The sequence below is a fragment of the Castor canadensis genome, chromosome 15 (genome assembly GCF_047511655.1).
Source record: "Castor canadensis chromosome 15, mCasCan1.hap1v2, whole genome shotgun sequence".
Classification (NCBI taxonomy): Eukaryota; Metazoa; Chordata; class Mammalia; order Rodentia; family Castoridae; genus Castor; species Castor canadensis.
Genome location: NC_133400.1, coordinates 31818931 through 31953223, shown reverse-complemented (window position 1 = coordinate 31953223; position 134293 = coordinate 31818931). Strand labels below are relative to the sequence as shown.

The 134293-nt window shown below is 41.0% G+C and overlaps 2 protein-coding genes and 2 long non-coding RNA genes across 7 annotated transcripts; 2 read left to right on the top strand and 2 right to left on the bottom strand.

The window, feature by feature from the left end:
* The first annotated feature begins 19577 nt into the window (after window positions 1-19577).
* Rbl2 (RB transcriptional corepressor like 2) lies at window positions 19578-73347 on the top strand. 2 transcript variants are annotated; one of them, XM_074055990.1, is made up of 22 exons: window positions 19578-19931; window positions 22610-22740; window positions 24061-24261; window positions 29078-29142; window positions 33494-33622; window positions 36837-36997; window positions 37084-37148; window positions 37834-38020; window positions 41697-41863; window positions 43788-43897; window positions 45236-45339; window positions 49297-49434; window positions 51002-51166; window positions 52923-53034; window positions 56433-56699; window positions 56915-57195; window positions 57282-57458; window positions 60852-60923; window positions 61725-61830; window positions 62646-62851; window positions 63447-63611; window positions 71870-73347. In XM_074055990.1, the coding sequence occupies exons 1-22, from the start codon at window positions 19692-19694 to the stop codon at window positions 72038-72040; spliced, it is 3420 nt and encodes a 1139-aa protein (XP_073912091.1). In that variant the 5' UTR covers window positions 19578-19691; the 3' UTR covers window positions 72041-73347. The 2 variants fall into 2 exon arrangements, with proteins under 2 accessions (XP_073912091.1, XP_073912092.1); XM_074055991.1 differs by lacking the exons at window positions 19578-19931; window positions 22610-22740; window positions 24061-24261; window positions 29078-29142 and adding an exon at window positions 32338-32522.
* Window positions 73348-73701: 354 nt separating this feature from the next.
* Window positions 73702-82970, bottom strand: Aktip (AKT interacting protein). 3 transcript variants are annotated; one of them, XM_074055992.1, is made up of 10 exons: window positions 82815-82970; window positions 79882-79988; window positions 78468-78673; window positions 76343-76407; window positions 76140-76240; window positions 75614-75702; window positions 75437-75535; window positions 75237-75344; window positions 74313-74373; window positions 73702-74153 (listed from the first exon to the last, which is right to left on the bottom strand). In XM_074055992.1, exons 2-10 carry the CDS (start codon window positions 79921-79923, stop codon window positions 74043-74045), a joined length of 882 nt encoding a protein of 293 aa, XP_073912093.1. In that variant the 5' UTR covers window positions 79924-79988; window positions 82815-82970; the 3' UTR covers window positions 73702-74042. The 3 variants fall into 3 exon arrangements, with proteins under 3 accessions (XP_073912093.1, XP_073912095.1, XP_073912094.1); XM_074055994.1 differs by having other exon boundaries at window positions 73702-74150; XM_074055993.1 differs by having other exon boundaries at window positions 79882-79931; window positions 82815-82956.
* Window positions 82971-107841: 24871 nt separating this feature from the next.
* Window positions 107842-115240, bottom strand: LOC141417420 (uncharacterized). Its single transcript, XR_012441977.1, has 3 exons — window positions 115102-115240; window positions 111634-111803; window positions 107842-108782 (listed from the first exon to the last, which is right to left on the bottom strand). It is a non-coding gene; the product is annotated as an uncharacterized lncRNA (long non-coding RNA).
* On the top strand, window positions 110858-116542 carry LOC141417419 (uncharacterized). The gene is made up of 2 exons (XR_012441976.1): window positions 110858-111522; window positions 114439-116542. It is a non-coding gene; the product is annotated as an uncharacterized lncRNA (long non-coding RNA).
* Window positions 116543-134293: the final 17751 nt, after the last annotated feature.

The following is a 134293-nucleotide window of genomic DNA, read 5'->3' as shown; positions in this document are numbered from 1 at the left end:
ATCAAACTAAACCTAATGCAAGCAGAAACAGGAAAACATCAATATTAGAGATTAGCACATTGATAAATTGCTAATCAATTGATAAATTGATGAAAAAAAAACTAGTGAATAAAAACAGAAAATGAATGAAACTAAAAGTTGGTCCTATTAAAAGATGGGCAAATTGCCAAAACCTTACTAAAATGACTAAAGTTACTAAAATAAAAAATGAGAGTGAGGCCAGGTGCTAGCAGCTCACACCTGTAATCTTACCTGCTTGGGAGACAGAGATCAGGAGAATTTCAGTTCAAGGCCAGCCCAGGCAAAAAGTCCTTAAGGCCCATCTCAACCAATGGCTGGGCACCATGGAACATGCCTGTCTTCCCTGCTATGGCAGGAAGCACAAACAGAATTGCAGTCCAGGTCAGCCCAGGCATAAAGCAAGAGCATATTTCAAAAGATAACCAAAGCAAAAATAAATAAATAAATATAAATAAATAACCAAAGCATAAATAAATAAATAAATAACCAAAGCAAAAAGAGCTGGGGGCATGGCACAAGTGGTAGAGCACTTCACCTACCTAAAAAGAACAAGTACCACCAAAAAGAAAGAAAGAAAAAGGAAGGGGAGGGGAGTGGAGGGTAGGGGAGGGAAGGAGGGAGGGAGAGGGAGGAAGAAAGGAAGGAAGGAAAGAAAGAAAGAAGGAAAGAAAAAGAAATAGTGGGTATTTTTATCAACCTTAAATAAGTATAAAGGATTGTAAGAGACTATTATGACCTACCTTAAACAGGATAGTAAGCAGAAAGGACCAGGATCAAGATAAGTCAGTCATTTCTACCAGCATCAGACCTTGTTTCTTCTGTTTTAATCCAACAACAAACAAAATTCTTCCTACCTCACACCCCTCTCCTGCATTGTCTTTTGTTCTATTCAGCTCTTCAACAAACTGGATGTGCCTACCCACATTTTGAAGGCCAATCTTCTTTACTCAAAGTCTACTGATTTGTAAAGCTCATTCATAAACACCCTCACAAGAACATCAGAACAATGCTTGACCAAATATCTGGGCATCATGGCCTAGCCAAACTGACACATAAAATTAATCACGCCAGGTGCTGGTGGCTCAATCCTATAATCCTAGCTACTCAGGATGCAGAGAACAGGAGGAGTGCAGTTCGAAGCCAGCCTGGGCAAATAGTTCGTAAGACCCTATCTCAAAAAAAGACATCACAAAATAGCGCTGGTGGAGTGGCTTAAGGTGAAGGCCCTTAGTTCAAACCCCAGTACCAAAAACAAAAATCACAACTTCTAAGTTGAGAAGAAACTATAGAGTAGAAGGAAGAAACCATACAGAAAGAACTGATAATTCTGGTGAGAGATGATGACAACTTAGGTGAAAGGATTGGAAATGGAAGAGCTGATTTTGAATAGTAGAAGACTGAGCTGACAGAAATTGAAATTGGATTGTACATCAGTTTATTCTTTTTCTTTTTGGCAGTACAGGAGTTTGAACTCAGAGCTTCATGCTTGTGAGATAGGTGCTCTACCACTTCAGCCACACGTGCAGCAGTGTGTACAGTTAAAAGTAAGAGAAAGAAAAATCAAAGAAGACTCCAAAATCTTGGGTCTGATCAACTGGAACAATGATGGAAACTTTTCCTGATAAGGAGTGTCCAGAAAGGAAATAGACAGTGTCTGGTGGGCACAGGGAGGACATAGCTGCTGCTCCTGGCCTGTGGGACAAAAGGAAATGAGCTGGGGTTCCAGAGGGCAACTGTCAGGGCTGGGCGGGTGTGACAGAGAGGGAGACTTGATCCTGGAGTAACCTGAAGAGACAAATGACTGGAAGAGTTTACATTTCGATGATGACTGAGGAGACCAGACTTGCCAGTGTGATAGATTGAGTATTGGGAACATGGGCCTCACAGAATTCAGCTTAGCCTTCAAGTCAAGACAGGTACTTACTAACTAACTGTTTACTGAATACCCCTTTAGTCCCAAACACCATGCTCAGTTCTGGGGATAGGGGACTGTCGCTGCCCTCCTTAACTTTAAGATGCTTCCAATCACCTTTGAAACCCATTCCAGGTCTCCACCAGGCCTTTGGTGTCATCTCTGTCCACACCTTGTGCTTTCCCCTCACTGTGCACTTAGACCACATTCACGTTCCTCCAATTCCCTAATTTTTTTCTGGTGTAAGCTTTTTCCTCAACCTGAATGAATCTGTCTTTCCTTCCTTTATCTACGACTTTCGGATTTCTCCTCAGAGGAATGAAGACAAAGAAAGAAAATCCTTTATCCATTCCCAACTACCCAATAAATCCTCACCCCTCCCTCATGCACCACAATCAGCATTTTCTGTGCTTCTATGGCAGTCTGAATTTCTCTTTTCTGATATACTCACACATTGTAATATACCGTATACTTTGTATTGTTCAAGGTTATTTCCCCCCTGAAATGACGACTTCCAGAAGGGCAAGGTGGTCCATGCTGTTCTCATTCACTCTGACATCCTCAGGGGCTGACAAAGTACTTGACACTCAGTGGGCACCTGCTAAACATTTGTGACTACTTCAAGGGATGGATGGTAGGCTCACTGTAGAAATGAATGAATGAGTGAATGACTGTTATGTTTTGAATGTGTCCCCTAAAAGTTCCCGTGTTGGAAACATAATCCCCAAATCCATATGTTAAGACTGTTTAGAGGTGGGGGTCTTTGGGAGATAATTAGAGTTAGATAAGGTCATGAGGGTGGGGACCCTCTGACGGGATTTGTGTTTTTATAAGAAACTAGACTTGAGCTAGCATGCTTGCTCTTGCTTCAAGGTGTTTTCCTTCACCATGTTATGTTATGATGCAGTAAAATATTCTCACCAGATGCTGAGCAGATGCCAGTGCTGTGCTCTTGGACTTCCCAGTCTCCAGAACTCGAAGACAAACTCCTATTCTTTATAAATTATTCAGTCTCAAGTATTTTGTTATAGCAACAGAAAATGGGCTAGAACAATGTCAATCAGACATTAAGAATCAAACATCGTAACCACTAATGTCCATTTCTCTACTCAAGTCTCATGGCCACCTCATCCTTAACTGACACCTATTTCTAGCCACTTCACTTAGTTTGCAAGTACCTTCCCCCCAGTAAAATACAGAAGAAAAAGAGTTACCAACAGGTCATACAGTGACCACAATGAAAAGGAGCATCTTTTAGTCTAAGTGCAAGAATAAAAGACAAAGTGTTTCAAACTCCAGCAGCACAAAGCAGTAGGCAATGCTGTGTTCACTCCAACAGGCCTTGTAGGCCTCACAGCACTGCAAGTACTAGAGTGACAGAATGGGCTCAATGGGTAGGGTTATTACCGCAGAGTGCCATAGCTTTCCTAGAAGTAAATTAACTACTTATTCATAGATTATCCATGCTATTCTCATTCACTCTGACATCCTCAGGGGCTGTGAATTTAATTTTAGCAGGCAGATTCTCATTTATAGTTTAAAAAAATCTGGTGTGAGGGGTAGGCCTCATGGGTTCAGAGCTTCAGTCCATAGGGACACAAATGCATGGCTAGAATTATTCAGAAATAAGGTGCCCAATTACTCAGGTCTCAATAAAAGACTCCCCACATACCAGGTTTTCACCTCAGCCTAGCCTCAAATTAAAATTTAAAATAAATGAATTTGGTGCTGGTAACAACACGTCTTTAAAAAATATTTGTGGGATGAAAAAAAAATTGCATGCACAGTTCAAGGCACGGTTGTAATAAAAGGCATCTGATAATTCAGACAGGAAGTGATTAACATACAAAGCCTCATGTTCACATGAAGTGAACATGGTGGTGCAAAAATGGGAGAACCACGTTAGAAAAAGTTTCAGCAGTTTCTTATAAAATTTAACATGCACAACACAGTTAGCTACTCTGTCTTCGTCTTATCAGACTTTCACAACAAAATACAGTAGTGCCTCATCTGAGGTCTCCCTTTACATGGTTTCAGTTACCCAAATTCAACCATTGTTCAAAAATATTAAATGATTCATAAGCCTCAAATTGTGTGACATTCTGAGTAGCATGGTGAAACTTCATACTGTCCCCTCCAAGACATGACTCATCCCTTTGTCCAGGGTACCCATGCTATATGCACCACCTACCCATTAGTCACTTAGTAATTGTCTGTTATCAAATCAACAGTCCTGATATCATAGGGTCTGCATACAGGACTCTACTCTCCACAGTTTCAAGTACTCATGGGGGATTTTAGAACATATCCTCCATGGTTAAGGGGGATCTAATGTACCATACACTGGGTGGCTTAAACAGAAACTTATTATTTTTTACAGTTCTGAAGGCTGGGAAGTCCAAGATCCAGGTGCTGCCTTGCTTTGATTTCTGGTAAGACCTTAATTTAACTAAAGCATGAACTAGAGCTGAAGCGATCATGAAAGGCAGTTCTTATGCACGTTACCTATCCTTCCATTAGGTGGAGCGATTATACACTTGCTGACCTTGGCTCTCACTTGCCTTCTGTTCATGGTATTTCTTCCAGGGACAGGTATATGGCTCTTTTTGTGCTTATATGCTTCAGGTGCCTTTGATGGAATGTATACACCAATCTAGCCAGATCAGATGGTGCCCCAAATTTCTCAATATTGAAGAATGTACAAAACAAGGGAAGAATTGCCACAGACGTTCATTTGAAACTGTCCTTTGTTCCTCCCTTCCTTTAGTCTTCTGCCCCTCCCTGATACTGTTTGCTGAAGAGAAGCCCTTCCTCAAGTTCTAGCTAACTAGCAGCAGAGAATGAAGTTCATGCCAGAGGAGAGGAAAGAAGACTTACATGTGGATGACGAAGATTACCCCACACAGTAATGAACTTCCTGCCATTGTCTCTCTGTGCTCCCCTTTTCTCCTTTTCACCTGAAATCCCCTGAGATAGAGATTTGTGCTAAGAAGAGAGTCCCCTCTTCTTCAGGTCTTTGGTAGAGTGATAAGCAGCACAAACCTCAGATTCTGGTAACATTCTCACCTCACCATGTCTCACATGGCCTTCCTCTGTGCATGTGGACAGAGAAAGAAGAGAGAGACAGAGTCAGAGAGAGAGAGATCAATCTCCATGCCTCTTCTAATAAAGCCCCCAATCCTATTGAATTAGAAACTCAAAATTATTATCTCATTTGACTTAAATTACCTCCTAAAAGCCCTCTCTCCAAATCACACTGGGAGCTAGGGCTTCAACATGTGAAGGGGGAGAACACAAACATTCAGTCCATAGTACACCTGTAGGTATTTAGTTAAGAGTAATGACAGATCAGTAGACATCTAGGAGAGCAGAGACAATATAACAGACTAAAGGCACCCAGCATTCACCTGCTTCTCATATGAGTTGTGTACCTGCCTACTGAAATGGGTGGCTAAGGAAGAGTTCTGTAGAAGGACAGGGACCTGCTGAAACCCAAAGATTTAAGCCAATAGAAGAGTAATGGCTCACCAGCACCAATTGTCCAACAGCACTACCAAGGAAGGAGAGCACCCCCTGGGATGTAGGTAAAAGAGAGAGACACAGTGAACTCCACCAGCACAGTCTTGTGCCTCACAGAGACCTGAGATCTGCATAGTGAGCTGGCTTTGGAGAAGGAGTTCTCTCAATTGTCCACCTAATTCTCAGGTATTTTTGCAGTGCTGGGGGTCAGTCTCAGGACCTTGAGCACATTGGTGAGTGCTCTGCCACTGAGTTATGTTCCTACCCACATAAGAAGAATTGCATCTAACTCAATCCACAACTTAGTCCCACTTGAACCTTGGCAGATACTTCAACTTAAAGAAAGGCTCCCAGCCAATGACCCATCCATTCCCAGGTGGGCACATCTAGTGGAGGTCTCACATCCCACTCTTGGAGAGTCACTCACAAGAAAAAGCTGAGAGGAATAATATATCTGTTACAGATACTGTGCCTATGAGAGTCCTCAGCATCAGACATATCCATACCCTGATAGACCACACCCTGCTGGTAAGACTGGATGTGAGTCTAGTACACAGAGGGGAAGCTGTGATCCTAGCCCCTGCCTCACTCCATGTGACACAAGGAACTGCACTGGTATCTAAACAGAGGATAAACTCTTCAGCTCTTTCAACACAATTGATACAACCAGTATCAGAACTGCTTTCAAGTAACAGTGCCAATATCAACATTGCATGTGGAAACCCCAAACACCTGATAGGTCTTCTATTCCCACTGTAGGAGAAACACACTACACATTACAACTGCCTGAATCACCAGAGGAAACCCACTTGAGTGAGACCCACAGAGAAAGGAGGTCCTTTGGATGCCAATGTAGTATATAAGTTATCAAAACCCATTAATTATGGCCAAAGAGGCCACAGGGAGTTTACACTATGAAATCCAGTTGGAAGCAAACTCAACATTACACAACAAAGATATCCAAGAGACATTGTCAAGAGAATGACACTTACTTAGAAGGTCCTCACATAAAAGTGGAAAAGAGATCCATCCCAATAGATGCACAAATCTCAATATAGAAACACAAGAATATGAAAAAAACAAGATAATGACACCTTCTAAAGTTCTTAGTTCCCAGTAAAAGATTCCAAAGATACCAAATAAATGCTAGATTAAGATGAAATCCAAGAGATGCAGATAAACAGTCAAGCAAATTATGAAGGCAATGCAGGATATGAATGAAATATTCAGTAAAAACAGTAAAGAGATAGAGATTTTGAAAATGAATCAAACAGAATTCTTGGAAATGAGAGCCAGGTGCTCCACATCTGTAATCCCAGCACTTAGGAAACTGAGGCAGTAGTTTGGGGCCAGCCTAGGCTACATAATGAGTTCCAAACCAGTCTGGGCTACATTAGTGAGACTGTCTCAAAAAATCAACAATAAACAACAAAAGAATCTTGGAAATTAAAACACTCAAAAAATCAGATTTAAAAAAAAGCCTCAATTGAAAGCCTCACCAACAGATTAAATCAAGTGAAAGAAAAAATACTGGATCTTGATGACAAATCCACCAAAAATATAACATTCAAATGACAATTAAAGAAAAAAAGATGTAAGAGGCACCAAGTGTGGTGGTACATCTCTGTAATCCCAGCAATCTGGAGGCAGACACAGGAATATCTGAAACTTGAGAACAGGCTGGGCTACATAGTGTGTCTGAGGTCAGTCTGGGGCTGCATATTAAGACCCTATCTCAAAAAACAAAGAACAGGGATAAAAAGTATAGAACAAAAAAAAAAAAAGAAGGAGAAGAAAAGAAAGAAAGAAAAGAAGAAGAAGAAGCAAGGGATGGAGGGAAAGAAAGCTGAAGGAAGGAGAGAGTATACAGACTACCTGGGGTAACATTAAAAGATAAAATGTCCACATACTCAGCATACCTGGTAAAGAAGAGCTATAGGCTGAAAACATAGAAAAACCTAGTCAATAAAATAATAGCAGAAAATTTCATGGTCAATACCAGAGTTCTCAGAAGCAACTCTAAAGGCCAGGAAGGCATAGAGTGTTGTATTTCAGGTCCTGAAAGAAAATAACTAGTAAGGCATAGTGGTGATGCCTGTAATTCCAGCTACTCAGGAGGCTGAGGAAGGAGGATCACAAGGTCAAGACTAGCTTGGGAAATTTATTGAGACCCTGCATCAAAATAAAATTTAAAAAACTTCTGGTGATGGAGCTCAGTAGTAGAGCACTTGCCTAGCTTGTGGCCTCAGTACTGGAAAAAAGGAAAGAAAGGAAGGAAGGAAGGAAGGAAGGAAAGAAGGGAGGGAGGGAGGGAGGGAGGAAGGAGAAAGAAAGAAAGTAATTACCAACCAAGATTACTATACCCAGCAAAGTTGTCCTTCAGAATCAAAGGAGAAGTAAAGACCTTCCACACTAAACATAAACTAAGGGAATTCATGACCACTAGACCAGCATTACAGAAAATGCTTAAGGGAATCCTATACCCAGAGGAGGAAGAAATATTAACACAATCATGACAGCACATGAGAATAAATTCCATTAAACATGCAAATGAGAAAAAAGAAAAAAATCAATCACCAACAGTAAGCTATCAAACTTATAAGATGAATCAGAGAGGAGGAAACAAACAGACTATTCAAAACATCCAGAAGAAAATGCCAATAAAATGGCAGGAACAAGTACATACCTTTCAATAACAACTCTGAATGTAAATGTAATTCTCCAATTAAAAAACACAAATTGGCTGAGTGGATTACAAAACAAGACCTGGGGGCAGATGGAGTGGCTCAAGTGGGAGAGCACTTGCCTAGCAAGCAAGGCCCTGAGTTCAAACCCTAGTTCTGCCAAAAAAAAAAAAAATAAACAACAACAAAAACAATCCAATATGCTACTTGCATGAAATTCACCTTCCCTGCCACACACACACAGACACACATACACACACACACACACACACACACATACACACAGATTGAAAGAAAAAGGATGGAAAATGATATTCCAAGCAGATGGAGTCTAAAAACAGCAGAGGAAGTTATACTTACATCTGAAAAAAAAAGACTTTAAGACAAAATCAATCAGAAGAGACAAAGAAGGTCACTCTATATTGATCAAGGGATCAATATTTGTAGAAGATACAGCAATTATAAATATATATGCACAGAATGTCAGATCATCTAATATTATAAAATAAATGTGGCTAGAAACAAAGGGAAAGATAGGCCCCAATACAATGACAGTGTGTGACTTTAATGCTCACTCTCAACAATAGATAGATCATCCAAAAAAAAATCAACAAATAAACATCAGAGTTAAATCACAGAATTATAGATCAAACGGACTTAATCAATAGAAATGTACAGATTATTCCATCCAATGGTTGCAGAATACATGTTTTCTTATTAGCACATGGAACTTTTTCTAAAATATATTATAATATATAATTATATTATTCTATTAATTATATATAATTATAATATTATATACAATGTGTATTAACATATTGGGCCACAAAGCAGGTCTTAACAAATTCACAAAATCTGAAATAATTTCTAACATCTTATCTGATCACAATGGACAGAAACTGAAATCAACAGCAAGAGAAACTGTGTAAATTATACAAACACATGGAGATTGAACAACACATTACTGAATGAACAACAGGTCATTGGAATCACAGGAGAAATTGAAAATTCCATGAATCAAATAAAAGGGAAATACAGAGCTGGGTGTGGTGGCACATGCCTATAATTCTACCACTAAAAAACAGATCTGTGAGTCAATGGAACAAACTAGACTACTCCAGAATAAATCCATGCATCATTAGCCTATTGATTGTTGACAAAGGTGTCAACAACATACATTAGAGAAGGGATATCCACACGAAAAAGACTAAATCTAGACCCTTATATCTCATCCTGTACACAAATCAATTAAAAATGGATCAATCACCTTAATGTAAGACCTGAAATTTTGAGACTACTCTTATTCAGAAAGTTCTTGCCCATGCTTATATCTTGAAGTGTTTCCCTGAAAAGGGAACTTTCTGAATAAGATTCCAATAGCTCAGGAAATAGAAACAAGAATTGACACATGGATTCCATCAAATTGAAAAGGAAGGGAAACAACAAAATGAGAGACAACCTACAGAATGGGAGCAAGTCTTTGTTAGCTAGTCATCTGACAGAAGATTAACATCTCAAATACAGGACTGGAAAGGGACTCAAGAGTGCCTGCCTAGCAAGTATGAGGCCCTGAGTTCAAATCCCAGTGCTGCTGGGAAAAAAATTATAATATCCAAAATCTATAAAAATAAAAAACTTCAAAAAATCATGAATAATTCAGTAAAATGGGCTAATGATCAGAATAGATACTTCTTTAAAAAGAAGTACAAATGGCCATAAATATATGAAAAAAAAGCCTGATATCTTTAGCCATCAGGGAAATGCAAATGAAAACCACATTGACATTCCATTTCACCTCAGGTAGAATAGCTAGTATTATTTTTTAAATAACAATTGCTTGTGAGGATATGGAGAAAAAGGAAAGTTCATATACTTTTGGTAGGAAAGAGTATGGAGTTTCCTGGCTGTATATACATTCTTATATAGGAATAAAATGAAGTTAGCATACCAATGACATGCCTGCATATCCTTGTTTATTGTGGCACAATTCACACTTGCCAAGATATGGAGTCAACCTTGGTGCCCATCAACTCCTGAATGAATAAAGAAAATGTTGCAGAGGGTGGGGCAAGGTGGCAGATGAAAAGCTTCCTCCACATGACTCTATGAATGAGAAGTCAGGGAAGTAAAAAGAGACTATACTTCAAAGAAAGGAAGAGCATCAGGGATCATGAAAGAGGTGGCAAGACAACTGAAAAGCACAAGAACTAGAAACAGAAGGAAAACCACAACCACAAGGTAAACCAAGCAAACTGGTGACAACAGATTGGCAGAACTAGCTGTGGGATAAGCCTATACTTCCCACAAGCTTTAAATCCAATGCAGGGGTTTGATGTGACAGTGACTCCTCCTGTGTGGCAGGCCAGCATTGGAGAAGAAAGACATTTTGTTACAAGAAGAACAAATAATTGGCCGGGTGCTGGTGGCTAATGCACGTAGTCCTAGCTACTTGGGAGACTGAGATTGGGAGGATATAGGTTCAATGCCAGCCCAGATAAAAAGTTTGTGAGACACCCCCCCATCTCCAAAAATAACCAGAGCAAAATAGACTGTAGGTGTGGCTTGAATGGTAGAGTACCTGCTTTGCAAGTGTGAAGCCCTCAATCCAAATCCCAATCCCACAAACAGCAATTAATAATAATAATAATCCAATCAATAAATGGGAAAAATGAACTGAACAGACACTTTTCAAAGGAAGAAGTACAAACAGTTAATAAAAACATGAAAAAATGTTCACTATCTTCAGTCATTAGATGAGATCAGTTGCATTGAGGGTGCTATGGTCATATACAGGAAAATGCAAATCAAAACTAGAAAGATTCCACCTCACCACAGTCAGAATAACTATCATCAAGAAAACAAATAACAAGTGTTGGCAAGGATGGGGAACCCTTACTTACTTCTGGTGGGTATGTAAATTAGTTCAACCACTATGAAAACCAGTATGGAGTTTCCTCAAAAGATTAAAAATTGACATACCGCTTGTAGGTATATCCCCCAAAAGAATCAAAGTCAGCTCGGTATAGAGATACCTATATACCCATGTTTATCATGGCATTTGTCACATCTGCCAAATTATGGAATCAGCCTAGGTGCCCACCAACAGATGAATGGTAAAGAAAATGTGGCATATATACACAATGGAGTTTTCTTGACCAGTAAGAAGAATGAAATTGGACTGGAAGTGTGGTTCAAGTGGTAGAGCACCTCCCTTGCAAGTCTGAAGCCCTGAGTTCAAACCCCAGTACCACCAAAGAAATAAATCAAATTGATTTATTTATGTGAAATAAATCAATCCTACAAAGACTAAAATCACATGTTCTCTCTGATTTGTGCAAGCTAGGAGAAAACAAAACAAAACAAGTTCATGAAAGTAAAAAGGGTAATACTGGTGAGGTGCAAGGAGAAGGGGAAAGTGGGAGTGATGGGGGTAAGAAATAGAAATAGAGGGGTGAATATGATCAAAGGAAATTATGTGAGTGTATGGAAATGTCCTGATGGAATGCCTTACTATGTATAATCTTATATCCACCAAAAGAAAAAAGAAAATATTGTATATATGTGTATATATATTATATTTACATAAACACAATGGGGTATTATTTAGCCATAAAAAAGAATGAAATCTTATCATGTGTAAGAAAATGGATGGAACCAGAGGGTGTCATTTTAAGTGAACTAAATCAGACACAGATAAGTATCACTTGTTTTCTCTCATATGTGGAAAAAAAGGAAAAAATAAAAAGGAAAAACCCCAAACAATGACCTGATAGAAGATGGATCATTAGGGGACCGTGAAGGGAGGGGGAGAGTACAGACATGACCAACATATGATATGTGTAGGTATGGAAATGTCACATTAGAACCCATTGGTTTGTACAATTAAAAGATTAACATTTTAATGATTATAATATTAATTTAAAAACAATGAAAACATGTGTACAAAAAGACATAAGTGTAAACATTATAACAGCCCTACTCATAATCACCAAAAACTAGAAATAAGTAAATTAATGTCTTCAACTGGTGAATGGGTAAGTAAACAGAATATACAACAGAATATAGCTCATCAACATGATCCTATACCTTAAAGACCCAAAAAACTCTACTCAACAGCTCCTAGACACCATCAACAGCTATAGCAAGGTAGCAGGATATAAAATCAACATAGAAAAATCATTAGCATTTCTATACACTAATAATGAACAAACTGAAAAAGAATATATGAAAACAATTCCATCTACAATAGCCTCAAAAAAAAAATCAAATACCTAGGTGTAAACTTAACAAAGGATGTGAACGACCTCTACAAGGAAAACTATAAACTTCTGAAGAAAGAGATTGAGGAAGACTATAGAAAGTGGAGAGATCTCCCATGCTCATGGATTAGTAGAATCAACATAGTAAAAATGTCTATACTCCCAAAAGTAATCTACATGTTTAATGCAATTCCCATCAAAATTCCAATGACATTCATTAAAGAGATTGAAAAATCTACCGTGAAATTTATATGAAAACACAAAAGGCCACGAATAGCCAAGGCAATACTCAGTCAAAAGAACAATGCTGGAGGTATCACAATACCTGACTTCAAACTATATTACAAAGCAATAACAATAAAAACAGCATGGTACTGGCACAAAAACAGACATGAAGACCAGTGGAACAGAATAGAGGACCCAGATATGAAGCCACACAACTATAACCAACTTGTCTTTGACAAAGGCACTAAAAATATACAATGTAGAAAAGACAGCCTCTTCAACAAAAACTGCTGGGAATACTGGTTAGCAGTCTGCAAAAAACTGAAACTAGATCCATGTATATCACCCTATACCAACATTAACTCAAAATGGATCAAGGATCTTAATATCAGACCACAAACTCTGAAGTTGATACAGGAAAGAGTAGGAAATACTCTGGAGTGAGTAGGTATAGGTAAGCACTTTCTCAATGGAACCCCAGCAGCACAGCAACTAAGAGATAACATAGATAAATGGGACTTCATAAAACTAAAAAGCTTCTGCGCAACAAAAGAAATGGTCTCTAAACTGAAGAGAACACCCACAGAGTGGGAGAAAATATTTGCCAGCTACACATCAGACAAAGGACTGATAACCAGAATATATAGGGAACTTAAAAAACTAAATTCTCCCAAAACTAATGAACCAATAAAGAAATGGGCAAGTGAACTACACAGAACTTTCTCAAAAGAAGAAATTCAAGTGGCCAAAAAACACATGAAAAAATGCTCACCATCTCTAGCAATAAAGGAAATGCAAATTAAAACCACACTTAAGATTCCACCTCACCCCTGTTAGAATAGCCATCATTAGCAACACCACCAACAACAGGTGTTGGTGAAGATTCAGGGAAAAGGGAACCCTCTTATGCTGTTGGTGGGAATGTAAACTAGTACAATCACTCTGGAAAAAAATTTGGAGGCTACTTAAAAAGCTAAACATTGATCTACCATTTGATCCAGCAATACCACTCTTGGGGATATACCCAAAAGACTGTGATACAGGTTACTCCAGAGGCATCTGCACACCCATGTTTATTGCAGCACTATTCACAATAGCCAAGTTATGGAAACAGCCAAGATGCCCCACTACCGACAAATGGATTAAGAAAATGTGGTATTTATACACAATGGAATTTTATGCAGCCATGAAGAAGACGAAATGTTATCATTCGCTGGTAAATGGATGGAATTGGAGAACATCATTCTGAGTGAGGTTAGCCTGGCCCAAAAGACCAAAAATCGTATGTTCTCCCTCATATGTGGACATTAGATCAAGGGCAAACACAATAAGGGGATTGGACTTTGATCACATGATAAAGCGAGAGCACACAAGGGAGGGGTGAGGATAGGTAAGACTCCTAAAAAACTAGATAGCATTTGTTCCCCTCAACGCAGAGAAACTAAAGCACATACTTTAAAGCGACTGAGGCCAATAGGAGAAGCGGACCAGGAACTACAGAAAAGGTTAGATCAAGAAGAATTAACCTAGAAGGTAACACACATGCATAGGAAATCAATTTGAGTCAACTCCCTGTATAGCTATCCTTATCTCAACCAGCAAAAACCCTGTTCCTTCCTATTATTGCTTATACTCTCTCTTCAACCAAATTAGAGGTAAGGGCAAAATAGTTTCTGCTGGGTATCGAGGTGGTGGGGGGAGAGGGAGGGGCCGGGGCAGGGGTAAAAGAGGGGATAGGAAGAGGGGGGAGAAATGACCCAAACATTGTATGCATATATGAATAAAAATAAATAAATAAATAAATTAATTAATTAATTTAAAAAAAAAGAATACAGTTCATCAATAGAGAAGAACATCTGGGTACAATCCCAGCACTCTGGAGGCTGAGGCAGGAGGATCCGATTGCAAATTAGAGGCCAGCCTGGACTACATAGCAAGACCCTGTTTCAAAACAAAATAAAACAAAACCCAAAAGCAGACCTTTTGATTCACGCAACAACTTGGATAAATCTCAAAAGCGTTATGCAAAGTGGGAAGATGCCAGACTTAAAAGCTAATATTGAATGATTTCATATAAATGACATTCTGGAAAATAGCCAAAACTACAGAAAGAGAAAATTGGAGAGTGGTTGCTGGGGCTGGGTGAGGACAGGTTTACTAAAAATAGGCACTAGAACCTTTTAGGGTGGCGGAAATGTTCAACACCTTGACTGGTGGTTGTTTCATAGTTGTATTGGTCAAAATTCATAAAAATTGTTCACTTAAAATGGTCAGTTTTACTACTGGTAAATTATACCTCAATGAATGTGAAATAAATAAACCGGAGACTTACAAAAATAAATTTAAGTATACATTTTTGCTGAAAAGAGAACAAACTATATTAAGATAAAATTTTGTTGGGATAGTAGGATGCAGCTCACTCGGCAACACAGGACTACTGTGTTTCTTATGGGACCCCTAAAAGTTCATGTATTAGAAACTTAATCCCCTAATTCATACGATAAGGGTATTTGAAGGTGGGGTCTTAGGGAGGTAATAGATTTGAAGAAAAAGGAATGACAGATTTTTTAACTACTACAGCTTGCTTCAAATATTTGGTGGGACTGGGGTTTGAACACAGGGCTTCGTGCTTGCAAGGCAGGTGCTCTACCTCTTGAGCCACACCTCCAATCAATTTTGTTTTGGCTATTTTTGGGGAGTGGGTTCTCACAAACTATTTGCCCAGGTTGCCATTGGACTCTGAACCTTTCAGTCTCAGCCTCCCAAGTAGCTAGGATGACAGATGTGAGCCACTGGCCCCCAGTTGCTCACGTATTTTTTAAATGGATGATACTGAGTATGAGCGTCTAGGACGTTACGCGTGCTTCATATCCACTTATGGTTTTGTTTATGACTTTGGCCCTTATATTTCTACACGTTTTCTTTTTTGAAATGTTGTGCTGGGGGTACATTGGAATGTTCACCAAAGCACTCAAACATACCATAGCTGAACCCACCCCCTTTATCATTCTCCCTTATCCCTCTCCCCCCATTCCTGAAACAGTTCCTAGCCAAAGTTTTAATGAAAAGTTTTAGATGTAAACTTAAAATAAGCCAAGAGGAAATTACTTTGGGGAGACATGACTAAGAAATTTGAAGACCACTGGTTTTGTTCGTTTGTTTGTTGGGTTTTTGTTGTTATTTTCTTCGTTTTTGTTTGTTTGTCTTTTAGTGTTGGGGACAGAACCCAAGACCTTGCACATGCTACATGAGTACTCCACTCCAAGTCCCCAGTTAGGCCATGTTTTTAAAGATTGTATGTATAAGTTAAAGGAGAAATTTACCTTTAGATGACTGCTATTTATGTTCTTTGAAGTTCTGTTGGGCTATTGGGTCACACCATGAATAAGGATTTTTATATACACAAAATCCAATAAGAGCAAGATATATGTCAATATCATAATCAGTCATTTACTCAACAAAATTTATGGAGTTAACCATATGCCCAGCACCACGTTAGGCATGTTAGGCATGTTAGGCACCATGAGGTTACAGCACAGAACAAACACAGCTACAGCTCACATGGTACATAGAGCACAGAAAGGACAATGGACTTGAAGCAGATGGTCAGTCATATGAATAATTCATTATGGTTTTAATGAGTTTCATGGGAGTGTTCAATAGGGATGCTGAGAAATAAATAAGATGGTACCTGACTAATGGAAAGGAGTAACTGAAGAGGTGGGGAGGGCCGGGCTTCAGTTCAGTGGTACAGCGCTGGCCTAGCATGTGTGGGTCTCTGAGTTTAATCCCCAGAGAAAAGAAAATGAGGCAAGTGTGGGAGAACTATTTTCAATGAGGCTGAAGAGGGAGGAAGGGGGAACTTGTAGGCTGTCAAAGGTGTAGACTTTGTGTCCAGAGCAGCAGGAAACCAGTTAAATAGTATAAGAATCAACTAAAGTCAGGTCTTTTCTGTTTAATGCCTTGTATAGTTATCATTGTGCAGATGTCAGGTTAACTCCCTGAATTGTTGCCTACGTTGTATAGGTGCTTAACGTTCCAGCGTTCCTGTCTTTGAACAAAGGGGCAGGGTTTTTTTTTTTTTTTCCTTCTTCTTAGATGAATAAATTTCTTTCTTAGATGAGTAAGTTCCAGATGTCCTATCTTTAAAATGCTTGCTTAAGTGACTGTTGCTCAGAGGAATTTCCTTGCTCCCTTGCTCCAAGGTACTTTGTCCCATGTGTTCTCTTTTCAAATTAGCCAATTGCAGAGATTGTGAACCCAAACTTGCTAGATCAGGATGACAAGAGATTTGTGTTAGACATAAAAACCTGAGTGGACTTCCTATTTGGTGTGCTTGCTAACTAGACTCTTTGCCTGTGGCACACCCTTTTGCAGAAGTAGATTTTGCCTTGAGTTGAGAAGTAGATTTTGCTCTGAGTTGTGTCGTCTCTCTTGTGACACCCCAATATCCTGAATTCATTTCTAACAGTAGGGGAAGAAGAAGTCATCTTTGTATTTTAAAAATGACACTTTGGCTTGAGAGGATGAGGAGGGTAATACAAGGGGAAGCAGGGCTTAGTAAGCATAATCTAGGAATCTAATTTCAACCTTTAACAACTTTCTCAAAAACTATGAACAAGGCAGTTACCTCCATCATCAAAAATGGCTACTTTACCACTATATCTCAGAGGTAAAGTGCTTACCAAGAATGTGCAAAGCCCTGGATCCAGTCCCCAGCACCATAAGAAAAAGGAAAAATTGTCTGTGACCCAAGCCCTTTTTCTTTGTAGGACTGTTATTATTTTAGCCTTTTAAGATTAAAGACAATGGAGAAATAAAAATTACCAAGAAAAAAAATCAATTATTAAATTATTTTTCTTTCATGGTTATCAATACATGCATATATTCTCATTATTGCTTCTTAACAAGTTACCCTAAAAATTAGTGACTTAAAACAAAAATTATGATGTCTTTTGCCCACAAATTTCAATTGCCTGCTGTGTGGGCAAGACTCAATGGGAACATCTCTGTTCCATCCAGCATGGGAGGGAAGGGTTCAGTAAGGCCTGGTGGATTTCCTTTCACATTGGTCCATTCAGCATGGGTGGGGCTGAGGACTGAGGTCTCAAGTCCTATTCCATGGTGAGCACTGCAGAACTCTTGGCCTAGGAAGTCCTTTTCAAATATCTGCACTAAGCAATCAGCAAATTTTCATATAGTCAGAAAGAGGGTGTGGCAAGGGTCCTTGCACCAATCTGGCACAGCCCTTCATATAAATGAAGGGTCAGCTTTGCATCAATCACTTCCACAGGAAGTGATCCCTCTCCTGGCCTGGGTGAAAATGGCTTCAGGGTCATCTAGAATTCACTGGTTTGTCTTGCTTGGAGTGCTATTTTCCAAGGCTGGAGCAAACTGTCTGGAGTGGTCATGACTGCATGTCTTCAGCTGTGGTGGTAATGGTCCTCTGCAGTTGTTGGAGTGTCCTCAGAGTGACTGGAAAGTGTCCAAAACAGCCAGGCTGTCATGAGGTCAGTCCAGCTGGTTGCCAGAAAAGAGGCTACTTGAGTGATTCCCACTCAAGGCTGCCAAACATGAGGGAAGGGGCTGTCCAATGGTTGCTGCTGTTTTAATTATTCACAGAAAGCATTCAAAGTATGTTTACCAGGAAGATCTAACAAAAAACCAACAAGGAACAATTCTAATAATGTTGAACAGTGCTTAATAAAATGCCTAATTCCTGCCTCAGTGTCCTAGGGAGAGGTGGGCCGCTCTGATCTGTCTCAGTTACTGGATAAAATCTGTTTTCATGCCTGAACTGTGGTTTGGTAGCCGGATTCAAATAATTAATGAAGGGAGAAGAACTGATCAGGTCAGCTAGGTGAAAGGACTGGTAAATTTTATGACTGCAAATACGATTCTAAAAGAATTGCTAATCTGTGGGAATTTTACAAGAATCTCTAATCTGTGGGAATTTTACAGGTTTCATTGTCTCAACATTGTTCCTGAAATAGCATGTTACCTGACTCTACTTCCTTCTCTCCATCTGCAGGTTTTTACCCCTCCCCTCCTTTCTTCCATTACAGCTTCCACAACCCTGCTTTCTTCCCAGTATTTCTTTCCCTCAGTTTACACACCTCACTGAACAAAACATTAAAGGTCCTTCACATCGATTAATGAAGCAATGAGGATTCGCAATTTTAAAACTGTTCTTTAAAATGTAAAAAAAAAAGGGAGTATTGGCAATAAAGTGATTCAAGTTCACTAGAAATATGAAAAGAGAAAGCGAAATAATCAAATTTAAAAAGGAATAAAGTCAAACCAGTTGGGTGGTTGAGGATAGCACAAATATGTTACAATGAATATAAATTTTTACTGCAATAATAATAATAATAATAATAATAATAACAACCAGTAATAGCCGGGTACTGGTGGCTCACCCCTGTAATCCTAGCTACTCAGGTGGCAGAGATCAGGAGGATCGCGGTTCAAACCCACCACGGGCAAATAGTTCGGACGACCCTATCTCAAAAAACCCATAACAAAAAAAGGGCTGGTGGAGTGGCTAAAGGTGTAAACCCTGAATTCAAGCCCCAGTACCGCAAAAAAACAAAATAACAAAAACAAAAAAGTAATTACCTGAAAGATTTAAAAAGGGAACGAACTAGAAATTTGGAGCGGCACTGAGATTTGAATATAGGCAGACCAGCTCTTGCTATTATCCTTATTTTTTGGATGAGGACATCCAGGTGATGAGGAAGCATTCCTGGTGACAGTTTGAATACTAAACGTCCACACGTTTTCTTTTTAGAAAAGCCGGTTCTGAATGGTCTCACCATGGGGAGCTATTTAAAATGCCGAGAAGGACGCACACCGATTTTTCTCGCGATTTTTGGCCTCAGCGGGCTCCCGGCCTGAACTACATTTCCCAGCGTGCCGCGTTCATGTCTAAGGGTGCCTGCATGAGGTCAATCGCCGTTGGCGGCGGCGCAGTTGCGGGGCGGGCGTCTGACGGGCGGGCGCTTCGCGGTTTGAATGGCTACGGGCCCGGGCCCTCAGTTCATTTGAGGACCCGCTGCCTAGGACTGTGCTATGCCGTCTGGAGGCGATCAGTCGCCGGCGCCCCCGCCTCCTCCCCCGGTGGCCTCAGCTTCAGATGAGGAGGAGGAGGACGACGCCGAGGCCGAGGACGTAGCGCAGTCGGCGGGGTCGCCGACCCCTCAGATCCAGCAGCGGTTCGACGAGCTGTGTAGTCGCCTCAACATGGACGAGGCGGCGCGGGCCGAGGCCTGGGACAGCTACCGGAGCATGAGCGAGAGCTATACGCTGGAGGTGCGCTCGGGAGGGGACAGGGCGGGGGGCTTCGTGGGCCTGGTCTGCGCGGCGCGCCCTTCGCGGGAACGGGGGAGCCTGTGTCGTCCCTGCGTCCGGGACACCAGACTTGGCGAGGGTCTCGGGGACTCTGCGGGCGAGTCCTGCCGCGCTGCTTTTCCGTCTTGGGTTCAGGGTGGGGGGCACCTTTCGCTTTACAAAAGTGGGTGTGCGTGGCCCATGTGAACACCTTGGTAGAGTGAACAGGTGTCTATCTAGACGGACAATGGAGGGCTTGTCCCCGGAGTGCGGAGGTCCGCGGATTGCCGCGCTCGGTTCCGGGCTTCAAGTCCTTCATTTTCCAGCCTCGCCTGGACCCAACGGCCCTTGGCCAGGCATTGCATCCGATGGAGGAGAAGCGTTGTCGGGTTTGGGCTGTGTGCGTGGGAACTAATGAAGACGGGCTATCTGCGCTCCCGGGTGTGGTGTCACCCCCACATGTTACTGGGATCGGGGAGGTGACCACCGCTGGGTTGCGGGCTTGTTGGGTCCCTTTCTTCGGACCCGGCTGGCAGAAGAGAAAAATGGCCCTCTAGCCAGTGCCTGTCAACTCCGTAGGCACCGCCCCTCCGCGGGCCAATGGGAAGTGACGCGGAAGTCACCGGTGTTTACCAGCTGTTCCACTGCCGGGTGTGTGCCATTTAAACATGAGGCCCTTTGATTTTTTCTCATATAGTTTTATATATAGATTCTAGAAAGAGCAGGGCAGATAGGCTTAGAATGTGAAGGCCTAAGGTGGTATTTAACTATATATAATACAGTGTTTTTTTCTGTGTCTTTCAGTTAAGTATTTTTAATCTATTCATATATTAATAAATTTGAACTCGTTACTAGTTCCCTCTTCCCATCGTTATATGTACAGAATAAGTACAGTAGTATGATGGCTTTTAATTTAACCATTGAAGGTTAACTAAGGCACTGTGTAGTTTGGGCACGGAAAGCTCTCTCAAAAAGAAGAGGCGACGTTCCTCTATCTCTTAGTGGTTTCCTGTAGTTAGGCAAAGAAAATGACTCTTTTTTGGTTTGAAAGGTGTAAGTGCCAAACAGGTTCTTATTTTACTCTCAAGATGACTCTAGATAGGACAAGTATTATCATACGGTTGAGGTATTTCAACTCAGATTAAATCATGTGAAATCTATTGTTACATGAGCAAGTGATACATAATATCAGATGGTTAGTAAATTATTTTTGGAAACTCATTTGATTACTTGATTTTATTGATGAGTGAAACTTTAATCTCAGCTTCTTTGCCCAGTTTTCCCAATAAGTGCGCGAATATTTTTTGAGTACCTGTTATTTGCTACAGAACTCTATGTGCTGGAGATAAAGCAGTGAAGAACTCAGTGCCCCACCCTGGAGTTTATGTCAAGTGCTGTAAGAGAACATGGGCTGGCAGTTTCCTAGAAGTGTGCAATGGAAAATAAAGCTCATGATATTTAATTTAGAGCACTGGCTATAGAATTTTATCTTTTGATTTTTGTATTTTCTTTGTTTTATTCTTATATAGCTCATTTAATCTCATAGTTCTTAGCTAAGAAAATGAAGTTTTAAAATTGGTTTTTAAGCCAATATATAGAAGCCAATATATGTGTAAATGTGAAAAATGGACTTTCTGATTGCTCTCATTTTTATTTAGACCAGCCATTGGATTCAATGAAACTAAAGGACATCTTCCAATTCAATCATAACTGGGAGAAAAAAAACTATGTTGATATTTTTTTTTTAGATAGGGTGTTCCTTATGTAGCCCAGGTTGGCCTCAAATTCATGATCCTCCTACCTGAGCCTCCTGAATGTTGTTAGGATTACAGATGTATGCCCCATGCTCAACTCAGATGACCTTTTAGAAGTAGTGCCTTAAAACTTACTTTTTGAATGGCAGTGGACCCATATTAGTCCATATGGTTATAAATTTTATGTATTTATGCGTATGTCTTGATGAGGTATAAAATTAGTGGCAGAACACAAGTTCAAGCTTAATTTTACATTTATTTCTTTTATTCTAGATTTTAAGCAAAAATTTAAAAGTATATAAATAACAATATTATTTCAGTATAGCTGTGTACCAAATTATCCTAAAAGTTAGTGTCGTAAAACAACAGTTTATTTTGCCCATTGATTCTATAGGTTAGAAATCCAGACAGGCACAGTGGGGATGCCATGGGGATAACTGTGCCTCACTTGAAGACTCAAGCAGCTGGGGCTTCTTGGGCATCTCTGTGTATATGACTGACCAGTCCATATGGTCTCTCTCCAGCATGGCAATTCAAGGTAGCCAGGCTTTTTACATGTTGGTTTAGGACTTTCAAGGGACATGTCCTAAAAGAGAGAGCCAGGTGGAATCTGTTTTCTGTTTTGTGATCTTTGAAGTTACATAGCATCACTCCCACCTATGTCATTAGTTGAGACAGTTAATCAACGTAAGGGAATACAGGTCCCTGCACAGGTTCAAGGTGAGGGAACACAGATCACACTACCTCTCATGGAAGAGTTCTTCCATGGGATAGGGTCATCACTGGACCCTATTCCATAACATAAATAGTTTCCCATAAACATATAAACAGTTTCAATTTAAACATAAGACTTTTTATATTGAAACACATATAGCTCATTATGTAAAAATCTGTTTTCTTTTACAGGGAAATGATCTTCACTGGCTAGCATGTGCCTTATATGTGGCTTGCAGAAAATCTGTTCCAACTGTGAGCAAAGGGACTGTTGAAGGAAACTATGTATCTTTAACTAGAATCCTGAGATGTTCAGAACAGAGGTAACTGTATTAGAGTTTGAAAAGTAGAATGTGGCTAATATAAAAGCTCATAAATTATAATGATAGTGAGTATTCTCTTATTCATTATTTTCTGAGCATTTTGTCCCTGTGGATTGTTGAATTTAGAAGCTAGCTAGTTTGTGATTTTCCTTTCCTATTTCAAGGTTAGTAGCCATTATATTTTACTAATTTGATTAAAATAGTTGCATTTTAATGTATTACATACTTGTATGGAAGAATTTACTTTTAAAGCTTATGAATTATTTTATAGTATTGAGATAAATTTAGATAGGATTATTAAGAAATTTTTGGGGATACATTTTAAGTTCAAAAGGTAAATAAATATCAAGTATATGGTATTATGCTTAGACATATATGTACAGGACTTGTGTCATAATATGTGTGTGTGTGTATATATATATATGGAGCCTATAGTAAAATTGAAGGTGTCCATTCTCTGAACCCATTTCTTGAGGTAGTCCCTAAAAAAACTCCTAAGCACATTACAAAGATATGTTTTTTTTATAGCATTTTTTGTTGTGAGAAGTTAGTAGCAATCTAAATTTCCATTCATTGGGAAATGAATGCAAAAAAAAACCCATGGTATGTTTATAGGAAGAAATATTTTTAGCAATTAAATAAATGAATATATCTATATGTGTCATCATTAATGAATTTCAGAAACATTGAGTAAAAAGCAAGTTGCAGAATGCTTGAGTATAGTACATTTTATATAAAATATGTATAAGCACTTAAAAGATACTAATTGTTCTTGGATATGTATGTGTATAGTAAAGTATGAAAACTAAGATGGGAGAGAATCTTCAGAATGATAGTTATTTGGAGAAGAAGAGTAAAGAATGGAAATAAGGAGATTGGGAATTTTGACTTTCTCTAATATGTTCAGTTCTTAAAAATTCTGAAGCAAGCATGGCAAAATTTATTCAGTATGTTAATATTTTGGGGGTACATTATTCTAGTATTCCTCTCTTCCCCAACCCTGACTCCACAGTGCTGGGGACTGAATCCAGGGCCTTGCTCATGCTATGTGAGTATTCTACCATTGGACTTTATCCTCAGCCTAATTTTGTTTTATGTTTTAAAAAATCTTGGATAATCTTAAAAAAAAAAAGTAGATTGAGAGATCAGAGTAGTAAGCCAGTTTGTAAGAGATTAAGCTAGTCAAAGACATGAATTATGATTTTATATAACTGTCTAAACATAGTTTAATGAGGTAATTTTTATTTAATTTTAATTACTTACATTGGGATACTTTACATTTATGTTATAAAATACCTCGTTTTTTATCTTTGATAACAGCTTAATTGAATTTTTTAACAAGATGAAGAAGTGGGAAGACATGGCAAATCTACCCCCACATTTCAGAGAACGTACTGAGAGATTAGAGCGAAATTTCACTGTATCTGCTGTAATTTTTAAGAAATATGAGCCCATTTTTCAAGACATATTTAAATATCCCCAAGAGGAACAACCTCGTCAACAAAGAGGAAGAAAACAACGGTATGCTTTATATTTGCTAATGGGAATACACCTTTCTCTATGCTATAATTTTGATCTTCGAGTTTATTTTGCTGGTCTTAAAAAAGAAATGTGATTTTATAAATAATATTTTTCCTCAAACGTTTTCTTTTAATAATAATTTTTTGTTTTCAATATGTGTTAATTATGAAGAGTTTGGCTTCTTTTATATTTCAAAATGTACAAGATCTTTGTTTATATAAACTTTCCTTCTTTGTATAAGCAATAAAAATGCAGACAGCATGGGTCAGACCTTCAAGATTTTTATCTTGTCTATAGACCATATATTGACCACTGTATTTTCTATTATTGACTATCATAGGCTATTACTGTTATTTTATTTTTATGTCAAATGGGTAACAATCTCCCTGAAATGACTTCTCCATGTATTTTAAGTAGAGAAACTAGATTGAGGAATGAATAGAGAACTAGAACTTCTATGAATTCATGCTTTCTGATAAGATCTACAAAGTCAGTAACTTACTCTGACTTTGTGTTTTCTTTCTTTCTTTTCTTTTTCTTGGATTGTACTGGAGTTTGAACTAAGGCAGTTGCTCTACCACTTGAGCCATATCTCCATCCCTTTCATTTTGGTTATTTTTGAGGTAGGATCTCACATTTATGCCTGGGCTGGCCTGGACCACAATCCTATCCTCTTATTTATGTTTCCCATGTAGCGGGGATGGGGAGTGCACACCTCCATGCCAAGCTTTTTATTGGTTGAGATGAGGGTCTCATGAACTTTTTTCCCAGGCTTGCCTCAAAGCATGATCCTCTTGAACCTCTTGATCCTCTAGAGAAGCTAGGATTACAGGCCTGAGCCACTACGCCTGGCTTCTATCTTTTCTTATAACTATGAACAATTACGAGATATAAATTCTTCTCCATTAACATTAAAATTTTTTTCATGAAATAAAAATTCAACATCCTTTCATGATAAAAGCTCTGATGAAACTAGGAATATAAGGAATGTATCTCAACATAATAAAGGCTGTATATGACAGGCCTAGAGCCATTATCATACTAAATGCAGAAAAACTGCATTATTCAACATAGTCTTGGGATTCCTAGCCAGAGCAATAAGACAGGAAGAAGAAATAAAAGGAATACAAATGGGAAAGAAGTTAAACTATCCCTATTTGCAGATGACACGATCTTATACCTAAAAGACCTAGAAAACTCCACCAAAAAACTCCTAGACATCATAAACACCTTCAGCAATGTAGTAGGATACAAAATCAATTTACAACTATCAATAGCCTTTCTGTATACCAGCAATGAACACACTGAGAAAGAATATAGGAAAATAATTCCATTTATAATAGCCTCAAAAAAGATCTAGGAATAAACTTAACAAAAGAAGTGAAAAACCTCTACTATGAATAACATAAACCACTGAAGAAAGAAATTGAAGAAGACTATAAAAGATGGAAAGATTTCCCATGCTCATGGATTGGCAGAATCAATATCATAAAAATGGCTATATTACCAATATATGCAACAATCCCCATCAAAATTCCAGTGACATTCATCACAGACATTGGAAAGTCAAAGTTCATTTGGAAGCATAGAAGACTGTGAATAGCCAAGGTAATACTGAGCAAAAAGAGTAATGCTGGAGGAGGTATCACAAGACCTGACTTCAAACTATAACAAACCATAGCAATAAAAAAAGTATGGTACTGGCACAAAAACAGACATTAAGACTAGTGGAACAGAAGAGAAGACCCAGATATGAGTCCACAAAGCTATGCCCACCTGATTTTTAACAAAGGTACCCAAAATATATGATGGAAAAAAGACAGCAAATGTTGCTGGGAAACTGGGTATCAGCATGCAAAAAACTGAAACTAGATCCGTGTCTTTCACCCTGTACAAGTATTACCTCAAAGTCGATTAAGGACCTGATTATAAGACCTGAAACTTTGAAGCTAGTGCAGGAATAAGCAGGAAATACATTGGAACTAATAGGCATAGACAATGCCTTTCTAAATAGAACTCAAATGACTCAGCAACTAAGAGAAAGGACTGACATGTGGGACTACATGTTCTTAAAGTGGAATGAGAAAGGTGTTGATAAGAAAAATAACAGCGTGCTATTGGAGTGGCTCAAGTGGTAGAGTACCGGCCCAGCAAGCATGAGGCTCTGAGTTCAAACCCCAATACCACCAAAAAAAAAAAAAAAAGGTACAGGAAAAAAGAGTTGACATTGTTGACTAGAATGAATAATGTTTTTTCTTTAAGTATGAAAGTTTCCCAGGCTGGGTGCCAGGGGCTCACACCTGTAACCCGAGCTACTCAGGGAGGCAGAGATCTGGAGGATTTCTATTTGAAGCCAGCCCCAGGCAAATAGTTCATGTAACTCTATCTCAAAAATACCCAACACAAAAAATGGCTGGCAGAGTGTCTCAAGTGTACCTGCCTTGCAAGCATGAGGCCCTGAGTTCAAATCCCAATACCACCCAAAAAGAAAAGTTTCACAAGTTATGAAGGATGTTTACAAAAAGTACAAACTTAAAAACATGGTAGACCATTTACATTTTTATATAGTTGACACCTCTGACATGAAAGTAGCTGATCTAATTTTACTTGAAGTTTTGGGGAATTGGCTTTTTACAATTAATTTTTATAAATTTTATATACAAACTTGGTTCCCAGAAAGGCTAGTGAGATCATTTATAGGAAGTGAGTTGGGGGGTGTGCCTGCCAAGCAAGCGAGAGACCTTAAGTTCAAACACCAATACTGCAAACAAGTAAATAAATGAAGTATTTATAGAGTATCTTTTTTTTTTGGAGTGTCTATAAAATGATTTCATACTGTACTTGTTATTACCCAATTCTAATTAAGAAAATTGTCTTTATATTTACCTTACTCTATACTCTATACTTTTCGTGTATGTGTGTGTGTGTGTGTGTGTGTGTGTGTGTGTGTGTGTGTGTGTGTGGTGCTGGGGATTATTGAACCCAGGACCTTGTACCTGTTAAAACATGATGTACCATTGAGCTACACCTCTGGCCTTCTGTCACTCAAAGTTTTTTTGTTTCTTTGTTTCTTCATTTGTTTTTTTGAAACAGGGTCTTGCTGTATAGCCCAGGCTGGCCTGGAACTTGCATTCTTCCTGTCTCAGCCTCCTGAGTATTGGGATTACAGATGTGAATCACCATGCTAGGCTTACTCTAGTTTTCACTAGAGCTTTTTGCTAACAATACTACTACTACTAATGGCATTTACTGTGTGTTTATTATGGGGCAGGGACTCTTCTAAGACTTCACCATGTATTCAGTTAATCTTATGGCAACCTTATGAGGCTGACACTGTTGTTATAGATGGGGAAAATTATTACTTGAAAGGTTAAGTAATTTTACCTGGTTCACACAACTGACAAGTGTAGCGCTGTTACTGAAATGAAGGTAGTCTGACTACAGTACCCATGTGCTTCGCCGTGGCTGTGTTCTGCATCACACACTATTATGTGAAAGATTGTCACGGAGTAGTCACTGAGCACTTATTCACAGGAAGTACTTATTAGATACTATGTAGAACACAAGTGTTCAAAAAATGAAAACCCAGTGTCTTGAGAGTTTACAGGATAGTGTGGCAGAGGAGGCAGGTATAAAGTGTCCAGTTTGTATAGTGGAACATGTCATAAAAGATACATGAATCCAATAGATAATGGAAACTCCGGATTTGTGAGGCAAAAATAAATCTGGATGAGCCAGTCAGAAAATGTTACACAGAATAAGTAAAAACAGATCTTGAAGGATGAATGAGATGTCAACAGGTGAATTTGAAGATAATAGAGCCTTCCATTCAGATTGAAATAAAAAAAAATAGACACAGCAAAGCAGAAGAAATTTAGGAGTAAGTAGATTAGTCAAGTTTTTTTCTGGGTTTCTTAAGAGGTAGCATTTAGCGTGGCTTAAGTGTTACAAGCTAAAAATTTGGATTTTATCTTGTGAGGCAATCAATACTTGAAATAGTTTATCATGTACTATGGTAGGTAGGCTACTTTTTAAAGCAGGACTCTTGACATTTAATCCTTACCCTGGACTGATGAATTAAGTACAGTATTGTACCCAAGTAGAATAATCTTTTGACAGATGAAGGACTAGGCCCAGAGAGAGCAAGTGTACCTAGCTAATGATAGCTCTGGAACCAAACCCTGTCTCCTGCTCTTCTCGGGGATACTTTGTGCTTCTTGGCTGTTTTGTTAGCAGAAGGCTGTTGTATTATCAGATGTCTTCTCTGAATAATGGCAGTGGTATTAGTAGAAAAGTCAAGCTTAAAGTAAGCCTGAAACTCCCTTTAGCAGAAAACACTGCAAAATACAACAGGTACTCTTAGTAGGTGGAAATACAAGGGATATTGGAAGGCCAGAATTTACATTAAAAAGGGTCTTTTATGATTTGACATAGTCTGGCACATCATTAGGGAGAGATGACTATGGTTTATCAGCTCTGATAGAAGGAAAAATGGAGAGGTAGATCTGTGTATAGGGGTTCAAAAGCAGCATTAGTTGTGCTAATGTCATTAAAAGAACTACTGTTTGTCATTTCAGTTTCCACTTTTACATATCTTGACTTAAAGACTATAATTTTTTTTTCTCTTTCCCTGGCTTTCAACTGTTTCCTCTAGGTATTTGGTTGGGGCAGAACTTGCATATCTTCCCCCATGAAGCTGTATCTGGTATCCTTCTCTACTTGTGGGTTTTGTTTTACACCTACCTTGCAATAATTTTAGATGTCTTTTTTATGTTTGTTCTGTTTATCTCATGACTTTTTTTTCCATCCCCCAAAGGCGGCAGCCCTGTACCGTGTCTGAAATTTTCCATTTCTGTTGGGTGCTATTTATATATGCAAAAGGTAAGAAAGGAGTAATACATATGTTTATTTAGATATTAATTAATTCATTTAAATTTTCAGGTTCTATTTTTATCAACTTGTAATGTGTATCAGAAAGAGATCATCCTGTAATTTTTCTCAATTGTTTTTATCCCAGATTCTTTTTTAAGTAAAGTCTTTTAAATTTTATTATAACATCCAAATCTTCTTTTATTAAATGGTAACTCCTTTAATTTTATTCTTCTTCTGCACCTTTTTGACCTAAAGTTATTCTTCTGAATTATAAACTGAAAACACCTGATTCTGTGTATTAGTTTGTATTTTGAGCTGTTTTCATGAGATGTCTTATTCAGCTGAGTAGGACTAATGGTCAAGTAGTTTAGATTACTTTCTGCATATACTGCATAAATATACTTAGTCAAATGCCTTAGATACAATTTCTTCTTTTCTTCTCATCCCATTTAACCTATCCAAGGTCTGCATTCACTGAAATACCTCTCTGTTACTTTTGTTCAGTATTTCTGGGTAGGAGTAGTTCTTAGTAATCTAAAGAAAGAATGTATAATTTTGTCAATTACATAGCATTTTCTATAGATTATGTAGCATACCTTTCCACTAAACCTGATAAAATGCAAAGTTCATAGAGCTGGAAGGAGTTTCCCCTTATCTGAAGAGCATACATTCAAATTCCCCAGTAGATACCTGAAACCACAGATAGTTTTGAACGCCAGGTATGTATACTATGTTTTTTCCAAACATACCTATATAATGTTTAATCTATAAATTAGGAACAAAAGATATTAATAATAATAACTTAATTAAATAGAACAATCATAATAATATACTATAATAAAAGTTATGTGAGTATGGTCTCTGACTCAAACCATCCTGCTATACTCTAAAATCTTAGCAACCTCAGATACAGTTTTCTTTTTTCTTAAGAACTTGTACCTTTTCACTTAAAGGAAGTACTTTAGGGCTTCTCTTTGGTATGTCCAGGTTGCTGGCATCACTACATTTGCTTGTAGGGGGGTCATTATTAAGTGAATTAAGTGTTACTTGAATTAAAGCACTTGCATACTGTGACAGTAGATGTAATAACCAAGACTAATGGACAGGTAGCATATAAAAGGGATGGGTCATGTCCCAGATGAGACAGAGCTGGACAGAGCAGAACAGTGATAGATTTCATCATGCTACTCCAAACAAAATGCAGTCTAAAACTTAGGACTTGTTTATTTATGAAAAAATTCACTTAATATTTTCAGACCACTGTTGACTGAAGGTAACTGAAACTGTAAAGAGAAACCATACATAAGAAGGTATTAGTACATTAGGAATTCTCATCATTAGGACAAATATTTCAACTTAGTCACTTAAAGATTAACTAGCTGAGGCCCAGAAACTAACTGCTAGGAACGGAGTTAAGATTTGAACTCAGATTTCCTGTCTCCTGGCTTTGTGCTAGATGTGAAGAAGGCTTTTGGCAAGGATGTGTTATGACATTGGTCTCCAGGTGATTTGATTACAGCTGGTACTCTAAATTGATTGCAGCTGGTACTCTGACTAGTTAGGTGATAGTCATCTTTCCTTCCCTGAGCTACATGCTTTATTGACAAGAAAAATCTTTATTATGTCAAATGTAAGATGTTAAATTATGCTTTCTATCACCACACTGGCACCTTCTTTCCTTCCTCCTTCCTTCCTTTTTTTTCTTCCCCTGGTGGTACTGAGGATTGAATTTAGCCTTGACCCAGTCCTTTTGTTTTTACTTTTCAAGTAGGGTCTTGAAATTTGTCCAGGCTAGTCTCAGGCTATGATCCTCTTACCTCCATCTCTTGAATAGCTGAGATTACAAGGCACACACCACCATTCCTGGCTTGTTTTTGAGATAGAATCTCGCTTACTTTTGCCTGGGCTGCCCTCAAACAGAGACCCTCTTATCTCCACCTCCGAGTAGCTGGGATAACAGGTATGCACACAATGCCCTGTTTGGCAGCTTCTTTAGTGGAGATAAGGTGACACGATTGGGCTGGAGATGTGTTTCAGTAGTAGAGTGTTTGCCTAATACGAACAAGGCCGTGGCTTCAGTATTCAGCAAAAAATAAAATAAAATGACATAATCAATGACATGAAGTAAAGAAAAGCTTTGGCATATATAAAGTGTTTTTATAATGGCTGCCACAAGTTTCAGCTTCTATGGCTAATATTACATATGATGGTAATCTTTTCATATGATCATGTAGGGCTGATGTGTGGTTTCTAGGATAGTTGTTTATTTTGTATGTGTTTTCTTAGGAGTAAATATTCATTATATAAACTATTAAAATAATTTTATGGTCCTTATTTTGATTTCACTTTATCAATTGGGAAAGAACAGAATCTGTTTATGTTTTGTATTTGAAATTAACTAGGTGTTTGAATTTTACCTTATTAATTCAGTCTATAATAATTTGATCCAGAGAACCTTTGTCTTTTCACAATCTACGACTATGGCTTTTTTTTTCTCTCATTTGTTTTTGAGAGGGAGATCTTGCTATGTTGCCCAAGTTGGCCTCAAACTTGACATCCTCCTGCCTCAGCCTCCCAAGTAGCTGGGATTACAGGTGCATGTTACATCTCAGCTATGCTCTTTTGTGATGAACTGCACTAGGACCTTTTCTTATAGAGTAGCTTATTGTTTTTATTCAGTTCTTGGTTTATATTGGGGGAAGATGGACTCTTTCAGTCACTTTTCTCATGACTTTCTCTGTAGCATATGGTCATTCCAGATTATCTCATTCCCAATAGATAAACTAATTCTTTGCCTGCTATCTTTGTTGACTTGATATGGCAAATGACAGATTTGGGCTTGTCACAAGAAGGACTTTGTGGCCAGAAGACCAATAAGCACCACTTCCTGTTTTATACAAAATCTAGAATCTTCTCATTCTTGATAAATAAGCCTAGTCTAGTGGTTAAATAGCTTTCCGTTTGCCTGCTTTGTTGATTGAAAGATAAAGTATCTCATAAAGTGAGATTTGTGGGACAGTCCTCGAATTTAAATTAACCTGATCTTTAGGAGCATTTCAGCTTTGTGTTAGAAGTTAGTGTTGCTAGTTTTTCCTTCTATGGCTAGTGACGAGTTTAAACTTGTCAGTTTGATGGGCTTTGTGGCTTGAAGCCAGTAGGTGCCACTTCCTGTTATATAAATGAGGAAATGAGTATATTTTAATATTAAACTACTTCATAGTAGAGTCAAGCAAGTTGGTTTGGTTATATCAATGTAGAATTTAATCTATTAATAATCATTCGCCTTTCTGGCAACAGAAGAATATTTTTTTCTCTGTAATTCATGTAAGTTAATTTGTTGAACATTTCCATCTATACTAAAAAAGAATTGCAAATCCTGCTATGTTGAGGTAAGTGGCAACTTTCTTTAAAAGAAATGTGTGTATACACATGCTTTTGGGTACGTATTTCATCTAAAAATGCTAAGGTCTGAAAATTCATTAAATATTTTTGAAATGAATTTGTCTATTATCAGAATGTATAAATAAATATGAAATGTATATGCAGTGTTTAACCAAAAAAGGGATAGGTTTGATGTTATTTTAATAAACACCAGGAGTACTTTTTAATCTCACTGATCATAGAAACTGATTTCAGTGTTAGTCTTGAACCTGCACTACAGAAAGGACAGGTTTTATATGTCTTTGTTACCAATCACTGCAATTTTCCTAGGGTTAATAGTTGTAGAAGTTAATTGTTCTCCTGTTACATTAATCCATATGAGCTTATGTCATATGTAGAAAAATATTTAAAATGTTACTATTAGGACTCTAATTAAAGATTCTGGTCTAAAGGTATGTATGTGAGAAAAACAATCATATGTATATTTTTCAGTGTCCCCTTATGAGTATTTTTAGTAATTTTCATGGTAGAAAAATGTTTTCATATAAAATAATTTCTTAACTTTCAGAAAATTTACAATTTTTTTTCACAATTTTCAAAGAGGTCTGGAGGAGTATCTTAAGTAGTAGAGCACCTCCCCAGCAAGTGCTAGATCCTGAGTCCAACCCCAGTACTGCTTAAAAAAAAAAAAGAATTTTCAAATAGACCAATGATAACAAAGTTTTAGTCAGCTACTATATATTTAGTAAATATTTATTTAATGAATATTGAATGCATGCAAGACATTTTTAGTAAAGTGTTAGTTTTTGTTAAACTCTTAGAAATTTATTAAAATATAAGACTAATGTCTGAAAATGTAAATTTGCCAAAACACTTAATGCCACTCAAGTTGCATAATATCATTATAATTAAATTAAGAAAAAATTTAAAATGTCATAAAATTGATGCTAATTTAACCTTTAACTTTATAATCCTATAGGTAATTTCCCTATGATTAGTGATGATTTGGTCAACTCTTACCATCTTCTGCTGTGTGCTTTAGACTTAGTTTATGGAAATGCAATACAGTGTTCCAATCGTAAAGAACTTGTGAACCCTAATTTTAAAGGTAAGTTTGTATATCAAAGGTTTTTGTGGGGTTTTTTGGTGGTACTGGGGTTTGAACTCAGGGCCTAAGGCTTGCTAGGCAGGCACTCTACACTTGAGCCACTCTGCCAGCCCTGTCAAAAATTTTTGGACAACACATATTTCTACATTATGTTTTCTCTTAGGAATTATATGCACAGTACAGGTTGCCAGCATCAGAGAAATGTGTATTTGAAAAGTTTCCATCATCATAATCATCTAGGGCACTTATAATGAGGAATCAACCTCTCTGTCATTTATTAAAAAATCAAATGCAGATATCACAAAATTTAAAGTCTTAAATGACAACTTTAGTGTTTCTGAAATACATATTCAACAAGGAAAAGGATTTAGAAACTCAGCAAAGCAAACATGACGTTAAAGCTGGTTATATTTTTCAACATTGTGCCTGATACACTAGAGGAGGCAAAAAAGAATTTTTCAAAAGAATCTTTTTTTATGTATTCTTTTTTGATTTTTAAAAATGATTTATTTGTTTAATTTTTATTGTTGTACTGGGTGGAGGTACATTGTGACATTTATAAAAGTTCTTACAATATCTCAAATATATCATACTTGAACTCACCACCCTCCCCATTCTTGGAACAGGTTCAACAGGTATCATTTTTCCATTTACATACATGTGTACACAGTATTTGCATTATATTGACCCTCCCACACCCTATCACCACATCCCCCCTGTCACTGATACCAACCCCCACAGTCAGGACCTGTTCCTCCTTCCTGTTCTCCAATTTTGTAAAAGAAAGAAAAAGAAAATAGAAAAGAAAAGCCGTGCACTGGTGGCTCATGCTGTAATCCTAGCTACTCAGGAGGCAGAGCTAAAGAGAATTGTGGTTTAAAGCCAGCCCAGACAAATAGTTCTCAAGACCCTATCTTGAAGACACCCAGTACAAAAAGGAGCTGGTTGAGTGGCTCAAAAAGTAGAGCACCTGCCTAGCAAGTGTGAGACCCTGAGTTCAAACCCCAGTATTGCCAAAGAAAGAAAAAAAATGACATTTTTGTTTGTTTAAGATAGGTACACATGGAGTTTCCTTATGAAATTTCCTGTATATATGTATTAAAACCTGAATTAGTTCATATCCTCTATTTTTCTTTTTTCTGTCTTAGTCCCCTTCTTATGGTGGTTTCAAGAGATTTAAAACTTCTGTATTCATTCTTGTATAGTGAGTACCTCAGCCATCTTAACTCACCTTCTTAAACTTCCTTCTTTTACCTTGCCCCTTTCATATGAGACTTCCCCTTAGTGTGAAAGAATCTTCAATTTTTTGTAAAGAAGAGTAATAAAATAAATTCTAAAATAAGTAAAATGAATTTTTGTCCCTTAAACTGCCAGATGTATGGGAATCATTATCATATTGGTAATGCATTTAGTATACATCAAGGTGTGCAATTTCTATAAGCAATATATAGTTCAGAGCCCAAACTATGATTTATTAAAGCAAGAATTAAAAAATATTTAAGCTGGCATGGTGGCTTACACCTGTAATCCCAGCACGTGTGAGGGTGAAGCAGGAGGAGTGTGAGTTTAAAACCAGCATGGAGTACAAAATTCGTGGAGCCAATATATAATGCTACTTCTATTTGAGTAATGGTAGGATTCTGAGTGATTGTCAGTTTTGAATTAACTTGTCTGACTAATCAGGGTAGATTTTTAAAATTAGTATAGTTAGTTACCTTAAGTATAAAAGGTCAAAAAGTTTCAGATTTAGGACTGGGGATGTAGCTCACTAGTAGAATGCAGATATGCAAGGGCCTAGGTTCAGTCTCCAGCACTGCCAAGAGAAAAAAAGTTTTAGATTAAAAAAAAAGTTCCAGACTTTGGAGCACTTCAGAGTTTAGATTTTTAAATTAGAGAAGTTCATCCAATAAAGATAATGCAGATACTCCAAAAATCCAAAGAACTCCAAAATCTAAAATATTTTTGGTCTCAAACATTTCAGCTAAGGATACTCAGCCTATATTCTTTTCTGTCCTTTCTCATTTCCTTCTTAGGTCCCTAGTGTATATCTTTATTTCCTTTCTTTTTTGGAGCTAGGGATTGAATACAGGACTTGTTTATCTCCATCTCCCCTGAGGTACACCTGCAGCCCCCTTCATATTTCTAAATTGTTCTTCCCTTTGTTTTTACCATTTTTTTATTTTTGTTAACTTTTTTCTCTTATGCCAGCTATAAGCAAGTATATGCTGTAAATTAATAAATATACATCTAATAGTATATAATCTGTGAACTGTATTTTTTGAGGAGGATACTGCTGGGGTTTGAAGTTAGGGCTTCACACTTGCTAGGCAGGTGGTCTACCACTTGAGCCATGGCCACTAGTTCTTTATGTTCTGGTTATTTTTAAGATAGGGGCTTGCTTTTTGCCCAGGTGGGCCTGTATTGTGATCCTCCTGTTTTACACTTCCTTCAGTCTCTGGAATGACAGGTGCAGCTACCATGACCAGGTTTTTTCCCATTGAAATGGGGTCTTGCAAACTTTTTTGCCCAGGCTGATCTGGAACCATGATCCTCCTGATTTCAGGCTCTCCCATATCTTGGGATGACAGTTGCACACCACTGTGTCCAGCTATTGGTTGAGATGGAGTCTTGGGAATTATTTGCTTGGGTTGTCCTCAAACCATGATCCTCCCAAGTAGGTAGGCATGAGCCATTAGTGCCCAGCAAACTGTAATCTTTTTTAAAGTAGTGTTTTTTGTTTGAATGTAAGGCTTACTTGCACAATTATAGTTTATTTTAGTGTGTTTTTACATCTTAGAGCAATATATTAAAGTTAATTATTTTGGAATGGTACTGAGTTTGAACTCAAGGCATTGCATTTGCTGGGCAGCATTCCATCTCCAGACAGATGACTGAGTAACTGCAGTCTTTTTCAGAGCTATGTAGCTCAGACTGGCCTGAAATTCACTCTTAGTCCAGGCTGACCTTGAACTCATGATTCTCCTGCCTAAGCTTCCTAATTGCTGGGAATAACTGAAATCTTTGGCTAGTGATAGATTTACTTCTATTTCTGTTTTTCGAGGTCTATTTAAATAGAATTAAATTAGGCCCACATACACTATTCCTCTATATTCACATACCACTCATATCTTGGTTAGACTATTGCTTATATTTTGGTTTATTACAATTTAGCTTACTGAATGCTAACTGACATCTCCATTTTGTGATTCTATAGGCCTGTCCGAAGATTTTCATGCTAAGGACTCTAAACCTTCCTCTGACCCACCTTGTGTCATAGAGAAACTCTGTTCTTTACATGATGGCCTAGTTTTGGAAGCAAAGGGAATAAAGGAACATTTCTGGAAACCCTATATTAGGAAACTTTATGAAAAAAAGGTTTGTCAGTAACAAATTACATGAGATGTTTTTAAGAAAGACTTGATTTCACATGGTGATTTAAGGATCTTTCTTTTTCATCAAAGCTCCTCAAAGGAAAAGAAGAAAATCTTACTGGGTTTCTAGAACCTGGGAACTTTGGAGAGAGTTTGTGAGTACTTCTGTTACAGAATTATTTTAATATTTAGAAATGTGTACTTTGGAAACATTAGAATTCAGTGTTTTTATTGTTTGAAATTTAGAATATTTCATTAGAGAATACATGGAATCCATAAAAATTCTGTCAACTTCTACTATAATCACATATGTTTAAATTTAGTAAAAAAATTGTTTGTTTTAATTTAAAGCTTTATTAGCCAAGGTTTTGGATTGTAAATTTTTAAATAAATACTTTTGGAGTTAGGCATGGTGGCACATGTCTATAATTACCTGCACTTAGAGAGAGATTGATTGATTGATTCAGGAAGGGAGGAAGAAAGAGAAGAAGAAAGACTACTTTTGGAACTGTGCAAGTGAAAGATGTGAAAGTACACATGTCTTCATAGGTGCCTTGAACTGTTTGGAGAAATAGCTAAGCTTCTTGTCAGAAGCTGCTCCTACCAATCAGAATGACCCAGGATCCCCACCCTGAAACACTGTCAGTGAAATATACTCACTGTGTCATGGTGTGCTGAGTATAGCAAGCTTATCTTTTATTCTCTTTTGTTTTTATCATTAACATTTATCCTATTGAAATTTAACTTTCAAAAAATTATTAAATGATATAAGTGATCTGAAGCATTAACTTAAACAGCAGTCTGTGAGAAAGTACATTTGTCCATTTTTTTTTTCTGTAGTAAAGCCATCAGTAAAGCCTATGAGGAGTATGTTTTATCTGTTGGGAATTTAGATGAACGGATATTTCTCGGAGAGGATGCTGAGGAGGAAATTGGGACTCTCTCACGGTGTCTTTATACTGGTTCAGGAACAGAGAGTGCAGAAAGAGTGCAGATGAAAAACATCTTGCAGCAACATTTTGACAAGGTCAGTTGAGCCAATTCCAGATGAGTAGAAATACAGGAGTAGATGAATTGAAGCTTCTGTCATATTTTCATAATCCTGTGTGTGTGTTTTATTTGCTTGCCACATGCAAAAGAAAACTCCCATCATACTCCTTTTAATTGAAAAAGTTATCTTATTGATTGCTTTTTGTTAATACCAAGTTTGAAAGATTTTCTTTATCTCTGAGAAGAGGATTTACTATAAATTGAAACAAATGTATCTTGTTGATAATTTTTGGTTTTGAAAAGATGGAGTCAGTAGTATACAGCTTTATGCATGATGAATGTAGTGAATATTTACAAAATATTAATTGATTTGATTTGGGACCTTTCCTTAGGAGACTGGGAAAACTGAGAATCTGAAATTTTTAAGATAAACCTGTTAAACTGAGTTTCAGGATCATGTATTTAAGTTGACTTTTATGATGGAGACTAAGTTTCCCTTTCCTATAAGTGCATTGCTTTAGAATTGAGACTGGGGTCTGCTTATTCATTTAACAATATTTTAAAGGTATTTTATGTACAAGATTGTTTCCTGGAGACTGGCAAATATAAAATAGCTACAAATACCCTGTTCTAAAGAAGCTTGTATTTTAGTGTGTGGAGCTATGCTAGGGTGGGGAATTAAATATCTATAGTATGTTTGACTAAGATATATGAATAAAAATAAAATAGGTTAGTAATACAAAGTATTTGGGGTAAGGAATAATGGGTTGGTCTTGGGTTATTGTAGACAAGGTGGTTGGGAAAAGTGTCTCTGAAAAGGCAGTATTAATACAGACCTCAGGTGAGGAAGCAAGCCTTGGGCATAACTGGGGAAATATATTTGAAGCCAAGAGAATAGCAAGTACAAAGTCATGAGGTGGGAACATGACTGACAGTTTGGAGGCATAGGGAGAAGGCTGGTATGATAGGAGTAGAATGAGTTAGGGAAAGAGTGGTAAGAGAAGGGAGAGGGGAACAGGATGCAGGCAGGTCATGTAGACTTTGGAAGTCATTGTGAGTACTTTTTCTTTTGTTCTGATTGAAATGAAAGCTTTTAAGAGGGTGTTTTTGAGAAAAGTAACCCTTATGTGATCTGAGGGACATTTTTAAAGGTCATGTGGGGAGGTACAACCAGGACAAGGAAGAAAGTAGGGAGTTAAAGGGGCTATTGCAATGATTCTCATAGTTTATGGTAGCTTGATTCAGAGAAATGATTGTATTTGGGCCACATTTTGAATATAGCGCCCACAGCATTTACTGATGCTTTCGATTAGGGTGTCACAGAGGGAGAAACCAGTGATGACCGTTGGGTGAATGATATAAAACCAAACAGCCTTACAAATGTCTGAGTGATCTGGTCCTAAGAGATCTGGCCCTGTTACCCAGAGGTAATTGTCCTGTTGCTTTCCTCCTCACCATTCTACTCATGCCACATTAACTCCCTTTTCATTCCTTAGATATGCCAAGCATATCATTTCACAGCCTTTGCCCTCATAGTTTCCTCTGCCTAAAACATGTTTGTTCAGCTTACTTCTTTACTTCCTCACTTATAATCTGACTACAGTATAAAATAATAACCACAACATCCTGCAATGCTCATGGTAATCTTTCCTCTTAATGTGCTGTTAGTGTCCCTCTAGTATTTATTGCTGTCTGACAGGAAGTAGGTAGGTAGGTAGAAAGACTCATTTGCTCTCTGTCTCCCTGCATTAGAATACAAGCTTCGGGAGGGCTGTGACCGGTTTTGTGTGAAGTGTTTGTCCATATAGTAGGCATCCCCAAAACATTTCCTGTTGACATTTATTGAGGGGAAAGAACAAGTCTTGGTGGGGGGTTGGATTAAAAGTTAGGGTTATTAGCATGTTAAATTTGAGATGCTTTTTAGGCATCCTAGTTAGTCTCACTGAGTAGGTAGTTTAGAAATGCATCACTGGAGTTCACAGCAGAGGTTGGAGTTGTGTGTATGGGTCCTGGATGACTAATAAAGTCTTGGAATGAAGAGAGATTACCCAGCAGTATTAGTTGGTAAGCATTTTTTTTTTTTTTGATGGTACTGGGGTTTGAATTCACAGCCTCACGCTTACTAGGCAGATGCTTTCTACTCCCCCATCCCAGATAAGAGAATAAAAGAGACCTACATGTAGAGCTCTGGAGCAGTCCAAATTTCATGTCTTAATTTGGAAAAGAAACATCATAATATTTTTAAAATATTAACTTCATATTTAAACCTGAGTTAAAGAAAGAATTGTTTAGTTGAGAATACACAGGGAACTTTAAAGCTAAGCACTTTAATATGCTACCAGAAAGCCCCATACTGACCTTGAGGACTCTGGGCAGGAAGCTCTTTGTGCTTATCACACTTAGTTTCTTTCATGAAACCCTTATTGCCTACAGGTGACATGGTTATGTGCTGTTGGCTGTTGATTCTTCCTTAGGTGTTCAAGGTGTTTTTCTATCCCAACGTAGTCGTTGGGATTCATGTACAGTGATGAAAAGGGCTCAAGAAACCTAAGCATGGAGCAACCTTATAAATGCCCCTAATCTACCCAGCCCATTTTATTGACTTGAAAAAACTGATAGGATGAATTCCCTTGAAACAAATTGAAGGCCTTAGCTCTACTCTTATTTAAGACATATAGAAAACATGTAAATTTATTTCTGTGCTTTTCTGTATCTCATCAGAATTGAATCTTTTTTTTTTTTTCTGTTACAAGGCGCAAACTTTACTAGGTATTTTTAAAACTCTAGAATGAGTATTTATAATACTCAGGGAAATGTGGCTTATCTTGAATATTTAAAGATGCTGTTAAGCTATTTTAACCTTTCAGAGTTTCTTTGAAAACTTAGCAATTTTATTAGTATATGTACTCATGCTCAAATTTTTTGTTACTAAGTCATATCTTTTTCATATTTATATTCACGAATGTTGACTAATTTACTTCTTTAAAGACCTGTCTACTTTAGGGGGAACAGACTATAGAAGCTTTTAGTAACTAAAGGTGGAGAGAGAAGCAACACGATTGATGGCAGCTGCATCAACTTGCCTTTTTTTTTAGTGTTTGTTTCTCTGAAGCAAATTTGATGCTTTTGGTGCAATTTTATTAAATCATGAATTTTACTTGTGCCATATTTAATTCATAGCTGTTATTTGTTAGTCTTTGAGTGTTTGCAGATACAGTAGTGAATGGGAACCCTGAACTTCTATTTTTCCTGGATGGGAGTAACATTCTTAATTTTTTCAAGTATGATGCTATTTTTGCCTTGAACTTAGGTTTTAAAGGCGAGATAATAAGGAGCTATACTGACCTTTTGGTTTTTTTTGTTTTTTTCCTTTTGTGGTATTTGAGATTGAACCCAGGGCCTGGAGCATGCTAGGCAAGCACTGTAACATTGAACTATACCCCTAGCCAGAGATAATACTTTATCTTAAAGATTTAACTTTTAAGAGACAAACTTTTAGTTGACTAAAATACATATTGTCATTTCACATGTCTTTATATGGATCATGGTGACTTCTAGTTGTGTTATGTTGAAATTTGAGCAGTGGTGATATGTAAGTTGCTTAAGTTTATTGATAATCAGCCTTTAGTTTGATTGTCTTGAATTTCTGTTTGTGAAGTAAGTCTTTCTGACCTAAATTTTTTTTTTAATCCTGCTTATTTTTTCTTCTGTAGTCTAAAGCACTTAGAATTTCAACTCCACTTAGTGGTGTGAAGTACATTAAGGAGAACAGCCCTTGTGTGACCCCTGTTTCTACAGCTGCACATAGCCTGAGTCGTCTTCACACCATGCTGACAGGCCTCAGGAATGTGCCAAGTGAGAAACTGGAACAGATTCTCAGGTTAGTTTGAGCCTTCCAAGATTTCGTTGTTGATCATTTTCAATTTCTTATTTTAATTTTTCACTATTAGTGCCTTAATTTGTTCTTTAATAATTTTATATTGATTGAATGCTCAATCCTTTTATTAGTCAGTAGAGGACACAGCAATATGTTATCTTTGCTCAGATTTCTTTAATGTGGCATAGGAGATGGTAAAGACAACACTAGACCCTGTATAACAAAGCATTAAACTGTCTTATTCCCAACTGTTCTACCTGAGATTTTAGGGAAGTTTGAAGGGGGGTGCACAGTGCATATGGGAGTTGACATAGGACTCCATGAAGAAGACTAGACACTAAACAAAGTTCTGAAGGGTGGGGGCAGATTTGAAAAGATCGATGGCATTCCATGTATTGATAAAGCAAAGGCAAAACCGCTATCTGTATAAAATATTGTTAGCCTATAAAGGAAATACTGTAGTTCCTTTGTTCCATCTGAGAGTGGTAAGAATAGTAGTGAGTTTTTGTGAAAAGCACAATAAACTGAGTATAATTCTTTTTTCCCTTTTCAAGTGAATTTGAAAAAACTGACTCCAAAGTTTCTCCTATTCCCAAAACTTTATGGTTTGATGACATAGACACTGTGAAACCCCAGTTTATTTTTTCAGTTAATTTTATTAGAAGGTAGTGAACAATTTACAAAAGATTCTGAGACTTTGGGTAAGTATGTACTCCTGTGAACAAATGTATATTACCTGAGTACTTCTCTTTCATTTTTCTTTCATCTGAAAAAATATGATCTAATACTTACATTTCTGTGACTTTGTATATTATACATTATATAATGTGATGGTTTATTTTATATGTCATCTTGGCAAGGCTGCAGTAACCAGTTTGGTTAAAAACTAGTCTAGATGTTGCCATGAAGGCTTTTCTTCTTTTTTTTTTTCAGATACAGTCTCACTGTGTTGCCCTCACTGGCCTCAAACTTACTATGTCCCCAGCCTGTCCTCAAACTCAAATTTGTGATCCTTTGCCTCAGCATCCCTAGTATCTTGTAGAAGCATTTTATACATATATTTTGAAAACTTATCTTAAGCTCTGTACCTTTCACATCTCTTTACAAACTGTAATCAATCATAGAAGCTTGTTTTTTTAAAAAAATTATTGTTAGCATATAATAGTACAGAGGGATACATTGTGATATTTACCACTCATGGGGTTCAATATTACCAGCAGATTCTATAAAAAACAAGTTTTGTTTTTGTAAAAAGATTCATATGGGTGTTCATAAATAATATTCTGAGTATATGTTATTCAGTAGTTACCTCTAGCAGGATTAAAACATTCATTTTCTTTATACTTTTGTAAACCTGCTACATTTTTACAATGAATATACATTTATGATAAAAATAAAGAAGTTGTTACCAAAAGCTCCTGGGTAATAATTTGTACAAATATTGCTTTCAAGGAAGAAATCAATGAAACAAACCTTATGGGTGAAAAGAAAATCCCAGTGATGTTTTATATGAGTCTACAGTGTAGGTTTTATACCTCTTAAATTCTCTTTTAGGAGTTCTGGATTGGGAGTTCTTCTATCCTGTAGGGATTCCATTGAGGGAAGTTTTGGTTGTCATCAGTGGTTGGTGATTGGGGATGTGTGAGGTGGGCGTGGGTAGTCACAGCATTCAAATGGGTCCAGAGCCAAGGTTGTTAAACTTAACTGCAGTAAAAGTATAGCCTCACACAAGAAATACTATTTTTCCACTCAAAATAGTAACACACTACCTTTGAAAAGGAAGTATGGGATCTCCTGTATTAATTTTGGGAGTATATAGTGTCTGTTCAAAATTTTTATGTTTAAATGTTAATGACATTAAAGTTTTAAACATTCTTTTGTGACTTGGCAAGGCATTTATATTTGATCATTTCTTACTACTCTTTAGGACATGTTCTAGAGACCCAACCCAGGCTATTGCTAACAGATTGAAAGAAATGTATGAAGTCTATTCTCAGCATTCTCAGCCAGATGAGGATTCCAATAATTGTATGAAAGGTAAGGTTTAATGTTGTTTATACTGCCCTCAGATTTCACATTTAACTATGTGGATTCCTTTCTTAACAACTAAGTCAGAAACATGAGGAAAGAATTATGACTTTAGATTGAAGGCTAGTTTTCTGTCACACAAGTGATTTCTGGGCCCTTCTCAGAAAGAGCAATTTTAGACTGATATAGGACTTTGATCCTTCTTTATTTGTAAATTCTTCAGTTTTCATTTGTAAACTGAAAATTAAATATAAATATTGTGATACTTGAATATAGTAAGAACAAGGACAGAAGATGTGCAGTTTGAGTATCCCTTATCTGAAATGCTTGTGACCAGAAATGTTTCAGATTTAAGATCTTCTTTGGGTTTTGGAAGATTGCATATACAAAATGAAATATCTTGGAAATGGGTCTCAGGTCTAAACACAAAATTCATTTGCATTTCACAAACACATACAGCCTAATAATCTTATATAGTATTTTTAGTGTATCTGCATTTTTGTCTGTGACCCAGCTCATGGGCTTAGATGTAGAATTTTCAACTTGTAATGTCACGCTGGTACTCAAAAGGCTTCAGATTTTGGAGCATTTTAGATTTTGGATTTCCACTTTAGGGCTGCTTTATAGCTGGTTCATGCCCAAACCTGGCCTGGGAATGTCATGAATTAGAACCAATTATGTGGGATAGTAAGCCCAATTATATACTGTTTATTGTATATATTAATCAGTCTCCTATTTCTATTTTCTGAGATTGTCAACTTATAAATGAAAAGATTTTGAAGGTTCCAGTTCATGATTATGTGGCTCTGTTTTTTTGGGCCTCTGGTTGGTGTGGTACATGGCAATGGTAGGGAGAGTGGTGGGACAAACTCACTGTCATGAGACAGAAAGCAAAGAACAAGACGGGTCTCACAGACCCCCTCAAGAGCATGCCTCCAAGACCTAAGGATCTCCCACAAGGCCCTACCTCCTAAGGGTTCAACCACACAAATAGTGCCACCCTCGGGACCAAGGCTTTAATATGCAGGCCTGTGGAGGACATTCAACACCCAAACTTTAACAGCATAGAACTATTATATTCAAGCACACACCAAAAAAATGATGTGAAACTTAATAGAAGGGTAAGTTCTTTATATGCAAATTTTATTTCACAACTTTAGCAAAATGTAACTGTTGCCATGAAGAATATTAAGGAATCTTAGGGATAATTGAAATGACAACTGTAGAGAGTATGGGTTTGGATTTTAAATTTTACTTTGCAGATAGAGAGGGAGAGGTGGGTCTTCATTTTCCACAATATTTATTTTCTTTGTATTTAGTTCTTACGTTTTTAAATTATTTCTACAGAAATTGCCAGCAAACATTTTCGTTTTGCAGAAATGCTTTATTATAAAGTATTAGAATCTGTTATTGAGCAAGAACAAAAAAGACTGGGAGACATGGATTTATCTGTGAGTACAACTACTAATGTATTTTTTTTACTTTTTTAATTATATTATTGTTGTACTGGGGTACATTATGACAAGAATTAATGTATTGATCAGCATAGTAAAACATAGTTTCATTTTTTCCCACCCACAACAAAACCTTTAGGTTTTGGAAAATAAGATTAGCACCTAGCAATATAGAAGAAATTAGTGTTTCTCCTAATAGCAAGCCATATATTATAATGTAGACCTCTTAGGCAGGTGCTCTACCACTTGAGCCACTCTACCAACCATAATGTATACCTTTTAGGGTAGGAAGACTACGGTTAAGAATTACAACATTCAGACTTTCAGACTTTATTGAGTTAACACAATTTTTTTTGGGGAGAGGTTTTTTTTTTTTTGTCTTTTCTTTTCTGGTGCTGGGATCGAACCCAGGGCCTCAGGCATGCTAGGCAAGCGCTATACCACCGAGCTACATCCCAGCCCCACAATTTTTATTTAAGACTTATAATAGCAAGAGTAAATTGAGTATAAACTGGATTTTTTTTCTTTTTTTTTTTTTGCCTTTAGGTTATTTTTCAGGTAGTGTCACTTCTTTTTCCCCAGGCTGGCCTTGCACCATAATCCTCCTACCTGTGCCTCCCACACAGCTGGAATTGACTTTCTTGCCTGGGCCAGCCTCAACTGCCATCTTTCTGATCTCTCACTCGTAAGAGTAGGGATTACAGACAAAAGTCACTGTGCCTAGCCTGGATGGAACTCTAACATATATATTCAATCATTCTTCTTTGGTTAAGATGATTATTTTTTCCTAGATTTTACTAGTCAAGAAATATAAATAAGGCTGGAGGCATGGCTCAGTCAGAAGAGTGCCTGCCTATTAAGTGTGATGCCCCAAGTTCAAACCTCAGTACTGCCAAAACCAATTTTATGTACATATACTTTGCAGTAAATGATCATTATTTTTAACAAAAAATACCTTTTGAAATTAATTTCTTATAATTGTGAACAATTTTGTGTCCATTAAAAAATAAGTTTATAAAACGGGTAATCCACAAAGATGAAAGTAGGGAAAGCTAGAAGAGATCAACCTGTGAGTTTAGGCTAGAAAAAAAACTCATGAAAATTGATAAATGTATGCCACTATCACACTGTACCCCATATATGTACATTTATTACATATTAACTTAAAAGAGAAAATCAAATTTTAAAAAAAGGGTAAAGAAAACAGAAGTTAATTTTTTTTTTTTTTTGTGCTAGTGGGGTTTGATCTTAGGGCCTTGTATTTGCTAGACAGTCTTTCAACTGCTTGAGCTATGACCCAGCCCTTTTTTGCTTTAGTTACTTTTCATATAGAGTCTAACGTTTTTGCCCAGGGCAGGCCTTAGACTGTTATCTTTTTACCTATAGCTTCCTGTGTAGCTGGGGTTACAGGTGTGTGCCACCACACCTAGTTTATTTATTGAGATGGGGTCTAGCTAACACTTTTTTACCTGGGCTGGCCTTAAATCCTGATCCTCCCAATCTCTGTCTCCCAAGTAGCTGGGATTACAGACATGAGCCATTGTGCCTGGTCCAAAAGCTAATATTTTTGTCCAAAACTATTAGTTTATAAAAACCATAAAATACTTCTCAATATGAAAAAAAGATCGGGATTCATTCTCATCAATGTTTGTTCAATAATTTTTAAAGTGACATTTTAAAAAAAATTATAAAAATGATAACCATTCCAATTTCTTATAGCTATTTCATTCTTTTTTTCTTTAAATGTAGTACTGCAGATTGAACCCAGGGCCCCATGCTCAGTAGGCATATGTTCTATCACTAGAGCTACACCCCCAGTTTTTTATTTTTTTTATTTTTTTTTTTTGTCTTTTCTTTTTTGGTGCTGGGATCGAACCCAGGGCCTCACGCATGCTAGGCAAGCGCTGTACCACCGAGCTACATCCCAGCCCACCCCCCAGTTTTTTAAAAAAATTGAGACAGGGTCTTGGTATATAACTCAGGCTGGTCTTAAGCTCAAAATTCTCCTGCCTTAGCCTCCCATATGCTGGGATTATAGGCACATGAGTACCACCATCTGGATTACATTATATATATATGTATATACACACACACATACACACACATATATATATATATATATATACACACACACATATATATATGGCTGAATGAATTTAGAGGGCTGTGTTATGACTTACTTTTTGTATGTGAAACACATACTGAAGAGTATATAAAGCATAGCTACAGTTTAGGGGCTAATATTAAGTTGTTATTAATAACCATATATTATTCTGAGTAACATATTTAAAAATTCATTTGTCACTACTGTAAAATATATTTAACAAAACAGCATTTTAATCATCATTAAATTTATAATTTAGTGGCATTGAGTACATTAATAGTGTCGTGTGAACATTACCACCTTTCATCTCCAGAATTTTTGCTTTCATCTTTCCAAACTGAGTCTATACCTATTAAACACTAACTCCCCATTCACCCCTGCTGTGGCCCTTGGTGCCTTCTATGTCTAATTGGTCTGTCTTCTATCTTTTTATGAATTTGCCTATTCTTAGTATGTCATAATTGTGAAACCATACAATATTTGTCCTTTTATGTCAGCTTATTTCACTGTTTTTCAGGGTTGCTCCATGTTCTAGTATGTGTCACAGTGTCTTTCCTTATGTTTAGACACTTTATCCACTCATCTGCTGGTGGATATTTGAGTTACCTCTACCTTTTGGCTCTTGTGAATATTGGTGTATGATTATCTGTTTCAGTCTCTGCTTTCAGTTCTTTTGGGTTCTTTATATCTAGAAATAGAGTTGCTGGATCAAATGGTAATGTGTTTGGGTTTGTTTGTTTTGTCATGCCTGTGCTTGGGATGAACCAGAGTCTTACACATGGGCTAGGCAAGCACTCTACTACTGAGCTACATCCCCAGACCCATATGGTAATTTTATATTTAACTTTCTGAGGAACTGTCATACTGTTTTCTACAGTAGCTGTACCATTTTACATTTCCACCAGCAATACATAAGAGTTTCAGTTTGCTCACATCCTCAAAAACATTTGTTATTTTCTACTTTTAAAATAATACCCATCTCAGTGGGTATGAAGTAGTCTCTCAAGGTGCTGTCAGTTTGCATTTCCCTGATGAGTAGTAAGTGTTGTGAGTACCTTTTCCTGTGCTTGTTGGCCCTTTGTTATCATCATTGGAGAAATGTCTCTTCGGGTCCTTTACGCGTTTTTCAATTGGTTTGTTTGCTGCTTTGTTGTCAAGTTGTAGGAGATTCTCAGTATTAGTCCTTTACCAGATATATGATTTGCAAAATGTTTTCTCCCATTCTGTGGGTCTTCTTTTCATTCTGATGGTAATCTATTTTTATGTACAAGTTTTTAGCTTTGATTCAGTCTAATTTATGAATATTTTCTTTGTTGCCTGAGAAACTTTTCAATTAAAAAATAAACAATAAATGTTTATATACAATTTTGTAAAATTTATAAGTAAGAAGAAAAAGAAAATAAAAATTATCTGCAAGTATGGCATCCCACAATAAACATGTTGACTTTTGGCACATGGTCATCTAGCCAGTCACCTGCTTGCCTGCCTTGCCTTTTTATGGCGGTGACCTATTACTGAAAAAAACTGTTTTGTAACACTTTTCCACACCATTGTTTAAGCACCTGTATGTGTGTGTGTATTTTGATTAGGGATGTAATCTTTTATTAAATACATTTCATAACATAAGATTGTGAAAGTTCTTACACTTTAATTTATATTTTTAATAAAAGATGAACTTATTTATAAAGTTAAGGAAGGTTTTGTAAGATAGTAAGCACATACTCCAGTAATTCAGAAACTGACTTCTTTGACATTTTTATTTAACTAGCTGGTTATGCCAGTTTTATGATGGTTATGCTGGTTTTTAGAGTAGGCTAATGTTTCTAAATGTCATTAACTTTGTTTTATAGGGTATTTTGGAACAAGATGCATTCCATAGATCACTCTTGGCTTGCTGTCTTGAAGTTGTCACTTTTTCTTATAAACCTCCTGGGAGTTTTCCACTTATTGCTGAAATGTTTGATGTACCACTGTATCATTTTTATAAGGTATTTTTACAAAATATTATGCTGATTGTAGATGAAACTAACTTCTTGTTGTTGGTTATCTCATTCATATTAATATCTAAATACATTTATTCTACTTAAAATTACGTATTTAATCTCTAGAGGAAACAGGATAGTTTTAAGACCTACATAAATTATTTTAATATGCAGTAGTATTGAGATTTCTTTTGGATAAAAGCTTCGTTTGATTCCTCCCTTTATCTGATAAAGGATTTTATTTCCTTTGAAGCTTTAGCAAGGATTTTAGTGTAATCAGATAAAGTAGGGAGAAATGAAAAAGGAGAAATATTTCCTGCTTCAACACAGGAAATGAGAGTAAAGACTCCCATTTTTAGATTTTAGAATACGTGATTTTAGGAGCTAAGAAGGTTTTAAAAAGTAGCACACATATCACAAGCTAACCTTCTACAGCAGCCTTTTTTATTTCATGAAAGTTAAGTAATACCATTGTCTAACAGGAAAAAATAAGTTGTCTATTTACTTATTTATCTTTGTGGTAATGAGGTTTGAACTCAGGCCTTGCACTTGCTCTACCACTCAAGCCATTCCACCAGCCCTTTTAGGATTTGTTATTTTTGAGATAGGGTCTTGCTTTATGCCTGGGCTGGCCGGAACCACAAACCTCCTATTTATGCTTTCTCATGAGCTGGAATGTCAGACTCATACCACCAGGCCCAGCCATTGGTTGAGATGGAGTTCATGAACAACCCCCACCCAGGCTGGCTTCAAACTATAACTCTCCTGATCTCTGCCTTCCAAGTAGCTAGGTCTACAGACTTGAGCCATTGTAACCAGGTGCTTTAGATTATTTTATCAATAAAGTCTCAGGATTTTGCCCCTGGACCAGCTTTGTACTTAGATCCTCCTACCTACAGCCTCTACATAGCTGGAATTACAGGTGTAAGCCACTGAGCCAGGCTTATCCTTTAGTTTTTGAGAAAGGTCTTGCTATATAGTCCAGCCTGGTCTCAAACTTGTGATCCTGCTTCCTCAGCCTTCCAAGTGCCTTTTTCACTGATTATAGAAAGACATAGAGTTATAGCACTGGTTTTGTAGCTGTTTCCTTCTTGATACTTACTTAGCATGTGCTCAAAATTAATTTCAATGTCTTTGTGTGTGTGTGTATGCTAGAGTGTACATACTAAGCATATACTCTACCACTGAACTACACACCTAGCCTTTTAATATTAAACTTTAAGAGTAATGTCTTCAAACTTAATATGCAAGGCATATTTTTTCATTTATAAATTCTGAACATCACTATACAGAGTATTTTTTGTAATTTATATATGTAAATTAAAAGTTTATTTTCAAAGATAGTAAAGGAAGAGCAGCTATTTCAAAATAGTGCTATGCTTTCCATTTGTAATTTTGATAAGTTGTCTAAATATTTAAAAATATTTAAATATATGTGCCCATGTTGCTTTTACACTCAATAAATAATATTGTGTGAAAAATCATAGTAATTTTTTTTCTTGATACCATGGGAACGGAAAATCATAGTAATTCTTATTGTTAAATGAACCAGGGCTTTTTTTTTTAATTTCAGGTGATAGAAGTGTTCATTAGAGCAGAAGACGGCCTGTGTAGAGAAGTGGTAAAACACCTTAATCAAATAGAAGAACAGATCTTAGATCATTTGGCATGGAAACCAGAGTCCCCACTCTGGGAGAGAATTAGAGACAATGAAAATAGAGTTCCTACATGTGAAGAGGTTTGTGAAAATATCTTAACACTTTTCTATAAGAAAAGCACATTGATACCTGTTCTATTATAATCCCCTTCTACAAAACAGCAACTTAGTATCTTCTCTTTAGGGCTGGGAGGTTGGCAGTGGTGGTTCATATTTTATCCCATATCAAAGAGGAAACAAGAGTCAGGACTAATTTGTGATTTCCCATATGGCTTCAGAGTAAAATTTCAGTGTTCTTTCTTGATTTCCTGATCAAATTCCACTTCCCTATAGTGGTTGCTATTCTACTTCTTCAAAGCAGTAATGAAGGCTGATTCATATTTAGTGTCTAATTTTATGGTTTGGAATTTTTAAAGATAGCAAGAATGTTTTTAACTTTAGTATAAAATGAACAAGCAGCTGATTTTAAGGTGGAGTAACTTATGAGCTAAGATAGTTTTCTTTTATGGTCTCTAAACTGAAGAGAACACCCACAGAGTGGGAGAAAATATTTGCCAACTCTACATCAGACAAAGGACTGATAACCAGAATATATAGGGAACTTAAAAAACTAAATTCTCCCAAAACTAATGAACCAATAAAGAAATGGGCAAGTGAACTAAACAGAACTTTCTCAAAAGAAGAAATTCAAATGGCCAGAAAACACATGAAAAAATGCTCACCATCTCTAGCAATAAAGGAAATGCAAATTAAAACCATGCTAAGATTCCACCTCACCCCTGTTAGAATAGCCATCATCAGCAACACCACCACCAACAGGTGTTGGCGAGGATGCGGGGAAAAAGGAACCCTCTTACACTGTTGGTGGGAATGTAGACTAGTACAACCACTCTGGAAAAAAATTTGGAGGCTACTTAAAAAGCTAGACATCGATCTACCATTTGATCCAGCAATACCACTCTTGGGGATATACCCAAAAGACTGTGACACAGGTTACTCCAGAGGCACCTGCACACCCATGTTTATTGCGGCACTATTCACAATAGCCAAGTTATGGAAACAGCCAAGATGCCCCACCACTGACGAATGGATTAAGAAAATGTGGTATCTATACACAATGGAATTTTATGCAGCCATGAAGAAGAACGAAATGTTATCATTCGCTGGTAAATGGATGGAATTGGAGAACATCATTCTGAGTGAGGTTAGCCTGGCCCAAAAGACCAAAAATCATATGTTCTCCCTCATATGTGGACATTAGATCAAGGGCAAACACAACAAGGGGATTGGACTGTGAGCACATGATAAAAGCGAGAGCACACAGGAAGAGGTGAGGATAGGTAAGACACCTAAAAACTAGCTAGCATTTGTTGCCCTTAACGCAGAGAAACTAAAGCAGATACCTTAAAAGCAACTGAGGCCAATAGGAAAAGGGGAACAGGTACTAGAGAAAAGGTTAGATCAAAAAGAATTAACCTAGAAGGTAACACCCACGCACAGGAAATCAATGTGAGTCAATGCCCTGTATAGCTATCCTTATCTCAACCAGCAAAAACCCTTGTCCCTTCCTGTTATTGCTTATACTCTCTCTACAACAAAATTAGAGATAAGGGCAAAATAGTTTCTGCTGGGTATTGAGGGGGTGGGGGAGAGGGAGGGGGCGGAGTGGGTGGTAAGGGAGGGGTGGGGGCAGGGGGCAGAAATGAACCAAGCCTTGTATGTACATATGAATAATAAAAGAAAAAAAAAAGATAGCTTTCTTTTGCCTTAGATTATTACTGTTTCTAATGAAAATGCTTTTTTGACCATTTTGTGTAAAATGTTAATTCTTTTTTAGGTCATGCCACCTCAGAACCTGGAAAGAGCAGATGAAATTTGTATTGCTGGCTCCCCCTTGACTCCCAGAAGGGTGAGTGAAGTTCGTGCTGATACTGGAGGACTTGGAAGAAGTAAGTTCAAAATACTAGAAGGAATATTTTAGAGCCCTGTATCTAGAGATTCAAATTTCATCTAAACCTGTAAATGAAGTTAATAGGGCATATGGAGAAGAAAATATTCTATGCACATTAGGGATACATGGATCACTTAAAAATAATGCTGGCCATGGTAGCACATCCTGTAATCCTAGCTAATGGTGGTAGTGGTGGTGGGGAGATCAGAAAGATAGTGGTTTGAGGCCAGTCCAAGCAAACAGTTAGTGAGATTCCATCTGAACCATGAAAAGCTAGTCATGGTGGCATGCACCTGTCATCCCAGCTACTCAGGAAGGTAAATAGGATTGAAGTCCAGGCTGACCCCAGGCATAAAAAGGAGACTGTATTTGAATATTAACTAAAGCAAAAAGGGCTGATGGTGCAGCTCAAGTGATTGAGCAGCTGCCTAGCAAGTGCAAGGCCCTAAGATAAAACCCCAGTATATCACCCCCCAAAAAAAAATGCTTTTAAAGAATATTTAAGAAACAGGGAAATACATGATAGAATAAGAATTTTTTTAGTTTTTGAGAAAGGGTCTTGCTGTGTTGCCCAGGCTAGCCTTCAACTTAAGATCTTCCCATTTTAACCTCTGGAATGCTGGGATTATAGGTGTACATCACTACATCCAGCTTACAGATACCTCTTAAAAGAATAGAATATTTACAAAGGATAAAATATTTAATGTTTGTTAAACATCCAACTATGTATTGCTTTTTTAAAATCAAAAGGAATAAAGATGCTTCTTTAGGACAGAGTTACATTGTCCATTAGAGACAGAAAAGCTCAGTGGCTTGAGCATGTCAATTATTTGAGGTGTGCTAACTGGGTCACTGTGACAACAGTGCTGGCCCAACAAGTACAGAAAAGGAAAAGTTTGCTATGCATCTGCTTTATATTTTAGGCAGCCCCTTAGAAGATCTACTGGTTACAAGGTTTAAATAACATATGGGGGATACAATTACTCTTTTTTTTTTTTTTTTTTGGTGGTGGTACTGTGTTTGAACTCAGAGTTAAATGCTTAGTAAAGAGAAGCTCTACCACTTGAGCCAGTCCACTAGCCCCACAACTACTTTTTTAAAGAATGATTATGTAAATCCAGAGTTCTGAATTGTTGGGTGCCACCAGCTTTTAATTAGTTGGGTTTTTTGTGTTGTTTTGTTTTTTTTTTTTAATAGATTCAGGCTTGACCTTAGGGCTTCACTCTTGCAAGACAGGCACTGTACCACTTGAGCCATACCTTGAGACCATAAATTCTTACTTCTTGATTAGTTTTGTAATTGATAAACAAGATTACTCTTAAGTGCACATTCAATAAATATGGATGATGTAGGGTCTGGTGGTGCAGCCCTGTAATACCAGCAGTTAGGAGGCTGAGGCAAGAGGATAATGAGTTTAAAGCCAGCTTGACTACATAGTGAGACCCTGTCTCAAAAAAATAAAATAAGGATGATCCATATGAAAACTTCCTCATGTTTGAAAGAGGAGTCATAATATCTTTTTTTCTGCTTATTATACACTCAGACCTGTCTGCAGATTCAAGAGCTGATCATTTTTAGTTCTATTTCTATAGTGTTTTTCCTTTCCAAATCTATGAGCTAAGATTTAACATTGAACTTTATTTTTCTTGTACTTGTTACCTCTCCATTTTCCTGAGTTCTTTTTACAGGATAGTGATCCTCTCCTAGTGTATTTTTTTATCCTGCAGTTTTATAGCAAATGCAGATGGAGTAAGTCCATGTAATCTTGTATCACCAGGCAATATTTGAGCCATGATCTTTTAGGCTTTACTTTTGTCAGTACTTATGATTTTCGTACACACACATATACTCTCACACACATTTTTTTTTTTGTGGGACTGGGGTTTGAACTCAGGGCTTCACACTTGCAAAGCAGGTGCTCTACCACTTGAGCCACACCTCCAGTCCATTTTGCTCTGTTTATTTTGGAGATGGGTTTTGAGAACTATTTGCTTGGGCTGGCCTCAAACCATGATCCTCCTGATCCCAGCCTCCCAGGTAGTTAGGATTATAGGTATAAGCCTGTAATATAAGTAGGCCCTATTTGTATTCTTTAATTAAGAAAAACTACTAATGATCAGTTTTTACAAGTACACATGGAATAGAGAAAGGGATGTTCATGTCTCAAAAATTCAGATATTAGTATGGATATTAAAAATAAACTAAGCTATAGTTTGGGAAGTAGTGTTAATGTTTATACAATGTTGTAGATACTTAATGCTTCTGCGTTGTATACTTAAAAATGATTAAAGTTGCTAATTTTGTGTTATATCTATAGTTTACCACAATTTAATAAATTATATAATATACCTAAGCCATTGATGGGTGAAATTATGGTATGTGAATCAGATCACAATAAAGCTGTTAAAAAATTGAAGCATAATTGAATCTAAGCCACCTTGCTGAAGAAAAATACTGAGTATTGTCAGTTTTCTATATGTGGAAAAAGATTAAGATGAAAATTCACTTAAAAACAGGGGAACTGGGTGTAGTAGCATATGGCTTTAATCCCACCTACTCAGGAGGTGGAGATTGGGGAGATCATGGCTTGAGACAAGTCTGAACAAAAAGTTAGCAGAATCCCATCTCAACAAATAAGCCAGGAATGGTGGTATATGGCTATAATCCCAGCTGTACAGCAGGCATAGGGAGGAAGACTGGAGTCTGAGGCTGGCCCTAGCCAAAACCATGAGGCCCTGCCCCCAACATAATTAAAAAAAAAAAGCGAGAGAGAGAGAGAAGGAGGGAAGAAACGGAGGGAGGGAGAGAGAAAGGGGAAAAGAAAGGAAGGGGAAAAAAAAAAAAGACTAGGGCATGGCCTAAATTATAGAGTACCTGCCCAGCAAGCACAAGGCTCCAAGTTCAAACTGCAGTACTGCCAAAAAACAAAAGAAACAAACAAGAACTGGAGAGAAAAATCTTGCCAGATCATATACTACTATTATGTTTCTTTATCAATAGTGACTTTACAGTGAAATCACACTATACATGTTAGAATGAGTATGAGAAAAAATCATATAGAAAACAGAATAATTCCTTGAATTTTCCATGCATCATCAAGTTCATGTAGTAGTAGAGGACAAAGCCTAGCTTGATTTAGGGAGAAGGTAAACAAAGAAGTGAGTGCTGTAAGACAAATAGAGAAAAATTCCTTTATAAAATTTTGCTTTCATTAATGCTCACTTGAATTTTCATTAGTGGAGTGTAGGTGTATTCTGACTTGTGAGTTTTGTTTGCTTTGAATTTCTGAAGTATTCCAAACACTGTACGGTAGTTGGTTGTGAACATAAGAGCATGGATGGAAGTCAGATCTGTCTACTTAGGCTAAATGATCTGCTTGATTTCTTTATACCCTAGGCATGACATCTCCAACCACGTTATATGACAGGTACAGCTCCCCAACAGTCAGTACTACCAGAAGGCGGCTATTTGAGAATGATAGTCCCTCTGATGGAGGGACACCTGGGCGTATCTCCCAACAGCCCCTAGTCAATGCTGTCCCTGTGCAGAATGTATCTGGGGAGGCTGTTTCTGTCACACCAGTTCCTGGACAGACCCTGGTCACCATGGCAACAGCCACTGTCACAGCTAACAATGGACAAACAGTGACCATTCCGGTACAAGGTAAAGAAGACACTGTTAGACATTGAGTTCTCTAGCATTTATTGGAAAGTTTTCTCAGATTTGAGTGAGAAATACGGGATGTGAGAATACGGGAGTGACAATACGGGATAAAGGAATAATGGAGAGAGGGGGCTTATGTGAAGAGAAACAGAAATCTCTGCCAGGAGAGCTCATTTTCTTCTTCTTCTTTTTTAATCCTCTGTAACAAACTGTAGGTATTGCCAATGAAAATGGAGGGATAACCTTCTTCCCAGTCCAAGTCAATGTTGGGGGACAAGCACAAGCTGTGGCTGGCTCTATCCAGCCCCTCAGTGCTCAGGCCCTGGCTGGAAGTCTGAGCTCTCAACAGGTGACAGGAACAACTTTGCAAGTCCCTGGTCAAGTGGCCATTCAACAGATATCCCCAGGTGGACATCAGCAGAAACATGTCCAGCCTCTAACCAGCAGCAGTATTAGACCCAGGAAGACCAGTTCTTTGTCACTTTTCTTTAGAAAGGTAATTTTTCACATTACCTTACCAAAGCATGAGCTTGGGAAATATGTGTTTAAAAAAAGTTTGAAATATTCTTGTTTATCTATTAGGTTTACCACTTAGCAGGTGTCCGCCTTCGGGATCTTTGTGCTAAACTAGATATTTCAGATGAACTGAGGAAAAAAATTTGGACCTGCTTTGAATTCTCCATAATTCAATGCCCTGAACTTATGATGGACAGACATCTGGACCAGTTGTTAATGTGTGCCATTTATGTGATGGCAAAGGTGGGTACCAGTTGAGACTGAAAGGCAATGGTAAAAATGCTACATTACTTAGAACATTTTTAACAGCTTTACTGAGATATAATCCATTTGAAATGCACAGCTTAGTGGTTCTTAGTATATTCAAAGAGATATGCAACCTTCACATTCTTAGAATATTCTACTGTGTAGGTATATGGCATTATTTTTATCCATCAACTGATGAACACTTGGGTTGTTTCTAGACTATTATGAATAACACTGCTGTTAACATTTATGTGTAAGTTTTTGTGTGAACATATGCTTTCATTTTTCTAGGGTATATACCTAGGAAGGGGTTGACAGGTCATATGCTAACTGTATATTAATTTAACCTTTTGAGGAACTACCAGACCATTTTCCAAGTATGGTACCGTAGTATGTGTAGGTCTTAATTTCTCCACTACAATACTTTTTATTATTTTTAAAAAGTTGCTGGGGCATGGCTCATGTGTATTTGCTTAGCAAGGGCAAGACTTGAGTTTAAGCCCCAGTACTATACGTGTATGTATATATGTATGTATGTATTGAGGTGAAAGTCATATAACATAAAGCTAACCATTTTAAAGTGAACATTTCAGTGGCATTTAATACATTCATAATGTTTTACAACCACTTTCTGTATCTAGTTCCAAAACATGCTCATTCTTGCAAAGTAAAACTCTTACCCATTAAATAGTTTATTCCCATGTACCTTCCCATGGTCCCTACAGCTAGCAATCTGTGTCCTGGCTCTGAGATCTTATCTTGGAATTTCATTTAAGTGTGACCTTTCATGTTTGGCTTGTTTCACTTAGGGTAATGCTTTCCAGGTATAGCCATGCTGCAGCATGTGTCTGTGACCCATTACTTTTTATGGATGAATGATAGTCCCCTGTATGGACATGTTGGAATTTGTTTATCCATTCATCCCCTCAGGGGCATTTGGGCTGTTTCCAACCTTCACACTAGGTACAGTGCTGTTGAGAATATGTGTATACAGGTACTTGCATGCCTAGTTCTGATTCTTTCAGGTGTATACCTGGGAGTGGAATTGCAGGGCCATACACTAATTCCACAATTAGCATTTTGAGAAACTATCATTTTACACTGCTTCCAGTAATGCACTTGAGTTCTAATTTTTCTATATCCTTATCAACTTTCTATCAACTTATTTTAAAAAATTGTGATTACTGGTGGGTATCGAGTGATATTTCATGATGATTTTGGTTTGTATTTGCTCAATGACTAATGATGTGGAACATCCTGTGTCACACTCTGTTGGCCTCTAAAAATCTGAACTTTTCATTTTAACCATTCTAGTTAGGTGTGAAGTGCTGTCATTGTGGTTTTTTCTTTGCATTTGCCTAATGACAGCAAGCATCTTTCCCTTTGCTTACTGGCCATATATATGTCTTTTTTGGGAAAATATCTTTTTAAATCTTTTGCCCATTTTTTTTTCTTGGACAGTTTTAGGCCATACTGGCCTTTAACTCATGTTCTTCCTACCTCAGCCACCAATCTTGCTACCTCAGCTACCAATCTTGCTACCTCAGCTTCCCAAGTGCCAGGACTATTACATGTGTGTACCACTTTGCTCTTTGTTCATTTTTTACTTGTGTTATTTTTGAGTAGTTAGAGTTCTTTTATATATTCTGAATACAATTATCTTGTCAGATACATGATTTGCAAACATTTTTCCTGTGTGTCTTTTCACTTAAGTTTCAATTTTGATTAACTTATTTCTTTAGTGACTGCTCTAGGGTGTTCCATATATAATCTCATTTATCAAAAATCAGCTTCAGGTGCCGGTGGGTCTGAATTGCCATCAGATTCTTTTCCTTTGTCCAATACAACTTTGCTCCTATCCACCTCCCTTGTAGTGTTTTTGGCAAATGTATTATATTTCTCTGATATAGTTTCAACAATACATCATATATGTATACTATTTAACTTTTTAATCAGTTAAGAGGAAATATGCATTTATAATCACATAATGTCTTTGCCAGTATTCCTGTATATTTGAATTATTGTCCAAGGGCACTTTTTATCTTGAAGAACTTTTCTTTACTGCTTCCTAAAGATTTGTATTAGCAGCAAATTCTGTTGTTATATTTTGTTTCACTTTGAAAGGCAGCTTTGTTGTATACAGGATTCTGGTCTTTTGTTTGATTGGTTTTGGCTTTTTCCTGTACTGGGTTTTGAACTCGGGGCCTTAAGCTTGCTAGGTAGGCACGCTACCACTTGAACTATGTCCCCAGCCTGAAAATTTTGGGTTTTTTTTTTTTTTTTTGACCACTTTGAATGTCATACCACTTGGCTTACATAGTTTCTGATGAAAAATCAGTTTTTATTGGGGTTTCCTTATAAATGAAAAATTTTTTTCCCTGATGCTTTTAAGATTTTCTTACTCCAGCTATCAGCACTTTTGATATATCTAGGTATGGATCTCTGTGTCTATCCAGCTTGGAGTGTGTTGAGCTTCTGGATGTTTTAAAATAAATTAGGAAGGTTTCATTCTACATTTTTTTTGTTGTTTCTGAAGTCAGGATCTTGATATGTAGGCCATCCTGCCCTTGCCTCCTCAGCACTGGGATCACAGGCATGCACTACAGTGCTTGGCTTTGTCTGTTTCTTTGCACATTGCTTTGTCTCTCTAATCTCTTCTGGTGTTCCCATTACATGTATGTTGGTGTGCTTAATGGTGCCCAGCATTTCTTGAGGCTGTTGTTTTTCTTTCTGTTCTTCAGATCACATACTCTTTTTGTTCAAGTTTGCTGGTTCCTTTCTTTTGAGGTTTGAACTCAGGGTCTTGTACTTGCTAGGCAAGCACTCTACCACTTGTGGCATACCCCCAAGCCCTTTTTGCTTTAGTTTATTTTTCAGATAGGGTCTCACTTTTTGCCTGAGGCCAGCCTTGAACCACAATCCTTTTACCTTTACCTCCCCCTAAAATGTGTACCACAATACCCAGCTTGATTTTTGTGATAGGATCTCACTAAATTTTTTTGCCTGGGCTGGCAATCCTCCTATCTCTACCTCTTGCATAGCTGGGATTATAGACATGAGATACCACATCTGGTCTGATAATTCCATTTTCTTTGACAGTTCAAATCTTTTGTTTTTTTTCCTTTAGTAAATTTTTCATTTCAGTTATTGTACTTTTCTAATTTGGGTCTTGGTTCTTGTCCCACACTCTTACTCTTCTTACTAAATTTTAGGTTTTTCATGAATAGATATTTGTTCATTTGCTATATACCCTTTAAAACCATTTCCAGAGATTTTAAATTGCTGTATTTAATGTAATTTTTACCACTTTCAGTGGACAGTGGGTTCAACTGAGCTCTACATGCTATTATGCCAGAAGTCATCTCTCTCAGTAGTCTTATTCTTTGCCAGGTCACAAAAGAAGACAAGTCCTTCCAGAATATCATGCGTTGTTATAGGACTCAGCCACAGGCCCGGAGCCAGGTAATTATGTTTTCTCTCAGGGCTGAAAATAAAGCTCAAGTCTGTGATGAATTAAAAAAATTAGCCGTATTTTTGATTCTGTGACTGTTTTTCCAGGGTAAATAGCTAAGACTACTTTATGAGAAGTTGCTACTTTTTTCTTCAGTCACTGACACAAAACTTCACATGTTGGTTATTTGAAGTCCTCTTTTCCTTCAAAGGAAACAATGTGAAATGTTTCTTAATCCACAGAATCATGAGATAGATGTAAATTGAGAAATTATTTGGTCTCTATGTCACCTTTCAGGCTGCTTTAGGTAGCACAGTACTTGTTCATTTAACCAAAATAGTAAGGGAAATTTACATGAATATAAATGAACATTCAAAGCCCTTTAATACCATTCATTTGTCCTTGAAAGGCAAGTATACTAAACCTTTGTATATGACTAAGCATTATTTGATTTTGGGTACTATTACAGGAAGTACTTGGGATTTGATGTTAGATTGGCTCTAATATAACTCCAGGACCTGTTAATTACTAGCTGTGGACCTTGGTTGCAGTTTTCTTTTCTTTTTTTTTAATGAGTGTTTTGTGCTATGTAGCCCAGGCTGACCTTGAATTAGAAGGTAGCCAAGGCCAAATTCAATCATCTTCTGCCATAGCCTCCCCATGTGCTGGGAATGTAGGTGTGTACAACAACATCCAACTTGGGTGCAGTTTTTAACAACCCCTGAGAAGGACAACTATCCCTACATGGGAAATATATGTCAGGGTCCTGTTAAACAGGGATATGTTTAATAAATACTTCTGTCTCTTTAAAGGTGTATAGAAGTGTTTTGATAAAAGGGAAAAGAAAAAGAAGAAATTCTGGCAGCAGTGATAGCAGAAGCCATCAGAATTCTCCAACAGAACTAAACAAAGATATAGGTAAGTGAGATCTTTATGAACTTTTACAAAATAAATGAGGTAGGAGCCTTTCTTATTTTTTAGACGTAGAAGGCTAAGGGTTACTAAATGAAGTAACTACTACAGAAGGAGTTTTATTGGCAAAGGATTTCTGGAATAAATCTAAATTCTAAATTTAGTGGCAAAGTTGTCCATCATTGGATAGTTTTGAGGTACTTAGTGCGTAACATTGTTCTCCAAGGGAAACAGGAAAGATTTCAGACATGAATTTGTTAAACTGAGTTCCAGAATGAGGTGGTATGTCATGGAAATGAGCCATGCTATGGAAATACTGTTCCTAGATTTTGATTTGCACTGCTTAGTGCAGGGGTCAGGTTCTAGAAAACTTGGTATAACTCATTAATGCTAACTACTCAGTAATCCCTTGTTACTGTTATGGCATGTGAGTCAAGTTATTAATATCCTATCTGAATGCCCAAGATTTGGTGTGGTGGTGCATGCCTACAATCCCAGCACTCCAGATTATAGTGAGGCAGGAGGACTGAGAGTTGCAGACCAGCCTTGGCTATGTAGTAAGACCTTGTCCCAGTAAACAAACCTAAAGAATAGAGTACCCACTTACTGCAATAAGTATTGCCAGTAGCTGCCCCCTTTTTCCTACTAAATTTTCTTTTTAGAAATAATCTGTAGGGACCGGAGGCATGGCTCAAGTGGTTTAAGTACCTGCTTTGCAAGTCTGAAGACTTGAGTTCAAAGCCTAGTACTTAAAAAAAAAAAAAAAAAAAGTCTCTACCAGCAGTCTTTGTGGTTAACACCCTTTGATTTACCATCTACAGCCAGTAGAGACTCCAGCCCGGTTATGAGGTCAAGCAGCACCTTGCCAGTTCCACAGCCCAGCAGTGCTCCTCCTACACCTACTCGGCTCACAGGTGCCAACAGTGACATGGAAGAGGAGGAGAGAGGAGACCTCATTCAGTTCTACAACAACATCTATGTAAAACAAATTAAAACATTTGCCATGAAGTACTCACAGGCAAACGTAGTAAGTTTGACAGGGATCATTTCATGCTTCTTTTGGTCCTAAAGGATGAGGAGTCATTTATGTTTGACCTGGGCCACTAGGTTTACAAATAATTCTTTCATTAAGTAAAACTAAGGAAGTCTCTTCCTTCAAAGAAGTCCAGCCAACATAATTTCTGCTGTGTTAATAAGCATGAAGAATAATTCTGTACTTGGATTCCCTACAAAGTATAGTCATACAAGAGAAGCAGCTTCATTAGTTCAAATTGTTTGATATTTAACAGTGATGACCTTGCAAATTATTTCACTTTCTCTGTGTTTGTTTCCTCATATATAAAATGGGAATAGAAGTAATTTCTGGCTTATTGGGCTGTTGTGAGGATTAAATAACTTAATGTATTAAAAAATACTTAAAACAGTTAACTGGCATAAATTAAGCACTTAAAATGTTTGCTACTAGTATGAGTTTCTTTAGGTTTGAATGTTACTGCTAATATATCACTGTTTAACATTCATAAAACTACTGCTTTATCATACCTCTTAATGAAAATAATCACTTTCAATAATCATACATGGTTAGAAATTTTTTCTTAGAATTGCTGATTTTGTTTTAACAGATGGATGCTCCTCCACTCTCCCCCTATCCATTTGTAAGAACAGGTTCCCCTCGTCGAGTACAGTTGTCTCAAAATCATCCTGTCTACATTTCCCCCCATAAAAATGAAACAATGCTTTCTCCTCGAGAAAAGATTTTTTACTACTTCAGCAACAGTCCATCAAAGGTGAGACTAATATGAATCTTGGCCTTTCTTAGACCTAAAATGCTTTAGGATGCTAAAAATAGGGTGTGTGCTTAGCTAAGGTACTCACTGGAGTGATATGAACTGCCAGGGACCAGTACCAAGTCCCAGTGGAGCAAAACCCAGAATCAGTTGGTTTGGTTTTTGAGAACTTCAGAGTTGGGAATAGTGTAAGGGATTTGGTTTATTGTCTCTTACCTATTTTAGCATTTTGAACATTTTCTGCTACAAATCTGGAAATCTTTGGCTTTTTTTTATTTGTAAATTTTTTTCCTAAATTTATTAGAAACAGAAAATTTGAATGCCTAAACTGGTTTCTGACTTCCTGTTTCTGGATAGGCAAGTGTCTTATCCTGTTGACTTTTTGTCTAAAGGGAGAAGTGGAATGCAGTGGTTACATTTGATAGGTTTATGTGGCAGTGCCTCAGTCTAAGAAGGGGAGGGAAACTTGAGGCTTAACTGGTGAAAATTTAGAAAGTTGCTGAGATGTGAGAGTGCATCTAAGAAGATGTACAGAGAAGGGGAAGAAAATGTCACTGAGGCAAATGCTAGATCACTGGAAATCATATAAAAGTGGTTAAGGGTGGGGAAGAATAAAGAGCCAAGACAAACAGATACAATGTGTGATCTCTGATTGGATTCTGCATAGGAAAACACTGATAAAAAGAAGTTTTGGAATAGTTATTAAAATTTAAATACAAACATCAGTGTAATATTTAAAAAATTCTCTTAAATATCTTTGGTGTTGATGATACTGGATTCTGTAGGAGACTATGCTTAAAGTATTTAGAGATGAAGTGTCCCAGTGTGAGCAACTACTTACAAATGGCTCAGCTAGAAAATATATGTATGTATATTGCAAGAATAAATATGGTAAAGCGTTAATGCCTAATAAAGGGAGTCCAGTGTACTATTTTTTTTTAACTTTTCTATAGGCTTGAGCTCTTAAAAAGTTAAAACAAGTAAAAATGAGCAGCAAAAAAAATCAATGGAAAATGTAGCAATGGAAAAACTGCTACAATAGTTTTTTTTTTTAAAGGGGTTATCATAAGACTTAGAAATTTATACCTTGTTGAAAAGTAATTTAAGTTGGATTAGAGACTAATCCTTGTTGAAAAGTAATTTAAAGACTGGAATAAATGAAGATATAGTAAATGTTTCTGAGTAGGAAGCTCAATATTGAAAAGATGTAATTTCCTCCATTACATAAGTTTAGTCTAAGTCTATATATATTTCCAGTGGCATTATTTGTGAAACAGATTGTCAATGATAGCCCCAAAAAGCAATTGGAGTGGGAAGAAATGACTGACATTTCCTATAGACTTTTAACCTGTAACCAAATAAATTCCAAATGAGTTAAGAAGTGGAGAAAAAAGAATCATAAAAGTAGGAGGTAATATATATTACTGCTTGTCTGATCATAGAATAAGATAAATATAAAAAGGTACGTGATCCACCACCAAAAAACAATGTACAGGAGATGAGCTGGAACCATACTCAATCAAAAAAGGTTTTAAAAAATGAGGAAGAAGGCAAAAACATATGGGAAAATGGTAAAGAAAATAGCAATGAAATACAAGTGGTGTAAATACACCAATTAAAAGACAGAAATTGTCAGAATAGATAAAAAAGCAAGACCAAGCTATATGCTACTTCTAAATAACCTGCTTTAAATATAAACATACAAATAGTTTGAAGGATAACCCACATGTCCAGTAGCTGATACTTGAAATGTCCATACAATAGAATGTCATGTGTTAATAAAAAGGAATGAAGTACTGCTATATGGTCAGTATGGATGGGCCTTGAAAACATTACATTAAATGATAGAAGTCAGTCATAAAAGTCTAACTATGATTCTGTTTATGCAAAATATTCAGAATGGGCAAATTTGTAGAGGCAAGAAATGGATTAGTGTTCACCTAGGAGAGAATAGAGTTTCTTATAATGGGCAAGAAGTTCCTTTTGGGAGGTTAAAAGAGCCCTAAAACTGAATGTGGCAATGGTTACACAACTCTGGAAATATGGCAGATGCCCTGGACTTGTACATTTTACATGGGTAAATTATATTAGGATGTTAATTACATCTCAATTAAGACTATTTATAAAAAGGTAAAGGACAGAAGTAGGAAATTTGAGTAGCTATATTAGCAGAAAAAATACATTTCAAAGCAAAGAATATTATCAGTGATAAAAAAAACTTATTTCCTAATACAATCCTAAATAGAAAAAACAGTTCATAGTTAAGAGATTCAACATAGTTGATAGAATAAGTAGGCAGAGAAATCTGTAAGATATAAAAGATGAACATTATCAAGTAAATTGCCTAGTTGACATTTATAGAACACTAACAGCACCATCTGCACATGGAACATTTACAAAAACAGTGCATTCTGGACTATAAAAGAAATCTTAATTTTGTTTATTTTTTTTTGGAGCTGGGGATTGAACTCTGAGCCCTGCACATGATAGGCAAGTGCCTTACCCCAGAACTGCATACCACTGGTAAAGGATTCAAATAATGTGTTTCTATGACCACAATAGCATTAAATCAGAAATCATTAATAGAAATTGTAGCTGGAAAAAAACCCTCAATTTTTGGAAGTTAACTCTTAGATTTCTGTGGGTCAAAGATATCACAAGAGAAATTGCAAAAAATTTTGGATGAAATAAAATGAGAACTTAAAATATTAAAATCTGTGGGATGCAGCTAAGCAGTACTAAAAGGGAAATTTACTGCACTAAACACCTTTAAAAAGGGGGAAACATGTTGAAGTTAGTGACCTCACATTTCAACCTAAGAAATTAAAAAGAAAGAATCACTGAAACAGCTCAATCAAGGCAATCAAGTAATTTTTTTGGAAAAATTTTTTTTTAAAAAAGTGGTACATTTCTGTACAGACTTATGGGGGGGAAAGTAGTGCCATATTACCAATATACATCCAAAGTATAAGGGTTAAGGAATACCTTTATACCAATAATGTGACAACGCAGATGAAACAGACAAGTATCTTGAAAGGCTGAAAGACCTAAACTTACACAATTCAAAAAATAGCTTAATAGCTCTATGTTTATTAAAGAAATTTAATTTAATAAAATCCTTCTCTCAAATAAAACTGGTAAATTCTATCAAATATTTAAGGAACTCCCTGAGAAGCTGATAATGGAATTTTGCCAAAATATCTACAGATAACATCATCCCTAATGGCAAAACACAGACTGTCTCTCCCCTAAGGTCAGGAATAAGGCAAAGATGTCTACTCTCACTTATATTTGATAATGTAACTAGAGGACCTAGTATGTGCAATAAGCCAAGATAAAGAAGGCATATATACTGGATTGTATACACAGAAAACCCACAAAGAATCTACAAAAATTTAATGGAACTATTAAGTTAGGAAGGTTATACAACCAGTATACAAATATAAAAACATATTTCTATACACTTTATATATAAAGAATCAGAATTTAAAATTTTTTAATACACAATAGCATTAAAAATTAAGTAGGGATGTGTATTAGAGAAGGGTAATTTGATCAAAGTACATTATATGCATGTGTAGAAATACCACAATGAGACCCCTTTGTATAATAACCACTAATAAAAAAAGAGAAAAAGAAAACATACAGAACATTGGTGACACACATGAAGGCCAGAGAAAGAGAAACCACATTCATGAATTGGCAAATAATATGTTTTCTCCCAGTTGATACACAAATTCAACCACAATTTGGCCCAAATCCCAGATTTATACAAATTAACAAACTGATTCTAAAATTTATATGAAAAGGGAAAGGAACTACAATAACAAAAACAAATTTGAAAAAGTTGGCCAGGTGCCAGTGGCTCACACCTGTAATCCTAGATACTTGGGAGGCAAAGAGAAGGATCGCAGTTCCAAGCCAGCCTGGGCAAATAGTTAAGGCCTTGTCTTGAAAATACCCAACACAAAATAGAGCTGGTACACAAAATAGAGCTGGTGGAGTGGCTCAAGTGGTAGAGCACCTGCCCAGGAAATGTGAGGCCCTGAGTTTAAACCCCAGTACCCAAAAAAAAAAAAAAAAAAAATTGGAAGGTTCACACTATCTGATTTCAGGATTTTAGATCAAGCTAAAGTAATTAAGAGAAGCATAGTATTGACCAAAGTATAGACCCAGAGATCAAGGGAATATCCAGACGTAGACCACGATCAAGTGTTTGTAAGAAAGGTGCAAAGATGATTGGTGGATAAAGAACAGCCTTTTCACAGGTGCTTCTGAAACAACTGGATATCTACATAGTGTTTTGAATTTTCTATGTGTACCACATATAAAAAACTAAGTCAAAATGAACCATAGTCATAAATTTAAAACCTGAAACTGTTTTCTAGAAGAAAACAAAGTTGTGGTAAACATATATTATGGAAAGATTTCACAGATACACCATCAAAAGCACAGTCCAGAAAATATAAATTGTATTCCATCAGAATTAAGAATTTCCAGAACCATGCTAGGGGATGGTTCAAGTGGAAGAATGCTTGCCTAGCAAGTGTAAGGCCAAAAAAGTACTGCTCTTTGAAAAGACACTTAAATCATTCACTGGTAAATGGATGGAATTGGAGAACATCATTCTGAGTGAGGTTAGCCTGGCCCAAAAGACCAAAATTCGTATGTTCTCCCTCATATGTGGACATTAGATCAAGGGCAAACACAACAAGGGGATTGGACTTTGAGCACATGATAAAAGCGAGAGCACACAAGGGAGGGGTGAGGATAGGTAAGACACCTAAAAAATAAGCTAGCATTTGTTGCCCTTAATGCAGAGAAACTAAAGCAGATACCTTAAAAGCAACTGAGGCCAATAGGAAAAGGGGACCAGGAACTAGAGAAAAGGTTAGATCAAAAAGAATTAACCTAGAAGGCAACACACACGTACAGGAAATTAATGTGAGTCAACTCCCTGTATAGCTATCCTTATTTCAACCAGGAACACTTGTTCCTTCCTATTATTGCTTATACTCTCTCTTCAACAAAATTAGAGATAAGGGCAAAATAGTTTATGCTGGGTATTGGGGAGGGGGAGAGGGAGGGGGCAGAGTGGGTAGTAAGGGAGGGGGTGGGGGCGGCGGGGAGAAATGACCCAAGCCTTGTATGCACATATGAATAAAACAATTTAAAAATTAACAAAAAAAGAAAAGACACTTAAGACAATGAAAAAACAAGCCACAGACTGAGAAAATATTTACAAATCACCTATCAAGTAGTTGTATGTCTGAAATATTAAAGAATTCTCAAAATCTAATGGGAAAACAAACAACTAAATGTAAAAGCTGGCAAAAGATTTGAACACTTTTCACCCATTACATGTCTACTGGGAAGAATGACTAGAAAGGTTTGGCAAATGGAACATTTATATATTGCTGGTGAGAAAACAGAATGGTCTATCCATTCTCCAATAGTTTGGCAGTGTCTTCTAAAATTGAACATACCCTTATTATACAATAGTAATTTAATTCCTAGGTATTTACCCAAGTGAAGTGAAAACTTATCTTCTTAAGGTGACTTTATTCCTAATCACCAAAAAGTATAAAAACCCAGGAATGTCGCTCAACTGGTTAATGGAAAACAAACCTGCAGTGCAGCATACAATGAACTATTACTTTACAATAAAAAAGGAGCATTGGGAAGCCTAAGGCAGGATGATCATAAGTTCAAGGCCTGTCTGGCCTACATAGAAAAACCCTGTCTCAAAAAAGGAACTACTGATACACTTAGCAATATAGATGAATCTCAAGTGCATTAATGCTTAAGTGAAATATGACAGAATCAGTAAGATACTTACTATGGTTGTATTTCTGTGACCTTCCAGAAAAGGCTAACTATAGGGACAAGAAGCATCTGTGGTTGCTTGGGGAAGGTAGGCTAAGGGGCCATGAGGGAATTTTTGGAGAAAAGGAAATGTTTTATGTCTTTGTTGTGGTTATACAAGTAAGTAGTTATTTGTCCAAACATGCACACCTACACACAAAAGGAAAAAATCTTTTTCCTTTTAAAATCTTCCTTTAAGGAAGATTTTACTTCCTTAAAGGAGGAAAATACGTTTTGTATAAAAGAAAGGTTAAGCATCCACATCAGTGATTTTTCAGTCTTGCCTCTACAGTATTGCCACCTGGGGAAATTTCAGAAGAAATTCTACCACAGAATTGGAAGTTTCTCCAATAAATTATAGAGACTATTTGCTGATGGAGAAAATCTGTCATGACTTAATAGGTGATAGTTAAGACCAAGGGAGAATATTACAAAGTGAGAAGTAGCTTGGGTCTGTAGCCAAAGTGTAACAAACATTTACATAATCAGGAGAAAAGAAAATCTTTAAATACCACACAAAGTCAATTAAGATGAAGACATCATTAGTGACACCTGTAAGGGCAACTTCAATGAACTGGTAGTCTGTTGAAGAATTATAGTAGTATTGTTTATAGTACTAAACAGTTGGGAGGAAAACTACATTAATAGGAGATTAGCCTATTATAGAGACATATTGGAAAATACTATATAGCAGTTAAAGAGATGAGATAGATCCATATATATTAATATGGGAAAATCTAACTTGACTGTACAAATAATACATAAGTATTGCTATCTTTGTTTTCTTAAAAACCTCACTAAATATACAGTATTACATTTTTCAGAATGAGTGCATTCCTAGAAAGAGGGCAGATGGACACAAACAAATCAACCTGATTTGTTCAGTGGAAGAATAGTAATAGTAGTAGGTATCCCCAAGAGTTAGGTACATTCTGTATGAATTTTTTAAAATAAGAATTTATGAACACTTAGACTGTGTAATACTGTGTAAATGAATTATGATGTGTATTATATATGAATTAACATCAAAAGGTACTATACAGTAATGTGCTTGTGTATTATGATTCTAATTATACATTATATAGTAACATTGCATAATGTTACATAAAATTAGTATTTATACAATTAATGCATTCAGTGAATAATACAAGGAATATTCAAGTAAGTGAGAGATTTACAGAGACAGCAAATGCAGACTAGAGTTCTTTCAGGAAGGCAAAAGAGGGTAGAAGAGAACATGTCAAAGGATACTTCCTTAAAATAGTTAAGATTTGTGAAACTACATATGCTGACAAAAAGAACACTGATGATTTTATCCAGAGCCTTAGAGTTCATTATTTTAAAGAATAAAAATGATGGGCTTAGGGGTGTAGTTTGTGGTAGAGTCTTTGCCTAGCATGCATAAGGCCTTGAGTTTGATCCCCAGCACCACAAAAAAATAAAATGACAAATAATTATGAATAAAATGTATCTAGGACATGCTTTAAAATGATGTAGGGGGTATAGATCGAATAAGACAAATCAAAATTACTGGCATGAAGTGATAGCCATGTGAGGGTACATTATTCCCATTTCTCCCTTTCTGTATGCTTGAAATTTCCTAAGCTAAATGTTGGTATTCTCAGTATGCTTTTCATAAGGAAACATGGATAATGAGGCAGCACAAGAAATGAAAACTTTAACAAGCTATCAGAAAACAATGTTAAGAACAGACTTTGGAGACTGAAGAATCTTAATGCTGAACGCACAGAAGAGATCCAGTCTCAGCATTCTGACAGTGTTTTTCTCCAGTGGAGTTCCTCATCGGAGCCATAGAACACGGAAAATAATTTGAGTAACTTCTTAGTTTTCCCAAGGATAACATGTAATTAGCTAGTGCCACTCTAGAGCTTAGTGATTAATTACCTAGAATGGAAGCCTTAGGAAACTAAGGCTTACTTCTCTAGTGGAATTCTGGTTGAGAAGGGCTGCTGAAACATCAGTAACTCGTAACTAAAAAAAAAAAATCGTAATACTGTGAAATTGTGCTATTTTTTTTTTAAAGAAAATGGATATGTGATTGAACATGGTAGCAGTATGACGCTCTTACAACTCTTGTAAAAAAAACGCCAATTTATGAGTTCATACATGGTAGATATGTAAATATATAATATATATGAGTGTATGTGTTTATATGTTAAAAATTGAAATGCCTTGTCCCTATCCAAAGAGTCATCAGTCTTGGCCAGCTGAGAAGTAAAGCTGGTAGGACATACTATTTTTTTCCTTCTGGAAAGATATTAAAATTCTTACAGATAAACTGCTTAACTCATTTGAAATTCTTTGACTTAATATTGAGCTATGTACATTAGCATTTTAAAGTTTTTATTATATCTGTTTTTCCCCTACCATAGAGACTGAAAGAAATTAACAGTATGATACGGACAGGAGAAACTCCAACAAAAAAGAGAGGGATTGTCTTGGATGATGGAAGTGAATCACCTGCAAAAAGAATTTGTCCAGAAAATCATTCTGCCTTACTACGCCGTCTCCAAGATGTAGCTAATGATCGAGGTTCCCACTGAGGTTAGTCTGGTGTTGAAATTGTCTTTTGATGAACTCTGTTTAGCAGCATCATTTAATGTATGCTACATTATGGAATACTTTTCCTTTATCACCCCCTAGAGCCTGTTAGAAATAAGAAGGGACATTTTGGCAAGAAATTGGACTTTATCCTTAGAATAATTTTATTCATCCCAGCTGCCTTTTCTTCTACCACTTTAGTGCTTACCATCAACACTGCTCAGAATCCAAACTTGGATTTTTTAACTCTTTGACAAACTTTTACAGGTACTTCAAAAAACAAAATGTACTTACATATAAGAGGTCTCTGTTGACATGCTTCAGCAGAGGAACTGTTTTTCAAATTCATTCCTTCCTGTTTGTGTCTTCTCAAGTACTTATGATGAACAAAACTTGGGTGTTTTGTTCTAAAGCACTTGGTAGGAATGTGAGATTTTTGCATTCATGAACTAGAAAAAGGAGATGGCCCAGACTGGGAGGTTCGAGGTCACTAGCCTAAGTCTCCTGTTCGCTTTGTGTACCTCTCCCCTTCCCCAATAGCTGTGGTGCAGTGTGAAAGTTGTGCAATGTCTGAATGAACCTGTGTAAGTGGTGGCACTTTAGGGTGGTGAAACGCATGACTTTTGTAACCCACATTTTGCTGTATATTTGTGATGGCACTTTCTACAATGTGAACTTTAAGTACGAAACTTCTAGGCTAAATAGCCAATATTTTCTTTAATGCTTTTGTACTTTTATAACACTGTCAGTGCCCTAGGGCCACCTTTTGGGCATGTGTTTTAAATCTCCAGTGTTTTTTGTTGTCGTTGTTATATAGGGGTCAGCTGGCTAAGTAAAGACTTTTAAATCAAGTTGAATTAAAGGGATAAATATGAAAAATTATGACCTCTTCCTTTAGGAGGTAGTTATCCAAAAGACATGTAAAGTATCTTTGGATGTGTTTGTGGCAGTTTAAAAAAATAGGTTGGAAAATTTAGATTTTTATTAGTACATAGTACCATTTATACCAAATTAGAAAACTATTTAACAGCTACTGAATTATCTATATATACCTTTATTAATCATTATTGTTCCAGCAGTTTTAAAGTTGAATTAATAATCTTATTGGGGAGAAAATTCAATTGTAAATTGAATCAGTATAAACAAAGTTACTAGGTAACTTCATATTGCTCTAAAAGAAATATGGAACTTAACACTATTCAATTAGAATAGTGTGCATCAAAAATATTTATAAAATCTCTTAAGATACTGCTACTGTAATTTTTATATGAAAATAAATGTATTTTTCAATAAAGCATTTATAAATTAATCTGTTTAGTTATATTGAAAAAGGGTATTTAGTTTCTTGCATAAATGACAAAGAACAAACATTTATTGGTTTATTGTCTCTACTAAACACATTAGTCATTCATCATTTAAATATCTTACTTCATTAGAAACTGTTTTAACACTTTCTCTCCCTCCTGCCATAAAAATACAGTAATTTGCTTTTTAGAAAAACCCACTATGAACAAGCATTCTGGTTTCTTCTCACTTCTAATATGCTTCTCAGACATAGCAGTTTATAAATCAATTAAGACAGTAGGCTAAAGACTGAAATTCAATCTTCCACTTGAAAGTGCCAAGCTCTGCAACCTGCTCTTTCTACAGCTGTCTCTCTGACTTAAAAACTATTAAATAGTGCTGATTTCCATCTGCTCTATTAGTTTAAATGAATGCAACTTACCTTCAGCATTATATTCATAAAAATACTTAAGCCTCAAGGTCCCCAATAATTTGGAGTACTGTATTAGATAACCACGCTAAGACACTTCTGACAGAAGTAACGCATCACCTAATGAGAGGTTTCCACAACCTGCTGTTAGAACCTATGCATACATGGAAAACACTGATAACCAGTCACTGTTCACACCATTTACTCTTCAGGCAGTCCTTTGCCATTAGTCAGCTTAATTAGGCCAGAGTCCAGCAGGAAAGTGCATGGTGCACCAGATTCACCATCTCTTAAGTTGCTACCGTTTTCTCTTCTTTACTGAAAGGCTGTACTGAACCAGGCTTTACCCATGACAGGCCAGCAACATGAACACTTTTATTGTGTTGTTCTTCAGGCTTCTTCTAGGCACAATCAAAAACAGACATTTAAAAAAAAAGACTGGTGAGGAGAGTTCAGCACTATACAGACTTGTTTCCCAAAATGTAATGTGTGATCGCCAATGAAGACATTTTAGAAAAGAAACAGTGGGTTAACCATTTCAAAGATGATTGTCTACTTACTTTCTGAGTCAGCATCTTCTCTCTGGCTTCATCATGTACAGAAGGATTCCATGGAGAAAAGCTTAAGGGACAGAAAGATGTTAAGAACAGTCTGTGGATTTCTCAATCTATTCAACATCCATTTTTCAATAAGACCATTCTCCAAATAAGACTAACAAGGGAGAATATTCTTAAAGAGTAATCTTTTAGTCAGTTGTCAACATTTATGTCTTAAATGTTATCTAAATGATTTTTTTCACATAATTTTCTCTTAGACACAGATATATCTCTTTAACCCTCATATCAGCTTCTGAAATACTGTTATTTAAAGATCAAGAAAATAAAGCAAATCTAGTAATTGCTCTGGGTCACTAAAGCTAAAAAGTACAAAAGCCAAAAGTCCATCTTCTGAACCCAAACTTTTTTTTTTTGGTGGTTCTGGGGTTTGAACTCAGGGCCTTGTACTTGTGAGGCTGGTGCTTTACCACAGGAGCCATACTGCCAGCCAGTGAACCATGCTCTTAGTGATATTATGCTGCCTTCCCAGCAGTACAAAGACCATCAGAGAGTGAAATCACCTACTCTTTACTTCTCCAAACTCCTCCAGAAGTTCTTCCCAAAGCTCAAATATTAACCATAGCACCTCAGGCAACCACCACTCTTACACCAAATCTGAATGTCAATGGGTGTGGCAGTTATAACAGGACAGCAGCTAAAACTGCCTACTAAAAACATCCCCACAAGTGAAATCAGTGAGCACAGTACACATATTCTGAGGAAACCAAAAGCACTAAATTGCTATTGGCACAATGTTAAAGCTTTTTGTTTAAGGAGAAACTGAGCTGAGTAAGCTAACAGATTACACACACTCTTTTTAAATTCTCATTCTACAGCCACCTTGAAATGAAAGTGCTAAGACAGTTAACCTAGACATGTACCACTTACCTAATTGCATAGGGGTCTTCTATCTTAGGCTGATCAAACAAACGAGTAGTGCACACCTTAACACTGTCAACCACTTTACTTTTAAAAAGATGAACATCTTTTTCATACCTGTGTTAAAAATTTAAATAAAAAGTTACCAACTTAATGTATTTAGTTACATTTTAAAATTCATCTTGAGTAACAAAGCAAAAGTCACATACAGTACTGCAGCCTCTGGGTTTAGGGGGCTTGATGTGTCAATCTTGTAGAAGACTCTCCTTGCATACATTAAAACTTGCCAAATATGATTGTGGTTCCGCCTAAAGGGAAACATGCCATGATTATTGAGGCTTCCTCCTGCTGTCTTATGTCACTAGAAGAAACACTGATGTACTAACCTCCATTTTGCAAATGCTCTCTTCACATCTAGTTCACCTGAAGTGGGATCAACTAGCGGGTGAAAGACCGGAATATCAAACACCAAGCGCTATATTTAAAGAGAGACATGTCCTTTAATGGAAGTGGTGGAGCTTATTAGATCCCTAGAAATAGTCACAAAAGGAGCCTCAGGACAACATGGCAGTCATGTTGCTTGAAGTCACAGAGCTGCTGCAAGACAGGTACTAACTACTTTAACCATTTTCCTGTAAAAGTAAACTTTGCACAAGGGGGAAAAGTCACCCTCCTCCCTACAACACAAGACCCCAGCCTCACCCGCACACTCTGAGCAGAGAAAGGATCAAGCTGCAGGCAGAGGACAGTATTGCAAAAGATGCAACAAAGTACCAAATCCCCTTGAAAGACTATAGGGAAAAGGAATGTCTTGGGAAACTGACATCATTAAAAGAACCAAGAAATCTGTAAGCCCTTTAAATCCCTCTCTGTGAATGAAGCCCCACAAAATGAGACCAGTCTCCTACTTACTGGACAATCACCATCTGGATAGTTATCAGGGATGTAAACTGTAAACTTGAATACGCCATCTTGATAAAGCCCATGCCTTATGAATATTACTCCAAACCACACTGCAGGAAAAAAATAAACATGGTAAGGCCTAAATAAGTGTCAAAGGAACCAAATATGCGGTAAGTTATATGCTGTAAGTTAAGAGTGAATCCTTATCTTACTTAATGCTGAGCGATAAGATGGCTGCACATAGACGCCTGGCAACTTCTGCTTCACAACCAAGGTACTAAAACAAAAGTAGTATAATAATTAACTTGTACAATGTCAATGACATACAGATCAAACGATCCACAATCATTTTGTGAATCAAGGAGTCCTCAAGGGGTAGCTGATTCCCAAACTATTCAAGCCAAGTCATCATAGCCTCTTACTTGACACAACTCTGAGCATCTACCTGATCACTTCTCCCTTTACAGCCCACAGAGAAACTCATGAGTCAAAAAGGGCCTCAGATTAAAATTCAAGTGTTACTCCCAAAATTAGCTTCCTAGAACATCATCTTGGAAATCAGGTTGTAGGTAGTTCTGAATAAAGCAACCTAGAGTACATTCAGGACATTAAATTTGAGGTAAATAGGAGTATTGGTAAAATTACTACTTTTGTGACTATAGATGACAGAGATCACATACACACATTCAAAAGTTCTTTTTACTATTAAATATTTTCCTTTTGGGCTTCTGTAAATCATGCTACTGATATTAGCAAATGAAGCATATTATAATAAATTTTGAAAAAAACTTTTAAAATGCAATTTTAGGTAATTAAGACTCCATGGAATGGCCATCACTTAGTTGTCCTTTTGAGTTCGACTCATCAGATCCCACAACAGAGGGCACTGTTTAAATATTCAGTGTTGAAGACAGGCATCAGTGTGCACTCATGCACTATACTCTGCTCCCAAATGACACTCCCCCAACTTAAGACACTTGAATTCTGTGGGTCTTGCTATAGAGTGGGAAACAGTGGGTGCACACAAGGAAAGTCAAGTATCCTGACAGGAGATTTTACTGTTTTTTCTGGGATCTAGTGACCTACCAACTGCAATTCTCTTCTGTTCCTTACAACTGCATCTATGAGCTATGATCCAACCTTAAAAAGAACAATGTTGACCTAGGCCTTTCAGACACATCACCTGTCTTTGTTTTTATTATCTAATTGCCATCACATTTATTAATAATCATTTTCTAAGTTATGTATTCCACTTTTAAGTCACTAAAAGGTGGTATATCAATAGCAGGATGGCTAGAAGATGTATATACTACAGTGAAGTTTGCCAGAAAAGGAAATTTTGTGTTCTAACACACAGCAAACTTAATCACAATGGTAGCCTGTCCAACTCACTGCACAGCCTCCAAAACAAGGACTCCATTATAAAACTGAAGGGACCATTGCTACCAAATCACACCAGCCAGTGACACTGGAGCCTCAGACACAGTGGCCATTACAACAGATACACTACACAAGGGACAAAGATGCTTTTAAAATAACTGCATACAGAGGATTTAAAAATTTTTAAAGGTTCTCCAAACCTTCTGTCCTTTTAACAAATGATCAAAATAAATGCAGCCTGAATCATGTGCTACTTGAGCCCCTCTGTATGCTGAGTGCTATGTCATCAGTACCAGGGTTCTCCACAGGTACTGAGCAACTTGTCCCCTTCAGACAGGCACAACTTCAGTGCAAATGCAAACTTCTGCAACTAATCAAGTTCTTACCTACATGGAATCCAAGTCTTTAGCTCCCTATCAACTGCCAAGCCCTGCCTTTTGGCGTCATACCAAATAAGTTACATCCTTCCTAATCAAAGACCTTCAAATGTATGAAGACAACTTTGATAGGTACTCCTCAAGTTTTCTCTTCTCCAAACCAGCTCCTTCAACTGATCCTTAAAGTCTGGCTTCCCAACTGTTCTCTACTGGGACCATCTCCTCAGTCTTATCGGGATGCCTCTTAAAAGGTAGCAAACAAAATTGAACCCAATCTTTCTGGTGAATCTGATCCAAGAAAGAAAAGACTACCACCCTGCTAACTGCCTATCCTCTACAGAAGCTTCTTCAAGAAGTTAACTCCTACCTCACAGAAAGAAAAACCAAAATTGTTACCAAGTTCCTGACGTACTGTAGGCTCTCCATAAATCTTAGTTTCTCTTGCTCACCAAAACAGAGTAAGAAGTGGATGATTTTGAGCTTTCAGATTAAATTAGTTTATGAGTTCATCAGAATAAATTTTATTCTTCACCTTCAAAGGCTCATTCATAACAGACCAAATGGTCTGTCAAGAACTTACAATTCTGCAAGAAGAGAGTATTCCAGGTAGAAGGGTCCATAAGAAGCATGTGTGCCATTTGTTGACTGTGCTGCTGGGGCAGGAGATGTAGGCTTTGTTATAGGCAAAGCATTTTTGGGAATAGAAGGCAACTGTTTTTTTGGTGCAGTTCTTGGAGGACTAGTTTTCACATCCCCCATTAATGTCTTCTCTTCACCATCTGATCGCTATTCAAGATGAAGTTGTGAAAATATTTGTTAGAATGATTCTTAAATCATAGAGTACAATATTATTAGCTCCATGACCTAAAAACTGGAGTTACTCTTTTACATGGACATTCTAATTCTAATATCATGATTAAGATGACCTGAAAGTTCTTTGAGCAGGCAGATCATATAAACAAGACTAAAGCATTAGGAAACCCATTAGCTGTATCCTATAAGGACACTACAGTCACTCTTCCCAAAGTAACTGAAACAGGAAGAAATGGTTTCTCCTGGTGGCCCCAAGAGGCAAGGGGTTATATAAACCACCAGACATTTGTTTCATTTTTGTGGTTGGGAATTGGATCTAAGGCCTCGCACTTGCTAAGCAAGTGCTCTACAACTTAAGCTCGGCCCCCTGCTCCTGTTAGACAACTGAATGAGAATAGAAAAGTCCCTTTGCACATACAGATGCTGTAGAACGGTGGGCTCTAAGTTCTAAATACATGACTGAAATTAGTCACTATCTGATGTTAGCACTTTGATAGAAACAAAAATGAAGCTATTCTCTCACTTGCTTGAATATGATTTTTATCTTGTCCCTAATGGTATGTTTTCATATTTGGAGTATCATCAGCAAACTGTCATCCTTGATAAAAGGTCAAAATGAACCAGAAACTAAACTAGCATCTCGTTGGTACTTCCTTTGCTCAAGTACAACCAAAGGCTGTTTAACTTGCTGTATAAAAATGTGTATCATGGGCACAGTGATGTTTTCTTAGAGGTGCAGTTATGGGTATTTTTATTTTCATACTGTTTGCACATTTTAAGCTTTCCTAAGAAGAAAATGCATTTTTAAAAGATATTTTATTTAGAAGAAATGTCACTCAAGTCTGACTTGACCACATTGGACTGAACTTTCCCAAAGTGTCTCTAACGACTGAATCTTGAACTTTAATAAACTACTACAATGGTATAATAAATGACATTATGTGTGAAAATAATCTGAGAATTGTTATTATCAGAATTTCTATTGACATGCAATCTCTGCCTTAGTAACTGACTTTAACGAACAAAATAACTATTTCTCAAAAGTAAAACCCAAACTAGACAAAACAGATAAATTTGCTAAGATTTTAGGTGACCTTGATATAGATTACTTTAGCTTTCTGACCCTTTTTCTGACAGAGAAGCCAATGTGTTTCTTCACTACATTTATTGACAGCACTTACTTTGCGTCCAGAGCTTGTAGACATGCTCCACAAAGGGTTCATAACGTGTACTGTAAACAAAGAAATTCAGTCGTCTATGTCATCAAACTCTTCAGCACTCACTTTACCTTGAAATGAGAAGGGAACACACAAACATACAAATGCCAACAGTTAAGAATTCTGGAATGGTGAAAAACTAAACCTGGTATCCTGGAGATACAATGTAATGTTATATAATATATAGTTACAAAAGTCTAGAAATACTAGTGGGAGTGGGAAGGTGAATGAAGGAGATTAAGGTAAGGGTATATGGTTGATGGACTTAATATACCTATATGAAATAGAACAAAGAAACCTCTTGCAATTACTTTAAGTTGGGCGGGGAAGGGGTTGAGGGGGAGAGATGATGGGGGTGATGTAACTAATATACAATATAAGCCTAATCGGAATTGTTACTTTAAACCCCCCCCACCCCCGTGTAACAGATATATCCTAATAAAAAAATTATTAAATAAATAAAAGTCTAGAAAAGTCTTCAGGCAGCTTCAGGAATAATTTCCTTCTGTATGCCCCCGCCCCCTTCAGGCTCCAATGTCTCTTGCACCTTTAGATAAATAGTGGCTTATGCCTGTACTCCCAACACTTGGGAGGCTGAAGCAGGAATATTTTTTTCTAGTCCAATGTGGGCTATATAGTGAATTCCAGGCCAGCCAGTAACATAGTGAAACCCTACATCCCAGAAGAAGAATTTGTGCACTAGGTCACTGGCTAGGATTCAGAATATTTAGTGGCAGAGTTCAACATTAGTGCCAAAAGTTATGAAGATATAGACTACAATAGTTGCTACTGGCAAAATATCTAGGCATTTAACTAATGGGAAAGCCAGATTCAGAATACACTGTACCCATCTACACAAAAGTTTCTCACTGTTCCCAGAGTCATGGGAACAAATGATAAAAGATCCAAGGTGGTTGATTTAAGAGTGTTTTAAATTAGTTGTTTCAGCAAAATTATTAGCCAAAGACATAAGAAAAAACAGACAGCAGAGCACACCTGGGTCAATATCAGAGAAGGGACACCTGAGTGCTATCTTAGAAACTGCTGGCATTTAAAGGCCTGCCAAGCAATACATACACATGCAAGGAGGAGTGCAAAAGAGACATTCCACAAGCACAAATCTTCCTTGGAAGCCACAGGTATTGGATAAAAAAGCATGTCTCAAAGGTCACAATGTGTTTTACAAAAATACGAAGAAACAAAGAAAAAGCAGCCAACCCCAACTATAAGACCAGTGACTTCTTGGCTCTGGTGATTAAACAAGGCTTTGCTATGTTTAAAGTAGAGCGCCTTCTCAGAATTACTATTTGTTCCAAACAAAAAGGTGGAGGTGAAAAGGGTTAAAACTTAGCAATATTTACCTAAATTTCTAAGAAGCAAATAGTTAGCAAATCATGTACCAGATGTCCCTAATCAGCAGTAATTTGTCTTCTCTGATGGGCCTATGACATCCACGGGTGGGTACCAGGTCTACCATACCCATTCAGTGCCTATTACTGCTGTTTTGCTTTCCAAGAGATAATGCCATCCTGTAATTAAACCAGGACGGGGATCCTAGTTCTTCCACTAAGCTGTTGACTTACATTCAGTAAGTAGCAACAGATCTGCAAATCAGCCTTTAAAAGGTGACTATGACACATGCAAATAGCTGGGACATGAAAATGTGTGAGGACGTACTCCTGTTTGGCCCAAATGAAAATAATTTGACTTTCAGCACTACTCCTTGGTCCTGTAGGATATACCTGCCTTAACTAGGCAGCTGCCTGTTGGGGTGGTCTTCCCCAACTTGTAAATTTGCTGGAGTGAAGCAATTACCTATAAAGTCTCTTTTGGCCCTACACCTTAATTCTATGATTTTGCCCTTGAGAATTCAATGAGAAACTCGCCCCACTTCTCTTCAAGCAAGAGGTCTTGTCTGCTGTTGGCTAGCTTTACGATGGATTTTTTTTTTTAAACTCAGTTCTGGCAGCAACATAATCACAAGAAATTGTAGCACAGTTCTCAGAAATTAATTACACCATTTATTAGATGTCTAGTCTACCACAATCACAGTTTGACATGGTGCAAGGAAGGACACAGATGGAAAGAAAACAGGCTACATCCTTGTCCTTAGGAAACAGTCTTAGAATTTCTGCTGGTTTGACTCTAAAACCAAAATATGAGTGTGTGCATTTATATCACACAGCTGAGAAGTCAGTATGTTCAGCCTGTGTATTCCAGAGCCCAAACGAGACCTGCTGCGGTTCCTAAGTGCCAGAGTGCCAATATAGGCAGGCACTGACTTAATAAATCTACCCAAAACGGACTTCAGAAATTCCTCGAGAGGTGACAGGAAACACGAAAACAGCTCCGGCCAGGCTTCCTGGGGATCCTGGGGTCCGGCAGATGGCTGGGAGGGACACCCTCGCCGGGGGCAGAAACGCGTCTGGGAGCACGCAGAGAATCTGGACAAACCTGTCCCAAGGTGATGCAAGGCGGGGACCATGTCCCGGCCTCGAACTAGCTCAAGGCTGGCGGGGGACCACGAGCCTCTGGTGGAAGCTGGGATCTCTGGGGCTCGGTGACATCCCCCTTAGCTAGAGAGCCGGGAAGGGGGCTGGAGCTGGGGCTGGAGCTGGGGCTGGGGAGGGCGGGCCCGAGCCGGGCAAGCCCGCTGGGCCCTTCTCCCTCTCTCCGGCTGACCCAGCCCACTCTTGCCGCAGCCCCCAGGGCAGACAGCGGGCTCCGCGACCACCGCGCAGCAGGTGCCTGCAAACGCGCACAGGTGCCCAGCCCCGCCTCCGTGTCCTAGCGCGGCCGCCGTCGCTGTGTCGAGAGCGTCCGTAGGGCAGACAAACGCTGGGCTCCAGGACGGTGGAGACCCAGGCTTATGGACTCCTCAGCCCTTGTGTACTTACCAGCCGGCTGGGCAGCGAGCCTTACAAAGGTGCCTTCAATGTAGGGCTCCCGGCTGCTGAGCGCTGCGGCGGCCCGACAGCATCTCGGGCTGCAATGCAGCCCGGCCTCTGCCTACTCCACTCCACTCCGCTCCGCCCCGCCCCGCCCCGCCCTGCCCTGCCCTGTCCTGCCCTGCCCTGCCCTCAGCGTCGGGCCCCGCCCCTGCCCAAGCCCCTGGGCCCTACGCTTCCGCCCAGCCTTCCGGCTCCAAGTGGCTTCTACACCTGTCCATCACGGGCGGTTTTCCGGGGGCGTTGGGAAGACAGCACTCCATCCTACCAATCAAATCAGCTCAGCTCGGGTGGGGCCGCGCTTGGCCCGCCCCTTACGTAACAGCGCTCGCGGCGGACTGTCAGTCAAGGAAGTGTCGGCCCCTGGGGAGGGATGGAACGGAAACAAACAAGCGCCGGGACACAATTGGCCACGGCGTCCGCCAGTCACCATGGAGACCAGAGGCTTAGGCCGGCCGACAGCCGTAGCAATCAAGGCACTGTGTCTACTAATTTCCTCTGTCAGGCGCGAGGCTGGTCCCTGACCGGGGACCGACAGGTCGCGCACCGTCTCACAGCCCCGCTAGGCCGGAGCCGCCACGTCGAGTCCACCCGGGTCCGCGGCCGGAACGGGAGGGGCTGGGGTAGCCTTTAGGTCGGAAGAACCCCTTCCGTAAGGAGGAGCTAAGAGATGTAGCTCGGCACTAGCGCGGCACTGGAGCTTTTGAAAACGGACATGTCGCCCCCAACCTGTGGAATCCGAATGGGGGTGGGTGAGTATCCGGGATCTCCGCGTGTCACAGGTTCTGGTAGTTCTGCTACACCCAGATTTGGGAACCTCTGCCATGGCAACGCGTAGCCACTGGTTCGCCCCTGCCCGTGCGCACGCGCACTCTGCTCTGATACCTTACCACCTGTGACTTGTTACAGGTGAAAAGCCTCCCACTCTGCTCTTACCCTGCTAAGCCTAACCTGGCTTTTAAGGCTCAGCTTATTCTGGCCTCCCCATAGTCCGACAGCCTGACCCATGGCTGTCTTTCCAGCCAAATTCTGTGAACGCTGCCGTTGGCTTTAAGGCCTCCAAGCCTTGTCTTACATTGGTGCCTCCCCATGGCGTATCCTTCCAATCCCTGACCCCACTGTGGCAGCCCTCCCTCCATGATTCTGCCCCTTTCTACGCACCAATGGCTCTGACTTGTACCTGACACTACCTAATTCAGTATCCCACACTTAGAATTATTCCCTGACCAGCTTGTGCGTTCCATTTTTGGTTGCCTCTGTAATTCTGGTAAATGACTTATTTATTAGGTGGCAGGGAGCCAAACTCCCCTGATGGTAATTCTAAGAGTTGGTTCTGAAATCCAACTTCCTCCCTCAGCTGAAAACAGTCTTGAGTCACTTCCCTGGATCCAGCTTGGATACACTTAGGAATGTCTTTTTTTTTTTTTCCAGCCACAGAAATAAGTCTCCCTTGGCATCTCTCTGGCCCAGTTCCTCCCAATCTTTTCTGTAGGGTCACCAACCTCCCGCAAGACTTTCCCTGATGTCATCTCTTCCTCAAGCTTCAGTGTACACCAAGGACTCATATATATTGCTTAGCTCCCCTGAGGCATGTATCCAACTGCCCACCTGCCATTGAGTACCTCAGACACATAATCACAATGTCAGAGCACTTTATCGCTGCACAAGCCAACTCCACTGGCTTGCATAGCAAGGCAATGTCTCTGGCGATAAGGCAGGCTCCAGGGGTGCCACTGAACTTCTTGGTCTCTGGAATTATACTTCTGGGCTGGTAGCAAGATGTGCCCTTCAGGTACATCCAATGTCAAAATTGAAAGTGTCCCTTTTTTCCAGGGGTCTCTCTTGATGTGCAAGAATATCTTTCCTAATCCAGATTTACCCTGGATTGTTGGACTTCAGGAAGAGGAGAGAGATAGGATCTGACTTGTATGGGAAACATCACTTTGTATGGAAAACAGGCGGTAGGGGCACAAGAGTTCAGCCAAACAACAATTACTTGAGTTTCACAGTGGAAATGAAGGACTGAATGAGTTACAGAAATATTGAAGAGGTGGAGTACACAGAACTTGGCCATAGATTAGATATGGGGTGGGGGATAAAGAGGGAAGTTTCACAGATGACACCTAGATGGTGGTTAGGCTACTCCTGAATGGTGAGGCCATTCAGTGTGAGGAGAAATTGAGCCAGATAGAAGCAGGTTTGGGAGGGTGGAAAGTGAAGGAAATAAGTTCTGTTTCGGATGGGTACTGTTTAGGGAGGTTCTGTAAGTATAGTAACTTGCCTACCTACTAGTTGTTTCGCCCTTCTTCATCAGACAGAGCCTTGAGTTTGTTGAGTTCAAGCCCTTCAGTGGTTCCCCTTTGATTCCCATTAGGATAAGACCAATCTCCGTACCATGACCGTAGATCCAGTCCTCTGTCCCAAGGCTCTAGCCACACAGGCATTGTTTCAATTCTTAAGGTGCCATATTCTCTCACCCTGCCCCACAAGAGGAGGCCTTTGCACTAGACACTTCTTTGCCTGGGTCATTCTCTTCTCTCCTCCCCACAGCTCTGAGCTTAAACGCCACTTCCTTAGGCAATGGGCTGTTTCTTTGGGAGAGGAGTTGATTGGTGTTCATCTCCCATCTATTGTCTCCTGGCATCCAGATCCATGTGTGGACTGAGTAGGGATGCAGTAAATACTTTACAAATAGAAGAAAGAAGCAATTGAAATATATTTGAAACAGCAGCCTGTATACCCGCAGCTTTGAAAATGGTTTGTCCCCCACCTCCCAAAATTCATGATGAAATTTGATTTCCATAGTAATGGTATTAAGAGGTGATTAGGCCCTTAAGAAGGATTAGTGCCACTCTTTCAGGACTGGATTACTCACTTTGTAGTGGGTTGTTATAAAGTGAGGCCATGTGCCATGTTTTCTTTCTTCCACATCCACCTGCTTGCCCTGCTGCTCTGTACCATGAAGTGAAGCAAAACAAGATCCTCCTCAGATGCTGGCAGTATACAGTATATTCATAGACTTCCCAGGCTCTGGAGCCAAGGAACAAATAAACTTCTGTTTGTTTATAAATCACCCAGTCTTGAGTATTCTATGATAGCATCAAAATACAGACTAGACAAAGCTAACTATGAAAATCAGGATGATTTATTCAAAGGGAAATGAGGATACAGCCTCAAAAAGTATCATTTCTTTAAGACTAAAATATAAAGTGCTGAGAAAAACTCCATTGATCCTAAAAATTACCTATAAAAATTTCATTTCAAGGGCTGGTGGAGTGGCTCAAGTGGTAGAGCACCTGCCTCACAAGTGTGAGGGTCTGAGTTCAAACTCCAGTACCGCAAAAAAAAAAAATTCAATTTCTACATATTACCTTTGCCACTCTAAATTTTTTGAGCATATCTAATATAATTGTGTCAAAATGTTCAGCTAGGACTTCATAGATATGTGATCTCTATGAGTGGTCAAGATTCTTGACTATATTTCCATCAGTCAAATAGTCATTAAACTCATTCTTTTGGTCTCTGGAAAGTTAATTGTACAAAGCAGGTTAAATCACTGATTTACTACTTAAGGCCTTAACAGAAAGAAGTGGCAAAATGATGAATGTTCGATGAAATGTGTATGTTTTGTACACAGGCACATACAGAGCCAGTATTTTTAACTCAATCTATTTGTCCCTGAGTCATTTTATGAAAGGCAGATTCTTACATACATTTCACTGATTACACATACTGTTCAAGAAATGAGATAAAGACCAGGCATGGTGGTACACATCTATAATCCCAGTTACTTGGGAGGCAGATATCAGGAGGATCATGATTCGAGGCCAACCCAACCAAAAAGTTAGCAAAACCCTGCCTCAACAAACAAGCTAGTTGTGGTGGTTCAATACTGTAATCCCAGCTATGGTGGAGGCATAGGTAAAAGGATTACAGTCTGAGTCTGGCCCTGGGCAAAAATATGAGACTATTTGAAAAATAACTAAAAAAAAAAAAGGTCTGGCAGCACGGCTTAAGTGGTAGAGCACTTGCCTGGCAAGAGTAAATCCCTGAATTGAAACCTAAGTGCCATCTTACACACACACACACACACACACACAGAGAGAGAGAGAAACACATGGCAATTATGTAGCTAAACAATTTTAACATCTTAGAAAAATATAACACATCAAAACCATGATTTTATGGATAGTAAAATTTAGGATGACCAATGTAGGTGTTTTCAGTAAGAGGATTTAAGGGAGGACATTAAATAAGCAGTGGTCCTATAGTTAGTAATGATCCTCAGAGGAGGCAGAAACCATGGCATTTGTAAGTCTCTGAAGTTTAAGAAGCACTTAAAACATGGGAGATGCTGTGGCTTTTGTCCTTTCTGCATGTGTGTAGATCCTTAAAACCCTTGCTTATACTCTCACAAATATGCTTCCATTTCAGTTACATCCCATTTTCTTCTTTGCCCTGATCCCTGTGACTGCTGGCTGTGAGTGAGCAGGTATATGGATGGGTGGACAGAAGTCAGGATGAATGTTACAGACAGACTACAGCATTTCAAAGTCAGAGTACCTCTGGGCCACAGTAGATATTTATGCCCTAAGGAAAAACAACCAATACAGTGTTGTTGCTCCTCCAGGACTGGAAAAGAATTGACTTCCTTTTATAATTAAATAGCATCTTCAACATGGTGACACGAAATAGCATGCTGATGATGGCCCCACCAGCCACAAGAGCAACCATCTCTTTGTTGATGTTATCTTTGGAAAACCACCTCCCTCTGGGGTTTTGCTGTAGGACAGCTCAGACAAAGAGACGGGGCACCAAAGCTTTCAGGAAGTAAGTTTATTACGCAGGCCAGCAGCAACTCAGCGGACTCGAGTCCAAAGGCTGAGCCCCGAAAATAAAGAGGGCTTTCTTTATCTACCATTTAGAGCAAGTTACAGAAATGGGGGGTACAGCTTGTCCTGTACATGGTCACATATTTCATTGGCTATTTTAACCTCTAGGGTGAGATGACCCTTCTCTGGTCTCATCCCAGGGACTACTTGACATTCCTCAGATCCGGTTTTTTGTTTTGTTTCACTGTTGCACTCATTATCTCTTGTTATCTCCCTCATTGTCTCTCATTATCTCCTTTCTCCCTTCCTGCCTTCCTGCCACATTCCCCCTTTTGATGCTCGGGTACCCTTTTCTGGGTCAAAGAGGGGGATCATCTTGATCTGGGGGTTTATATTTTCACAGCATCATTACATGAGCAGCCATCTTCCCAGCACATGTACTTATCATTTCACATATAAGCTTTCTCCCAGGCTAGGCCTCCGCAGGTGTTTCCAGTACCCTGAGGTCGATAGAGTTTTTAGCTATTCTGGCACACACATCAAAGAATATAGATATTGGCTTTTTGGGATTGTAAAGCTGTGTCCAGCCAATAAGCTCTGGACCTCTAGCCATTGCTCCCAAGGGCAATAGATGGGGTTAAAACAGATATACTGACTCATGAGGGCATGCTGAGTAGGTGGTATGATTGTGTGTGCCTGCACACACAATAATAAGTATGGAAAACCAGAGTTTTGGTAACAACACTCCTGGGTAGTGCACATACATGACTCACAGTCCAAGGCCTGGGGGTCCCCAGGTAGAGAGCTAACCAAGATTAGCAAGAAGAAACATGGAAGGGACTCATCCTCAAAGGTGAGATGGGCAACTCCTCAAGCTTCTACCATGCATAGACTAGTCAGATTCTGAGTGACTGGAGCTGAGTTGATGCCTCATTGTTTGTGGTTTCCTGTTGTCTCCTTGGAAGCAGGGTCCTGCTGGGGAAGGGAGTGGGCGTTCTGGAGGGTGATTTTGCACAGTGAGGCTGGGTCAGGGATGCACTCCCATTTGACGGAAGCTGACTTCACTTGGCTGTGGTGGATCCAGGCAATGATCTTTGCTACCTTAACTGTGGTGGGGGTGGATAAAATGACAAAAGGACCCTCCAGTGGGGCTTTAGTGGTTGAACATTCCATTCCTTTACCCAATCAGCATCCCCTGGTTTATAAGGGTGTGTGGGAATTGTCAGACTAATGGGGAGTCTCTCTCTTACCCAGTTACTGATTTTCAAGAGAGTCAACCCAAGGGCCTGCATCTACTGTCTCAGGGTGAGGTCATCCATTTCCTCAAGGTCCCCTAGCAGGCTCTTGATTAAAGGCAGTGGGTGCCCAAAAAGAATTTCAAAAGGGGAGACCCATCTATTTGGTGGGGCTAGACCTAATTCTGAGCAAGGCTATGGGCAGTAACTGATCCCATTGTAGGTGGGTCCTCTGGCATAGTTTCTTCAATTGCAATTTTAGGGTCCTGTTCATATTTTCTACTTTCCCTGAACTCTGGGGGCAGTAAGCCATGTGTACCTTCCAAGTTATTACTAAGCCCTTAGCCACCAACTGTACCACTTCAGTCACAAAGGCCGGCCCATTGTCCGATCTAATAGACACAGGTATTCCAAACCAAGGGACAATTTCCTTTAGTAGGCACCTGTCCACTTCTAAGACTTTCTCAGTCCAAATAGGGAAGGCTTCCACTCATCCTGAGAAAGTGCAAACACCAGCAAATATTTACATCCTCTGGCTCATGGCATCTCAGTAAAATCCACAATCAGGTTTCCAAAAGGAGTTCCTCCAACACTTTGCATTTGGGGTGGTGCTCTTGGCCCTTGTCAGGAATTGTTTTTGGCACATAGACTCTACCTTTCACAGACAGTCTTACTTATGCTGGAGAGCTTGGGGACATAAAAATGATGGGTCAAGGTGGTCTCAAGAGCTATTTGCCCTGAGTGAGTGCCTTCATGGACTGCTTGACAAATGTGGGAGCTGGCGATTCTGGAATTGCAATATGGCTGTTGGCAAACTTCCACCATCCACCCAGTAGAAAAGTTCCCTCTTCAGTCTTAAACCAAGCCTGTTCTTGTGGTGTATACTATGGGTCCCATTCAGATAAAGGGCATGGGAAAAAGGGAGCTGTCAGTGAGGTTGAGGTTTTGTACTCCTGTGAGGGCTGCTTGCTTGGCTTCCCTATCAGCTTTTCAGTTTCCCCAAACAGCTGTTCTCTCCCCCTTCTGGTGCCCTTGGCAGTGCATGACTACTAGTGGCTTAGGGGCCCATACAGCTTCTTGCAATTCCAGAATTTCTTGTCCATACTTAACACTTTTTCCTCCCAAGTTAATGAGCTCCCTTTCTTTATATAGGGCTCCATGGACATGAATGGTAGTAAAGGAGTATTTAGAGTCTGTAGAGATGTATATCCACATTCCTGCAGTGAGCTGGAGTGCCTGCATAAGAGCAATGAGCTCAGCATTTTGTGCAGGGGTCCCAACCAGCAGCAGATGTGCTTCAGTGACAGCATCCAGAGTCACTACTGCATATCTGGAAAAACGTGTGCTGTCCCAGACAAAGCTGCTGCCATCTGTGAAATACTCAAAATCCAGATGACTGATGGACTGATCAGTCAAGTCCAACCAGCTGGTGAGCACCTCATCCATGACTTCTAAACAGTCATGCTCCAGGGGGTCTGAATCAACTGGCAACAGGGTGGCCGGATTTAGAATCTTAACAACTGCTAATTGGATACTTGGGTTTTCACATAATGTGTTTTATATCTGACCCTTTGTGAGTTTATCAGCCAATAATTTCCTTTATGTTCCGTAAGAGTCAAAACAGAGTCTGAACAGAACTCAGACTGTGAGTTCTTGTCCCAAAGTAAGTTTGTCTGCTTCAGTCACCAGACAGCAATGGCCACCAGGGCATGCAGGCAAGGCAGACAGCCTTGGGAAACTGCATCAAGTTGCTTTGATAAATAAGCCAGTGGGCAGTGCCAGGAACCTAGCAGCTGGGTCAAGACTCCTCAGCTGTCCCTAGTTTCCCATGCACATATAGGAAGAAGGGATTCATCACATCTAGCAGGCCCAGGGGCATTTGTGAGTGCCCTCTTAATTTCTTTAAAGGCCTTTTCTTGCTCCTCTCCCTTTATTCCTGCTCTTCCCTTTATGGCTTAATAAAGGGGTTTTGTGAAGAGAGAGTAATTGGGGATGTGGGTCCAGCAGAAACCTGCAGCACCTAGAAATTCTGTAATCTGTCAATGGGTCTTGGGAGCCAGAATGGAACAGACGGCCTGTTTCCTCTCAGGGGCCAGTCTACCTGAGACAGGTGAAACCTGAGGTATTTGACAATATCCTATCAGATCTGGGGTTTCTTTCAGGAAATCTTATATCCTACCTTCCACAAAAGGAGAAAAGAAGGCAAGTTCCTTCCATACAACCCTCTTGAGTTGTACTGGAGGAGTGTGCAGCCATGCTGGTTGGCTGAGAAAGCATTTTGGTTGGATGCCAGGGCAGTCCCAAAGATAGTGGGAGAGTTTTTGAAGCCTTGTGGCAATCGAGTCCAAGTCAATTGTCCCTTCTCTCCAGTACTAGGACTTTCACATTGGAAGGCAAAGATAAGTTGGCTCTGTGGGGTCAGGCAAATGCAGAAAAATGTGTCCTTAAGGTCTAGGCAGGTAAAGAACTTTGCCTCAGCTGGGTAAGGCCCAAAAGTGTATATGGGATTGGGACCACAGGGTGTAAAGTGACAGTTGCTGAATTGACTGCATGTCTCCAGTTTTTGGACAGGAAGCAAGGGAGTGTTCCAGGGAGACTGACAAGGCCAAAGAATCCCATACTTTAGGAATCTGTCAAGATGTTTTTGGATCCCAGTTTGGGCTTTTCAAGGAATGTAGTATTGCCTCTGGCTAACAGAAATAGCTCTGGATTTAATTCTACCACCACCAGAGGTATGTTCTGAGCCAGTTTGGTGGGGGGGCGGTTTGTCTTCAGCCCACACTCCTGGAACCTTAAAGGGAAGCTCAGGAATCTCTTTCTTAGAGGCACAGAGTCACCATTCCTCCTCCTGTGCAACCGTGAGAGTTAGAATCTTGGCTTCATACCCTCTCAGCTTTAAGAATGCTGTGCCATCAGAGTCAAAAGTTATCTGTGCCCTTAGTTTGCACAATGAGTCTCTGCCCATTAAGACCCCAGGGCAATCAGGAAGGTAGAGGAACTCATGCCTTACTTCATGCTTTCCAAGATTGCATTTTCTGGGTAGCAAGTCTAATTTCCCGTGGCCCTGACAATGGTTGCATGTGTCTGTGAGAGAGGGCCCACGGGTTGGGTTACAACTGAATGGATCATGCCAGTGTCCACCAGTAGGTCCATGGATGGCCCCCCTGTCTTCATCTGGACCATAGGCCCCTGGGAGCCCAGTAGAATAGAGCCAGGTCTGTCCTAGTCCTCCTCATAATCCTCAAAAGTGGCCAACCTGATGATGCCTTCCTCCCAGGGGCTGCTTCTCCCTTGAGCAGGCCAATAATTTCCTTCAACAACTTGGCCTCTGCCTCTGATCTGGGGGATCTTCTGGGGTTCCTTGGGCCATTTGGGACATTCTTTTTTCCAGTGTCCTTCCTGACAATAGGCACACAGATCTTGCCTTAGTTCCTCTCTAGGGTGAGGCCATTCCAGGGGTGCTGACCACCATCCACGGGGATTACCTCTTCCTCTACTATGCCCTGCATGCCAGGGCCCATCTGCAGCAAAGAGGTCCACTTTCCTTTTCATCTTTCTATCAGCCTCCCATTTGGCCTCCTGATCTCGATTGATGAAGACTTTTGTGGCCACCTCCAGAAGCTGGCTGGCGTTCATACCAGCAAAACCCTCAAGCTTTTGTAATTTTTGTCTTATGTCCCCCTGGGCCTAGCTGACAAATGCTGCATTAATCATACTCTGATTTTCAGCTGCCTCTGGGTCAAAAGTGGTGTACAGGCAGAAGGCCTCACATCACCACTCATAAAACTGACTGGGGCTCTCATCTGGCCCTTGGTGGACTTCTCTGTCTTACTCATGTTCATGGCCTTTCCCCTCCTTCCTTCATGCCTCCTAAGCCTCCTGATACTGTTCAACCTGCTTGTAATCTAGGTCATCATTGGGGTCCCAGTGGGGGGTCCTTTTTGGAGAACTGGCCCTGAGCATAGGCTTGGGCATTTAGAGTGCCCACAGGGACATGATCTTCCAGCCACTTTAGAGCAGCCAAGGTTATATGGCATCGCTCCTCAGTATTAAATAGAGTCAGAAGAATCTGTCTGCAGTTTGTCCAGGTGGGCTTATGAGTTTAGATAATGGACTGCAGTAGCTCAATCAGAGCCTCAGGCTTTTCCATGAAGGAGGAGGTATTCTGATTTAGGAGGTCTGTGGTGGCAAAAGTCTAGTAGATGAAAGTCTGCCTTCTTCCTTGTGTCTGACCTTGCTGGTCATAATATATTGGGCCCTGGACCTCTCTCAGGGGCATCTACAGGTCAGTGAGTCCCAGGGGAGAGGCTAGGCCATATTGGGACTGTTCAAATGTTCCTAGTTGAACCTAGGGGCCAGTCTCACAGGGAGCTGTGGAGTGAGGACTAGTGGGCTTGGAGTGAGCATAAGGTTCAAAGGGCCTGAGGAAAGTGGGGTTGTTGCAGTTTCAAGGACTTCTGGGCCAAGCCTTGTAGGTGTATTTGCTGCTGGGACTAGCCTGTCTGATGCTGCTTCCCCTTCCGAGGGTGGAGGTGAAGGGGCAGAAAGCGATGGGTACAGTGCCACATAAGGGGGCAGGGTCTCCTCAGGGTCCCCCACTAACATGGGTTTCTCTGGCTTTTTACATTTTTCCCTGCACTTGGAAGCTTCTGCCATCCTGGCTACTATGAACCTACATGCTTTCTCTAGGTGGGACTTTAGCCACATGGGCTGACTAAAGATTGCATCCTGCCAGCAGTTAATATAAGGAAACTGATCTGGGTGTCCAGGATCCCCTACAACCACTTCAGAAACTCTATTGACTATGACCTTTCCTAATGACCCCTCCAAGGGCCATCCTACACCAAAAGCAGGTAGTCTATTTCACAGAAGTTTCTAAGCTTGTCAAGAATCAGAGCTTGACTCCAGTAAATCCCTTTTTAAAGTTCTTAAGCATGCACTCTAGGGAGGTGTTCTTACTCTGACTTCCTCCCATTCTTCCCAGTACCAGATGTCAAGACAGAGATGGAAGGAATGAGTGCTGTGGTCCTCTTCTCTGGCACACAGGAGAAAACAACATCACTTGCTTCATCCATCTCTGGCTGCTCCCCTCACAGAGATTTAGGTGTCTTTTAGCCATAGTGAGTCTGCATAAGCCCTGGACTGGCGGTCCTGTTAGGGCTCATCCTGGATCATATGATTTCTCCAAGGACCCACGGATCAGAAGTCTGCATTTGCTTTGCAGCTGGGCTGTGTCTCAGGTTCCCACTTTCACACACTCTCACAGAGCACAATACATCCATCCTGCTCCCTGAACCTGAGAGACATGGTTTCATCCCAAAAGGTGGTTACTAGGGTGTCTCTGCTGGGAGTTGATCAGACTTCCCTTCTGCCTCCTGAGGCAGGTCTGAATTCAAATGCAGGTTCTTACCAGTCTGATGAGCAGGGCTCCCAAGTTGGCTCCTGAGCCTTTCTGGGTTCCTTTGTGTGATTGAAACTCACCCCCTCAGTTCACCAGGAGTGATGTTCCCTCCCTTTGGATCAACATGTCCAGTGGCACCTGGCAGGGATGCCGAGCTGGCGATGAGGAAATGAAAACACCACCCTCCAAATCCCAGATGAATGCCCAGAAATGTTGTAGGATGGCTCAGACTGAGAAACAGAGCCCCGAAGCTTTTGGGAAGCAAGTTTATTAAGCAGGCCACCAGCAACTCAGTGGACTTGAGTCCAAAGGCTGAGCCCTAAAAACAAAGGGTGCTTTCCTTACACACTGTTTAGAGCAGGTTACAGAAATGGGGGTTACAGCTTGTCCCAAACATGATCACATATTATTTCATTGGCCATTTTAACCTCTGAGGTGAGGTGATCCTTCTGTGGTCTCACCCCAGGTGCAACGTGACATTTCTCAAATCTGTTCTTTTTGTTTGTTTCACTGTTGCACTCATTATCTCCATTCCCCTTCTCTCCCTGCCTTCCCGCGACAGTTTAAGTCATTTGGAAGGAGGAACCAGGCACAGGTGGCTCACACCTGTAATTCCTAGCTACTCAGGAGGCAAAGATCAGGAGAATTGCAGTTTGAAGCTAGCCCCCCGCAAATAGTTTGTGAGACCCTATCTCAAAAAAACCCATCACCAAAAGGGGGAGGGGGGAAGTGGGGTGGTGGAATGACTCAATGGTAGAGCACCTGCCTAGCAAGCATGAGGCCCTGAGTTCAAACCCTAGTACTGAAAAAAAATCAGGAAGGACAATAAATGCTTAAGTTCAGTTTTAACTATGGGTGGCAGACTCAGAAAACCAGAGAGAAGCAATAGTCACCTCTGCTGTGGAAGGGAACTATTCCAGGTGTAGACACCTTCCTTTCTTCTTTGCAAAGGTAAGGACAGGGCATCTCTGTAATTGGGAGAATCATCCACTAAAGCAAATGTCACCATCCCTTATTCTAGCATCTTGCAGGGAAAATTTTCAATCCTATAGAACAGTAGAGTGCATGGAACACCTTTATATTCATTTCCTATTATTTTTCCTTCTGAGTCATTTTAAAATATATTGCAGTCACCATGACCATCACTGCTAAATAATTCAGTGTGTAGTTCCCAAGAACAAGAAGATTGCTCTATAGAACTATATAGCTGCAGTAACAGTTAAGAAAGCTCCCTCTAATTGGTCTGCATGCCCAGACCCATTTAACTTGCTCTAATTGTCACATGCCAGGAAAAAACCAAACTTTATTGCCATGGACTGATGTTTGTGTCACACCCCACCCCACTCAGTTCTTATTTTGAAAACCCAATATGGTATTTATTGGGAGGGAGGAGGTGACTAGGTCATGAGGGTGGACCCCTCTTGAGTGGAATTAGTGCTTTTTTATGGTGAGACTGGGGTTTGAACTCAGGGCTTCATGCTTGAAAGCAAGTGTCCACCACTTGAATCACACCTCCAGTCCATTTGCTCTGGTTATTTTGGAGATGGGGATCTTGAGAACTGTTTGCACAGGCTGGTCTCAGAGATCCTCCTGATGTCAGCCTCCCAAATACCTAGGATTATAGGCATGTGCTTCCAACAGCCAGCCAGGGATAAGTGCTCTTATAAAAAGAATCCCAGAGAGCTGCCTCCTCTCTTTTACCATGTGAGGACACAGTGAGTAGAAGGCACTCTATAAGCAGGAAAATGAGCCCTTGCCAGCACCCTGATTTTAAGAGTCTCCAGCCTTCAAAATGAGACATAAGTTTCTACTTACAAGCTACCTAGTTTGTGGTATTTTGTTATAGCATCCTGAATGGACTCAGATAGATCAGTTTTCTATATCAGGATCCAACCAAACTTCAGCCACTACATTTGGTTGTTATGTCTCTAATCTATTTTAGAACATCCTCCCACCTAAAACACAATTTGAGCAGGCCAAAATGTCCTGCATTGTGAATGTGTCTGGATTCCTTGTGCTGTTGTATAACTTGTCTTTAATCCCTGCATTTCTTGTAAACCATAAGGTCTGGAGGCTTGATTAAATTTTGCATTTGTGGCAGGAGTACTTCATGGGTGAAAAGCTTATTGTGACTCTTTGAGCTATTGGTTTTGTAGAATTACATCTGGTAATACATTGAACCAGCAATTAATAACAAGCTACTTGGAAGGGCTGCGAGCGTGGCTAAAATGATAAAGCCTGCCTAGCAAGCACCAGGCACTGAGTTCAAACCCCAGTGCTGCAAAAAGAAAAAAAGAAAGCTACTTGGCTACTGGTACTGTGCAAACTGGTAAATTTGGAGCTTCCATGGTCATTCCTACCCTACTTACAAAGTGGACTTGCTGTCAATAACTTTGTTCTACAAATATCAGACTTGTTCTCATGACTTGTACCCAGATTAGCTGGTACTTCATGCTAGTCAAATTCAATCCAGTTCAGAAGACAGGAGGTGGAGAACTGAACTTGCTGTGCTAGTAAATGTTCCCGACAGCGCAGCGGGACCTTAGGGAAACGTGTCATGAGTTCTACACTCAAATATTTGCTCTCTCCCACCTGTAGTCAGCCCATTCCTCAGATTCCTGGTAACTGGTTCAACTCGAACACTTAAGGAGGTCCATTCTCATTCTCTCTCTCTCTCTCTCTCTCTCTCTCTCTCTCTCTCTCTCTCTCTCTCTCTCTCTCTCTCTCTCTCTCTCTCACGCACACACACGTGACTACGGACAAAGCACTTGTGAATGTGCCCAGAGAGAGGAAATAAAGACTACTTGAAGGACTATGAAAGCCAGGCCTCCTGTTTTCCTCTTGGAAGATGACAGCAGAGGGAGAAGGGTACTATGTATCCTAATGAGCTCGTAGAATGTAATTTGTTTCCCAGCGACAGCAGCGACTTGCCTTGACATTATTTCTATGACCCCTCGCCTTTCTATGGACCGGTAACAGTCAAACCTTCCCTCCTGTTTAACTGGGCTCCTGGCCTGGGAAGCTGGTGGGTCCTGTGTTGGCCGGGCGCCTCGCGCCCTCTGGTGGGCAGCGGGAATAATGCAAGCAGCCGCGCAGAATATAAAGAATATTATATGCACATTTCAAAAACAAACCCGTGCTGTATTTACATTCCTAAAAATTCATGCCTACAACTTTTTTATTTTCCTTAAATGAAGTGCTTAGTAGAACATCGCCACTGAGGGTTCAAGTGCACAGAGGTGAGGGGTGCATTCACTGAACCTTTGGTACAAGATGCCCTAAATTTACTGTTGGTGTAAATTTCAGACCGGCCGCCTAAGAATCTCCTGCCTTCAGCCCCCAGCATCTCCCCAGCTACATCTCTATTCTTCCCTCTCCCATCCAAACCAAACATGCACCCTTCAACCCCTAAGTGCGGGTGACTTGGGGTTTCGGCCGCCGCACACCAGGGCCCATAGCCATACAAGGATGAGGACTGATGGTGGAGACCCCAATGCTGGCCCGAGTACAGCGAGGAGACGCCCGGGGCGAAGCGGGCTGGGCCCCCGGTGTGGGCGCGAGGGGAATGCGGGAAGCTGCTGCACCCCAGGCCCGCACCGCGCTGCGCAGGGGCGGCCTGCACACCCCCTCCAGGCACGAGGGACATGCTTTGTCTGTTGGGTGCTTGGGTACGTGAGGGATGGAGGTGTCATCAGGAGGCAGGGACAGCTCCAGGTGACACAAGTCATGTGGCCCAGTTTCCAGGACAAATATTTGCTTTAATCACAGGCTCGGCACATCTACACCGGTCGCTCTGGTCGGGCGGCATCAGCCACAGGTGGGTGGATGGATCTAGGTGAGCAGCCCTCTGGGGACTCCGCTGGGGAAACTCCAGCCATCGCCACCCAAACCTGCCCGCCACCCCACTCCCCCCATCCGCAGCCTCTCCAGGGCCTTTCTGCTCTAAACTATACTAAGGCCCCGGCCAGCTTCGGCCGCTGTCCCCTTGGACAGTCACGGTCAAGTCCCCGCAGCCAGCCCGGCCACACCCCGCCTTTCCGGAAGCGGCCATTGGAGAGTGCGTTGCTACAGCTTCCTCAGCAGAAATGTCACGCAGCAGCAATATGCAAGGTCACTCACTCGGAAATGGAGTTGGGCAGGAGCGAAGTATCACCCCGAATCAGATGATCCCCAGGTCACTGTCCATTCCACTGCCACAACCCTGTTCAAGCCACCTGCCCTCTGTCCTGGATGAGGGCATTAGTCAGCCTCTTCGCTGAGCTCCGGCTTCCTCCATCTCCTCTCAGTCTGTCCTCAGTGCAGCAGACCTGGTGAGCATGCCACTCTGTCAGGTCACTCTGTACCCAAAGCCCCCCAGCGGCTTCCTAAAGGACTAAAGGTCCAGGAATTTAACCATTTATCACGGGCTCACCTGTCCCCAGCTCCCTCTCTGACCCCATGCCCTACCACACTTTTACAACCTCCATGGACTCTGCTGTTCCTGGAACATTCCAGGCACACTTCTGCCTGCCTGCCTTTGCATTTGCTGTTTGTGCTGTCTGCCTGGCACCCTCTCCACCCCTTCAATTTTGTTTGAGTGCCCCCCATGAGTTTCTCTGATAACTTTATTTAGAAAAGCCACCCCCTCCTCACCCTCCAGCACCTACTTTATTTTGCTCCTGTCATTTGTTACCGTGGAACACACTGAATAGTCATGTTTGTTGATGGTCTCTCTTCACCATCCAGCTCCATCCATGAACCATATAAAACCAGAAAAGGCAGGGATTTTTTTTTTGTCTATTTTAATATTCATTCAAGCAGCACCTAATATTCATGGTGCATAATAACCATACTTATGGGTTGACTTGTAGCCCTGACCCCAAATTCATATGATGAAACTAACCCTTTTTATCTCAATATGTGATTGACTTGGAGACCACGCCTTTAAAGTGGCAATTAAGGTTAAATAGGGTTGTTTAAGTGGGTGTAATACAATTTAATTTATGTCCTTATAAGAGGAGGAAATGTGGGACAACCATGTGAAGAGGAACAAGGGGACAGCTGTCCGCTGTCAGCAAGCCAAGGAGAGAGGACTCAGAGGAACCCCACCCTGCCAGTGCCATTGGGCTCCAGCCTCCATAATGGTGAGAAAATAAGTTTCCAGCAGTTAAGCCCCCAGCCTGTGCTACTTGTTATGGTGGCCCTAGCAAATTCATATGGCCTAAAAACACCTGAGTGAATGGCTGCCTTTGGAAGACTGGGAATGATGGCTTCCCCTGCAGCTGTGGACCAGCCTCGTCATCTCTCTCCTTCCATTTGAAGCTCATCCACTGTGCAGTTGTCCCTCTGGAAAAGCCAGCCTGAGATGGAGTGGTCCCCCACACTGCATACCAACATGGAGAGAATACATTGGGGTCTCAGAGGATGTGCCAAGGTGCTCCTAGCCAGTGGCCTGCACAGCTGGCAGAGTTGGCCATCACCAACTGTGATGACTGTGACCACACTCAGAGTCAGAAGCCCCCGAGTCTGAATTTAATGGAGCACCCATAAAATTCACAGCGGTCACAGCAGTAGTTAGTAAGGTCACAACCACAACAACCAGAGTTGATGTGCACTGGTCCCATCTCCAAAATAACCCGAGCAAAAGGGCTGGAGGCGTGGCTCAGGTGGTAAAGCACCTGCCTGGCAAGCAAGCAAGGAACCCAAGTTCAAACCCCAGTAACACCAAAAAAAAAAAAAAAAAAAAAAAGAAAGGATCAAATGAAGGGCAAGGCTCTTGATGGCCACAGCATCAAGTGAAAATGGCACCCGCAGCTTGGCCCCAGCATCCCCAATTGGTTTGTGAGAGGTCTTTGCCAAGGGCATATTAACATCATTTCCCTAAGCGGTGGGCACAAGGCACCTGCCTGCAGGAACCCAGCAGGTAACTGGACGCGTGAAGCCAGGTAGGTAGGAGCCAGTAGATCTGAAAATCCTGGTGCTGTGGCCAGGCAGAATGCCTGCCTAGTTATGCTACTTCTAAGCTAACACAGGCCAGCCAGCGATGATGACACTTAGCTGTAATTCCACACTCAGGAGGCTAAGGCAGGAGGATCACGGGTTTGAGGCCAGACAGGGCTACATAGTGAGACCCTGATTCCAAAAACAAACATAAAAACTCAAATAAACTAACACTGGCCAAAGAACGAATAACCAAAAACAGCCCTCACACTGCCAGTATGCCCTCCTACCCCCCACCCCACCCCCAGCTAAATATTGCTCCCCCAGGCTGGAAGCATGGTTTCCTATGAGGATTCAAGGCAATTTGTCAGCCACCAAACCCTACATATTTGGGCAATGGCACCAAGGAAACAGTTAAGGAAGTAGTCCCTTCCCTGATGGGACCAGTTGAGCTCTCTCAAAGGTACAAGAAGTGGCACAGGTAGGTGGCCACAGAGGGCACTTTTAATTTGACATTCAAGTCTTGCACTGGTGAGAAACATATGACAGGGAGAGGCCTCTTGGATTCTGACAGGCAAGTCCCCACAATCCTCTTGGTTTGACTGTGTGGTCCCCAAAGACATCCATAACCTCTTTCCCTTTCATTCAGGAGCAGGACCACATTTTATTATTATTTAGCACAATGCAAACAAACCCATGGGCAAAGTGCCATTGTCAGTACTTAGAACACAACTCATACAAAGGAGCACCGAGCAGAACAGAGCACACTCAGAATAGGACTTCCTGTCAATTGGGGGGAGGGCTCTTGTGCATCCCCAGGCTGTCGGTTGCTCTGCCACTTACACCTGATCCAGGGAGGATCTCAATTAATCACTCTCTTGGAGTTGGGGGGTACTTAATGGGAGAATGTGGTGCTGTGGTGTAAACCCTGGAGCCCTGGGGAGGCTCTGACTGTAGGGCACTTCTCCACCTGCACAGGTCACAGCTCCCATCTCTGCTTTCGAGGGACATGGACTGCGAGCTGCCAAAAAGGAGCTGAAAAGATGGACACCAGCACACAACAGTAGGTGTGACAATATGGCCCTGAGTGACATGCCATCTGGTTTCACAGCGAGGGAGACAGTGTAAAGTCTCTAGCTACAGCAAATCCTCTGCTCCTCCCTTCTGCAAGTTACCCACCCAAGAAGCCCACCCAAAGGGGAGGAAAACACTGACACACACATGGCAAGATCAGCCCTGTGGGAATGAAGTCATGACAGATGGCATGGTTGACTTCCAGAAACCCACAGGTAGAAGGTCACAGCCACATCTAGAGAATCCATGTCAGGTCACTTCGGGGGAGCCCAGGCCACCACTTACTAACTTTGCAGAGGACACTAGGAACAGAGGGGTCTATCTCTGATCACATACCCGCCCAAATCCAAAGGTTGACCTCCAACCAAGGTGCCACTCTGCCTGTTTTCTAGGCCGTTGTTTCCCACACACTCACACTTGGAGGCACACACAGCCACCTACATCCTCTATGAGTTATTTGTCATACTTTTTTGGACACTATTCTCATTTGGTGTGTCTCTTACTCACAATCCTGGGAAGAACCTTCCAACAGGCCCACTTGCTGCATGACCCTAGGGAAATGTCTTTGCTTTTGCAACTTAAAACTCTTTCTGCTTTTGAAAAATATGGAGGAAAATAACCCCAGGCAGCTGGAAACTGGTGGTTCACACATGTAATCCCAGTTATTGAGGCAGAGATCAGGAGGATTGAGGCTTGAGGCCAGACCCAGACAAATAATTTCCTATCATGAAAAAAAAACCTTCACAAAAAAGAGCTGGCAGAGTGACTCACATGGTACAGCTCCTGCCTAGCAAGTGTGAGGCCCTGAGTTCACAGTTCAAATCCCAGTACTGCAAAAAAAAAAAAAAGAGAGAGAGAGAGAAAGAAAGAACAGAACCCCAGGTTACAAGGAAGAGGAGACACAGTCAAGAGACATGGTCACAGTTTGTCCTGGTGTGACTGCCTCTGTGAGCTGAGACTTGTAGAAATAGTCACAGCTTTCTCAATTGTAGAATCTGGATTCCTGCATCCTTCCAACTCTGCCATCTTTGATTCTAAAGGTCTCAAATTTGAACTGGGCATGGTGGCCCACACCTGTCACCGAAGCACTCGGGAGGCCAAGGCAGGAGGATTGCAAGTTCAAAGCCAGCCCTGGGCTATATGGTAAGACCCAGTTTCAAAAAACTGAAAAAACAAAAAAACTTAAGTTAAAAAGAACATTAAAGACAAAATAGTGCAATCCTTCAATTTTGCAGAAGAAATAAAGACCTAGGAAGATGAAGTGAGGTTTTGACTGTTTGAAGATAATCAGCGGTCCTTCCGGGGGCCGTGGGACCTGTGTGCTGTGCGGTGTGCGCACGGGGAAGTGGCGGAGCTGGACAGAGAGGCGCATGAAGACTCTCTCTCCTGTTACAGATCACCCCAGAGATTTTCTTGACTTTACAGGTGGAACTGAAGATAAATGGATTAGCCAAGTGAGTAAGCCTGCGTTAAAAACTTTCTGAAAAATCAATTTGAGACAGATGATTTGGGAAAATAAAGTAAGATCAGCTGTGTCCGAGAGCGCAAAGAATCCACGCCGCAAGTCTGGTAAACAATTTCTGATCCTTGGCTCCCACCCCCTCCTCGCTGGCAATAGTTACCTCGGTAATTGGAACGTGGGATGAGGCCAGGCCAGAATGAAAAGCATTAAAAATGATGTTTCTTCAAGTGAAAATTAACTTATTTGCTGACCAACAAAGATCAAAGTAATCTCAGAATTTTAAGGCTGGTGAGACATCATAAAATCGTTTACAATTCTCATCCCCTCCTTAAATTAGACATGGAAATGAAAAAGTCGGGGTTCTCTGTCCCGATTTTCCAAGCACAGAAGCAACAGGCTGATCCTTAGAGGAGTGAAAGGGAGGGACAGACACCCAGGTAGCACCATATAGAAGCAGCATGGAGGCAGGGGGCAGGAGGAAAGAACACAACCTGGAGGAGCAGAGGGCTTTTCTTTTCTTCTCTGGACTTTCTCACACAACAGCACAAGAAGTTAAATACAAGTAGCTTTTGCACTGGAATAAATCAGCCTCAATAAAAGAAAAAAAGTTCAAGTTCATTGTTGAACTCAAATGATGACCTCAGACTGCAGCATGCACCTTAGCAAGAAAGGCAGGCAGGCTGTGGGAAGGTCTTGGAGGGAAATGACTCCTTGGTACTCACTCTTGGTGAAAGTGACTCAGGTCCTTTGGGGTTTAAAGGACACAAGAAAGTCCACACAGGGCTGGGTGTAGCTCAGTGGTAGAGATCGGCCTTAGAACACACAAGGCCCTGGTTTGATCCACAGCCCCACTTCCCCCAGAGTAAAGACAGGTCCACACAGCAGCCAAAGTGATCTTTTTCTGAAGATGAGGTCTTGCCGTGTTACCCCAGCTGGCTTCTAACTCCTGGTCTCAAGTGATCCTCTGACCTGAGCTTTTTTTGTAGCTGGGACATCAGGCCACTGCACCATCACAACTGTTAGTATAGGGACCCCAACTTTCTCATCTCCCCAGAGCCCAAAACAGTGCGTGGTACAAAGCAGGCTCTATGTCACAAAAATAGTCAGTTCCTATCTCTGTGACCAAATATCTGACATAACAACTTAAAAGGAAGACAGATTGATTTGGGCTCACGGTTTCCATGGTCACATGGCTCCATGTTTCTGGCCAGTGGTGAGGCAGAGCATTATAGCTGGAGCATGTGGCAGAGCTGTTTACCTCATGGCGGCCAAGAAGCAGGGAGATAGAGAAGGGTCCAGTGGCAAGATATACCCTTTGAAGATACGCCCTCAGTGACCCAGTTCCTCCAACCAGGCCCCGCCTCCTCGCAGCTTATTCAGCTAGGAATTCATCAATGGACAGTCCACTGAGAAGTCAGAGACCTCAGGAGCCAGTCACCTCTCCAAAGCCCATCAATTGGCCACCAAGCCTTTAACATGTAAGCCTTTGGGGAACTTTCTAGAGTCCAACCATAATAGCAGTCATGCACCGTGTACCTTTGAGTCAACAGTGGTTTACCTATATGGCAGTGGTGCTAGAAGACTGTATCATCTAGTGACATCATAGCTGTCTTGGTTTGTGTAAGTAGATCATGGCATTTGCACAACAACGAACTTGCCTAAGGATACATTTGTCAGAACACATCCCTGTGTTAAGCATTGCAAGGTTGTTGTCGGTAGTTACTGGATTGAGTGAATGTATAGTAAGAGCCTTAGATACTTCCAGGGTGAGTCATCCTTTTGGGGCGAGTTTTCTCATCCCAAAGTAAATCATTCTACTTCCAGTGACTAAAACCCTTGAGAAAATAAGTGTTTCTATTTTGTCCTGGGGAAAAGGAGCCAGAATGGCATAGGACACTGGAAAAGATTGAACAAGGAAAAGGAAACAAGGGACAAACACCGCTCAGGAATGTACCGTGCTGATACTGCTAGCAATCATGTCAAGAGATATAGGTAGCCTCCCTGTGACAAGAGAAATGCAAACTAAAACTCCATTTTTTCAAATTCTCAGATGACTTGGGTGTGGTAGCACCTGTAATCCCAGCACTTGGGAGGCAGAGGCAGAAAGATTCTAAGTTTAATGCCAGCCTTGGCTACACAGAGAGATCCTGTCTCAAAAAAATGAACAAACTGAAACAAAAAATACAAATGAAAACTCTCAGATGGAAAGACAAAAAACAAATTACAAAATGTGTCAAATAGGCAGATTTAAAATTGTGGGAGCTTAAACGGCACTGCCTTTCGTGATGCCTATTAAAAATAAAAATGCCCATGCCCTTTGAGCCAACAACTCCACTTTTAGGAACTTATCCAACAGCTTTACACTCACCGAATGCACAGGTTATTAATTATAACAAAAGGCTAGACACAGGGTAAACAGCCCATGGTGGGGGCTGGCTAAGAGATTTCAGCACATCAAGAAAATGAAATAGAGAAAAAGGAATGAGACAATTTTTCTGACCTAACATGGAATGATCTTCCATTCCATTGTTAAAAGAATAGTAGGAATTTGCTACCATTTGTGCAAAAATAGGAGGAGGGAGAATTGTGCATGTTGTGTGCACACACACACATGCACACACACACACACACACACACCACACACACACTCATGCTTGCACACTCATGAGCCACACAACATTGCAGTGAGAGACAGCCACATATACAGTGGTAGCCCATAGGATCATAGCAGAGCTGGAAAATTCCTCTTGCCTGGTGACATCATTATCATTGTAGCATTGTAGCAAGACACAGTCTGCCTGAGTCTGTGATCATATAAAGTACAGCACATACAGTTGTGTCTGGAACATACTTGATAATGTCAAAAAACCACTCTCCTATGCAGCCCAAGTTGGCCTCAAACTCAAGATTCTCCTGCCTCAGCCTCCCAAGTGTTGGGGTTACAGGCATGTGTCACCAAGCCTGTATATACATACATGTATATGAAAAGCTTACTGTAAATACCAAACACTTCCATGTTAAACCAGCAGCGGCCTCATCCAGCTCCTGTTGACCTTGAGTTTTATCTTGAGTGCAACAAGAGGCTGTGGGTGAGGAGGTGGAGGAGAGGCTCAAGGGTAGAGCACCTGACTAGCCAGTACAAAACTCTGAGCTCAAACCTCAGTCCTGCAAAAAAGAAAAAGAGGCCATAGTGAGTGACTGATCTAAACTATCTTGACTTGTATAAGTGCTCTCTATGATTTTCACACAATGATAAAATTGCCTGGCACGTTCTCTGGGGACCTGGTTGACTCTGGGAAAGGAATCAGAAAGCTGAGAGTAAGAGGACGATTGTTTAATTTGAACCATAGAAAAATTATATCTCCTATCCAAAGTAATTAAATTAAACAATTTCAAGCTATAGATTTGGCACCAGAGCAGCTAAAGGATAGAAAATTCTGTATTTTGTCATATAAATTAGCAACATTTTTTACCTAACTTCCTTCCCCATTGAAGACAGACTTGGTAGGGAACAAACACCTTCTAACAAATGACGGCCGTCCTGCTCCCTTTGTTGCAGGTGTCTCCACACAACCCTGGGTTCCACATGTGCAAGGGATCTGTGCTTGTTGGAGAGTCTGAGGCTCAGCCTGGGACCTCATTTCTGTCCAGTTCACTGTCTTCAGCATCTGCCTGGGCATCTGCCTGGTCCCCACTGGAACCTCCCCACTCCCCAAACTCCTGTAATCAAGAGCTCAGCATCTTCCCTGGAAGCCAGCCTGTGCTTGTGCCAAGGGCACTGGCTCCCAGTTTTGTAAATGACAATGCTACCCTACCGGTTATGCCAAATTCTGACCTCTCACAGTCCATGGTTAATTTGTCAGCAAATCCGAGTCAGCCCTACCTTGGGTTATTTCCAGAATCCAATCTCTGCTCACCACCCAGCCTTCTTAATTCTGGACAACCCTGCTCTCCTTGCTCACCTGGATTATTGCTACAGCCTCCTCGTGGGTCTCTGCAAACAAAGCGAGTGTGATCCAGTTAAAACCCAAGTTGGATCATGTCACTCCCTTCTCTCGGGAAGTCCAAAGTCCTTGTGATGTCCCATAAGGCTCTATATGGTCTCTTCTTCCCTTGTGAGGTTCCAGCCGTGGTAGTCTCCCTGCTCTTCCTCAAATCCCTGAGCACAGAGCCTTTGCACTTGCCATTTCTCTGCCTGCAAATTCTTCCAGATAACTGCGTGGCTCACTTCCCCACTTCCTTCAGGCCTTTACTCAAACATTCACTTTCCATCAAGGTCTTCTTTGGCACCTGCAACCCTCTCTCTGCCCACACTCACTTCCCTAATTTTCTGTAGCTACCTCACCATCCAGCAAACCACGAATTTACATGTTTTCCTTGTACATTTTCTGTCTCCCCTGCTTGAAAGCCCTCTCCACTAGGGCAGGAGAGCTTGTCTTATGTCCCCCTACATTGTCCCCCAAATCTGGAACAGTGCACATAGTGGGTGCTCCATAAATGCCTGTAGAATGAGCAAGTCACCAGCTGGGTAGGTGTGTGGGCAATGGCTGTCACTGCCCTGTGAGTTTGTAGTGGCTCCCGTTGGACTCATCCTGCAGCTGGCTTGCCCACTGCTCAGTCCACACACCTTCTGCTCAGCGTCTGGCTCCTGCCTGCCCACACTCAGCAGGCAGTGCCCTGTGTGTTCCCCACACCAGTGCTCTCTTTAGTGCAGGTTTCTTTGAGGATTCCCTAGAGCTTGGGCCAGAAAAAGCACAGAATCGAGGGGAATGGGCCAGCCAGGGGTCAGGGAAGCTACAGGCCCAGCCTAGGGGACACCCCTGATCAGCTGTAATCCACAACAGCTACTGTCAGGGCTTTTGTTTTTAAGGGAACCTGGGAATCTGTTTTTGTTTTCAAATGGGAGGATAACTTTGAAAAGCAGAAAACTAGAAAAATCCTCAACCACTGAAGTTTAATTAACGACATCCTGAGGGCCACTAGTGCCCAACCTCTGAATAACCTTGACCCTGAAGAGAGCAGAATCTTCCTGATTGCATGAAGAGATGTCCCTGGGATAGAATCAACCAGCACTTGTAATATGACAAGAAAAGTTATATCTTCTCTCTGGTTATTTTCTAAAGAATCTTATTTACAGAGTTCAGGATTGTCCTCTTTGTCACATGGCCTTTACCAAGTGTGGGCAGGCTCCCTGGGGAAGCAGAGCTTGCTTGAGCTGGTGTGTTTGAAAGGAGCAAAACTAGGGGCAAAGGCCAAGAGGTGAGGATGGGGAGGGGATGCAGGAGAGGAGAGAGACTGAGGATAACACAGGCCCAACAGAGATGTTTATTTACCAAGAACCATGGGGTGCTCAATGCTGAGGAGCCCTTGTCTGTATACAACCTCTTTAGTAAAGTGTTCACATGTGTGCCAATGGAATTCCTTCTGGGGGAATTTAAAGGAGGAGGCAAGTGACAACTGACATGTGAGTCACTGTGGCGAAAATCAGTTTGAAACACGCGGTAGTACGAAGGCAGAGGCTGGAGGATCATGAGTTCAAGGCCAGCCTGGGAAATATAGTGACCCTGTGTTAAAACAAAACAAAAAAGTTGCCAGAAATTCCACTTACAGATACATATTCAGAAGCACTGACAACAGGTGTCCCAACAAAAACTGTACCTGAATAGTCAAAGCAGCGCTGTCTACAGCAGCCACAGGTGGAAGCAACTTGAATGCTCATGAGTGAGTGGATGGATAAAGAATGCAGTGCATTCCTACAGGGGCTCGTTACTGGCCCTAGATTGGAGCAAGATTCTGATACCTGCCACATAGGGTGAACCTTGAAAACCTCATGCTGAGAGAGAGGATGGTCCCAAAGGCCACATACCATGCAACTCATTTTCTCCAAAATGCCCAGAATAGGTGTCACCTCGGCCTCTTGCAGTCTCGGCATCTTCATTTGTCTTCAGCAGGAGAGGCTCTTGCAAAGGGATGTCTTTACAGATGTTGAACGGCCTGGTCACATGTAAGCACAGAAGGCATTTAATTAAGTGATTGCCCTCAGGAGGCTACTGTGGTTGGGATGACTGCTCCCACTTAGACATTCTGTGGGTGTAGCAGTCACAGTTGCCCCTGGTTCATTGCTATCCACACGACCAGCCTCTCTGGAAGCTGGCAAGGTGTCTCATGTGACACTCCTGCTCCCTGTTTGTGCTTCACAAAGAGCATGTGGTCCTTTGTGGGGCATTTCCACAGAGAAGCCCACTCATAACTAAAGTTCACGGTGGCAGCTCCTCCAACACCCTGGCAGATCCCTGCCTCCAGGAGTTACAGAGCAGCCAAGGATCCAACATCAAGTCATCTGGGGCTCCGAACCCTGCAGGCTGGCATCCTATTGCAAGGCTGCCATGGTTGGAGCATAGGCCATACTCGCCTCCCAGTCACTGACTCTAAGCAGCACACGTTCAAGTGCAGGTGCAAAGTGGGCTCTGAGCACAGCCTGGGGCTCCACGGCCACCTGCATGCTCCTCTCCCTTTGCCTGCCAACCTGGGGGTCCAGCCACCATCACGGTGATTGTGAGGTTCTAAGGCTGTGTGCTTTCCTTTCCCCAGAAATAATCACCGGGAGCCCCTTTGATTTCCAAGGAAATCGGGGTTTCTTGCTGCACTTCCTGTCAGGCTGGCCCTTTGAAAAAGCTCACTCTATAATTTAGAGTTTGAATCTCGTTTTAAATGGCAGTTAAAAATTGTATGTGGCAGGTTCACAATGAAATTTAGCTTGACAGCTTGGACATAAAACTAAAAATAAATGACTTCACATCGGAATAATAAGTAATAACAATGTTAGCCTGCATAAGAATAGCAGGGCTGGATTCAAATACAATATTAATTTTAGGGATATGAGTGACTGGGGAGAGACAGAGGCAAAGAAACAAATCCTTCATAGAGCAATCGTCTCCCTGATCCCCCAGGCAACTGGCTGCTTTCTCCTCGGCGCTCGGCAATTACGAGGTGTAATGGAGGCAGCGCAAATAAGCAGAAAGATTTTATTAAACCAAATGAGCAAATCATCTGCGTATTATTGCGGTTTGATTGACACTGACAAGTGTCGAGAAGACGCGGATGTGAGTATGATAAAGAAGCTTGCAGAAAAGCTCTTGATAATGTTACTCTTGATAAAGTTGCCAGGCCGCCCTCCCTAAGTAAATAAAGGGGAGAGGCAGAGGACGCATATTAATTCATCCCGTTGGCAGCCCACCCGAGGACGGGAGGGAAAAAAAAAGTTGCCAAGGGTTCATTGTGTGGCATTTTATATGAATACCAAAATTGCATTCATGATTCACACAGACTTTACGATAATATATTAATATTAAAACTAAAGGTCATTCCACATAACAGTTAAGCTGCTTGAGCTTCAACCTTTATACCAATAACAGACTCTGGAAAGTGAGAAATATTTGAATACTCTAAAAATATATATTTTTTTTATTTGAGAGGATTGCTGGGTAACATCAGCTCAGGTGGCCCTCACCCACCTGCCCTCTCTGGGGACAATTAAAGGGCTACCTCGAGGATGGCTTGCATGTGAGACAGCTGGAGATGCTGGAGAGGAAGGGTGATTAATTGCCACAGGCCTTCAGGCCCTCGTACACCTCGCGTCACTAATGATTCCCTTATGAGCTGGGGGAGCTTGCGCTGCCACCACCGGTGCTCCACGGGCGGTGTCAGCACAAAACTTCACGGGGCTGCTGGGGTGCTCGGAGCGACCCACCCAGCATGGGAAAGGCTGTGTCTAGGACCATCTAGGAGGAGACCTGCCTGGAGGCAGGGGGCTGGCCACAATGACCTCTGGAGGTCCCTCCAGGGGGTGGTTTGCTCTGATTCTGTCAGCTGGGCTGGTTCAAACAAAAGAGTGTCTGGAATGAGTGGCTGGGACCTGAACACATTCAAGGAAAAAAAGCTTGGAGAAGAAAATAGGGACAGGTGAGATTTTGCCCCATGAGGGGCAGAGGGCCAATTCCATAGTTAATTAACTCAGAATCCAGAGCCAGGGATTATTCGTGCTGGAAAGTTTACCTGGCCCTTGGTTACCCTGGCAGATCACAAAGTCAGGGCTGCTAGGATGGGGTGGCTAAGCCTGGTGGCAGCTCCCACAGGCCCATCAGAGCCCACGTGCCCCTCAGAATTTAAGTCATTCTGCATTTTGTGACCTCACTTGAAGTTGGCCACAGTGGGAGAACTTACACCATGGAACTTGGAAGATCATACGAAATAGACTCTCACCCCCATCAACCTGTCTTCAAGCATTTCACCATCATCCACCCACTGACTGGACAACACAGGGGGACTTCACTTTTATCAGCTGCTGGTCACTGTAACGCCAGCGCTTGCTCACAAGGGCATGGAAACACTGTTTATTTTATCGAGAGCCAATCATGTCTATATAAATTTCAGTTCGGTGGAAAGTATGGGGAGAAAAATGCTGGATCCAGTCCAACCTAACACCGTAATTCTAACCCTGTCTCAATAACTCCTGCCTCTTTTGGGAAAAGGATTTGGGCTGATTTCTCGGTCTTCCACCTGCCCAGCTGGCTCCTTTCCACAGTAGCACTTGAGCCAGTAGGGTGGGGTTTGTTGGATTGAGTGCCTTGCCCTTGCCTTGCCACTGGCTACTGCTCTTCTTGTTGGCATGAGTGACCTGGTCTCCCATGATCCTGGCCATGCTCCCTGGCTGGCTCAGCCTCACCTTTGACAGGTAGGTCATCGCTGGTCTTCTGGCTTAGGTGGACCCCCCTCACCTTGCAATGTGGGGTCTCCACGCCCCTTCTGCAGGTGAGGGGAGAGCTGTGTTCCTCTTCTCACCCACCTTACTTTGCAAGTCCAGGTGGCCTATCCAGGTGAATGAAGAGGCAGGAGATCTGTCAGTGTCTGAAGGGGAGTTGGGCAGGGCCTTTCGCTGCCTGTCTTCTTCTCCCACATCTGCAATGCCATGTTCTCTTCCCCAGTGTTTTTCAAACTGTGAGTCATGACCCATTCCTGGGGAGGGAATAAAGTCAATGGGTCATGACCAGAATTAATAAAAAACAAAATAGAATTTTTTAAAGGAGAAATACCCCATATAACAAGGCTAAGAGCCAGGTCTGGTGACTCACTCTGTAATCCTAGCTACTCAGGAGGCAGAGATCAGGAGGACTGTGGCTCAAAGCCAGCCCCAGGCAAATAGTTTGTGAGACCCTATCTTGAAAAACCTTCTCAAAAATAGTGGAGTGGCTTAAGGTGAAGGCCCTGAGTTCAAGCCCCAGAACTGAAAAAAAAAACAAGGCTAAGAATTGTTTTCTAAAATTTATTTTTTGGCCAGTTTAGTGGCTTACGCCTATAATCCCAGCTACTCTACTCAGGAAGCAGGGATCAGGAGGAATGTGATTCAAGGACAGCCTGGGCGGGGGGGGGGGGGGGAAGGTTAGTGAGACCCCATCTCAAACAATAAGCTGGGCATGGGGGTACATATCTGTGATCCCAGCTAAATGGGAGGCATTGCTAGGAGGATCACTGTCCAGGCTGGCATGGGGCAAAAATACAACATCCTATCTGAAAAATAAGTAAAGATCTAGGGGTGTGGCTTAAATGGTAGAATGCCTACCTAGCAAGTGGAAGGCCCTGAGTTGAAACTTCAGTACCAACCCACCAATTTTTAAATTTTTAAAAAATTTTGTGGTACCAGAGTTTGAACTCAGGGCCTACACCTTGAGCTACCCCACCAGCCCTTTGCTGTGATGGATTTTTTTGAAATACAGTCTCTCAAACCTTGATCCTCCTGATCTCTGCCTCCTCAGTAGCTAGGATTACAGGTGTGAGCCTCTGGCGCCCAGCTTTAAATTTTTTGTGTGAGTATGGGTTTTGTGTGTGTGTAGGTCATGGAAAGCCACACTTCTGCATCATATTCTGTCACCGAACAGCACTCCCCACTGCCCAAGGGACTTATGACATCTCCACACTGAGAGAAAACTCCAAGCACTGAGGCTTCCTAGCTTGGCTCTTGATCTGCTGAGGAAATTTTTGTAAAAAATGGAGAAAATCTTCAAGACAAGTCTGGGCTTGCTAGGCAAAGTCCAATTCTGCCTGTCATAATGGAGTTAATTCTTTGTCCCATGTTTGTTCTGTGACAATTGCGAGCGCTCCCCACTCCCCAGATGCCCTCACCCATGGCGGGATGGGGGAAGATTGCTTCCTAAAGGCCACAAGGGAAGGTGATGCCAGGCTTCTACAGCACATCTGTAGAGCTGTTTTGCTGATCCTCCACACCTATGAGGCTGTCCCCTCCCTCGCTAGCCCTACTGTGTGACAGGCATCATAGGAGCCACACTGATTTGCTTCAGCTTCTGAGGGGCCTCCATCCTGCTGCCGATGCCCACATGAGCCATACTTGGCTTTAAGGAGCAAGTCTGTGAGACTGAAGAGAAGCCACTTCGTGTGCCTGTGGTGGGTCCCCCTCCCCAGCTCTAGGTGGGGGCTGTCCTGGAGATTACTTTCTGTCGCCCACCTCTCCTCTATACTGCACCTTTCAGGAGGCAGTGTCTACCTTCGTTCCCCTGGCGCGTGTCCCGAAAAACCAATTAATGGGCGCTCAGTAAAGTCTCGTGGAATGAATGAGGATGGATGTAGGTGGGACAGGTGCCACATTTCCTGGACTTATTATTATTATTTTGGTGGTACTGGGGTTTGTACTCAGGGCCTCATGCTTTGCTTGCTAGGCAGGTATTCTACCACTTGAGCCACTCCACCAGCTCTTTTTTTGCATGGGGTATTTTTGAGATAGGGTCTCACGAAATATTTACCCAGCTGGCTTCCAATCTCTATCCTCCTGATGGCTGCTTCCTGAGCACCTAGGATTACAGGCATGAGCCCACCAGAGCATGGCTTTCCTGGATTTCTTTAGAGTATCTCTGTTAACAGTTCCAGAGAATATTATTAAGTTTCATGTCACATTTTAAACCCAAAACACCTTTTGTACATTCTTTTATGAGTTTGTGAACAGGCAGCAACCTGAGAGATTAATCTTTTTTTTGGTGGTGTTATGGCAGTTTGAACTCATGGCCTTGCACTTGGCAGGCAGGTGTTCCACTGCTAAAGCCATGCCTCCAGTCCTTTCTGCTCTGTTTATTTTTGAGATATGGTTTTGAGTTTATGTCCAGGCTGGCAATGAACTCTGATCCTCCTGATCTCTACCTCCTGAGTAGCTAGGATTATAGAAGTGAGCTATGGCACCTGGCTGATAGTTTTTTCCTAAAGCATTACTGCTTTTTGTTTATTATTGTTGCAGGAGAGTATTTCTGGGAGCCATCACTAAAAATGAATGTGCAGTGCATGGTGCCCTGTGTGGGGACAGAGCCTGTTCTTTCTTCATTGTGTCTTTGCACACGTTTCATTACCCCTAGTAAAACGGGTTTTGCACCCATCATAATGAATAATGCTTTACAGCCATTTATTCAAGAATATGCACAATGATAACATCCTTTCTGCTTTCATTTTGAATACTGGTCTGAGGGGAAAAAATACAGCTATATAATTTTGGTGATAATAGGCCTCTAAATTCTATGCCATTTCAAGGGATAAATAAGTCAACTCTGTTTTAAATGCTAGCTGCCATTTTCCTGCATTCTTATGTTAGCAGAATGGGAACCACAACTGTAGGATGTTCCACGTGTATATGACACCTGTCTACTAATCCTTGCTTCATGACCTGCTACAAACAGAACTTTATATTCTGAGTGAACAGACTATTTTTCCCCCCGGGCCCTTTCCAACACTGCTTTCCTGTTGCCCGTGCACCCACAACTTACAGAAGGTGCACATGAGCACCTTTTCCATCAGAAAAATACCTGTGAAGTAGCAGAATACCTGCCAGGAGAAGAGACACACAGGACTAAACACACAACACATTGAAGAACTTGATAAGTGCTGAGAAGGAAATACTTGGTGTGTGGGGGGGGGGTTGGTCTCTGGACAGAGATGTCTGTCCTCCCCCACCCCCCAGGAGGAGGCATTGGAATGAAGAAGCTGAGGGCAGGACCAGGCAAAAGCTGAAAGGACCACAAAGCACAAAGGCTGCTCGGCCTGTGCAGGAGGTGAGTGAGAGGAATACCCTGAGAAGACATGCAGTGCAGTGGCAGAAGCCACCTCCTCAGGCCAGAGAACCACAGTGAGAACCAGCATTGTGAAACTCAGAGAAACAGGGAGTCAAGGATCACAGGGAAAGGGAAGGGGAAAGGGAAGGGGAAGGGGAAGGAGAAGGGAAAGAAAGGGAAGGGGAAAAAGCTATATTTGTATTCATTACCTATTGTTGGGTAGCAAAATTGCAAAATTATCCTGAAACCCAGCAGGAACAGTGAAGCAAATCCTACCACAGATCTGCTAGGAAAACTTGGCAGTAGCCTGATAGCCACTTGTCGAAGCTGGAGCTCTGTTGCTGTCTTACTTCTAGTGAGAAAGAAGTTCTGCGATTCTTCCCAAATGAGCCTTGTCCTTGGAGCTTTGTGAAGTTGCAGAGACAGAGCCAGGGGATTTGCAGGACTCATTATTCACATTACTGGAAGCAAAATGTACTATTTTACTGAGTCAGCTGGGAAAAGAGAGACGCCCTGTGACATTGCTGTGATATGCAAGAGACTGCCTGGCAGCAGATCCACAACCAATAAGCCAGTGCTACACCCCTGACCCCACATGACCCAGACTCTCCACATTTCAGAGCCTCAGTTTCCCTCACCTGCAGAAAGCGTAGCTAGTCCCAGATTGCTAAGGTCCTTTCAGTCTATCAACTCAGCCACCACTTAATGACATGAGGCTTCCTGTGTGACAATCTGGGGCTTCCCTGGGAAAGCCCACCACATGTACTCCCAGGAGGATACCACGGGCATGATTCCTGCCACACCTGCTGGCCACCTGCTCTACTGTTGATTTAATCCTTTTCTTCAAATAAACACACTTTTTAAAACTTAACTTTAAATGTGTACATTTAAAAGTAAACTTTATATCACAATGGTCATTAGAAGGAGACTAGCCAGTGGAAGACAACCGTAAAATAAATGCAGTGCACACAAAGCAATGTTGGCAGTGTCTAGCTTGTGAGTGCTGCAGCTGAGACTTGAGGTTACAACTGTGTGTTATAAGGATGTGGGATTGAAGAGAGAGGCTAAAGGCCCATTAGCACCAAACAGACACTTCTATCCGAGAGCTAACAGATCATTGAAAAGGGAATACTGTCCTTGGGTGATTGTGTTATTTAATGTCAAGTCTATGTCCTACTTAACACCTGTCCCATTACTCACTGATACGACTTCCACACTTGGAGGACTGCTGAGTTTTGCCTTGCCTTGTATTTATTTATTTAAGAGTCCATTCCTGTGTATCCATTGACTGAATCCCCAGAGACCAGGTGGGTGTGGCTTATCCATCTCGTACCTCTTCCTCACGTCCCTTCTTCCCTCCTCTCAGATGGCTTAATGGTGTCGGCAGCAGATCAAGGGAGGTGTGGCAAGAGGGAAGAGGGAAATGAAGGCAGTCACTGTCCTGGTTACTGTTGTCTGGGGGAGCCTGAGATGGGGGCAGCAACTGAAGGTTATGGGATTTCCTTTTGAGGTGAAAGAAGGATGTGTTCTGAATTGATTGTGGTGTTGGTTGAAAAACTCTGACTGTACTAAAAACCACTGAAAATTGCATTTAAATGGCTGAATTGTATGGAATGTGAATGATCTTAATAAAGTTGCTACAAAAACAAAGCTTGCAAACCAGCTGTGCCTAGCTAGGTGTGTGGGGGGCACTGCTTCCATGTTTGTGTAGAGCGGTGGTAGCAGCCTTGGACGAATACAAGAACCACCTGGGGACTTCAGAGCTTATGAATGCTGGACCCACTTGGACTCCTCACACCAGAAGCTCTGGGGTGCCACTGGTCTCCATGGTTTTCAAAGCTCTCCAGGTGATCTGGGAACAGTATTGGGGTTTGAACTCCAGGCCTCATGCTTGCTAGGCAGGTGCTCTCCTACTTGAGCCATGCCCCCAGCCCTCCGGGTGATTTTTACAGACAGCAAAGGCAGAGAACACTGGATCAGAAAATCCACAAATAAAAGAGGTAAACTCAGCAGCGCACTGTGGTACATGCCTGTAATCCCAGTACTTGAGAGGCTGAGGGAATTTGAGGGTTGGGTTTCTCAAAAAAAAAGAGAAAAGAAAAGTAAACTTAGACCAGACACCTTACACTTGATGACTCTGTTCCCCCAAATATCACCTTTTCTCCCATTTTGTGACCTTTGAACCTAAGTCAGTTCTACAAAGGCACCTGCTCAATATCACCAGTCATTAAAGAAATGAAAATCACGACACAATGAGACACTTCTGCACACCCAATAGAATGGCTATGATCAAAAAATGAAAACTAAGTGCTGGCAAGGATGCAGAGAAAGTGGGACCATGTGCATGGCTGATGGGAGTGTCAAATGGGGCACTGCTGTGGGAAGCAGCATGGCATTCCCCCAAACATTAACCACAGAATTGCCATATTGCCCTGAGCATATACATAAACGAAATGAAAACAGCACTCAGTCAAGTATACACACACAAGAAGTGAAAAGATCCCAGGGTCCATCAGCAAATGAATGGATAAACAAAGCCTGATATAATCACTCAGCTATAAAAAGAAATATGAGTCTGATACATACTACAAATGGGTGAACCCGAAAGCATTGTGCTAAGTGAACTAAGGCAAACACAGAAGGACAAATGTGATTCCACTTGGGAGGTAACTAGAGTAGGTAAATTCATAGAGTGCCTAGGTTACTGTATTAGTGTGCTTTCCATTACTATAATGAAATACCCTAGGCAGGCAACTTACAAAGAGAAGAGGTTTGGATGCTGAAAGTGCACGCAAATTGCCCAACTCTAGTAAGGGTTCCCTTTGGCTGTGTCACCTCCAGGCAGATGACAATCATAGGACTGAGCAGTCACATCTTGAGACAGGAAGTCAGAGGGGTTGGTGCCCCCCCAATAACCTAAGGACCTTCTACTAGGCCCTTGCCTCTTGAAGGTTCCACACTGACTCTCAACACTGCCACCCTGGAGACCATGCTTCTTTTTGGGGGGGAAAAACCAGTTGCTGAGGGCTGGAGGGAAGTGGGAACAGGACTTGGTGCTTATCGAGCACAGAATTCCTGATTAGGATATGAAAAAGTTGAATAATATTGTGAATGCACTTAATGCCACTCAATTGTACTTAAAATGATTGAAAGGGTAAATATTTTGTACTTAAAATGATTGAAATGGTAAATATTTTGTATATTCTACCACAAAAGAGGAAGTTAGTCACAATGGGGGTCTCTGGGAGTAGGGAGATCTTTCCAAACTCTGCAGCGACCAGACCCATTGGCCTGTGGAGAGGAAGGGCACATGCCACCTGGGACCTAATCCTGTGGATGGCAGCCACTCTCATTCCTCCTGCACCTCAGTTCCCCCAATAAAGTGCAGATAATAATGTCATCCACCTCTTTGGGCTGTGACACAGACTGAATGGCACTTGTATCTATACTTCTTGAAGATGCACCATGGGCATATATAAATATGTAAAAAGCATCCTACATAGTGGTTGGTATACAGTAGGCACTCAGTGATCACCCATGCCCCCAGTGATGTATCTTCCTTGACTCTGATCTCTACTTAGAAGGGACGTTATATTTTGGGGTGGTGAACTGTTCTGGAATTGGACAGCGAGGATGGTCGCACAGCTTCTGAATATATGGAAAAACCACTGGAAGTGTTCACTTTTCAGATGTGGATTTGTGGTATAGGAATCATTTCTTTAAGCAAAAGGCAGGGTACAGGGGGCCAGAAGTGTTCCATGCTGTCCATGCAGTATGGAACAAGCGCAAGACCTACAGCAAAGTCATGGCCTCCATACTGAAGTCCTGTATCCCCCCACTAGCCATGTGCTGATAATCTGTCAGACACCCAGTGGTGGCGGTGAGCAGCCTGGACTGAGACCTGTAGGTAATGATAAATTACCACATGGATCTGTCCCCTTGCAACATCCATGAATCCCTCTTGTTTAGCCACCCTGGGGCCAATACCTGCCACATATGCCATGGCCAGAAGGGTAGCCTGCCTATGGCCACCCCACTCCCTCACCAGGTAGCACTGAGGCCTGAGCACCAGCAATCACAGTGGTGACAATACCTGTCTGCCAGTGGGCACCATGAAAGCCAGGTGAATCATACTTAATGACAAAGCCCAAAGATCTGGGACTAGTCACCTCCTGAATAGGTCTGACCCCAGCAGAACCTTGGAGCCAGAATGACTGGTTTCTTAGCTGCACCCTGGCAGGCAGGGTGGAGTCTGGATGCTTCTGGCAATAAAATCCACCCCCTTGGGGTCCCCCACTCCACTGCCTTCCTCCACACATCCCACCCCAGCCTTGGAATCTCCTCCTCCACCCAGGCACTCTGCCTGCAGGGCAAAAGGGATGGAATGGAGGAAGACAGGCCACTAACTACTCTCCCAGCCTCAGTTTCCCCACTTCTAACCTGGAAATAATATCAGTACAACTGGGAAGAGGAAGTGATGCAATTCTGGTCACTCCCAAGGGCCAGGCAGGGCCACCTGCTTCATGACATGAGCAAGAAGCCTCAGCACAGAAGCATTGCCCCTCTGGGTGACTTCCATGCACAAACCCAGATCCAACTGAGGGCAGGGTGGTCCTGACTGGGCAAGCTGGGTGCTAGGTGCTGGGTGCTGGATGAAGTCTTTGGCAGGTGGTGTGGGAAGATGGAAGCTGTGTGCAAAGGGTAGATTGTAAGGTTTCTGGCAATGTGGTGAATTTTACCAGAGTTTGAACAGTTTCTTTCTCAGGGAGGAGAGAGAATTCCTCCCCATGATAATTGTGAGAGAATTAGGACATCTAGCCAGACCCAGTGTGATACAATCAAGAGAACAGTTGAAAACTTGAGAACTCAGGAGAAAAGACCTGGAGGGTAGTCTCTGAGGCATTGGTGTGTGTGTGTGGGCGGGTGGCAATTGCCCAAAGCAACAGAAACTTCAATGCTATTATGATTATTGAAAAAGGGTATTATATTACAAATATCAACAGTTCATTGTATGTCAATCATAACTAATAAAGCACTTGAAATGTAAAAAGTAAGCTATTGTAAGTTGCCTGCCCTTTATAGTTTATAGGTCAGGTTTCATTTACTTCTCTAAACAGGGGGAAAGGGCAGGTATAACCCATATGTGGACTGGGACTCCTGGGGTTCAGATGATCTGTTGGAAGTCAAATAAGCAGAGAAGGGAGCCTCTGTGAAGCTTCTATGAATATTCATGAGCCTGGATGGTCGAGAAAGTGCCAGGAGGAAAGGATAGAGGGTATATAGAGAGAGGGATCCATTTGAGATTTGACCTCAGTATGCTGTAACTGGCCAGCTGACTTCTCTCTGGCCTCAGTTTCCTCATCTGTAAAATGGGGCTGAGAAAGAAGGTCTCCAAGATCCCTTTTTGCTCTGGGAACTCATGATGATTTGTGAATATAGCCTCTTGTTCCCTTGCCCCCCGCCCCCCGAATCTTAGAAAGAAAGACCCCCTTCCCAAGTTAAGCAGCACTTCTGTGTCCCAATTGTAACTTTGGTTCTACTCTGAGATCAGTTTCCTACTTCTCTTTTTCAGGGTCCTAAACTCAGGAGTTTTCTAATTTCAATGTCTTGGAAAACTAAGTACTGGCAGCTATTGTTTATATGAATTAAAGCATGCTTTTGACTTTAAGACTTAAAAGGTTTAGCTATCTGTATGTGTGTGTGAGGAGAAATGACGAATATCAGCTCTTGAAAAATCAGCTCACTTTGAGACCTCAGTGGCATTATTGCCTCCTTTAATATTGCTGACAGTCTCTTGCAAATGTATCACAAGTTGGCATTTATTAGTGCGAGGCACAAGTAAGGGCCATGTTATTTGATTTGAATAACAGCTCGGAGCTACAGTTTGAGTCCAGAAATATATTAGTCAGAAACAATCTCATTTAATAACACAGAAACTAATAAAAGAAAAGTATTCCAACTGATTCAGAATTGAATTTATGAATATTGCTTTAGCAGGATTAATGATCAAACTCCCAACCTGTTTGTCACGTTATAACTGACTTTTCCATTTAAATGCAAAACCAGAAGTCAATGAGTCCAAAAGATTGTATATTGCTTTGAAGAAAACCAGTTCATTTTACATGTAAGCTTCCAAATTGGCAATAAACTTTAATTACAGGGTCAGATAATCAAATTATAATCAAATAGCCTCACATAAAAATCTATGTTTGAAATTAATGAGACACAAGCCTGTCATCACACCTCTGTAACTTACTAACCGACATTTCATTTTCATTTAAAAGTCACCTTAAGGACTTTCTCAATTTCCACAGTGTAGCTTAATTTGATTTAGAAAACATTTCATTCTCAGGCCATGTAGTCCTTTGGATTTTCATGGCCCTCTCTACATTGTCTTTCCTCCTCTTACCTCGGGGGAGGTCCGTTTTATAATTGACTATAGGATTTCCAAATTGGTGCTGTTGTAAGCTTTCCAACCAAGAGGTGTGTATATCCCTGTCTGTGTTGGGAGGTCCATGGCCCCCGTGACAGGTGCCATTAGACAGAGGCAGCTTCCACACTGTGGGGCTAAGTGGCCTGGAAGACTTCGCCATAGGAAAAAAGCACATAGCTTAGCAATACTTAAATTATTTCTAAATCAACAAGCACATGGGCAGTGAGTGGCACTGTCACCTGATCTGTGCTACTGTCTCATTACATTTGAGCAAGCAGAAAGCTAAAATATGCCTTAGATCTCTGTATTTTATCTTGAAAAAACCATTTCTTCGTCTTCAGTAGTAGTAGCTTTCTCTTTTCTTTTTTATCAGAATGACGTAGAACCAGCTGCTGGGGTAGGTGAGAGGACTAATTGAGAAGGATGAACTGAGAGTCTCCCAGAGAGGAATTTGCAATAGATGCTGTCCTGTCATTGATGTGTGGTGTCACATGCCTGGAATCCCAGGTACTCAGAAGGCTGGGGCAGGAGGATCACATGAACCCAGAAGTTTGAGAACAGCCTAGGCAACATGGGAAGATCCTGCCTCAAAAGAAAAAAAAATAGAATTTGCTTTAGCTTCCATGTCTTAAAAATAAATGGAGTGCAGAACATTTGACAGAAGTAAACTTAGTATAGATATGTTCCAAATATTGCATAGATTCACTTATACTAAAAATTCCTTGTTCATCTGAAATTCAAATGTAAGATGAACATTACATATTTTTATTTGCTGAACTGGCAACACTAGTCTGCCATAATAATGATAACAAACATTCCTTTGAGTGTCTTCAGGAACATTAAAGGATTTCGTGTGATTAACTGTTTCCCAAGCCTGCAAAGTCACCCTGTCCTAAGAATGAGCTGGGAGCTTTTTAATCTAAAATGCCCAGGCCCACCATAACTGTTGACTTGGAAAGTCCAGGCTTTGGCCTATGAGTTTGTATTTTGACAAGTTTCCCAGGTGGTTCTTGGCATTGGACAAGATTGGAAAAACTGCAAATAGGGTCTCATCTTGTCACTACATAGCTGAGAGCCAGTGGTGAAATATGGGAGGTTAAGCAAATTAGTACCCATCATTTCCAGAGGGGATTAAGGCCCAAGAAAGGCCTCAGCTGTGTGCTTCACCTGGGACCTCCTGAAAATGGCCTCAGAGTGTTGCCACACACAGTAGAAGGATGTGTGCTTTGGAGATGTGTGGTGAGGAGGGCCCTGACCACGGAGCTTCTTTCTTTCGGCATAATTACTGTATGATCTTGCTGTTCCATCTGGCAAGTTCAAGGGCCCCACTGTGAGCTCTAGGAATGGGGTGTTGATCACCTCTGGCTTGGGTTTTTCTTCTGCAAGGAGGACATCCTCCCTGTCTCAAACTTTCTCTATGGTTTTACCACTGCAGCTCAGAAAGAGATGGATGGGAAATCTAAGAGGTTCCACCTGTCAGGAGGGACGGTGCCCTGCAGGTGAGCACTCTGTCTCCCAGCTTCATTAGCCCCTGCCCCACACCCTAGGCCCCTGCCACACCCTAGGCCCCAGAGACACATGGAAGATGCGGTAGAAAAACACTGAACCTCCAAGACAGAAGTGTGCACACTCACGATGGCACAGGTGCAGTCAAGGAAACAGTGAGGATGCCAACACAATGAGAACACTTGATAAAACAGAGAGGCCTTTGGATTCTACCTCCCTCCCTAATCTTCAGCTACTGCCAGCACTGGAACTGTGAGTTTGAGGTCAACCATTCATTCCTTCCTCTAGGAGTGAGAATCAGAGGGAAGAACGAAGGCTGGATTCACCCTTTGTCCGCAGTGACATACAAGAATATATACAATATATATACACATACAAGAATGTCCAAGAAAATGACAGGAAACTGGTCCTTCATAAAAGGCTCCTGTCTCCAGGAGACCCTTGCCTGCTTGTCTTTGGGTGTCTTCTTGCTGTCCAGCAACAAAGATAGTCATGTTTTACATCCATAGTAAGTCACCCTCACTGAGCCAGGAATGAAAATGCAGTTTCCACCCCATCTTTAGCAGTGACCATGACCTCGGCCAACCCTTGCCTCTGCCTCAGCTTCCACTCCAGTAGTTACCTTTGGCTCCAGTGTTCTAGGATTCCCTGCCATGTTCTTCCTGGTCGTTTAGTTTTGTTTTGGGGTGATAGATGCAAAATAGTCAATAAGGCACATGCTGAAATCAAAGAAACTAAGTTAAATTTTTCCTTTTCACCTGAAGCCAGTTACTTTTGCCCCTCCTCTTTCCAAAACAAACCTCCAATGGCTTTTGCTAAGTGTCACTCTCTTGTAAGATCTCACTAGCCTGGTGCTGTTTTCATAACTCTGTAGGAACCCAGGATCTGAAGAGACAACATGGAAAGTGTTTCAATTCCAAAGAAGAAACATTGTACCAGTGGCTCTCCAGGAGGGAGGGGTCTGATCCTATGGATTCAACCAAGCCCAGCTATAAGTGAATTGTGTCTGTATTGAACATGTACTGAAATGCACAGACATTGCAATATTCCCTAAACAAACAATATAGTGTAACAACTGTTTCCATAGAAGTTACATTGTTCTCTATTATAAGTAATCGAGATGATTTAAAGTCTACAGGAGGATGTGTATAAGGGATATGCAAATACTACCCATTTTATATGAGGATTGAGCAACCTCAGATTTTGGTATTTGTGGTAGGTCCTGGAACCTGCTCCCCAGAGACCCGAAGGGATGACTATAATTGCCTCTGGGCAAAATATCTATGAGGATAAACTGTGGACAGGATGTGGGAGAAAGCATAGCAAAGCAGGGGTGACATAAATCATGGCGTGTGGGGGTGAGTGGGTGATGAAGACTAATGAAATTATCCCATCTTTTGTAATCTCCTGAGTCCTTGGTAACGCTCTATTGACTACATACTTATCAGGTCAAAAACATGTCTTGCTTCTGTTTTCCCAGAGGCATTTCAGTCTAAGTCACCTACAAGGTGAAGAAATGATCAGAAACCATTCTGAACGGCTGGTCTACCGGGGACCATGAGCACGCAGGTCTCCAGAAGGTAGATTTTGGTTCAGATATGATGTGAAATTCTAGGAGGTTGAACTTGGACAGCAAGTTGTTGTATATCTCAGAGTGCTCCAAGTTCACAAGCCCTCTTTGATCCAGTTTCTTGGCTAGATGTGTATCCTTAGGAATGTTGTCTGTACAAAGCATATAGCTTTAAAAAAATCAGTATGATCTGTTTGAATGAGAGAATGCTGTCAGTCATTCAAAATCACGTAGGACGTGCAGTGACCTGAGAGCATTCTGGTCCTGTGGTTAGTGAAAATACAGAGCCAGGTTTATTAAGACAAAATTTCACACTTAACGGCGGTCATCTTTGACTGGTAGGATTTTGACTGACAGATTTTTTCTTTTTTGTCTTGTTTTCCAAGATTTCTGCACAAATCAAGTAGTTATTTTTGCATTACCTTTTTCATTTAGGAAAAAGCCAATTATACTTTTGAGGAAAAAAAATAATAGATCAGAATCAAGATCTCCCCAGTCTATAGGACTGACTTCCACCTTCCTCTCTGTCACTGTGTTTCTAGGTTGTCCCAAACTCTAAATCCCCTTGTTGTCTTGGCCTGTCCCCCCTCTTCTTTCTTGAACCGTATGGAAATGCTCCAGTCAACAAGAGGAAGCAGTAGAATCAGCTCTGATGTGTTCGATGGGATGTGTTTAGACTCAGCTTCACACAGTACCAGCCACATAGCAGGTGCTAATGAAAAGTTTGTTGAGTGAATGAAAGAAAATGAAATCTTGGCATTTTAAAGATCTTTGTGTGTTCCATTGTTACAATAGGAAAAACAAAGTGGTAAAAGAAACATTTAACTCAATTCATAACAAACAGTGCTTTAAAATAGAGATTGCAAACCAATTTTGGCTAAAAGGGTTTAGGATATTCTGAACAGCTGCTATTGTAGACACAGCCTGAAATAAATAACTTCCAGTGTAGCTCCAAGTCTGCGTTGAATAAACAGTGCAGATCCAGGAAAGGGCTTTATTAGCATTAATTGCCATGAGCCATGAGGCTTCAAGATTGTACCGTTGTTCATAGAGAAATCCAGTAATGATGCTCCTTCCTCAGGCTGTAGATGTCGCCCTAGCATTACTAAATGTCATCTGAGCACGAGCATTGGGGGTTCTGGACTGTAAAAGCCAGATGTTTGGAAGTTTTCTGGCTTTAGTTTCTGAGTGTGAACAACTGAAAACTCAGACCTTATTTTCTGTGAAGCTGACTGGGCTTGGAGAAGCTGAGACGGCCAGCTTCAGGTTTCATTTTCCCTGCAATTATCACCTGCTCTCACCTTCTTCTCTGCAGACTTCTCTGCTGGAGGGCATCCTGGGGCTGTCAGTCCTAACTCCGCTGGTGAATTCATGTAGAAAACCAGTTTCTTCACTCTCTGGCCTTCCTGCTACAAGAAGCAATGAGGGACCAGGAGCCCAGACTGCCCTTGCTTCTAGGGCCAGTGTGAAGTTCAGAGGGGTTTGGGGGAGGGGGACATTCCTTCAAAAGTCCCCCCTGTGGCAGGTCTCCAGTGTCCTTTCTCTTCTGATTCCTGTCTTTTCTCTTCACTTGGCTCTCTCCCTGGATTTGCTTCCTTCCCCTTTCTTCTCCATCCTCCATGGTCCCCCATCCCCCTTCTCTACCTGCCTCTCTTCTTTCTTTCCTGCCCCCTGCCCTTTCCTTCTCTTGTTCCACACACAGATCCTTGGAGCCAGAGCCCTGAGACAATGATCATCTCCCACTGGCCTGTGACATCCGATCAAGTCACTGTCCTCCAAAATATTCCATGGCTTCTGCCTGCTGTGGTTCTATGAAAGGCAAACATCCTGGGCTGACCTCCAGGGATGTAGATCTCCCCCACCTGGACATGCTAAGCCCAGGTCACCCCAGTGCTCTCGGATTTGTCTCACACTCCTCCTCTACTGGGACTTTGTTTATCCTTCAATGATGCTCACTGGTTCCCACCTCTCTGCAGCCTTCTTTGCTTGTCTCCAGTGGGAATCTCCTGCGGTTGGATTTGAGCACTTGGGTGCATGTCAGGCCATGTGATAAGGTAACCATCCAGCGGGTCCCTCACACTGCTTTGCCCATGGTGGCCTGTCCTGTTCACTCGATGCTGTCCTCTGGGCTCATGGTTGCAGGCAAAGGGAGGGTTAGATACCAGGAACAAAAGGGTCTCTGCTGGCATTTGAGCTGCTGAGGCAACTCCCTGTTCCCTGTGGAGGACAGGAAGGCCCTGGCAGAAACAGTATCAGCAGGTGGTCATGTGTTATGAACCTGGACACCTTTACAACCCTGGACTGGTGGAGGGAGGACAGAAGGAGAGCTGAAGAGGACAGAAGTGTGGATGCTGGTGGGTTCTTGAGAAGATGCCTGTTGCTGTCCCATAACTGATCCCCAGACAGCTATGAGGGATCTGAGATCAGAGAGCCCCCGAGGCTGGCTTCCTGGGCCGAGCATAGAAGGGGCTCAGAGTGTTGAGGCAGCCCAACCACAGGGTGGTGGCTCTGGGGAGAAAGGCCTTGGACAGCTTGCAGAGCTTCCAGTCTCCTTGGTGGCACAGGGAGAGGGAATGGGCCTTGTTCAGTCTGTGGCCTCCCATATAGCAGTGTCTTCCACAGCCCGAAAGAGTGATTTGTTGAGCCAATTTAGTCCACCTGGCAATGTGGTCAGAAATGCAGTTGGCCTTAAGGAGCTAAGAGTGGCCCCAGCTGACAGCCAGTTAGGAATCAGGACCTCCACCCTATATTGGCAAGAAACTGAAATCTGCCAATGACCTAAATGGCTTTGGAAGTAGACTCTTCCCACGGTCTCCAGATAAAAACCAGGCCAGCCCACACTGCTTTTGGCACTGGAAGACCCTGAGCCATTCAAGCCCACCCAGAATTCTGACCTATGGAACTGAGATAAGCCACTTACTTTGGAGCTTTTTTTTTTTTTTTTTGCAGTGCTGGGGTTTTGAATTCAGGGCCTACACTTTGAGCCACCCCACCAGCCACTTTTTGTGATGGGTTTTTTTTGAGATAGGGTCTCATGAACTATTTGCCTGGGCTGGCTTCCAACCATGATTCTCCTGATCTCTGCCTCCTGAGTAGCTAGGATTACAGGTGTGAGTCACTGGCACCCAGCTAGTTTGGGGTAATTTGTGTAGTAGTGATAATAAATTAATCAACAGGTGGCCAGGGCCCATATGACAGCCATGTGTGACCACTTTGAGCTCGACAGATATGACCCCTGTTTCTGTCCATCCTGCAAGCATGCAGGTCACCTGCAGAGAACTTCTTCTCAAGAAGTCTTGCTAAGAATAGTGAACGAGGGCTGGATGTGGCTCGAGGGGTAAAGTGCCTACCTAGCAAGGGTGAGGCTCTGAATTCAAACCTTAGTACCACCAAAAAACAAAAAAACAAAAAAGAATAGTGAACAAAGATGGCCTTGGTGGTACTTGCCTATAATGCCAGCACTTGGAAGGCTGAGGATCATGAGTTCAAGGCCAGCCCAGGGTACAGAGTGAGACCTTGTCTCAAACAAACAAACAAACAAACACAGAGGAGAGTTTACTTATTTTGAATCTTACGTGGGGAGAGATGGCTGTATATCCTGGTAGCTTTAGGTGACAACAGTGTGATCTGAAGGTTAGGTGGGTGTGTTGCTTTTCCATTGCTTTAACAATAGACCTGGAATAGCCAATTTGTAAGGAGGGAAGATTTGTTTGGCTCCCTATTTCAGAGGTTTCAGTGTATTACTGCTTCACCCTATCACTCTGGGCCTGTGGTGAGGCAGAGCATCACGGTGGGAGCAAGTTCACTTCATGTTAGCCAGGAAGCATGGGAAGGTGGGGCTGGGATCCCAATATCCCCTTGAAGGCCATGCTCCCAGTGACCTCATTTCCTTCCACTAGGCCTCGTTTCTTAATGTTTCCATCAGTAGTGACACAGCCTGGCAACCAAGCCTTTACCATATGAACCTGTGGGTGATATTCCAGATCCAAACTCTAGTGGTGGGGAGGAGGTGCTCTCTGGGGTGGCTTTGCATTGTAGAGCTTGACAACTCTTTGCCACCTTACCTGACACAGGCCCTGGAATCTGTCAGGGAGTCTGGTTGTGTGCACATAGCAGTAGTCTATGAGCGTGTTCAATAGTGCATGTGCACTCAGTTGTTCAGTCTGGGTGGTATCATGGGTGCCAAGGTTAGCTTTGGGTTTATTTAAGCTCTTTTGCTCTTTTTCTCTCTGCAAAGGGTTCGTGGAACCCAGGTTTGGAATTTGCTTTTCCTCCTCAATTAAATTTTTATGTTTCAACGGATTTTGAGCTAATGGTAGCTGAAGCTGCCAACTGGAGCTGTTCATATATATCCTGGGGTTGTGGTAGGGACAGGAGTTCACACTTTGATCTCTACAATAAGGGTAAATAGCACCCTCAGTCCCCAAATGAAGGGAGTGGGAGTTGGTTTCCTGCCTTAGTCACACAGCTCTGGCATCTACTTCTCCTCCAGGATGAGTAGCTTTGGCTTGAACTCCATGTCACTCTCTGGCCAACAAGAGGCATACTGTGAACTGGCAAAAAAAACCCAAATATTTTCCTTTCTGTTGTGGAAAATTCCAAATATATACGAATGTCAAGGTCAGGAGCTGAGGAATTCCCATATACCCTTCACTAGGCTTCAACAATTGCCAGCTCACGGCCAGTCTTGTTTCAGCTGTGACCCACCTACTGCGAGACACCACCTTATTTTCCCCATGAGCATTCAGTGACCGTGAATCACGTTTGTAATTAGAAGTGAAGAGAATGATCTGACTTGTTCTGAAATTAAATACCCCATACTTGCCTGTAGAAGCACCAGAACAGGCTGGAAATAAAAATGTGACTCAATCTTTGGGAGATTTGGAAGAAACATGTTCTCTACCAAAGGAAAGAATCTGTCATGCTACAGTTTACAATACATAAGGCAGAAGCTGTATTGTGAGGTGGAGAAGAAGGGATTTGGTCAGGTACTCCACTGTGTAGTGCCAGCGGTGGTGTAGAAATTGCTGTTCATTACCTCATCTAATCCTTCCTGTGCCTCATACACCAAATCACTTAGTTAGTACTGAGAAAAGTATTTGTGTTCATTTTTGGCATGATGGGGGTTTGAACTCAGGGCCCCAGGCTTGCTAGGTAGGTATTCTACCACTTGAGCCACGCCCCCAACTTTGAGAAAATTATTTTGATTTCTCTCACAGGAGTTCTCCAACTTCTCCCCCTCATTGAACAATGGAAAGTTCTGAGATTCCTGTGGGTGTGCCAGCATCAAATCGTGCTCACTAAATGTCTGTTAGTCTTACAGTTCGGCCTGATGCCTGCTGGGGTCTCGCTTTGACTTAATACCAGGTGTGAATTACTCTCCTGCCTTGTTCATTGGGATTAGAAACCCATGATGTTCACATTTTCTTTCCTTTTTCAAAACAATCAAGATGTTTCTAAGGGATTCTGGACTGTATTTTAGACTCATTTCCAGTTTTCATGGGAGACACATGGAAAGAACAACCTCCACTTACAATTCATTCCCCTAGCTGCTGCCTCATGGGGGGGTCACTTCGAAATGGGAAAGGCCTTGGCTGTTGGCTTTTGAGCACACTTTTCACCTTGTCCCACACTGACCTGAGCAAGGCAAACAACGCTCAGTGACCTTGACCGAGGAGAATCCAGGTCATGGACGTCGTGGGTCCTGGGTATCCCCCTTCTCAGTGAACCTGGGCTAAAGTGAGCTTGGGATGACAGGGACAGTGGATGGACGCAACTGGCTGATTGGCTCCTTTCTTTCTTTCTTTCTTTCTTTCTTCCTTCCTTCCTTCCTTCCTTCCTTCTTCCTTCCTTCATTTCTTTCTTTCTTTTTTCCTTCCTCCCCCCACTCTCTTTCTCTCTCCTTCCCTCCCTTCCTTCCCCGATGGAGGGAAAAAGACCATGGAGGGGGCTTGTTGTTCATCTTAGTCCTTTCTGCCCACTTCAGTTGGTGTAGAAAAGCCATTAGCATAGCACTTGTGGCTCACATGTAATCCTAGCTATTCAGGAGGCAGAGATCAGGAGGATTGAGGGTCAAAGTTAGTGTCAGCAAATAGTTCACACGACCCTATCTCTAAAAAGTCCATCACACAAAAAAAGGGGCTGGTGGAGTGGCTTAAGGTGTAGGCCCTGAGTTCAAGCCTCAGTACCACAAAAAAAAAAAAAAAAGAAAGAAAGAAAAAAAGAGGGGGCTCACAGTGTGGGGGCTGGAAAATTTGGGTCTGATTATGAATAGCTGCAGAGCATCCTGCAGAAGGAAGATTTCATGGCACAGGTTGAGCAAGTGGAAGGAAAGAACCAATTGACCTGTGGAAGCACACAGTGCTCTCCAGGAGGAGAAGGGAGAGTTTTTAAGACCTAAGGCTGTTTTGGGCGACGGGGACTAGGGAAGAGAGAGGGAACAGAGCTATAGGAATAACTATTAACAGACTGTGCTGTTTCTTTATGTGTTTTCCCAGACATTTATGTTAAGATCATGTGTTCTTCTTTGTTGGTCCCCATTGCTGTACTGATTGGCTGGTCTTGATGGATGAGTGGGACCTGAGGTCATGCAGCTGTATTTGGGTTGAAGTTCTGATGGCCACCCTTCAGGAAGAGGAGGGGATGAGAACAAAGTGCTTCTCTGAGGGGCAACAGAATGTTTTTACTAGGAAATGAACTTGGTCTTGGGTCAGAAGTGAAGACCCCACATTCCTTTTTGATGAGGAGCCAGTCATGGGATGGCTGCCTCTTGTCTACCTCCTGGCACTTAGACCCAGGATCAGCCAGCATCTTCCAGGCCATCTGTGGAGAAAGGGTGCTGTAGGAACCTGTTGAGCCTGGAGCTAGTTTTCCAGCCTCATTTGAAGGTTGCCTGGATCCTGCCTGCTGGGCCAGACATGGTGGCTGTGCAGGGGGTGAAGGCAATGAGGGACACAGGCATATGTCAGCAAGTTCTCCATCCCTCAGTCCTGGGGACTTGGCGGGCCAGTCAAAGTTTCCTGGCACTGGGTCACTAGAGAGGTGAGGCCAGCTGGCTCCAGAGAGCTTTGTGAAGCATATGTCAGACTGTGTCTGTCTCGGGGTCCTGCTGGCTGCCTGGGAGGTGATACTGCTGCTGGCGTGGGTCCAGTGGCCCCTGGGGGACACATGTGGAGGCTCTGGCCTGTGATAGGATCTTTCAAGCCAGTAAAGACTGGGGACAGGAAAGTAAGGCTGTGATGAAAGCAGGGGGGGTCTCATAGTTGAGCAGGTCCCCAGAGCTTTGGCTAGTCATTATATCTGGCAGGAAAGAATTCTCTTTGACCCTGAGGACAGCAGGAGTGTTCCTCCCACCTTCCTACCATAAGGTATTCTGTGTGTCCCTGGCCTCTTTGGGGGGCTCTTCCATCTGGGATGTGAATCTTGCTGTGCTGTGGAAAGGCATCCATGAGCCAGTTCACCCACAAAACTGGCTTCTTTGGAAACAGAAAAGTTTTGTGCAGACATTTAGGGAGGCCATTTTCCTGCCTCTTTGCATTACTGTCACTCTTCGTTCCTGTCTGACTGTGGGGGAGGGAGCCTGGGTTTACTCTGAAGTCCAGGGCTAGTTTTGTAACTTGACTCCCACTGCTCAGGCCTTACCAGTCACTTGCACTTGGCCTTTCTCCTTCTTTGGAGAAAAAGGATCTTTGCCAGAGAACCCCCCAATCCCTCGAATTCTATCAGGAATGAAAAAACCCTGGGCCACCAAGAGGGCCTGGGAGCATCCTCAGTCCAGTCTCTCAGGCACACTGTGATGTCCAGTTGCGATGCCTGACTCCTCTTCCCTGAAGGATAAAGTCCCCACTGGTCACCAGGGACCACAGGATGCACATTGTGTACCAGGCAGCCTTCGAAGTGCTTAGTGCATCCATCTCTTCTATGTCTCATTTATCCATCAATTTACTTATTTATTTAGCTGTCATCCATCTCATTTATTTAGTGATGCCTCTGAGTGGGGCATTTAGGATCCTGGCCTGCAGAGAAGGAAACTGAGGCCTGGGAAGACATGGGAATAAGGGACTCTGCCTCCAGCTCTTGTCTCCTCACCTGGACAAGCTCAGGGACTTGTGTTTTGAGTGAAGCCAGGAGCTCAGTGTCTACCAGTGTGAGTCTGTGTGTGTGGGCATGTGCATCTTGCATCTTGGCATGGGGAATGGGGCAGGAGCACACTTGAGGGGAGAGAGAGACACTATGTTCTTCCTGGAAGCCCCTTGAGACTCTGGAACCAAGCAACTCAGAATGAGCCACCTCGAGGCTGTGTGCATGTCTGTGGTTTTCCACTCCATTAACATCCCCTGTGGCCTCTCTGATGCACCCCTGGAATGATGGATGTAGTGGCTTTGGACATCTTCACCCAGCATGTGCTCATGCCAGGCCCAGCTGTTGGGGATAAGGACAGAGATGAAAATGACACATACTGTACCACTGGTGACTTCACAACTTGTGCACAGGCAATTAAGTGATGGCGAGGGGCAACGGGCTGCAGTGGTGGAATCCCACCCAGTGCATCACCATGGCTAAGAAGGGTGTTGCCCATGGATGTGTCCTAGAGAAGGGATTTAGACAGAGTTCAATTGTGCATGAGAGAAAAGAGAAGAGACTTTGGAGTTCTCTGCTGAGGTCTTCAGAAGGAGACTGAGGTTCTGGAAAACAGACGGGCGGGAATGGTCCCCCAATATTATCTTACCCTATTCAGATCTGTAGAGGGCCTGAGGCAGGCACTGGAAAATAAAGACTAGAAACTTCCAACTTGAAGTTGCTTCCTGCTGGCGCAGTAATTATTTAACTATAATCACCCTTTGATTGCCTGAGCCCCACCCTAGGATCTTAAGTTAACATAGGTCACATGCAATAGTGTACACAGGAAATAAAGGTGACATTGCAGGCAGTGACACACATGGGAGGCCTGAGGCAGAGCCAGGGAAGTCAGCAAGGAGATGGACAACTGAGGAAAAGGCTGTAGTGCCCCAGGGATGGATTTGTAACAACCCTGCTCTACTCTATCACCCTGGAAAGGTGAACCTTAAAACTGTGGGATGGAGAGGGGACATTAGATCCTATGCCTGCTTAGTGTGGGGCCAGGGCTGGGCTCTCGCCTTGGGTACAAACATTTCAGGATGTGCCCAAAACTTACCTGTTGAGACAAATCATATTCTAATGCATATTTTAATATATATATACAATTTAATGCAAAAAATCCACAATGAACAAAATGTCAAAATTTTAAATAAAGACAGAATCAGCATTACTGATTTTTCCTTTGCCTTAGGCTCCTAGCTGAGCAATGCTGTGTTCTAGATCTAGTCCATTTAAAATGTTGGTGGTTTATTCACTGAGTGTTTTTTGCATTAATTGTGATTTTTAAAGAATATTCCATTAGAACATGGTTTATTTTGATTACTGTTTTGGGGTACACCCTTAAGTGTTATGCATTTTTTATTTTCTTCACACTAGTCCTAGCCCTACACGAGAACTAGAGACATTTTATTTAGTTGTAAAGAGTAATCCTAGGCCAGGCATGGTGGTATACACCTATAATCCCAGCACTCTGAGGCTGAGGCAAGAGGATTGTGAGTTTGAGCCTGGATTACATAGTGAGACTCATGGGCTTATGGGGAAGAGCAGACACCTGGGTGATATGCATTCTTGCAGAATACTGTTGGGGCTCAAAAAATGTTACCCCAAAGTATGGCACTTGCTGAGCACTCAGCTAGAAAAGCAGCTGCTGATGCTCTTTCTCCCCAGGAGCTCAGGGAGGGGATTTCTCTGAAGTTCTTGTCTCAGTGAGGGAAGTGCCTCCAGAAGAAATGAAAGGGGTTCCTTGTTGTGGAGCCCTCTCTGAGCTCTACAG

Coding starts and splice junctions, on each gene's coding strand:
- Aktip (XM_074055992.1), bottom strand. CDS start 79,923: ATGAACCCTTTGTGGAGCATGTCTACAAGCTCTGGACGCAAA. Junction 76,241..76,342: donor ATCTTATCGCTCAGCATTAA/GTAAGATAAGGA, acceptor TTTTTCCTGCAG/TGTGGTTTGGAGTAATATTC. Junction 74,374..75,236: donor GAAGACCCCTATGCAATTAG/GTAAGTGGTACA, acceptor CTGTCCCTTAAG/CTTTTCTCCATGGAATCCTT.
- Rbl2 (XM_074055990.1), top strand. CDS start 19,692: ATGCCGTCTGGAGGCGATCAGTCGCCGGCGCCCCCGCCTCCTCCCCCG. Junction 43,898..45,235: donor TTCCAATAATTGTATGAAAG/GTAAGGTTTAAT, acceptor TTATTTCTACAG/AAATTGCCAGCAAACATTTT. Junction 62,852..63,446: donor AGTACTCACAGGCAAACGTA/GTAAGTTTGACA, acceptor TTGTTTTAACAG/ATGGATGCTCCTCCACTCTC.